The 102,912-nt window shown below is 41.4% G+C and overlaps 1 protein-coding gene across 1 annotated transcript; it reads right to left on the reverse strand.

The window, feature by feature from the left end:
* Positions 1-54,117: 54,117 nt before the first annotated feature.
* fcho2 (FCH and mu domain containing endocytic adaptor 2) lies at positions 54,118-101,026 on the reverse strand. The gene is made up of 30 exons (XM_080510256.1): positions 100,845-101,026; positions 88,727-88,818; positions 85,901-85,975; positions 85,674-85,815; positions 82,800-82,952; positions 81,898-82,002; positions 80,790-80,888; positions 75,862-75,958; positions 72,543-72,587; positions 72,304-72,373; positions 72,176-72,200; positions 71,843-71,899; positions 70,767-70,826; positions 70,429-70,602; positions 68,218-68,242; positions 66,941-66,980; positions 66,758-66,837; positions 65,759-65,848; positions 64,413-64,916; positions 63,858-63,973; positions 63,647-63,776; positions 63,394-63,477; positions 63,123-63,188; positions 61,193-61,304; positions 59,276-59,431; positions 58,419-58,551; positions 56,981-57,180; positions 56,835-56,899; positions 56,581-56,745; positions 54,118-56,506 (listed from the first exon to the last, which is right to left on the reverse strand). Exons 1-30 carry the CDS (start codon positions 100,875-100,877, stop codon positions 56,484-56,486), a joined length of 3,216 nt encoding a protein of 1,071 aa, XP_080366382.1. The 5' UTR covers positions 100,878-101,026; the 3' UTR covers positions 54,118-56,483.
* Between the last annotated feature and the right edge of the window lie 1,886 nt (positions 101,027-102,912).

Here is a 102,912-nt window from a genome sequence, read left to right on the forward strand (position 1 = left end):
AAATACAAAGAAACTAGTTAAACAATGACGTTGCTGATGCATTTTGTTTAATTGACACCTTGTGAATAAAGTGTCATTTTATTCTTACTTAATCCGGGACGTTGCTCATGTTGAGGATTAATGAGGCAAATTCTTCTCTCGTAAACAAGAGTCCTGGAAAAATAGTTAAAAAAAATAAATAGACAACCACTTCTGATTTTGTAGATGCTAATCTCTGTTTCAGTGACCGAGAGAGAGAGAGAGAGTGAGAGCGAGAGCGAGAGCGAGAGCGAGAGAGAGATCAGCTCACAAAAATGTTGCACTCAGGTCCTGCAACATTTTATTTAAGATTTGACACAGTAGACATTCAGAAAGTGTAATGTAGTGGCTGTAAAGTGAGAGAGAGAGAGAGAGAGAGAGAGAGAGAGAGAGAGACAAACAGAAAAAAAATAGTGTTTGTGTCCCCTGAGAGATTCTTGTCTGTGGTTTGAGTACTTGGTGTATAATCTCGACTTGTATGTGCATGTGTGTGGGTTTTGCTCACTTTGTGGGGTGAGACCTATGATGTGAGGTCTATAATACCTGCATGTTCGTCAGGGTTAGGATGTGGTATAGTGCTAAGGTTACAATTTGGCTATGGTTAGGCACTTAGTTGTGAGAGGCTAAAGATCGCATTACATGAATGGCTTGGCCTCACAAGCTTACATTCAGAGTATGTGTGCCTGTGAGCTTGTTGTTCCTGAATTGTGGGGACCTAAATCTGGTACCACACTTATGATATAGGGGCACAATGGAGTCTCATTAAAAAAAAAAAAAAAATGAAGTGATGACATGTTTTAAGATTCTATTAAGTTAGAGACTGGTTAAAGATATAGTTTAGTTGTACTGAAAGTAAGACTGCAAAACGTGAATGTACATCAATGAAAATGCTATAAAATTTTATTTGTAATTGTGCCAAATACAACACATTTAAAGGCTCTTTTACAGAGGAAATCCCAACAATTCCACAAAATGACAGTGGAAAGAAAAAAGCTTCCTCTTAACAGGAACAAACCTGCAGAACCAGGCTCAGAGGTGGCGACTGTTTGCTGTTCAGGTTGAGGTTAGAGGATAGAGGAGAGAAAAAGATAGGACAGAGGGATTCAAACCCTGGTTCGGGTAGGCAGTGTAGGGATTCTCCTTTCAATTCAGCAGAGAAGTCCTCTGAAGTGATGAAAGCACACGGACCTCAATATACGTGTCTGTGTGTGTGTGTGTGTGTGTGTGTGTGTGTGTGTGTGTGTGTGTGTGTGTGTGTGTGTGTGTGTGTGTGTGTGTGTGTGTGTGTGTGTGGATGTAATACCTCAGAGAGTGCTCTATCGACTGTCTGTGTATGAACTGAATAATGCATTAGGAGATCCCCTTCCTGTCTCTCCCACTTATCCCTTTTTTTATCGCCGTGTTCTGTCGCTCATCTCGAACTCCGATCTCTCGCTCGTGCGGCTTGTTTTTCTTTAATAATTGCCTATTTACGTGACCTTTGTTCTGTGTCTCATCCTCCAACACCTATCTACAGCATCATCCCGTCTCCCACCACACACTCTGCCCCTGCCCCCCTCCCCCTTCCTCCATCACTCATCCCCCCCCCTCCCTGCAGGCCTACTCATGCGTAAGGTAGCGGGGTGAAAATGCTGTGCTCTCAGTGCAGCCTCTGCACGCAATAGTGCCGGGATCGTGTGAGAAGGCCGGCAGACACGATGCAGCCCCACATGGCTGTGGCATGGAGCCACGGAAGAGAGTGAGAGAGAGAGAGAGAGAAACGTCGCAGAGGGGAGGGGGTGTAAAAACTGCCCACCGTCCCTGTTACCCCGCAGCCAGGGGTCTCGGCTCAGCCGAAACCATAGCAACGTTTCACACTGATGAGATCCTTTTTTTTTCTTTTTTTTTTCCTCCTCCGTCGCCATCACCAGGGTCAATCAGGCAGGTCAAGGTGAAATGGCTGCCACTCACGCAATGCCATTCTTAAAAGGGAGAGGCGGGCAAGGAGAGCAGACTGACAGAGAGCATGTCGCGAAAACAAACAAAGCCGAGCAACTTTTCATTCATGTCGAAGGCACGCCTAATGAAAATCTGTGGCTGAGAAATCCCTGGCCATATTTCTTTTAAACACGCTGATTTAAAGTGGTGATTACCTCAAAGGCAGAAAGGAGAAGGAATGACTTGAAATCACACCCATCACTCATTCTCTTTTGATTTTCAGGGCACAGTCCTCAAGGGCCGGCCAGCAGAGCTCCTTTGCCCCCCCCCCTTCCCTCAGACTTTCCCCTTGGGTACCTCGCAGCCGCTCTCCACACCTCCACTGATCCCAGGGCTCATTTCGGGGGGCGGGCTGTAATGAAGTCCTGGCCTCTGATGTATGTTGCTCCGAGGCTGCGGGCCGTGTGGGCCGAGCCACTGAGCAAGCGAAGGCCTCTCCATTACAGGCGGGTTAACGTCTTGTGTCAAGCTTCAATCGGCATGGCTGCAGTTGTGATAACAACATAATGACTTTCTACCTCTGATTACCAAAGGGGTCCGAAACATGCAGGATCAAAGTAAATAAAACAAAGTAGCACCTTTGGCTAGAATAATAAATCCCCTCTGAAGTGGCGCATACTGAGGGGATTACTCATATTTTTTCATGTAATTAGGACAATACATCATTTACATTTCAGATGGTGGCTAAATGGAGAGGCCCTGGTTTCTCAAAATGAGGCAAGTTGAATCACAAAAGAAGCCAAGGAAAATGAAGCAAATACATGCAACAATACACAAGCTCTGTGTAATCATTTAAAAAGATTGCGTTGTCATAGTTAATTGGCGAAATTGTAGTCGACGATTGCAGCTTGAGGAATATGAGTCAGTCGCAGCTTCTTTGCAGAGTGCGTCGTTTGGTTGGAGTATGCGGTCGGAGATTTGAGTGTGTGCATGTGAGCATGCTTCGAATGGTGCAGGTGTCAGCGTGTGTGTGGTCTAACAGCGGAGGTGCTGGCTGCATTGGGTGGTGCCGGGTGGGGATCCGTGTGAGGGGAGGAGGTGGGGGGGGGGGGGTCTTTGAGTGAGGAGGCCCTCTTGGAGAACCATCACTCGCAGGGTTAATATCTGTTTCCCATCTTTTCCAAGTGGCTCTTGAGGAACTGCGGGCTTCCCCCTGTTTCATTTTCAAAAAGGGAGGAAGAGAGGGGGGAAAAAAGCTGCCTCTTATGAAATTACAAGTACTTGAAAAGATCTAATGTGGTCTTTATTGTCTCGCTGCATTTGACAATGGGTGTGGAGGGAAGACATGGGGCTGGAGGAGGAGGACTAGGGGGAGTTCTCAAGTATGTTTCACATTACAATAGGGAGTCCTACATAAGATCTGCTTGGCTCCGTTGTGTGGCTTTGTTTCCTTGAACAGGACGAGGAGGTGAAGGGTTTGGGTGAGGTGCATATGTTGGCGGGAAGAAGAAGCGAAAATAAAAGGAGGCGTTTGTGTTGTGGGGGTTCATTCTGATCACACAGATTCCCTCGGCGACAGCAAAAACACCAGAAATGTGATGAATCAACTCAAAATTTCCATACAAGGCAGCTTACAATCATCTGAGGCACTCAGCATGAGGTCGACTGCATTAGTCCTGTGATTAAAAGTCTAAAATTAGCCAGAATCCCGGTCCTCCTGTGCATTCACACTGATGTTTGTACTTTATGTTGATGGTCGCCACACTAACCTTGATAGAGAGAAGGTCATAGTGGACAGTTGTGTTGAAAAATGATAATAACATCCGCCGGTCAGCACTTAACCTCCAAATCCTTTTCACTCAAATATCAGAGGCAATTCAGTCAGAAAACGCTCATTTAAAGCACTTATGAAAGCAATAAAACTGGTCTTTTAATGAGAGTATACTACATACAAACTCTGAAATATTTTTGCTTTACTGGTTCTCAGCTGTGTTATAGTTGCTTATGACTTTGTTACTTTGCAACTAAAGCTTTCATGCATACAGAAAACAGAATCTAAAACTTGTATTCGCATTATATGTCATGAAAGTCACCACCTTAGCGTATTTTTCTCATAAACGAGATTCACAAGTTTTCTATCGCTGCGAAGCCCAGAGAACCTGAAACCAAAGCGACCTCTGGAGCTGCCTGTGACGCAGGAGTACGAACGGCCACCCCGGCTGCTGGGTTTCTCCTTCGCCAGCTGCCGTGGCCTAATAAGCCATTTCACGAATCGCCCTGCCAGAAGAGACGTGTTTTCTGTGTATGAGAATTTCCCCTCACCCGTCATTCACTTCACCATGTTTCCCACCCTGCACGACTACAAATCTGCATATGGCCCACATCTGGGCCTTCATTCACGAACACTCAGGGTTCTGAGGTGGTTATCTGATGAGAGGAACACACAAGGAAATCTGGCAGGGCCCTTTTGCTTACTGTGTGACGGACTCAATGTTGACAGAGGGATGGTTTGAGGAATAAATGTGTCTTGGATCCCACGGAATTCAGTGGAGTTGGTATACACAAGTGCTTTTGTTATTTTCCTGTTTAGCTGCGAAAACAGCATCCATTGCATCTTGTAGCATGAGCTGAAACAATAAGGGGAGTTTATATTTTTTTGTTTATTTGAAAATGAAATCAAAGAACAGCCTTTGGTCTGGAAGGGATATACAGTTTACGAAAATAAAGAGACAGATGCACAAACACACACAGATGCAAACAAAAAATCTTCCCTAATTGGATCAGGGCGACTCCCTGGGCCTATTCGCTGACCGTGGAGGTCCCATTCTCTGATAAGCGGGGATCTGCTCATCTGCGTGCTGACCTCCAGTGTCGCCGAGTGTCCACTGACACCTGACGCAGCGGGCCTATTCTCCACACTGGAGCCTAATGTCTGCTGATGGCAGGGACCACCATCCCCTCTTTAGTTTAGGTGCAGTGGGCCGCGAGCCCCGTCACCCTCCACCCAGCCACCTCTCATTAGGACGGGGACAACCTGCGTCTGTGCAAACGACTCCTGCCGCATTCAATGCGGGTGGCTGCAACAGGAGTTTCCCACTCGCTGTGTCTCCACTGGCTAATAGATAATAATTAGGCCCAGGGCCGTGCTAAAATATCCCCAGAGTCTGGTTCTGGTTGGATTTATACAAGCATTTAAACATTATGTGGCTTTTAGAACAATTTAGAAAAATTATACCCCACTGATAGTCGTCCTAAGTTGTGGTTTCCCCCCCTTGCATACAGCATGTGCATGGCAAGAGTATACAGCCGCATAAAGCCTGTATGGTATTAATAGTATGCACGGCAGCAAATTTGGCAGGGAGGTGGTCCCTTGCAGGCCCCACCAACAGCGACGCAGTTTTCTCATGCGTCTTATGTCACCCATAGCCTGGAGGTTTTATCCCCAACTGGTTTCAATTATATTTGCATTAACTCCCGAACACTGATTGTAAATTTTGCTGCTGTGTTTTGACTCATTCTGACTCGAACCCGACAAACGACGTAATGTTTAAAGGCTTTGGGATTTGCCCAGTGGAAACCATTTTTAGATAATATAGAATATATAAGTTATCTTTGTAAATGCAGGGAATTCACAGGAACAGGTTTTTTCTTAAAAATACAAAAAACAAAAAAACCATTGTTCCAAACAGTACTAGGATGAATATTGGTGTTTTTCGTGTCCATGTTGGGCTTGGGGACCTTCCTGTGCGGCGTTTGCATGTTCCAACTGTGTTTTTTCTCGGCGTAATCCAGTTTCTTCCAAATGTATAAAACCATGCATTTCAGGTTAATTGCTCACCCTGAAGTGCATATATGTGTGAATGTAGCGGATGTTTTCCCTGTGATGGACTGGCGACCTTTCTCTACCTTTTCCATAAAGTAGAAACAGGGAAATCACAGGACATGACATAAGACCTCTCTGAATGGATGGATGGATGAAACTCTTTTTATCCGTCCACATCAGCATTGTGAGTGTATTCATGTAGACCCCTGTACACTACACCAAATTATATACAATCTCAGGTGAACTGAAGCTCACAGATTATCTTTTCATCATTGCTTCTGCGAGTGAGTGGGATATGATCCATAGCTAGAACAAACGCGAATAAGTGTAAAGATGTGATTGAGTTTGACAAGAACCACATTGTGGTGAGAAGACGGCCGGGACAGAGCTTCTCTTAAACAGCAGCACACTGTGTGGTGTTTTCGGTTTGCAGTGGTCAGTGTCTATGAAAAGAAAAAAGCTGAGTAAATGCAGCTCCGACTGCTGCGGAAGTTAATGCTGAATCTAACAGAAAAACCTTTACCACCAATGCAGTGGACTCGACGGTTGTTGCAATTGGTTTTTCTGTGTGAATATGGGATGATTTTAATGGTTTTATGTAATGATTAGAAGTACAACGGCAAGCAGGAGAATAACGTGGGATTGAAAGTTAATCGGCAGTAATGTTTATCAGCTGCCTCAGAAGTCTGTGGAAATAAAAACTCCCACATATCATCAACAAGTTGTGAGGATGAAATGCCATTGAAAGTAATCGACTGCAGCTTTTAGCAGCGCGGCATGCACGTAAGTACAGTGCACCACATTCAAAAAAACAAGGAACGGGACGCTGTCAGTCGGATCAGTGAGGACAAACAGCCCATGAATCAAAACTTCACAGCGTGGGTGCTCGCTCCTACAACATGTATACAAACCATCATCAACTGCTAAAAAAGATTTTGCAAGGAAATTAATCTTCTTTTTTTTTTTTTTGTCTTTCGCAAGACATCGACTGTGATCAATCTCCCCTCCTGCACATGCTCATCTGGAATTAGTCCCATCCAATTATGGTTAGAAAAAAAAAAAAAGTGGGGATGATGCCTATTATATATTGGGTGGGGAAGCTTTCTCTATTCCTCTCCTTCACGTTTTGACGCCATAATTCATAATGTGAGAGGAACATTGGCCCAAGTTAAACGCCGAGCATAGCCCGCACTCCCATTCGACTTAGCTGGTGGTCCGTCTGAATTATGGTTGGGGAAATGTTTTGTGCGTGTGTGTGTTTTTAACTTTTAAGAAGGGAAGAAAGAACCACTCTTGACAAAGCCATCCTAAAAGCATCCATTATGTACCGCCTCATGTGCTGTCTATGAACACCACATGTTGCTGGTCAACGGCAAGAAAAATACGACTTTCTAAATCACTTGTGGCAAGTTTACAGTACACTTCATTCACTGTGTGTCTGTCCGGCTCTCTTTGTGTCTGCCCTTGCAGACACACACATTAAAAAAAAAAAAAAAAAACAACCCACATTCATACGCGCGCACACACGCCGTCTGTCCGACCTTGAAGTGTGCAAACTGACCGTAAAGGACTCCACTGTCATACGTCCCCCAGTAGGACGAGAAACATAAAAGTGATTACACACACATGCAGACTGACGGCTAAAAATATGTTTACATCATACATGAAGCTCACATCTGCACAGAGTGAAGTGACCATTATGAAAAAAAAAAAAAAAAAATGTGCTCTGTAAACTCTTTCAATTAAAATACCCAAAACAAATGGAATGAATGACATCCGCCCGGTGGGTGTAAAGAAATCTTCATATCCTTCAGCTAATGAATAGATTTAGTTCAATATTCCCGCTATTGTCCCAGAATCCTGTGGGGAGACCGAAAACCAATAATGAACCGATTTCACTCACAAGTTTATGCCTCCAATGTTTTATTGCTCCACCGCCACAAAGCCGGGATGTTGTCAGAAAGCTATTAAAAGACACCTCAATTAACCACAACACTGCAACGGGATGCTTATTTCTTAATCATGAGAACATGAGCACTTGTTTGTGTCAGTTTCTCACATACTGTCCTGCTGCATGTGGCATTCAATAACCAGATGAAACCCTTGGCTGGAATTATATAGACTGCTCCATTTTGAGAAACGTTTAATGAGTGCAGTCCATTTGTTTGAGGAATATTCAAGTTTTCTAAATAGTATCTATACATGACATGTTTTTGGGGATATTTTCAATGACCATTGAGCTTCACTGGCAGCTTCATTTTAAGTCAAAAGAACTTGAATTTGAGGGGAAATTTCTCAATCATGTACACATTTATTATGTTGTCCCTCAGTAAAATGCACAAATTGATGAAAAATGCCAGACAAGCGTAAAATAAAGAATGTCTTTAAACTATTACCCTTTAGAATGACTCATACAATCACATGCTATGATAATAGGCATACCACATATTACACAAATTGCCGCAAATGTTTTTAGTCCCGTTTTGTTTTATTTGATTATCATTGAAAGAAAAGGCTCCAATAACGGCGCCGAGAGTCCTGCGTGATTACTGCGGCTTCTCAGTCAGACAATGTGACTGCGGAGGAACATGTGCAACATCTTCTGCAAACATAACACAACACAGCTTCGGGTGACAGTTATTCGTAACTATACAAATAACTGTGGGTTATTTGTATAGCACTGGTCAATCAGACCATTTTCTGTTGTGGTTGAAGAGCGTCCGTCCAGTGAGAATGTTTAGTTGTGTTTCTCCATAAAGCTGCACAAAGTGCAAAGCAGTTCCTCTCTTAGTGCAACACATTTGGAAACTGTTGTGTGCAGCCTTTTGTGTTAACTCTTGTTAGTGGATGAATGCATTTGCTCATATTACCTCAACGTCCTCAGGCCGGCCTTACACATAATATTAGCACAATATTGGGAAAACCGTCAAACATGTTGCATTCAAATGTTTTCTTCAATCTCTATGCATCTCCAGATATCATATCACTGCACATCACTGGGCTTCTCTACGCAGCCAAATACTCAGATCCTCTCCCATTACTCTGACAGGTTACCAATGTGGGTCCCTGAGGAATACCTGAATATACCGAATGTATATGTGACTAATTTATCACTCCTCTTCACATTATTAATGTTCTCATTTCATATCTGTTGTGTCCTTTTACTGGTGACCCTTAGTGCACTGACAGACACCAATAAATAACTTGTACTATCATTACTATTAAAATGAACTTTCATCCAAATGACACCAATAATATCTCTGATTTGAGTTTTTTTGCCTTTTCTGTGTGGGGTGTGAATTTTCTCCCTGTGCATGTGTTGGTTCCTTCCTCTTTTGTCCAAAAATGCACATTTGAGGTTATTAGTAATGTATACTTGCCTGCAGGTGAGTATGTGCTGTTGTCTGTGTTTTGTTTTGAACGTTTTCAGAGTTTTTGTGTCCACAATACAGATTTGTTTTGTGCTGAATAGGAAGTGATGCTTTCAGATATTTGATGTTTAAAAGAAAATTTGGCAATAGCAAAGTAAAATCAAAGTTTGGGAAGTTCCACACAATACCTGACACTATAATTATCCACAGTTGATCTGCAGCGATTCTCTACACAAAATAAAAAGTACTGCAGCAAAGGTTTGCATTCACAAATTTTTTTCCTCATGTTTTCTTCTCTGCGTTGTTTTTTTCTGTGGTGTGCTTTAAATGAAAAGAAATTAAAGGAATCAAACATACCCGCTTGATCTTAATTGGTCTGAACTGATTGACGAAAACAGAGACTTAAATCAGCCTTGTAACTTTAAAAACAAAAAAAAGTTCCTACGATTCATTCACATTTAAACCTGAAAAATCCTCTTTCACCACACAGTCATTCAAATTTTCCGAGTTAAGCGAGTGTGACCTCAAAATGAAGTCCAGCTTTTTTTTTCATTCCACCAAAAAGAATAAAGGTTCTGTGAAAACGGTAATTGTTTTGTTGGATTTTATAGTCGCCCAATGTTTTCAATCAATCATATCAAACACAGAATAGCCTGGCGAGTCAGTTTGATTGGTCGCCGTTGAAAGAGGCAAAGTCTTGCCGCTGCCATACACCAATGGAAGACTTGAATCTGTGTTACCATGTGTTGAAACGCTCCATCAAAGACTACCGACCTCGAGAAGCCAGCCATGTTTGAATTCAGGACGAGATTGAGCTGCATTAAGATGCACACGTCTCCCACCAGAGGCAATGTTGTCTGTGGCCAATCAGCCGGGTCTCTGTGGTGTTTCTCCGTGGTGCCGGCTGAATACAGACATGTCAATCATAATGAAAGATAAAAGCACAACACCAGAGTACACAAAGCGCAGGGTTACAGAAACAAAGGAAAATAGAAGAAAAACCACAGATACTGTTTGAAATTTCCTCTAATACACGATAACAATGTGTGTTCAGACTAAGATGGGGAATTCACCCTGAAAATGTGAATGCAGGCGACACAGTGGGGGAGTGGTTACTGCTCTCATATCACGGTGACAATACACCCGGTTTGAGTCCTTTTAAGGGACTTTCAGAGTGGAGTTTCTCCTGGTATGCCTCATATAATCCAAAAACATGCATTTGAAGATAATGAGTGGTGGTATTTTGTCCATAGGTACTCTCTGGTTTTGCACTGTGACAGATCGCTGATGTGTTCACAATGATTCGGCCTTCAGCCGCAATCAGGTGGCATCGACTCCAACCAACTCCTCTGCAAACCTGAATTAGACAATGAGGAGTAGAAAATGAATGGGTGTTTTGGAATTAAGTGTGGGTAGAAACACTTGGGATTTTAATGAGACAAAGTATGAATTCATCGATTTATTGGGCAAGCGACCATGTTTAGTAACCATTGATAGCTCAGTGGGTCGATTAAAGTGAAGCAGGTCATTGAGCTAAATATAGCTTGTGCATTATTTCTAGAATTTATCAAGAATGTAATATAATATACCAGTAATATAATTAATATCGCTGTCTTCTGTGACACTTTGACACCATGTTTTATTATATCTATATGTATACATAGTTTTATTACAGTATGTTCATTTTCAAACATACACAAAATGCATCCAAAAGGTCTTTATTTTTTGTTTCCAAATACATATTATGTTATACCACACCACTACTAAGACATTTCATTCTGTTCTTTATTTCTCAAATATCACATGAAAGTATTTTACTTGTGTCCTATAGTGAAGTGGAAAATATGCAGTATCATGTGTCTGAGACATATATATAAATAGAGTCGTACAACAAATAATTTATAAATCCTGATATAAAACAGTGATGTTTTGAAGGAAAACAAGGGTTAAGCATCCTATTTATTGCTATTTGGGTGCAACAATTAAAAAAAAATTATATTTATAATTTAAATAATTGATGCGTATAGCACTTTGCTTTTCTTATTTCCAGGAGAATTGATTTTTACATGTTTTGACTGTGTGTTTCTGTCTTCATCAGAAATATCAAGAAAAATACTTGTGAACAAAATAAAAGGCATGATGAAGTTTATTACACTAATTGGTGCACGTTGGCTACGACTCCTCAGTTAACAGGCAGTTGTGGGTTTTAAGAGCACTCACTTTACCTTGTTCTTGAAAGGGTTGACCAAAACAAGCGATGCCTCTCATACCGTCTCTTGTTCAATTATTAATTTAAGAATATTGATTGGGGGAGCTCTCATTGGGGAAAACGAGCCGGCACTCAGTAGAACGATCGATTGCGAATAAAAACTTTCCCCACTGTCATTGGGTGAACATTAATTTCCTACTTTGTAATTTTGTCAAAATTGTAGTCAAACATTTAACAGTATAACATTATTAATTTCTAAAGCATGAATAATATGGCTGCAGTCACTAAGAGACACAATACGACAAGTGCAGGCTTATAAATAACTGTTGCCGGCGATCTGATATTTCCAATCGCTTCATCATGAACGGATTAATTTAGCGCCTTATGAGGCAGCTGCCACCATTGGTGTGTGAGTGGGTGGATGTAACAAACTTTGTCAAGTGCATTGGGTACTATATCAGTGGAAAAGTGCTCTATGAGTGACATCTTTTTGCCATTTTCAACAAAAGCCAAAACAATTCAGAATTTTTGAAAACATTAAATTCAAGACTGAATGTAAAAGATTCGTGATTGCACATATGACATAACACACAACATCCCAAATTGCATTTTTTTTTTGTTTCTTTATGCCAAATTCAGATGTATCTTCTTTAACACTACGGTATGTTTGATACCTTCCTCCACCAACTGGTGCAACTGCAAGCTATCACATTTCATTGGGTGCTTGCAGCGGCTCAGATCATCCTTGTGAAAACAAGACCTTAAGCCCGCAAAACCCACATCCGATTACTCGAGTTTGTTCATAATGTCACTCTTTGCATTAGTCTGAGTTTACACAACAACGCCTTAAGTGAAAACGCACAGTTTTCACCTTTTTTGTTTCTGAAACGTTTCACCTATCCATGGTAGTGTTCTGAAAATGATGTCCCGTTTACACGACAGCAGCGGGAATACGGAACATGGTGTAGTTATATCAGGCCACGAGTTGGTACTATTGGTTGTTTTTGTAGAGAATACACACACGCATGCATGCAGACAATACGCTATAAACAATAACAATGGTGAGTCCACAGACATTCATAGGGACAATGAAGTTCATTGAGATTACAGGTGATGCTCTGGGAGTGGGAGTGGACTGGGAGTCATTTCTTCTGGAGGAAAGGTTTTGCATTTTCACTTGAAAATGTGGTAAATTGGCTCTTATATAGGATCTGATAAATCAGGCCCTGAGGGAGCTAAATTCAACTAAAATGTTTGAATGTGAATTTAAACTCTCCATGTCTGTCTTATGTCATTCAAGAACATTTGGAAACACACTGACACTTATGGTGTTTCCACAATTGTAATAAAGTTACAAAAACCTCACACTTAAACAAAAGTGTTCAATAACTAACAACGGTGAACCCAACTCAAGAAAATAAACAACTAAAGTCAAAAAGTGAATCCTACAGGATCACAGAGAAAGTAAATTGGTCTAAAGGTTCTTCCAGTGCAGAGGGACAAGCGCTCACTGACAAGAGCAACAGGGAGAACACAGTTATATAGTCAATCAGGTAAATGAGCTACACCTGGGCCTGTCAGGGGCGGGGCTAATCAACAAAGGGGGATGCTGATTGGCTCCTGCATTCAAGCAACGTGTTGTCAAGATAAATGCAACAAGTCAACCCCCCAAATAAATGACAGATATTTTCATTTTTACAAACAAACACATTCACTCATGATGCCTTTAATGTATCATCTATTGACTTCACTTTTTTTTTTTTTATTAAGAAATATTTGTGATGATTACTGTTGGATTTTGTGATGTCACATTAACTTCCCATTTTCTCAGTGGGGAACTCCATTTTTGGAGATGTTTTCCCTTATTCAGACCATTTCCCACTTCACACATGAACACAAAAGAAAAGGGAAATGAAGCACAGCTGGAACAATCACATGGAGGAACACTCAACATGAAGGAGAAACACTGCACTATTTCCTGTGTACACACAAGCTAAGGAATGACAGTCAGAAACAGGTGCAGTATGAAGCAATCTGATGGTATTGCAACAAGGGAAAATGAGGTTTCAAGAAAAACATTAAGATAAAATTGTTGGGTGAACGTGTACAATTTCCGCAGGATCAATGGGATCATCAAATACTGGGAAATATAGGTGGGAAATAGGTTATTTCAGGGATAAATGTGTGAGGATGAGTCTCCCACATACAGTTTGAACCCTTCAACTCTCATATATAATACTCCAAGTAGTAAGTTTTGATTTCTTAATCTTCCTCAATTATCGGCTATAATGGCAAACAGATCCATTAGACATAAACACATTATCTTTTTTCCTGTTAGATGCAAGCTTTTAAATCAAAGTCTAATAGATATTATACAGGCCACATCTGTTGTTGTATGTGTGTCTTTACAGAAGTGCTTATTTCATTATTTTAATTAGTCCACAACAACTTTCATAATAAAAGTGTGCGATTTAATGGAATAAACGGGAATAGTGGAAAAATGAAATCTTCAGCAGGTTCTCCAGGGGTAACCTGGTTACTGAGGGTCGAATCCACCTGAGGAGGAGCTCGGGGGTGGATGAACCGATCAATCAAACCCTCCTTTTTCAGCTTTCTTCCAGAATAGATCGAATATCACCGGCTCAGACGCTGTCGCCGCGCCAACCCGTTACATGTTCGTCGAGCTCCTTCAGTGGTTTGTGTAAAATCAAAGTGAAGGCGCTAGAGTTGTTTCGAGGAAGAAGAAAAAACAAACATCTGAAATGTAACTTCGTGAAGCCCAGCGCCAAAATGACAAATTGAAAGAAAGACGAAGAAGATTTCATTAAAGTTTTGGAGGGAAAGTGAATTTGCTCATAGTTGGACTTCAACCAAACACGGACTGGAAAATAAAAGTGTGGTGGAGGGAAAGTGAGGAAAATGGGACTGATAAAAAAAAAAAAAAAAGAAAAAGAGAGAGACAATGTATCCCAGCTGAGTAATGCAAGTGGCAGATGAATTGAAAACAATATCCCATCCACTGTGCCTGCCAAATTCAGTTACGGATTTCGGCTTTAACCTATTGGAACCCCGGAGCTGTTTTGAAGGGAGTGAGCAGGAAAGCAAACAGTATTAATCCTCAAAAAGTTCAAAATATCTTCCTGTCATAACAAAGGATTGAGCCCTTGTTCTGAGTAAAGTCTGCAAAATAATATTAAGTGCAGATGTGAGGGAAGATGGAGGCATAAACACTGGACTCTGTCTTTTCTAAATGTTTAAAAATGAGCTCTAATGCAGAAGGGCTGCGGGTATTTGCCCAGCTGTTGGATAAATAAGCTCCGAGATTCAAAGGGTGGATAACCTCCACCAGTGCCCATCAAACCAAACAGATGAGAGGCCATAATAATCTGCTCCATCCTCAAATGGGACAACACTGACTCCAATTAGCCTAAAGTCTCAGATCCGCAGGGGGGGGAGGTGGTGGGTGGGAAGCTGAAAAAGGGAATGGAAGAACAGTTGTGGTCTTATTGCATTTTACCCACTGCATTTAAAGAAATAAGTGACAGAATGAGCTTTTTGTTCTGCTATTCTTCATTAAACATTCTTTGCTTATTTATTTTTTTTAAGGCAACCATAAAGCCTAACCATCAGTTTTCCAGTGTAATGCGCGGTTTTCTAAATCTCCATGTAATTAAATCACAACAGTTAATCAAAGTAGATCAGCTGTTCCAACTTTGCAAATCCTGATGTCACGTCCACGTTTTCTAAGCTCACCGCTTCTACCGGGCGTCCTTCGCCGTGATAACACGCCCTGCGTTGGCCCGGGGCTGTTTGGTCATTGGACGAACGATCGCGAGCCGGGGGTCACATTTTGGCACTTTGATGTGCTCGAATAATTGGCCGCGGGGATCCTTCTGGAAAACTTACAGGACGTCTTTCAAGCTCGTGGAGAAATGTTTTCACTACCGTCGAGTCTCACTGGCCCTCCCCTCGTGCTACATCGAGGCGGACGGAGTGCACGGCCCGGTAATTAAAGTGAGGTGGAAGAAGTGAGCTGACATTCATCAGGGCTAATGCCGAGGCCTTCCGCCAAAAACGACAAACTAATTCCTCATCCCTCGTTATTTCCTTGGCCTTTTCTCTCTCTGAAGTTTGCTTTGTCACAGTACCGGCCAAGTTTTTTTTTTTTTTTTTTCCCCTTCTTTTTTCCCCTTCTCCCAATCTCATGCTTTCACATTTAATCCCTGCTATTGATTGTGAAAATACAATTTTCAAAGTTGTTACACAATTAAAAGTATGCTTTGCTGCTGGAGGCTTCTAAAGGCCAGCCATTCCGGACGACATTGCTCGCTGCTGATGTAATAATTTCCCCGGGATATATAAAATAAACACATTAGGCCTGGAAGAATTCAAAACTTGTCTTCGACTATAATGCCTGGCTCTTTGATTGGCGTGAAGCGAGGAATGCCACTTCTCAGTCGAAACCAATGGTCTTCCTCAACGGCCCGGGTTTCCAAGCTCCCATGCAGTGTAAATTATAGGATAATAGGGTGCAGGCGATTGCAGACTCTGTTTATTCAATCCATTTCTTCACACAAGTTCCCATTGCCTTTTTCTTTCTCTCTGCCTTGTGTGTGGCGGTCCTCTGATCCTGCTGACCCTCGCCATGTGTTTTCACTTTCGGCTCTGATCTCAGCTCCGCGACCAGCGGGGAACCAAATACAAATTGAACAGTAACCATTCACAGGCCACTCTGTTTCATACCACCGTTAAACCCCCGCTTTTGTCTTCCCCAGGAGGCGCTCGCAGGATAGATGTCCCTCGTTTTTTTTTTTTTTTGGTCACGGGGGTGGGTGGGGGGGGGTGGGTGGGTGGGTGGGTGGGTGGGATGGGGGGGTTTGCTCGACTTCCCCCATCTCGCCGGCCGTCAGGTTTTGTTGCAACTGGTCCAAAAACAATGCGGTTTCACTGCAGTTCGTTTCACATTTGACATCTTTTTAAATATACATCAAATTATTCCTCCGAAAGGATCGCGAGACCACAAAACACAGGACGGAGTGAAAACATTTAAACTTCTCCAAACTTCTAGAGTGACGAGCTGCGGCCCAGAGAAAACACAACGGAAAGGAACAAATCGCCAGTGTTTTGGGTGGTGTGCTTTTTATTATTTCAGTTAAGGTGAAGTTTTCATTAGGCCAATAAGCCCACCCTTCTGAAAGCAAGCTCCTTTTCTGTGAAACTCGCTGGACAGCAGCCGCTCGCAAGTGGCAGGGTATGTTTGTTCAGCTTTTATTGGGAGATGTGGTTTGAAGAAGTTAAAAAGAACCCTTTTGTTGTTCTTGGGGTTCATATTTTCTCTGGAGTCGCTCCATGGGCTGTGTTTGCTCCCCTGACTGAAATTGAAAAGGGTAAAACCGGAATGCAATAAGTCACCTAAAGTGAAGACAAACTCTCAGAAGACTCCACGGATAATCTCTCGGATAAGATATAAATCAAGAATGGCGAAAACCGCAAGCTGCAGTCTTTTTTTTATGGGAGGTGGCTGCAGGAATTTGTGTTTATACAGCCAAAGCTTCATGCGCTAAATGCCTCCCCGAGATTTACCGTACAATTCGGGGGACCTAACGCAAAGTAATCCGCAAAAGTAAGCCGAGATTTACACTAAAGCTGCGATATTTGATTAAACGATATGGCCCAGATAAAGATCTACCGGCTAATATCTGTACAGGGTTGATATTGCTGACATGCTACGCCACAAGTGCACTGAACATTCCAACTCGCGCGCTCGTAATATGATTTTCAATCATCTCTCTTTCAGCGAGATTCTCCCTCGGAGCCTCTTTATTAGAGTAAAAACACATTCATCACCTGTTTCGCATTAAAGTTTCACGCATGCAGCCCCAGCTCCTTGTATCTTGTAAACTCTGCTCCGTTTACTTAGCCTGGCTTTCATTGCGGCCATTTTGCATGGTTTACCTTTGTTTAGTTTATTAACCCAGGGGGTTACTTAACATAAACATCTCGGCTGAATGCTTCAGCTTTGGGTTTCAACCTTTCCAACAACAAAAAAAAAAAAGAAGAAGAATCTTCTTTTCTTCAAGTCTGCTGAACGTGACAGTCGAAAGGATGGGATGGTTTCCAATAGGGGGAAAAAATAATTGAAATGTGATAGATAGGCGAGTGTATTCGTGAGTGAGGTCATAATTAAGACATAATTAAAGCTGAATTAGCTTCATGTTTAGACCTTTCATATAACATATTATATTAGAAAATTGTAAAACTTGAGTTCCAGTTGAATCCTAAATTATACCCTTTTACCTCATTTCCAGTTTCTACAGCACATCAGAAACTCTCAAAGGAACTTTCCTTGAGCAAACAAAAGCTCAGAGCAGCATTACACAAAGGGAGGGAAACCCTTAGAACCTGCGTTGCACACTGGAAGTCAAGTGAAACTGTCCCTGTGCATGTGCTAAACCAAAAATATCCTCAATCTGAGGGACCAGCTCCAAGCACCGATGGCTGGCGCTCGCTCGGTTCCCATGCTCCAACATTGTGTCTCTTCCAGCTGCAGCCAGGGGAAAATGGGGGAGGCACGCTCATGGGTGGTCTACCCCACACGGTCCCACACTCTTGCGGTTTTGCGCCCTACATCTGATAGCAGTGGCTCTCAGTCGGCGTGCGCGCAGCTCACATTCTCCATGCCATTTTACTGCAACGGCCCCGACCTGGAACTGTTTACCCCGGCGATATCTTCATCATCGCCACACAGCTGGCATCCCAAGCGCTGACTCTTCCTCACCGAAGGATGCTGCAGATACCCCCCCATGAGTTGTTTTTTTTTTTTTTGAGAGAGAGAGACTTTTATCATCAATCAAACACACAAATGGTTCTTGGCGGTCATTGCTTTGGACTTTTTTCATCCACTTACGCCTGCAGGCTGCTTTCCCAATAATACTTCTAGTAATCGACACTTTTATCTACTTTTATCATGCACAGTGGAGTGAGCATTAACTACTTGTGCTGCACCATAACCATTACTCTGCACGCTTTTGGCTTAAAGAGTCTCTCACACACCTTTGCTGTGGGGGTAAAATCGATCATTTTCTCAGCCAGAAGGTTTTTTGCAATGTTCACACAAATCACGGTGAAATTTCAATTGTGAACGCCACGTGGTGGGCTTAATACGTAAATGTTGGAGGGGGGGATGTTAGATCGTTCACATTGAAGTGGATTTATCCTCGAGCCCACAAATACCACATTTTATTGACTTTCATACGCTGGAAAGCTGATGTGAAGTACAGGAGCGCAATTAGCTTCATAATAACATTTTATGGAAATAATCGATATGCAGCGGCGGTAGATCCTCGGGTTGGGGTGAGAGCTTCTAGTGTGGTCCTGCAAGCACAAAGCAGACAGTGAGACTCTCGACAAAGTTCTCATGAGCGGAACAAGCCAGCATGTTGCAATCATCTTTTCACCCAGCCACACACATACTGTAGATTTTTTTTTTTCTGTCATAGAAAATTGTACAACCGACTGTAAATGTTGTAAGTCCCATTATAGATTCTAGAAAAAAAGGAACAAATCTCCACCACACACAAAGAATGGATGGGCCTTAACATTTTATTGCACTTTATTTTAATTTGCCTTACAAAATCTGCATTTTATCTTTTAAAAGTTTGTCTTTGGTAATCTGCACCATCTCAACTAATGTATTCTGTAATAAAATCAGTTTTACAGCATATATTTTAAATTTAATGATGTGATGTGTGCTGCGGACCTCTTGGCCACGTCACCCTTGTAAAATCTTGATCTCAGTGAGTTTTATTTTCATGGTTAAATAAAGGTTAAATTAATAGAAGAGCCTATGTAATTCCCTTTTTAAATTGTGCTAGATTTGAAGGATGACCGATTCTTTGCAGTTAACTGTCGTTCTCGACACCTTAAGACACCAGGAACTCAAAACAGCAGTCAATGGCAACAGCAAATTTGGCTAAATTTTCACACGCCTGAGCCACAAACACAACTCGGTTGCTCATCCCACAAATGTATGTTCCAAAATCATTTCAATTGATTTAAAAGAGAAATAAACAAGCTGTTTATTGCCAAGAAATATGTTAAGGAACTTAACAAACTTCTTTACTCGATCTTCACATATCAGTCACTGCAATGATGCACTGTGAAATGTTAATGAGGATCCGTGGTTACGTCATGCACTCTCAACTCAATTTTTTTGCGTGTTCACCTGAGGCGCATTTGGGTTTAACACTACTTTTCTCCCACAGTCCAAAAAACATGGATTTAAGCTGAATTGGTGTGAATGTGATTGCCCCCCGGGATCCTGAAGTGGAAGAAACATGGATGAAGGGGAAGTGTCGCTGCTGATGTTATACAAAACACTTCTATCCAGAAAATCTCTGTACACTTGTCCATTATTTGACAGGAGATTTTGATCTATAAGCTTTGGCGAGGAGTCGGCTGCTCCATAAATGCAAAACAATATTTGAGAAAATCCAGACGCATTCGTAGTTTGGCCAAATGTTTTTTTGCGAGTGTAATCTGGAATGGTGGTTGTAATTTCTTCTACTTCAGAAGCTGTTTTTTCAAATGTTTTATGCACAACATGTTTCTGGCAGAAACACTTCAAAATGAGCTCCAGAAGATTAACCCTGCAACAAGGGCTGATATCATTCATTCTCAACTGTGGCTGTAATGTACAAGAGGACGTGTCGGAGCCAAACGATGACTGTGTCTTCCAACCTTATCTGCATCTGATATCAACTAAAGGAGACTGTTTTCAATTGGGTCATGGAAAGCGCTTGATAATTTTATCTGGTAGTCATCATCTTCTCGTCAAAAGTAATTTCGCTGAAAAAAATAATTGCGATGCGGCCAAAGAAAATGAATGTTTTGCTGCATTCCTCCCAATCAGACCAAGAACACCTCCACTGAAAACACAACATTGGCTACCACAGTGCAAAAATGTGCATATTTGAAAATATCCAGGAAATTAGTGAGAATTTGCAAACTGCACACGGACTCAAACCTGAGCCCTCTCACTGTGAGCAGATGACACAAACCACTGAAGCACACTCCTCCATTTAACCAAAGAAAACAGTAGAAAGACACAAGGCTTCTTTTCCTCCCATGAGGCCAGTGAAGGGATCATCACTTGCGTTAAATCTTCACAAAACAGCTTTGTGGTATAAAACTAAACTAAACTGAACAATAAATACAAGCTGGTACAAATATGCTGCATTCGTGCAGCTGGGAACTGGGATTGCCACAGGGTGGGAATGTCCTTTTTCCCAGTTCACTATCTATCTATCTATCTATCTATCTATCTATCTATCTATCTATCTATCTATCTATCTATCTATCTATCTATCTATCTATCTATCTATCTATCTATCTATCTATCTGTCTATCTACATTTACATGTTTTTCCCCAATTTCCCAGAAAAGTACAAGTATTCCAAAACACGACACCCTTAAGAGTGAGTTCAATTTGTTATTTCAGCATAGAGTGAAATTTAAAAGATTTAAAAGCATTATAGGCACCATGAAAACAGACTTTACACAGAGCAGATCGAATGAGCTTTCTCAGGTGTCGTTAATAAAGTGACCACTGAGTGTGTCATCGTCTCATTTAAACCCAAAACATGAAGAGTTGTTTCCGTGAATCGCAGTGAGCCGAGATGAATGTTCTGGATGGACGAGCCATTAAAACTTGTTTACATCTCAATCAGTACCAAATCCATCAGGCCGGTCGTATTAATGGTTTTCACATTTGGAGAAAAGGCACTTTCTCTGTCTCCCAACGGTCACGTCGCCACTGTGACTTTGAACAAACGACTACAAAGAAAACCATAATTAAAGGGACACGCTGACAAACGCTTCCTAAACGATAAATAATGAAGCGGCAGTGAAGAGGAGCCCTCGGTCTCGCTGACAGTCTAATAAATTTCTCCGGCAAAAAAAAAAAAAGATGAATTGTTAGTGGCAGATTTGCAAGATGACCGTACATTCAGGATTCAATTTCACTGCCTCCATTTCAACTTCAGTACAGAAAAGTGCAATATCATCAAATTACATGCAGACTTCAAGATTTCATCTGCACAATTTGTGAGTAATTCATTTTTTTCCTCCAAAATGAGCATTTCGGAATGGGAAATTTATTGTTATAAATATGAAAAAACCTGGCAAATGTGTCTTAGATGGGATTTTTGTCTACATGTGAAAATGATCAGCTTTTTTTTTTTTTTTCTTCCCCCAAAAATCGATGTTTCGCATTTGGGATAATAACTCGTGAAGAGGTCTGAAGAGTATCGGTTTCCTTTGTGTTTTTCACGTCTTATCATACTTGAACTCTCGGCAGTGATCGCTCCGACAGGCTGAAAGGTGACGCTTCAGATGTTGCAGCTTTGAGAAGAGGGAAGTGGCAACGAGCTCCTCTTTCACCCTGAGCGATTTCTGTCTCACTTAAATCTGTCCGCAGCCTTTAATCTGCTGGCAGACGCACAAAAGATCTTCACATGTGGGCTCGGAGCGTGTGGGTTTGTGATCAGAGTCTATCGCAGTGTACGCTGACCCCGTGAACTTTTGAATATCCCTCTGCGTTTTCTCTCGTGTTTCCTCAAAGGAGAAAAAAAAAGAAGAAGAAAAAAGGTCAATGGAGTAAAAGCAGCATATGTGCAGCTCTCAGTTTTTATCGTTCAACAAGTTAACATCTTACAACAGTGGAGCTGCAGGCCAAAAGTAGTCCACCAGAGGATCCCATCCAGAACACCGGGTGAGGTTGTAAAACATATCAGACATACAGTAAAATATATAAGTAATTGCTATTCATAGTTTGTCCACTAGGGGTTGTTTCGATTTGGACACACAATGTAACACTAACTATAAAAACGAGATCACTGGCAGTTTTCGTTGCTTCGCATTATGTTTGCTGATGTCAGTTGTCGGTTCTCGTTCGTACTTTCGACGATTTGCATACACGCATGGGTGTAAATTAACAAAAACAAATCAGATATGTAACAAATGAGAAGTATGTATGTGTGTATACATACATCTGACTCCACACTGTGGCATTTCCGCCAGTAGCTGAATATATATAACTCCAGAAATCAGAAAATGACAGGATTTGAATGTGCATATAAATAGTCACTCGGACACAATGTAAGCTCACTGCCCTTTTTTTTCCAGGCATTTTATGTATTCTATAAGCGGAAGTTTGTGAAAATGGGCATACAGGCCTTTGCTGACATGAGTTCTGTCTAAAATGTGTCTGGTACTCTATGGCTTTGGGATTACATCACACTATACTGCTTAGTAGTAAAAAAAAAAAAAAAAAAAGGACTATTCCTAAAGCAGATTTAACATATTTAAGGATCTCCAGGTTCCTGAAACACAGCATTCGACATGAAGCCAGTCCAGCTTCAGCTCTTGTATTTGCTTTATGAAACCTCCGAAAAGGAGAACATGGAAAGAATTAATGTGATGAACAAAGTTGAGTTCATCAACAATTTTCAGAGGAAAGGGCAAAATAGAATTGAAGTTAGTATGATTCATCTTTTTGGGTATCTGCCACTCATTCGAGGGTGATTGTTCCAATAAAAGGTGCAGCTTCACTGACTTAAACGTTACCATCGCCAAAGCCACACAAGTAGTCACGGTCGAACATGTGTTTGCAAACTTGACCTTCACATCAGTAGCTGCTATTTTGACAGCTGACACACCCGACGGTGGAAAGTGTTTGTTCGTCCATGTCGAAGTCTGCAGGCCCCATTGGAAATTTCACATGTATGATATGTGTGTGAATGGACGTATGAGCGGAGTGAATCAAACTCCGGGCTCCGTGCATATAAGTGTTTACGTGTGTGTATGTGTGTGTGTGTGTGTCTGTGTGTGTGTGTGTGTGGGCGTGTTCAATTTCAAAGCAGATGAAACCCAAAACTTGGGAAAAGCTGACAAAACACAGCGATCCCAGGTGGTTAATGGGCTGGGAGAAATGACCAGTTGACCAGCATCGTAGACGACCCCATTCTGATGTGCCCCTTTCACCCCCCCCCCCCATCTGCTATGTATACCACTCAGAAACTCCACTGTTTGTCCAACATATGTAAAGGTTGGGTGGTCTCAAGATAAGACGGCACGGGCCCGCACGTCACGCCGCTGAATGGCACTGTTCTTCTCCGGCAGTTTCAGAAATGAGAGGCTACCAATGTGGCAATTATGATGTCAGACAAGGCAGCAACAACCCACTCATTACTTCACGATGCCACATTGATGCCAGTAGCTGGAGGGGCGCGGCCTCACGCCAGTATTTTTCTCGCTCTCATTTTTTTTCTTTTTTTTTTTCCTCCAAAGCTCCCTCTGCAAACTCTTTAATCGCTGAGTCTCATCCAGATGCCTCAGGAAGACACAAAAAGAAGAGTTTGTCTTATTCAGAAAGCAGCGCGCCACTCTGGGAGCCAACTAGTGAAAGTCCCGGGTGTCAGGGGTGAGAGGTTGAAGGTCCCGGTAGTGTGGGTGGTTCTGACGAAACCCTGTTAGCAGTTAATGAGGGCTGAACAGACACACTGATCACCCCTTGTAATTTGCGGGGGGCTAATCGCTGAATATTCCCTTTGACAAGCGAGATTACACACAGGGCCCGAGACTGGACAATGGAGATTTGCCATGTAATGTCTCTGCTATAGACTGGGCACACAAAAAAAGAGTGGATCAGACCGTAGGAGAGAGGAATTAGCAGAGGGGAAGGCAGGGGGGGTCGATGTGACACCGGCCAAGAGGTGCCACCTTCGGGACAATGTGAAGATGGGGAGGGGGGGAGCGGAGGGGCGGAGGATTTTGGGGGGGGGGGGGGGGGGGGGGACGTAACAGCACAAAGCTCAGAATCACACAGGTCAGTTTTGCCCTTAAAGAATATAATGTGTGTGTGTGTGTGTGTGTGTGTGTGTGTGTGTGTGTGTGTGTGTGTGTGTGTGTGTGTGTGTGTGTGTGTGTGTGTGTGTGTGTGTGTGCGCTGATTGCCTGAAGCAGCAATAATCAACACTGTCACACAGATTTGTCAAGTTTCAAGAGTGACAAAGAGTAAAAACACGGACACTTGTGAAGAGAAAAGAAAATAGTCAACGTATTGATTCAGCAGTTTTATTCGATATAAAGAAAAAGTATACAAGATCTCACTTCCAGGTGTTGGTTGGTTGCTTCCAGCAGTGAGTCACAACACATGGATTATCAAGGGATAGTTGGGAAGGGGGGGGGTTTCAATTTAGCATCACCCTCCTTAACAGTAGGTGGCAACAATTGAAGGTTTTATCGCCACCTCCTTAACAGTAGGTGGCGATAAAACCTTCAATTGTTGGACGACCACCATAGAAGAAGCACGCTAAAAGACTGAACTTCATTAGTTTGAGGAAAATGAGGGACAAAGGATGTGTTTTTATGCGGCGAGGTGTTTGTACATTAAAGGATTAAACTGCAAAACTGAAGCAGTATGCATAAAATACATTTTGAAGCTATATTTTTTATTTATATTTAGTATAATCTATTAAAAAGGGGTGAAATTATTCGAGTAAAAAATTCAAATGCAGCTAATTGAACATTTAAAGGAACATTTCCCCTTTTTATAACCCTGTTTGTTTCTAATCTTGTCTTTATATTGTATATTTACTTTAAACGTCGTCATTTCATTTTCAGTCAGCATATTTCAATTCAATGAACGTAGGTTGCATGAAACTGCAGTCCAGTTGGGAACTGCTGGTTTAGAGTTTCAAGCAGCAAGCCTGAAACCAGAAGTCCAGCGGTTCAAATCCCACTGGGTCATCACTGTGGGCCCCTGGGCACGACCTTTAACCCCCAATGTTGTGTCAGGAGGGACATCCGGCCTAAAACTTGAGACAAGATCTACTGTAGTGAAAAAAGAAAGAAGCGCCTGACATGCAGATCAAATGCATTTCAGTTCAGTTGGCATGTAAAGTCTCATTTGACCGACCTGAACGGTTAAAATGACAGTATATTAATATATAAACATCATTTTGTAAGAAATGTTAGTAAATTAGTTCCAATATCTTTTGACAAAACCCCCCAAAAATTATTAAAATTACATAGAATAAGTAGTAAAATATCAGGATTTTCCTGGTTGCAATTGTCTAAATCCTTTTTCCTTTTTGTTTCTTTCAATTTGAAATCAGAAAAGTTTGACATTCATGTGGAAAAGCTTTGAATTTGGTCGCATTTAAGATGCTGCAGTTTGCATGTCTGGCCACTAGTTGGTGCTTTTGGAAATAAGAGCCGCTCCTCGTGCAGACTGAGAACTTCAGGATGGAAGTTTTTAATTGTCGTAACGCCCAATCAGTGTAAAAAAGAAAAACAAAATTGTCTTTGATGGTGACGTTATCGTATACTTTCTTACATTTATTTAAAAAAACGACACTTTTTTTCATTGTTAGCTCCTGTAGTTTTCAGTGACTCACACCACAATCAGTCAAAATGAAATGACATTTTATGATTTTCACTTGAAAGGATTATATAATTTGTTTTTGTTATTTTAGTCATTTTAATACTTTCTTTAACTTTCGGTTTTGGACGACCCTCTGACGGGCCGAGTTTCTGACACGCTGTGTATTTGACAGCCCTTCTTTTAGATGGACTTTATGACTCAGCCTTTCTGTAAGTTGTGCCAATGGGTCTCGAACTTTTCTCTCAATTTGGGATTGAAAATGTCTCGCTTCTCCGAACGAGTGGACTGGCGGTTCACCCTCTCACACACGTCACATCTCTTTGAGAATAACTCGCTTTGTCAAAACCTGGTTACACACAAAATGGGCCGATATCGTCCATACAGTACAAAAGAAGTACATGAATACTCGTTCAAAAGCTCCATGAAATACCAACTGAGCTATATGATTTTCAGCTGATCAGTCGAGTAAAAGTTGAATCGATCATTGGCTATTTCTCTGCACAATATCCTCTATACTGCTCACACACTCACACCTACAGGTAATTCAAATGAAAATGTACCTCAATCGCATGTTGTTGTTTTTTTTTATCATAGAAGGAAACTGGAGGATCTGGAGAAAATCCAGGGAGACGGAGAGAACATGCAAACCCACACAGAAAGTGATAACTAATAGAACATGGCTCTAACTTGTCTGCCTATGCACAGTACAATGCCTACATTATGTAATGAATTAATTCTTCTACATTCTTACTCAAATGCAAATTAAAACAAAAATAAATCATTTTACGAGACACAGGTTTCTTTTGAAGGTGCAAGTTGTCAGAAAAAGAGAAGTAAAACCTGAGTTACAAGGTGTATAAAATTGGAATTCTAGTCATTAAACAGGAGTAATCTTCCAAATGTATCTCCTAATCCCCCCCCCCCCCCCTTTTTTTTTTGTAGTTTCACTAAATAATCTGTTACCTTGTAAGTGTCTGTCAACCACTTGCTCGGTGAATGTCATCTTGGCTAAGTATGGGAAAAACCCAGGGGAAGGATTTCGGTCTCAGTCCATCAGGCACATGGAAAGCTCGTTTCACTACGAGGCTCGGCTCGCTTTAGTGGTTTTCAGTGACACAGATGACTTTTACAGGCGAAATTATTCCACACCAAAAGGAGCGCACCCTCCTACATGTGTGAATATATACTTGCCTTGGTGGTCCACTAATGTACATTACATGTAGAGATTTACATTATCGTATTGTGTGACCCGAGTGCGGCGTGGAGTTTGGGTTTGATCGTGATTTCATCCGATTTAGCTGCTAAATTGCATAGAAGTCAACTTACATTCTGTCATTTCTGTGATTTATCTGTGACAGTAAAGGAAATGTGCAAGGTAGGAGTTCCATGATTTCCACATTGTGTGATCCAGTTTATCATTTGGGGGGGAGGGGTGCATTTCTCTCAGTTTATTGTACTTTTTGTGCATCGGAATGGTAAAAATCAATGCTTTTAAAATGTTGTAAACATTTGGAGTGTTCAGTTTTATGCTGCTGCAAAAATAAAAAGAAGCATTCTACGATCGGTCTTACAGTTGTTTCCACTATATTGTGCAGCCCTGAAAGACTGTTAAGGCCTGAAATGACAAAATGTGAAAGCGAGGCAAGTGCAGAAGTAGACGGACAATGACAACAATGTCGAATCTCCATTGTTAATGTGGTTTTACTACAAAGACAACCAACAGCACCCACTAGTGACCAAACATGAAAATTACATCATTTGATGCCATTTTCATGTAAATGGCCATCGTTTTTAAAACATTCCTGTGTAAACGCCAAACTCTTCTGTACTAAAAACACAAAAAAAGATGCGTTATCGCTTGAAAGTTTGTTGGGTAAGCGAAGCCAAAGTTATAGCTACTGTATAGTTATAGTTTTGAAGCTTAAACATAACAATAATTTCTACCCAAACCGATTTTTACAGTTTAGGCAGATGGTGTTATTATTTTTTAGCAACACATTGGCCTCGGCATTAAGGTGATGATTGAGAAATTATAGAAGTGGGTCTAAAATGTGTTTAAAATTATCTTCATTATCTGAAACTAAACTTTTGAAAAAATACAAACATTTCTTGATTTGATTACTTTTCCTACTTCTGTAGGAAGGTAGTGCTTGGGTTGGGACTCTTAACACATGCGGGATAGTCTTGGGTGCTTGGGTGTGTTTTTGGAAACATTTTGTGATTGAAATCATATTAAATGAGGCCAATCCGAGAGAAACTATCATTCTGAAGTCGGTGGGGAGTTCTGGGGTTATCCTCACAGATCAGTTCCCCTTGAACTCATTGGTTGTATCCTCTGTGAGTTTTCCTCTTCGACTTTACAAGCCTCTTGTCAGTCATCTTTGAGACGTGTGGGGTTTTTTTTTTTTTTGGCTTTTTTTGTTTAGCCAAAACATCCTTTGGGTTTGGCACGCATGCTGAAACCAAAGGATGCGTGCAACATGTTGTACAAGACTGCGAAGACGGACAGGGTTTTTCCTTTTTTTTTTGTTTAGTTAGCTCAGATTTGGTTCAGTCTTTTTGAAGCCGGCGAGGACCACCAACAGCTTCAGACTCAAATTAATTACAATCTTAAGGATGATCCCATTCATCTGACATCAGCTGCAATTTTTTTTTCTTCTTCTCCTACCCACCCCTCCCTTCATGTTTGTGTGCATTTACTTTTCGGCACCGCTCCGCATATCTTCACATGCACCGAGAAGGAGCCCCCGAATCCCAAAAGGCTCGGCGACGGTCATGGGAATCTGAAACTGCACGTTGAACGTAAAACTCCCAGCGGCCGTCTGATGAGAGTCTTTTCGTTGCGGAACACGTACAGTATAAATGGTTGGGGCTGTCGGGGGGCCACGTCATTGGAAGTATTACTCTGCATCACGCACCCGTTCCGGAGCCGCGAAGATGAAACATGAGGTGCGAGGAGCGACGAACAAGGGGGCCCACGTATACCCGGGGAGTAAAAAGGTGAAGATCGTGGGCTCTGGTGCCTTGATTTAACAGCTGAAGTTTTGAAAGCCTAGTGCATATAAAAGCCTGCCATCAACACATATAATCTCTTAGCTGAGCCCATTGAAAGCTGGGTCCCAGGGGTTAATTCTCCCATCACTCCATGTTTGAATCAACTCCTGACTCACATTGAGATGAAAGCCACAGAGTCCCACGGCCCGAGCCCGGACTCCCGAAGGCTCGCTGATCCCGGACGACTGGAGCGGATTATTGCATGTTCGTCTGGTCGGACCTCCATCGGGACAGGGAAACTGAAAAGAAAAACAATAATTAGAGATAATTGCTTGTGTCCAAACACGAGCGTTAAAGCCCTCCTCCCTCCCATCTCCTTTCGTGGCATGTGAGGTGGAATGAAAGGGACACCCCCCTGTTTTGACAGCTGGGCAGGCGAACATAATTTGTGACAGCTGAACTGAAACGTCTTTAACCGCAGGGAGAGACACAGAGAGAGGAGGATTTTGGGGCTGGGAGAGAAACTTTAAGAGAGAGAGAGAGAGTGAAGATCAGACAGAGGGGTCCTTACCCGAAAGAAAAGAAGAAGATGTCAGGGGTGGGAGGGGGGGGGGGGACAGAGGAGATCTGGAGAGAAGTGATTGCCATGTAGTGGGGTGGGATTTCAGCAAGAAAAGGATGAGGGAGGTTAAAAGAGGGGGGAGAAATTAGTCACACACCATAAGCTCTGAAGAGAGGTAGAATTTAAAATAACCCACAAAAAAAAAAAAAAAAAAGACAAGAAAGCCTAACATCAAATGCACGCAAGTGGAAAAGAGGAGAATGTTGGCCGGGCAGAGCGGGGCTGAGCATGGTGTCATGCCGGCTTTGACACATTGGGTTAATTTGCTGCTCCCTGGAGGTGACCCTTGAACTTCGGGGACACGGGGTCGAATCCAGCTCGGAGTGAGACAGCCAAAATCATGTCAGTCTGAGAAGCCAGGTCACGGGTCACCTCTGAGATTCTTGGTATATAGGCCAAAACAAGGACCATATGTGGACGGAAACACATTTGAAACAAAAATAAGTCAAGATTTTTTTTTTTTTTTCCGCGCTCACTGCAAACTGGCCAACCGCTCGCTTTCTCCACTTTCTTTTTCCGCCTCCTCCTCCTCCTCCTCCTACTACTACTACTACCGCTGCATCATCTCCTTCTACATCTCGACCCACCGCAGACTTTCTGCCCTAATTCAATAAAGTCGTAAATACCGGCGTAACTGCAAATTGACATAATGTTGGCTGCAGGCCTTTTAAATTGTCAGTGACAGAAGTTTTCCCAGAGGTGAAATATTAATACAAACACAGGATTTCTTTTCCAAAATACCCAGCTCCCAAATTCTCCCATGTTTACTTTTCTCCTTGCTCCTAATTTCTGTTAGTGTGAAATGTTATACTTACTGTTGTGTTTACCGAGGGGGGTGTGTGTGGGGGGGGGGACCTGGGAACTGGGAGGCTGATCTTTATGGGGCATCGCTTAGCCAAATAAGTGACTCTCTGTCTTTTCCTTTTCACTTCATAGGACCAGGAAAAGCTCCTTTCACCATCTGGGGAGTTTGAGTAAATCTCAGATTTATCACCATTCCAACAGAAAACAAACCAGCCGTTAATAATTTACCGTTTCACTCCGTGCGGCATTTTCTTTGAGGTCTGTATCAAGAGAGTATTTAGAATGCTACAACAAATCACAAAATCAGAAGAAGAAAAAAAAGCCCCCAAAACACGAGCTTAATTTTAGGATCAGTGCTGTCACTTTCATTATGCTTCACAATGAATCAGTCAGTTACATTTTAAATGCCCTTTCACCTGTTTTTTTTTATTATTGCACTTAAAAATATAGGCAAAAATATCAAAACCACAAGGGCTACATTTGCAAAAACCAGAAAAAAAACTAACATTTCCATAAAGGGGTAGCTTCTATTTCAGCTTAATCTACATTACTTTATTAAAAATGGTGAACAACACTGAGACCTGAGATGAGAAGTCAGTGCAAAACTGCGAGGGTGAATCTGTGAACACGTGAATGCTGAAGGCTGGAGACAGCATGTGAACTGAAATATTTTATTGTGTTCTGATCCATTTTCGCAAAATTAATATCAGAAATGAATAATGTATGATTGATTGATTGATTGATTGATTGATTGATTGATTGATTGATTGATTGGTTGATTTATTGATTGGTTGATTTATTGATTGATTGGTTGATTGGTTGATTGATTATAAATAGGTGTATATCATCAAGTGCAGAAGGAACTGCTTGAACATTAAAACTAATTATCGGATTGTCGAATGTCCTTTAATGCCTCATTGTTTGATTTATTGAATGATGTCACTCGAATAGATAAAGAATTTATTCTACCTCATCATTCTAATACAAATTAGATTGTTCTGAACTTTCTCTTTTTTTAAGTTGGTGATTCCCTGTTTGTCATTAGTTCCAACCTTTTTTTAGTGATTCCATCTTTATTTATATACACTTTTTCCCACAATGTTTCACAACAAGGCAAAAGGCAAAGTCATCATTTTATTTCCAGGTAAAACAATAAAAAACTTGTAATTTTAGATTAAGATCCACTGTTTTAAAACTTATCTTTTTTGTTTCTTGTTGTTATTATTTCAATATGCCGCTTCATCCAGTGAGTGGAAAAGTTTTTTTTCCTGATGTAGGTCACAGCTTTCCTGTTGTTGCTTCAATCCAAGCCACATCAGCTGACACATAATAGAAATGCAGTCCAGAGAAATCAAGGAAATTAGGCTTGAATTAAGGTTATTTTGTTGAAACCACTAAAACCTCCCCAACATTAGTAACAATAATTCAACCAGACATGAATTCTGATGAGGAAGCAAAAAAAAAAGTTGGACTGTAAATTTCATTGTGTCACAGGAACACATTTGAACCCATCATGGAGCATCTCTTTAATAAATACTTGGAATCTCTTTGAAAATTCTCAAACTCCATAAATAGCCAAGATCTTGTCCAGATTCTAGAAGTTTTCTGGGACTTCTTAACTTATTAACAATAGTCTAGAACTCTCAGAGAGTCTATGATACTTTAAAACCATACAACTCTTTTAAATTCTATAACTTTTTTAAATTCTTGAACATTATTTTAAAATTGTTTCACTCTATAGACATTTTTGAGCTTTCCAGAACTCTAGAAAGTCTGGGGCACTTTAGAATTCCAGAGGAGCTATCTCAATATCTAGCACTTAAGATTCAAGAGCGAAGGTCTAAGATTCCACAACTTTGATTCCTCTTTGAAATGATCAAGCTATTTAAAATTCTACAACTCTGAAAACCCTGGGACTATTTAAAAATCCAGAACTGTCTAAATCACTAGTGCTCTTTAAATTAAACATCTAAGAGTCCTGGAACTCTTTAGAATTCTAGAACTCTGAAAAGTCCAGAATGCTTTAAAACTCAAGATCTTTTATTCATTAAAGAACTCCAGAATTCCAGAAGCAGTCATCACAATGCTTAAACCCACCTAAGAGTTAACAGGTACGATCAGTTGCCTGGCAAAGAAGTTAAAAGTCTGACTCCGCTGACATCTTTCAAAGCCTCACACTTAAGTTCTGGCTGAAGCCTCAGTCTTACCAACCTACCAACTCAAACACTGTCCATAAAGCCATAAAAAAGGGGGGTTATTATTCCACACTGACCCCTGACAGAAGACACATGTAATGGCACTCGGGATACAGTCACCTCCACTGTGGCCTGACTCATAATGTACATTTCCATGAGTGGATGAAGCTGCTCTGCGAATGAGCTGAACACCTGCTCCCTGAGAGGCCTTTTAAAGACAAGCAGCGATGGGAAAGTTATTGTAAAGATGTGAAAGAAAAAGGGAAGGCGGGTGAATGGTTGAGACATGGCCACATGCACTCGCTGGATTACAGCGGGTAATAAAACGTAACTGGACCCGGCTGATAGTTTTGCCACAGTAGCTCTGGATAGCAGGGGCCGCCACCTCCAGCCGCCTGGATCCCCGGAAAGTGTGTGTGTGTGTGTGTGTGTGTGTGTGTGTGTGTGTGTGTGTGTGTGTGTGTGTCACTCTTGCGTGTGTTTTCCAGACACTTAAGCCTCTGTTTTTAACATTGAAATCTGTCTCCGAGTAACAGAAAGTACCCACGTGGAGAGGGTTAAAGAGAAAGAAGTGGAGACGTGTGTTTCTTGAGTATGTAAATGGGTTATTATACTGAAGAGATCTGCAAATCATTTCCTGTGGGGTTGACTTTTTTTTTTTTATCAGATCTCTTTGAGGTTTAGTCGCTCATCCCCATGTGTGTGTGTGTGTGTGTGTGTGTGTGTGTGTGTGTGTGTGTGTGTGTGTGTGTGTGTGTGTGTGTGTGTGTGTGTGTGTGTGTGTGTGTGTGTGTGTGTGTGTGTGTGTGTGTGTGTGTGTGGGAAAAGTCTAAAGGGAGTTGTTTTTGCCCAGAAACTTCAAGATAAAGTTTAACTGTTAATTTGGCTTTTTCAACACCTTCACCCCGCTGGAAGCAGTTTGGAAGTAACACAAAACAACAGTGACAAATCAGTTACATCTCTTTCTCTTCTTTTTTTGATTTTTTCGAGGGAAAACAGTAAAGTAGTGTCAGCTTCTTGTGTTTTTTTTTTTTTTCTGTCTTTCTCCTGTGGGTGCATGTGAGTTCATTGCATGTGTGTGTGTGTGTGCGCGTGCGTGTGTGTGTGTAAACTCCTCTCTACCTTTCCTCGCTCAGACACAGACCTGCTCTCTGGGTGGTGACACTGCTGGCGAGCAGGACTGAAATCTGCAAACGACAAAAGCTGGAACAACAGGAAGATAATTCAGATTTGATTGGCTTCACGTGTTCTTCATAAACAACAAAGTTTTTTCCTGCGCCTCCAGCGTGTTTTCCTGCAAACATGGAATCCATTTGTCCCCCCCCCCCTCCCCTCCAGACCCCCCCAGTCTGTGTGCCCTGCAGTTGCATAGGTTCTTACATAGCAGCACACACACACACACACACACACACACACACACACACACACACACACACACACACACACACACACACCCCACTGTGGCACTGAGATCTTTTGATATACGGTCAGGAGGAACTTATTTTGAAAACAGCCACTTCAAGCTGCTAAAAATAATCACTGGGGACTCTTGAGATGAAAATGTGAATGAGCTTTGCCAGACCTGCCTCTCCAGTCAAAATATGAAAAAAAAATATATATATTTTTTTTCAAATGTCTGAAGTTTGCATCCTTTTTTTTGTTGGAGAAAAAAAAAAACCTCTCTTTTCACATGTGTGCATATAAACTATAAGTGTACACTCAAATATAAACATCTACACTAAAAGTATGCACAAGGTTCTGGTTTTCATTTTTTTTTTTTCAAATGTTAAAAAGCTTTGAAATTCAAGAGATTTTCAGACAAAAATGTCGTTGCATTTTACTCAGGTTTTTTTTTTTTGGTAACACACCAATGACAACATAGTCATCTCATGGCACTTTTACAAAGAGAAACCCTAAATCCCACATGATTGAGTTACTCTTTATTGCCCCTCTAACACTGAGTTTCTCAAGCAAAAAATAAAAGCCAGCAGCGATTACAAAATAGGCAATTTGGTTCACGATAAGTAAGAAATGGAAATAAAACGTGTACCTTGTAAATATTGCTTGCTTAATCCCTTTGTAAGGTCATTTTAAAAGCGTAATAATGCTACACTATTCTATCTTCATGACTAAATTTACAAAGATAACAGTCACAAGATAAACTTTATTCAAACAAGTTGCTTCAAATCAACGTCTTGTTTTAGTTTCTGAAAAACCAGGTTTTTAACCTAATAATGTTTTGCAGGCGAAATAACATCGCAAGGGAATTTAGAAATGGGTTAGGGACATCGGTTGCAGAATATTTAAACGTTCACTGTTAACAGGAGCTATTTATTCCCTTAATCAGCGGCAGAAGTGTCCCTTTATTGTTGGAAGAAACAATAAACAACAGAACTCAAATGGATAAAAGCATCAGCTAATAACTGGTGTAATTGTCTTGTATACCAGTGCATATGTCAGATAACTAGTTTGAGTGATAAAATAAAGATAGAGTTTATTCTGCTAAAGATGGTGTGCGTTTAGGGGGTGTGGAAGTATTGACCCCTCCCTCTATTGCTCCCTTTTTAATTATTTTACTGCTGGGAACCGATGTGTCTTCCTTTCTAAAGCATCAGACCCCACAAAACACATCTCATGAATATATTTAAAAAAAAAATATATAAGGAACTATTCATGCAGACAGAAACTCATAAGATTAACTCTAAACTCCAACTCACACCTACACATGTGGTTAAAGTAGAGCCTCCGTGTATTTAAGTTTTTTTGTTTTTTTGTTTTTTTTTTAAGGTAATTTTATTCAATGGACACACCTGTAATGTTTATTAGCATTTACATTTTCTCTCCATTACAAGATAACATAGTTTTCCAGAAGCATGATGGAGTTGTAGAGAGACTTTGTCATTTTATTAAACACACACGTAACTAACAGGTTAAGTTAAAACTGCACTGTAATGACTCTGAATATTTATTTTTAGGGGGGGATCTTTCTCACAAATTACACCCTGAATGTAATGTTTTAAGATGCCAACCACTTGTGGATTACTGACAGGAGTTTTAGATCTTTAGTATGTACTTCAAAAATACGACGAATTGTGCTTTTTAAAATCAACCAATAAAAGAAAAAGTTTCCATGAAGAATTGGCTACAGAGGAAACAAGTATTTATTTATTTATTAACAGAATGACACCTTGAGATATAGCATGCTAAAGTATTGGCTGAAACTTGAAACAAAAAAATAAAATCAGTGGAAATTGTCAGGTTAACTAAGTTACACAGAATGGACTCTCTGGGGGTTTTTTTTTTTTTTTTTTTCACAATCTCATTTCTTACAGCATGGCGCAGCTTTTTGTCAGTCAAAACAAAAGCTGCTTGTTGAGTTTGCGCCGCACAATGAGCTCAAGTTACAGACCAAACAGCGGCTTCAGCTGTTTGTGAGTGGCGCAGAGTGCGCCTCCTCACTGCGCCATATGGGACTGTGCTGTGGAAACAATGCAAACACAATGTCTCCCGTCCACTGGCTGCACAGCGCTAATTACTCCACTCTAATCATGATTTCCACGGATTATCTGACCCCTTTGGTATTTTTGATTTCCAAAAAAGAGGGAGGAGAGGGGGAGAAAGAAAAGAAAAGAAAAGCATCTGAGTTTCCAAATCCAGACCTGCTGCACAATCAAACCACTTCAGCGGACACGACAATACAATTCACGCTCATTCTCCCCCCCCCCCCCCAAAAAAAAAAAACACGTTTAAAAAGGTAGAAACCAGGAGGAAGAGTTGGTGCAATCCTGCAGAGATGTGTAAATAAAGATGGGGGGGACGCACCTGTTGCGTTCGAGGGAGCGCAGTGAATATTTTAACTATTCCAGCAAGTTTATGCACCTCGTTATATAGCAACCATGACGTCATTTCAGGTTACCTCGGTCCACATGGTTGTAAATAACCCATTGTTTGCTGTTTACCTTTTAAAGATCTCCAGCTGGCATTAATAGACTTTCAAATTACTCTTAAATAACCAATTAATGTCCTTAAAAAGTCATATATTTGGGATTTTGTGTGTTTTTCTTTTTCTTCTTCTTCTTTTTTTTTGCGTCTCTCATTTATTTTATATAACTGAGTCGTTATCGTTCAGCATGTTCCGTAATACTTTCATAAATCGTTTCCAATTCTCCAAAAATGGGGAAATAATGGGCCTTGTCGGCCACCCGCGTTTTTACTATATGCCGTAAAAATAATGAAAGTCATATTGCGCTTGCGGTTGCAGATCTGCAAGAGTTTGAGGGAGGTCCAGAGATGTTTTCTAAATTGCTATGAATTTTTTTCAGTTTTTCTGGAGGGAGAAAGTTGTTTGCAAGTTGCGTCTGTTCAGTTGGAGCAAAGCCACGTGTAAAAAGGCGGAAGACTGTATGTGGGGGGCGCATTTTGGAGTGGGGGAACGACTTTACACTTATCATAACCATATTTCCGAAGTGGAGCACACTGACATTTCACGTCGATTCCAAAGTGAAAGTACGTGAACTGTTTATTCCGCCTGCTGAGATCTTTTTTTGGTGTGTGATTCGTGGAGTTCATTTAACATTTAGAGAGAGACGCACCGCTTATATCGAAGATACGCACATGTTATTTTCTTTCGTGAAATAGTTTTTAGTTTCTTTAATTTACTTGATGCTTTTAGAAATATTAAATATGTTCTCAGTCTATATTAGAAGAAACAAAGAGGTGGAATTTCAACAAAGTAAACATATCATGTATAAAAATATATATTATTAATTAGTTAAAAAGTTCTATCAAAACGACTATACCAATAAAATAAACTTTTTTGTTCTTTCACAAGTTATTTATGTTTATTATGTGTACGTATTGACTTTTATATATCTATTTTTATTTACACTGATTCACTTTTGGACTTTATACTGATGGTTTACGCGCAGTTTTCCGCGATTCTTTTATTCTTTTTTTTTTTTTTTTTAGCTCAAGTACAATTCTTCATCATTAATGTGTGTTGAATTAAGAAAAACAACCCATAGATTTCTACTTCAACAGTTTGTTTATGCCGCAAAGTTGTAATTTAAAGTACAATGAGACAAAAAATGGACGAAAGGGAACCATTAAAAATGGAAAAATATGGAATAAAACACTAAAGGAAAAGTTTAGATGGTAAATGGAAGCACAAAATGTATGAAATTTAATAAAAGCAAAGGAATTGACCCTTTTATTTTTTGGTTTAAATTTTTTTATCAATTAATAAAGATCCCTTTATTATTATCATTATTATTATAATTAATATTATTATTATTATTATTATTATTATGAGCTGCAGACGTAGTGGGAGGACCCTGTGGTCCAGCCTGATGGTGGAACCACCTGATCTGCCCCTGGTGCATTAAGGTGCATTGATTTGCTCAGTATTTCTGCCCCCGTGTGGTGCAGCGACACTTATGTCTGTCCTGCAAACACAACAAACCTCCCTCCGTAAAACTTAACATTAACGATCCTGCAGGTGGAGGGGAAAAAAACAAAAAAGAAAGAAAGAAAAGCGTGAAAATGGTGCCTCATTTGAGTATTTTCATTTTTTTTTTTTTTTTTTTTGCATCAAGTAAACGCCATTATTTAGCAGTTGCAGGAAAATGTTGATTATCTTCACAAACTGATTTGTTGCTGGACTTGTGCTTATTTTCAGCCGATTTTTATGGTTTCTTCCGGGATCACAAAGATCAAACTGCGCTAAACTGCACAATCATCATGCATTTCTTTTTCACATAAATTTTCTATTTTCTAAATATTAAAAGAGGAAAATTGTTTGTCTCTGTGTTTTCTTTTTTGCATGCAGCCCTGGCTTATCTGCACTCCCTCTGTCAGCATCTGTTGAGATACAACAACTCCGACATGAATATATTTCCCTTTGGGCTTAAATTTAGTAATTGTGTGTTCTCAAATCTTTAAAGCCTGATTGCTCTGAGTTTGTCCATAAATCTCTGTCTTTTCATGGGATTTTTTCCTCCCAAGGGGGGGCCTCATCTTCAGTGGGTTTTATGACCTCATACATAATTTTAATGCTAAGACTACATGATAACAGCTGTTTGGTGACTCGAAACCTCGAATAAGTTACTCTTGATGGAAAAGCCTGTTGGAGATTTATTTTTGCAGGACATAATACACATTATATTTGCATTCACTGAAAAAGAACAAATGCCCTCGTGAATCCTGAGTGTTGTGGAGATATTCAGGAGGAGTTGGGTTTGTGAGATGAAGGGTAGATGTCTTCGTATGCAGGTGGTTGTGAGCAGGTGGAGCTGCTCCTGTCCACATGCCTTCTTTTGTCTTCTGTCTTCTGCACTCTATGAAGAAAAAAGAAAAAAACAAAGGCAGAAAACACATCTCAGGCATGTTTCATCTGAAAAAAAAGAAAAGGAAAAAAAAAGTACTGGCTAATATATCCAAATGTTTACAGATTCAATTGGTTATGCCCCTTCAAGGAAAATATAAAAATTGAGCAATTTCTCCCCTGATCATTCCTCTATTTTGGCATTAACCCCAGGAAGCACGCTGGAGCAGGTCAGAAGTTGTGACAACATAAGTGTGAGCTGGTGAGCAAGCGTGCGTTCATATGAAGGGAGCGGCAGTTTTGTAGTTATTCTAGGTTAACTGTATTATTCCTGCTGTCTGTTTTTATTAAAGTGAACTGCTTTCCTGGAAGCCTGCTGGGAGTAATTGTCTAAAAACAATAAAAGAAAAGTGAAAACTTGTAACTTTCCGCTAATGGAATGCAGCTTCGTGTTTGGGGTCCGTCGGAGGATATTTGATTGGATTTCATATAATAGCGACCCCACAATTAGTGGAAAGAAACGTCTTTTTCTTTTTTGGGGGGGGGATAACACATTTTGTTATTGTTGAATCAGCTTAGTTTGACAACAGGTGGGAAAATATGTGATGACTTATAGATTCCTGCCTAATGATTCCCTGCTCTTTGAAGAATCACAAGAAAAGGCAAAAGTTAAAGTAGATGTATTGACTGAATACAATTTATTCAAGAAACTTAAAAAAAAAGACTCAGACAAGGCTCTTAAATGGAGATGTGCAAGTAAAAAAGATGACTATCGATGGCAACCGCCAGTTATTGAGTTTAATAAGACATAATTATACCTAAATGCCCTTGTGAAAAGCTTTGGCCTCATATTAGTGAAGGAGGAAGTTTTGTGGCCTTCACATTAAATCAAAGTTGTTTGCCTCTGACCTACAAATACAATAACGACCCTCATCTCACATGCATGTTTTCAGATTGTCAAAGGATATTCACTGTACCCCTGCATTGACAGGGAGAACATGTAAAACAAAAGATCGAACCCAAAACAGGCTGCGCGTAGAAAATGTGAACTACTATATTACCGTGGAGCCGAAATGACTCTTGGTAAGTTCATTTAAGTTGAAATAAGTCAAAACGAATGACAAAGCTATAGAAAATCTGTTTGTTTTTTTGTGTTTTTTTTTACAATTCCAAGGCTAAAATTCATGGAGTTAAAAGTCAGAAATGTAACCTGACAAATGTGCAGATGTGTGAAAACGCTACTTAAAAGTCGTCTTATTGCTCACCTCTGCACATGTCTACTATAAACGCTCTCTAATATGACATTACAGCCTACACTGCGGATTACATGAGAAGAAGGGGAAACTATTTTGGTCCTAACCATCCCAATTTTACTGACACGTGGCTTAATTAATTTTATGAAAAGGCGAACAATATTATGTAGCCGCCTGCTCTTAGTGACAATACCGAGCATTCACACTGTGGCGCATTGCACAGACAGCGAATCGACACATGTTGACTATCATTGAGACATTAATTGCGCCATAATTGGGTGAGAGCGCACTGACAGCCAAAAACCACTCTGGGCCAAGTGAAAAGTGATTCTGTGGTTGAAACTAAATTAAGTCGGGCACAATGTGTCGGCTTTAATGAAAACTGAGAGAAAATGGGACTTTTAAGGTTCTCAAGTTTGATTTAAGATTAACTCTGTGCCCCAGGCTGACTCTGTTGTCGACACATTGCATGTTGGGTAAGTCTCCATACACATTGACACCATGGGATGTTTTACACTCTATAGAAATCCGGGGCTCCCGTGAGGTGAATAAAGAATGGGAACCTAATCAGAACCTTTTATACCCGTCATCCTGAGATTGGACAATGCGTCTAATTCTTTTCTATCCATCCATCGTCTTCCCCACATGAGCAAAGGAAGGGTATTCATACACACATTCACGCCTCCAGGAAGTTCAGAATCACAAATTAACCCTGAAAGCATGTTTTCAACTGATTTACCCCAACTTCCAACTTTCTGCAGGAAGAACAAAAAGCCCAGACTCCTAAACACCAGGGATTTTCTCTCCTTGAGACTCTGTTAAATACATGCATTTTTAATTATCTTAAACAGGAAGAGTAGCCTATTAACAGTGATGTAACATACTGATTTTGACGAGGTTTATTCTTTTTGAGCAAATCAATTAGCACTCTTTTATTTAAGCACTCTAACAAGGTGTTATCGTAGAATAATGCAATCCAGGTTCTACTTCCTGTACAGTGAGTATGTTCCAAAATTGCTATTAGTTTTTAGACCCATTGGGCATATGTTAAGTACATACGAGTGGATAGTTTACATTCGAAGCTGATTTCACCTTTTTTTTGTCTTCTAGATAAGGTCAAATCATTAAAGTAAAACCAATCTTTCAGGGGAGTTGGATGAACGTGTCCCTACCTGCCGGTGTGGTCTGCTTCTGTGCTCCCAGACGAGCATCCTTCCCCTGCTGCGTTGTTCGCAGGGAACACGGCCTCGTACGACGGCAGCGCCGCCGCCGCCACGTCACTCGCAGAGCCGCCGGTCTGCTCCACATCCGGGCTCATGAAGTTGTACACGGGTGGCATGTAGAGCATCGTCGCTCCGCCTTGTAGCGCGACTGGCTGAGTCATGCCCGGGAACATGAACGGCGACCTCCCCGGCGGTTGCTCCCTCACGGGTATCACCAACACCTCATCCTGCGGCCGCCCGCACGGCCACAAGGACCGAATCCCAAACTTGCAGACGCTGGTGAGGATGAAAGTTCCCCCGGAGGAGATGAGAACGGGGCCCAGCAGCCTCGTCCACTGGAAGCTGGAGTTGGCTTGATAGTTCCTCCAGCCCATGGCGGTGAAGGTGACGCCCACAAGTGTGAGGAAGGCTCCGGAGAAGAGCAGGGCCGCGGCGGTCTTCTCGCCGTCCAGGAAGCCGCGGGACTGATGGCTGCAGGCGGCTGCAGGTTGAGCCGCACGATTGGAGTCGCTGGCTAACGAGGGAGTTCTCACATCGTGGGCCTCCATCTGAGGCCGTCGCCCGACGAAGCCGATCCAATAATGTCTCGGGCCTTCTGGGTGCATGAGTCCCACCGTGAAACTGGATGACAACGCTCTACTTTCTCGGTGAGAAACGGCCGCGTAACCCTGAAGGCCCTCATGGCCTGCTACCAAGACAAGTTACAGGTTAACCTGCATTTCAATCCTGTTTTAAGCTCAGCGTGTGAGTTCAAAGATCAACTTGGCTACTTTACCATCTGTGAAGACTCCGGCGAAAGGGAATACTGTTCTACTTCCAAGAAAGACAACTCTACTCAAGGAGGACAGGTGACGTCTGGAATGGGGTGACTCTGAATTACGGTTATATGGAGTTATACTATTAATTCATATAAACTCTATTGCTAGTTTGTGGCTTTATAAAAACTAAAAATGGATGACATAAACAAAACAACAACAAAGCTAAAGCACACAGCAGAAAATCTTGCAAAAAAGACTCATAATACAACTTGATGTGACAAGTGGAACATATAAAGTTAATTCAGAATGTAAAACAGCAAACAGCTGAAACAGCAGGACAACTTTTTCAAGTGAAAATGAAAAACTGTTGTTGTGTTTGCGGTGTCCGTTCACACGACACCAGTGAAAACAGCTCCCAAAATATCAACAGCATTAACATGAAAATGACATAGATTCCAGTGTTTCTGCTTGTGTCCATAGAAACGGACGTCGTTTTGAAAACGTTGCCATGTAGACGTGGAACTTTTCTGAAACGAAAACGCAAAAATTATGCGTTTTCACTTGAAACATTCTGTAAACGGGGCTTTACTCAGAAAATAGACAAAAATGGTTGAAAAGAGCCAAAATTGTTAAAAATGACAAGATGGTGACTAACAAGCTACAACTGCTATTATGACTAAAACAGCTAGAATGACCAATAAGGCTAAAAACTACTTAAGCAGAGAGAATGAGTAAGAAATAAAAGGTAAAATGTCAGCTCAAATGGCTGACATAACCAAAACAGATCCAAAAAAATTTGGAACTCAAGTCATTGTGGATTCATTTTGTGGAAAGTACTTGTAAAGGACTGAACGCATTTGAGTAAAATGACCCTGCGAAGTGGATCTGGAGTGTTTAAAGTCCATCTGAGAGGCAGTGACACAGGAAGAGAGATCCACCCCCCCTCCCACACGCACAGAACGTGATCCCAAATCCAGCTTGTCACATGTCATTTCACACGGACACGTCTTCTAACCGCGCCGTTATGCATAACTTATCAGCTCATGCTGCACAGGCCTGAACAATCGGTGTAGCATGTTAAGTGGAGGAGGGCTTTAAAAACACATCACGCTATACGTGTTACAGTCGTGGGGGAGGGGGGGGGGCTGAATGAGCGGCACGTGAAGCGAAAACCACACGTAACACGCAGGCGTCCTCAACAGAGAGACATCGCCACAGACAACAAGCTTCATCAAGAGCCTGTGCAGCTGAACCGTGGCTTTAGAAGACAAAACTCTCTAATCTCTACTTTCCTTTATCCACTCATTCATTCATTGGATTTTGATTAAATACTTCATTGAACACTTTGAAAATGAGACAAATCGAGACCAACTTGTAATGTAAGAGCTAACTTAAAGTTGTTTCTTGCCCAAAGACACTCGTCAACCTTCCAGTGAGAGAAAATAATCCACTCAAGTCAAGCCAAAGTTACTCAGCCATGACCTGCGAGTTAACAATCCACCTTCACTCAATGAAAACCAACAGATTAGGTAATGATTGATGTTTTTTTCCCCCCAACTTTTTGACTGATTCCCGTTAGAATACACAAACATTTTTGAGAAAACACGACATGCGATTGCTGTCTCAAGGGTAGAAATGTCAAAAAACGAGCATAAAAACCGATTTTGACACCATGGCAAACAGGAAAGGAAAAAAGAAGCATAAGCTGACGAGTTAGATGTGTGATGAAGGGAAAAGGACATGAGATGGAAGCGCGTGTTCCTGAACAACATTCATCAGATCAGTCGGCTCCAAACCGTTCTTGACAATGAACCTCAACATACAGGAAAACTAAACATCAACAGACGGACCTGGGAAGAGCTTATTTATACACACCCAGTAGTGACGAGACAACGAGGCACAGCTGACATCAATCACAAGTTGACAAATCAACAAGCAGGAGTGGGGAGGTTAACAGAGAATACATCAAACTAAAACATGAACTCGACACAACTTCTTCATTAATACACGGCAGGCAGAAGTAAAATTTCAATGACTAAAACAAAAAATGCTTGACGAGCTGCATTATATTTTGATGATATCATAGTACTATTAAAGGTTTTAACACTACTAATTGCTTTGTGACCAAATATTTTTTTTATCATTTTCAATATAAAGAGTTAAAAAAGAATCACCCAAGTTACTTTAAAGTCTATAAATTATTACCCTAATGCCTTGTGAATTCGCTTTGAAATTGAAAAATACAGTGAATTCCAAATTGGATTGGTTCGTGCAGTGGTTAGCACTGGTCCCTCAAACAAAGAGGTTCAGGTTTGATTCCCAGTTTCTAATTGAATTTCCATTGACAATTACTCAGGCCATGTTTACACGTACCCGGGTATTTGAAAAAACTGTGATATTTCTTTGCGCATTTACACATAAACGTAGCTACGACTCACCACAAACGACGATTCCTGAAAACTCCGTCCACAGTGGATATCTGGATAAAATTTTGCATTTATAGGAGGGTAGGCGAATATTTATGCCATAAATCCTGATGATTTTTTTTCCAGGATTCTGATTGGTTATCATGGCTTCATGCTTCTCGTGACACCGCCCCCTAAAGGTTTGACATGGTCATAGCAGCTCTGAACCAGGCGCATATATGGGTCAATGTAAAAAATTATTATTATTTTTTTTTTTTTCTTAAGGTAGAGGAGGAAATGTCTGTTTTTGTAAAACATGTAATCGTGGACATGCAAACCTTGCTTTTTTAGTTTGAGCTGGTGTTTGAGGTTGAGCTCGACATAAAAAAAAAAAACAGGTGTAAACACAATTACTTATTATAGAATTTTTGGTTTTTCCATTTTAGATTCATTGTCAGTATTGCCCTGATACTTCTAATGACTTCCTCTTCCAACACGTCTAACTGCTTGCGGGACCACAATCAAGCTAACAAGGAAGCGACACATCCAGCGTGCCGATCTCGTGTAAAAACAGGGCGGAAAGCAAACAAAGCTCTAATTTAAACGCTTCTCTCGGCACGTGATATAACTGACTGCTGTTTGTTTTAAGTGAAATTCCTGCAGAATGCACGCACATTCACAATACAATATAGTCGCGCGAACGTGTAATTTGGGTAAATCAGTCCTTTTGTGTGTGTGTGTGTGTGTGTGTGTGTGTGTGTCTTATTTTAACGCTCCTTTCATGGTTTTATGACAAAGCAAAATGTCTGTTAAGGTTGCCAGTTTTATTCCCTCAATGTGTGCGGCCTCTGCAGCCGTCTATGTGTGTGTGTGTTTGTGTGTGTGTGTGTGTGTGTGTGTGTGTGTGTGTGTGTGTGTGTGTGTGTGTGCTACAGTTGAAAAAACACCTAACATTCATGCAATTTTAATTCCGAATGCAAACACGGTGACATGCAAACATGTTTTTCAGCTGAATTTCATAGCAGTCTGCTCTCGTCCCAGTGGGCTTGCTTGCATTTGCCTACATTAAAGCACATCCACGTCGCCTTGCGTGTAACAAGCCGGCCGGTCCGAAAGCGGCATAATACGCGAAAACAAAAGCTTCTGCAGACGGAAACGACCGGCTATCAAACACACGAGAGGCTGATTGGACCCAACCTGCACGTATCTGTGTGTGTTTACCATAGCCTCAGCTCATTTCATTTGGCTCTAATGAACAAGGGGACAGATACCTACACAAAGAATCCATATGAGGCTGGTGTTTAAAGAACCTCCCAGAATTAAAAAAGCCGCGCACATTCTTTCAATTAACAAACTCCAAATATTTACAGAGTGAACATTTCCTCTCTGGAAGGAAGGAAAAGTTCTGTGTTTATGTCTTGTTGACTCACTGGAGGGTGTATTGATCCCCAGGGTTTTTTTTTTTGCTTCATCCACCCGCCGTACAGTTCACTTGGTGACATTTCGATACCAGAAAAGAAAGTTTATTTAAAAAAAATATTCTCTCTTAAGCGTTGCATCAAATGGGCACAGTGCACCCACAAATCTAAACTGAGTTGATTTCCACAACCATAATACTATTTTACTGTTTGGGACCACCTTTGGTTGGTTTTCAGCTTTTTTTTTAACAAGTGAAAGTCATCTGGAGCTGCAAAAGATACTTAACCTTTAAAATGAAGAGAATGCATGATACATTTGTGTAGTTTTGCTTTATTTTCCCAAAATTGTAGCTTAAACTGAATTTATGAACAGGAAGTCTTATAGTTTTTAGTTGTTTAAGTTACCACATCTGTTATGAGTCATTTTTATATAATTTTTAGTTGTTTAATCCATTTTAGTTGGTTTAGTTGTTTTAACCATTGTAGCTCTATTCCTTTTTTTCAGTCAATTTTGGTAATTCATCAATTTCAGCTATTGCATCTTATTTTAAATACCCTTTTACCAGTTTTTAGTGGTTTCAGACATTTGATCTGTTTGGCACTATTACCCAAATGTGCGTCATTGGCAGTAAAAGTAAATGACTCGGTCCACATTGAAGGAAACTCTGAATTTTCCCTTCAAGACTTTTCTTGGTCGAGATTTGCCCCATACGTAGCTCTGCTGTAAGTCAGGTGATGCATATTTCAATTAAATAGTTTCACAGACACATGGTAAAGTTAATATTCTATATCTCCTTTGAGAGGGTCTTTATTTGAATTGATCCTGGTCCTAACTTTCATGATTAAAACATTGGCATTCATGAAAAAACGAAAGCGCAACACGAGTCATAGAGTTATCTCAGATACAATTTTGTGAGGTCTTGTTGCGATGCCGTTCATCTTGCAATATAAGTTTTCACCACAAGGTGGTGTGCCGAGTCACTTTGATGAAGCTGCCAAAGAAAATGTGAACTCAAAAATGGCCAAAGCTCTTTTTAAACACAATTTTACAGTCGAGGTGATTTTTTTCCCCCTAACATTATTGTGTAATCACTAAATAATTTTCACTGACACGTATCAATAGAATTTCACTCATTTTGATAAATATTGGTTTGAGATACTTATTTTGAAGTTTGTCTTCATCAAACTCTTTAGCTGTCGAAATTGTACCGTGACTCAAGTAAAAACGTGGTTTTATTTTGAGAAGAAATGTGGTTTTACTTTTAATATCATTCTAAAGAGAAACAGTTTGTGTCTAGCTTCCTTCATCACACAGGTATTCAACATGTGACCCATGCAGTGGTTTTCTATTTAACATCTACACACATTGGTTACCGTCGGCATTCAACTTCTTAGTTAATCTACCACTTTAATACCCCCCCCCCCCCCCCCAAGTGTGCTTTCTGCCCAAAGTGCCAGTGTACTTATCATAACACAAAAAAAAAAAAAAACAACCATTCCCGGTTCACATGTACGGCGTTATAGCCAAGAGTTTAATGGGTTGAACAGAGGATGGTGTGTCCAGTGTTCGACACTGACTTTACTGCAGTGTTCCCACATTTTTTTATTGGATAATCGTTCCGTCCACACTTTGCCAGCGTTTTCAGAGAGGAAAACCACTCTCTGTTTTTTAAAAACTTGCTCTTAAAAACTTGCTCTCGCTCAGCTTCTCCGTCGTTACAGGCAGGACTCTTGAAATCCTGATGTGATGGGTCATATTATGTGAAATTCACTTCCTAATGGTTTTCCAAAAGTACTAATCGTCCCCACACCTGGAATGACGCCCCAGAAGTGAGGAAAATCTCTCCTCTCTCTCTCTGGATTGTTTACATTTTTAAAGAAGTGGGTCGCTCCAACCAGCCAATCAGAAATCAAACCCTATATAGTGTCATCGGGGGTGTTCAGCTAATCCTGATCAAGGTAGACTCCTCCCTTTGACTCCTCCCACAATCGGGCAGCTCTGCTCTGGCACATGGCACCACGAGAGGAAGTCTTTCCTCCTCTTCCCAAGCTGGGCATGTATGGGCGGAGCGAGTCGAGCTCACACAGACACAGCAGATTCTGAATGCAGCTCCTAAGATCCAATATTCAAATGGATTGGAAATCGAGGAAAATCTGGATTTGGGGCAATAAACTTTGAATACGATGTTTGTTGACCAATGACACTCATGTGAAAGTGTAGAAAAGCTGGATAATATGACCCCTATAAAGATGGTGTGATGTGACTGATTAATTATATACTGTACATGTTAAGGTATGTCTTCCTATAATCACAAAGTCGCAAAAATGGACCGAAATTCAGAAACTAAAAAAAGATTATGCTGTCAGACTCGAGATTGTTGATCAAGAAAATGTTAAATTTGTTCTTTTCTGTCAACCTGTTTCAAATAAGTGGCATTCTGCAGAAAATCCCACAAAGGCATGAAACCGGTAACATGTAGGCCAATGAATCCCCGCACACAGGAGTGGGAAGCACTAGTTCTTGTAAAGTCATAAAGGTCTTGAGGTCTATTTGAGAATGAGAAACTACCCCCCCCCCCCCCCCCCCCCCCCCCCAAAAAAAAAAAACAAAAAACAAAAATGGCATCATCTGTATTATTACTCAAGAGAAAAGGGAAAATTGTGCCGGGCCACGGCAGAAGGACCAAAGGTCCACTGTAGGAATTAAGATGTGACCCTTTCTCAGTCATCCCCCCTCCCCCAAACACACACACACACACACACACACACACACACACACACACACACACACACACACACACACACACACACACACACACACACACACACACACGCTTCCCATGACAAATAGCCTGTGACGTGCCTCTGTGAACATGGCACGAAAGGGTCCACTCCCTTTCCCCGGGGCTGATACGGCGGCGGAGTCTGCCAGTGGAGTATCTCCTCGCCGAATCTTCACCTTTCCAGCAGCAAGTCGGGGGAAAAAAAAATCTCCTGTGACTGTTTGCTGTTGTTTGCCGGGTAGCAGCGGCACGTTTCTGCGCTCCAACGTTTCACATGAGTCACTGTCTTAATGGGCAAAATGTGAAATTAGCAGGTTGCCAAGGCTCCGTCGGGGATGTTTTGTATTAGGACCGCACGATATATCGGAAATGTATCTAATGGCAGAAGACCCTGTGCATTCATGCTCTGCATGTCAACATGTTCGGTCAATCAGATGAACCCGCGCCTGCCCTAGATTATGTTGACAACAGATTGTATTTCACCTCATTAATTCAACGTTGCATCATAGTGGCAACAGGCCAGAAGGAAAATGACTAAGAACAATAAAAGTCAACTCTTTGCTTCAGAAACGCTGCTGGTGGGAATTGGAGTGCGTGATCGAAATACATACAGGGGGAAAATTCAAAACGTTTATAATGGATCCAAAAAAGAGAAACAGCGTTGGAAATTGCAAAATTGCATCTTTAACCAAGACCATACAGCCTTAGGTTTTATCTCTAAATCCAAAATTCAGATCGTTCCATGCAGCAAAGATATCTTTGACTGAATGGCAGTTGTGACAGGCGAAGCTGAGAGTGTGAAAAAATGCAACGCAAAGGCTTTTTTCTCCCTCGAGGGGACATCGAAAGACCAACGTCAGTGGCCTATATTACTCCACCGCTTTGACCCGTGAGGAAGGTAAACTGGGAAAATCCAGGAATAGAGAAGCAGCTTAGTGGGGGGGAGGGGATGGGGGGGGGGTCTGCAAATCGCAGCTCTGGCGCCACATACAGGCCTTTAAGCTTAAGTTCCACAGAACTGTGTGAAAATAAACTTCTTTATTTTTTTTTTTTTATCAGATTTTTCTCACATTTTGAGGTGACGAAATAGACTCGGAAATAGGATATTGGTTCAGTAATTTTGACAAACTAAAATGCACATCACATCAGAACCAAACAACCAAATGGAATGCTAAAATCGCTAACAGGTAAATAAATAAATAAATACTGGCTTTAACAACTGTAAAACATCAAGTGGTCTAAAGGCTAAAATGGCTAAAACAAACGGCTCCAATAGCAAATAATGTGGCAAAAATGACTAAAACATGCAACAACAACAAAAAAGGCAAAACAAAACTCAAAGTTATGAAGGATTATAACTCTGAGAAAGCCATGTTTTATATATTAAAAAAAAATAGAAACCTCAATATATAACTTCATGAACTGTGTTATTCTCATTTTAAAGTTTATGAATGAATGAGTGGTTTATTTCAGTTGAATTTTGTGCCTTCAATTTATAGTGCTTAAAAGTTCACGCACGTTTTTTTGTTTTTTATTTTTGATAATATCTGTCGCCAAAATAGGTAAAGGTGGAAGCAAATTCTTATTTTCGCCTCTGCCTTCAAAAAATGTTTAGAGTTTAAACATGTTTTCTGGCCCCAGACTTATTATTTTGAGTGGAACGCATTAAAAAATGTAAAAAAAATTACTCATAAAGGTTACAGACCTTTGGAATTCTCACTGGCCAGTTCATTTAGTACACTTGTATGATTAATTATTATTAATTCTCAGTAGCAGATTTACTTCTGGAGAGATGGTTCTGTATGAAAGTCCCAGGAAATCCCCATTTTAACAAAATACGACCAAACCATGTTCAAAGGCGCTCAAATCAACTTCATTTCTCACTCTGAAGCTCCGTTTAAACTTCAGCAGCTCATCTTCATCATATTTCTTATGCCTTTTAAAAACAAGCTGTAAAACATTGTCAGATTGAATATCAGTTGATGGATGGTCTGAATCTTGCTGAAGCCGATGATGCGACGGTGTCGCCTGGACAGAAAGTAATTTGTTCAGCTCCATTCTTCTCATTCCCCCCGTCGGCCCCTTCACCCTGAACAGTGTTCATGTTTTTCTACCGGGGGGGGGACGGAGGTGAACAGTTGACGGAGGTCTGCAGTGGAAAACGTGACAGATGCGAGTCTGACATGTTCGGGGGTTTGAGTTATTCTTGAGGGTGTTGGGGAGCGAGCGGGAGGAGAGGAATCCGTATCGACGCAATAAAGTTACGCCACGCTTGTTTGTTCAGATGGTTTTCCTTGCGGCGCAGAGAGAGCGAGAGAGAGAGAGAGAGAGAGAGAGACAGAGAGCGAGAGAGAGAGAGATCAAATGGGCACATCAATTATAAATCGTCCATAAATGTTACTGATGTGGGTCTCGCTCGCTGGATTGTAGAATAAGTCAAGTCTATGGCTCCACCGGGCCTCTGGACAAACACAACTGTGATGGTGGACATCAAAGCCTGAACGCTTCCTCTTCACCAGGGATGGGTCTGACGTAAAGGATCGGCCAATCGATACCAGACACAGTCTCACGACGTAGACTTGGCTATGTTTTAAAAATAAATAAATAAAAAATGTCAATGAATCTATTCAGATGCCTTATCAAAAGAGGACACGGTGAGATTAACCGTTATTGACACAGCTTCCGTCCGATGCAGGCGTCTGCAACGTTCACCACCTAAAGAGACGTTTTCACCAATTTTGCAGCCAATGTTTGCATTTACAACTGAAGAAATCACAACTTTGAAACTTTTGTGACGTTTCAAGTGAAAAGTTTCACGTTTACACGGCGGTGTTTTGTAAACTATGGGGTTTTTTTGGTTTGTTTTTTTTACACAGGAATGGCAAAAACATTTGCAAATGTAGGGCCACTAGTGTGTGCTGTTGCTTGCTTTTGTCATGAAACCACACACACACACACACACACACACACACACACACACACACACACACACACACACACACACACACACACACACACACACACACACACACACACACACACACACACACACACACGTTCCTCCTTTTTCACAGAGATGGAGTGTTTTCAAAAAGTTGCATTTTCCCTTGTTTCCATGGAGATGGAGTCAGAGGTTTGTCAGAAAGTTTACCTCGGGAGCCATTTTGAAAAAAGTTGTCGTGTAAATGGATATCCAATGAAAGTTTTCTATTTTAAATTTAAGAACTGAAATTTGGATATTTTATCTGTTTTTAAATGTTTTGGACATTTGAGCGGCCACTTTAAAAAGATTTTTGCAGTTTAGATATTTTATCTCTTTCAGCTTTCCTATTCATGATAGCAGTTTTAGCAGTTTTAGCCATTGTTAACAGTTTCAATGGCGATTAGCAGTGTTTTGCCGTGTTAGCTATTATAACGGCTTTAAGCTGTTTTAGCTGTTGAACCCATTTTAGCGGTGATTAGTAGTTTTAAACCTATTTTGACAATTTAGTATTTTCAGCATTGCTGAAAAGGGATTTCCAAGTAAAATTGGGGGAAATAACAAAAAAGAAATGGTAAAAAAATTTTTATAAAATAAAACAGCTGTTAAAAAAAACCTTCAAATGACAAGAAGGTCTGAAAAAGAACAATTCAAATGGTGGGATAAAAAGCATTCAAAACTGCTTAAAAACGGCTAAAATGGTAAAATGATAAAACTACCTTGTATGTATATATATATATATATATATATATATACTAAATGCAGTGACAAAAACACGTCATGAAATCTTCACCATCCTGAACTGGCATTAAAACTTAATACAACACAGTTTTTGTACGTGTGTTAAATTTTTATACGCCGTTTTATCCGCATTTCAAAAGGTTAAACGTGTTTTGCGGCACCATTTAAATTTGATTTAGTGGGGGGAAAAAAATGTCAAAAATCACAAAAATGGCTGTTTTTGGTCATAAAGGTGGCGGACCCCCTGAGCGAGAAGTAGCAGCTATTATTTCATCTGCTGTCACTTTCAGCAAGGAAGCAAATAATGGTGAACACGCCGTCACCTGCACAGCCCACACACACTCACACACACACATTTTGGATATGATTTCAGCTCACATATCTCACTTTGGCCGTTCAGAGAATAACATCATACACGAGAGACCTCCAAGATCAACCCCCCCCCCCCCCCCCCCCCCCCCGCACTCCATCTTGAGCGGGAGGGGGAACTCGGAGTCGAGTCGACGCTGATGGCTCGCACATGTGGCAGCGCGGAGGCCGTATTTCAAACGGCGAGGAGGAGGTCTTCAGGCCGGGGAGACACGGGGGATGACTGAGTGCGTAAATACGCCCGAGGTGTTGACGTAGTGCCGAGCGGCACGTACGCACGGCCCCCGCGGTACATCCTCGCCGTGCAAACGCGACATCGAGACCACACGTGCGGTTTGTGTCCTCGAGCCTCGATCATCCCGCGCGTCGAGAGAAGAATTTCACGCAAACCTTTTTTTACGACGCGGGCTCCTGTTTTTAATCTTGCAGCATTGCGACGTTTTGACTTTTCAGGCTTTCTCAATTCAGCGTTAAAATCCGTATATTTAGGGAGGATATAAAGGACTTTGAAGGGCAATTTCAAGCAAGTACAGTACTTCCTTTTTCACCTCTTCAACAAGGTCACTGATGTGTGATCTGAAAATATTTCCATTTTCATCCCAAGCACAATATTTTCTTACCACACAGTGTACTTTCCCTCCAGTGGAACAGTGTTAAGTTACCAAAACAGACGTTTTTGTCGAGTAGCGGGCTAATTTACAGCACTAAACAAGATGTAAAATAAGTCTTGTCATTATGGAAATACCACAGAATTGAGTAATTAAGGAGTTAAAAGGAACATGTAGAATTTAAGCAATGCCGCTTTTATGCAATAGGTGGCAGCAGTGAGTAATCAGAAGATTTAGTTCCATTCTGAACCCGTTTGCGTGATACAAAAGAAGTTGCTATATTTCTTTTGGGGTGTATTTCTGTGAGATTCAAACTTTTCCAAACATTCAAACAAATATCCGGTCTCATCTTGTTGAACTTTTAATCAACAGTCTTCCTGTTAGCCATGTTTATTTTTTTTTCTTCCATTTAACATGAAATTTCGCTGCATATCAGTTTACTTTTTTTTTCTCCTCATGTTTTGTCATTTTCTCAGATACTTCTTAAACATTAACGCAGAGTAAAATTATGCAATTTACCTAATAAAGTCTAGAAAACCATTTGGCATTATTAAAAAAAAAAACCACAAGGACAGAAACTTGTAAACTACTAAAACTGCATGATCACTGGAGAAATCGGACTTTTTTAAATATGAAAACTGGCCGTTTCTGAACAAGCTGTTTCCATTATTGATGACTCGTGACACCACCATGTGGCATAAAGTGGTATTACAATAGTGTTTGAGCGAGTTTAGCTGTTGGTGAACTATTCACTGAAATAAATGCTATTTTTTAAACACGTAGGTATGAGGAAGCGACTCGTGTGTTCATCCTTCATCACCTCACTTCCAAAACTCAAATAAATCACACCAGAAACAGTTAAAGTAGTCATTTTTCATATATTTGTATATATTCATATATTACACATTTAATACAGGCACAATGAGAAATCATAAAATAGAGACAAAAAGTGGCTGGAATATTGGTAAAAATGTATGAGAATCATTTACACAACGTTGCTCTTTTTAAACTCTGTTTATCACAAATAAAGAAAGAAAAAGGGGGAAAGGAGCCTTTTAAATTCACGAGTTATTGGTTTGCTTTTTTAAAGGTGACAGCAAGAACCAGCTTGCTTATACTGAAAACTACTTTCAGACTATGTGTGCTTTGCTTTGTTTTGATCAAAACGCATTAAATTCTGAATTCTCACTGCAAATGTGTGCTACAATTTTAGGATTTCATGTAAACTCCGTTCAAGTGCCATCAAATATTTGGCTTTTTTTGTTCTTTTTTTCCCCAGAGTCTGGTACAAAATCTGTTTAACATCTACAAACAAAACCCAACATGGATATTTGTGTTCTGCTTTCAAATATTACAGTTCTAAATCAACATTAAAGGCTTGAACCAGGTAGTTAAGAGTCATGTAAAATGTTTTTTTGTTTAAAAAAAAAAAAAGGACAATTACATTTAATCACCTTGGGCAGATATGATGTTTGACATGACGAAAAAAAAGACAGTTTCCATAAAAGACACATTAAGCGTCAACGTGAGATTAAATCACTTGTAAACCTGTTAAAAACTAAAAAAATAGGCCACATTTGAGGCCACAGTGGGTGGAAGTCCCGCCTTAAAAAACGCTTCAGCAATTTTTCAATCACAGCTTTGGAGCAACGTTTTAAAAAAAACCCTCTTCACGGAGAAGGTGGAGGAGAGATTTCTCCCAGCATGCACCGGGCCGGATGGCAGTGATGTTTTGCCAAGGGGACAATGGCGGCGCCGCGTCACAAGCGTGGAACCACAGTCAACAGCACTGGATTACTCGGTGCTGAGCGGTTGTGCGATTAAGGCATTTTTTTTCGATCATTGGTTTTGGCCTCGTGGTGCTACTGTTCGACACCGTGTGACACGGCGGCGGCAAAAAGGACGAATGCGGAGAATGCGATAAAAGACTTGTTGTTCTATGGAAGACGGTCGCGATTAAAAAAAACCAAAAAGAGATGTTTTCCCTTCAGCATCCACATAAACACAACTGGCACTTTGCTGCTGCTATTCTCATCAACTGTGCTTCGTTATTCATACAAAAGTAGAGAAAAGTCAGATTCAGGCACATTTCTCTGTTAATAGTGATTAAAAGAAAGAAAAAAAAAGCCTCATTCTTTTGTTTATTTCTTTTTTTTTTAAGGCAGCAAGTTAAATTTCAGTTTATCTCCCTTCATCTTTTTTTTTTTTTTATATCTAAAGCACAGCGAACATGACTAACAGGGTTTTCTTGTTTTGTTTTTTACAGTCATAATTTCTGAGCAAGTTTTGATGAAGACTGGAAATGACAGAGATGAAAATGGAAGAAGAAAGCATGCTGTGACTGAAAAAACTGACAACTTTACAAGGACTTTTTTGTTTTTTTAAATTATAAAAAAAAAAGACATCGATCACAGACCCCCATATGGGGTGATTGTTCCAAAAAACTCCATGCAATTTCTTTTTTTTAAACGACAGAGAAATATCGCTTTAATCTGGAGGGGGGGGGGGGGAAGTCTGAAAAGAGGCACTGAGGTCAGATTTTTTTTTTTTTTTGCATTTCTTTTGAAAGCACTTCAATGTTGTTTTTAAAAGATCAAGCTTGTGCCAACGAGTGCGCGAGTTGCCGCTTCAGACGGATTCTACCGTCGTCGCTTCATTGCACACGATCAGAAGAAGTCATGAGGAGGAAACGAGGGAGAGCCGTTAAAAAATAAAAGCGGATTTCGGGAGGCGAGTCGAGCAGATTATTAAGTGTTATTATTTACAGTGAGGAAAGAGACGAGAGGTCAGAACAGTTCTTCTCATCTGTGCCAAAATGTTTTTTTTTTGTTTTTTTTTAATCTCATATTCCTTTTAGGCTCTTGGAGAATGAATAAAACAGGAAAAAGAGCATCTGAAAGATTGTTAGTGCACTTTTTTCTTTTATGATTTCAAATACAATATAGATTTTTTTTTTTTTTTAAGCTAGTTTCTGACTATACAAAAATGAATCGAGCAGAAAGCATTATTAGACTTCATATCTACACGTTTTCCTGAAAAGCTCATCGTAGTTTTCTTTTTATTTAACAGTGTTCAATACTCAGTGCTGTTTTATTGTAGTGAGATTCCTCATCCGCGCTCCCGGGTTGGAGCCGGCGGCTCGGGGTTTTGCCGTCTCCGCAGGTCGTGTCCAGCGAGATTTGTTTGTTTTTTTGTCATTTTCATTTCTGAGAACCAGCGTCGCCTCAGCAGTCGGCCATGTAACGTCCTGCGAAAGCAGAGGGACTGATTTGAGCTTCTTGGCGCGCGGAGTTACGGCGGCGTGCGGCCGCGGCGGCGTACCTGTGGCGAATCTCTTCTTGTTGAGAGACAGTCGATATCCGGCGCCCTGCAGCTCCATGTCCACTCCCGACAGGGTGCTGCCCTCGCTCATGAACTGCACCGCCAGCGTGGACGGGTTCGACGGACCGCCGGACAGTTCGAACTTGGCCCTCAGGGACCCGGCACCTGCAGTCGGAAAAACAAAACGACTAGTCTCTCCCCGGGACGGGATCCAGATCTCTTAACTGGAGGGAAGTCTTAAAAAGATCCCATACCATCGTTGTCGGATTTTTCCGAGATGTCGCTCAGCTTCCACAGACACTTATTCTGCTCGGAGTTCCTAATCAAAGAGAATCCAAAAAATTTTTTGTCTTTTTTTAACATTTAAAATTAGAAAAAAAGAAAAGACCCACAATCCCACCATATTGAGTTGGGCAGAGACTGCATGTTGGTCACTCCTCCGTCCACGGGCACCAGGATCTGGACGTTGGTGAGCGGGCCGGGGGAGTCCATGGACTCGGGGTTGTAGCGGTAGTCCACCCGCAGGTCCGTCGTGCTCGGCGTGCACTTGCAGTAGAAGGCCAGGTTGAGCGGCGTGGAATGGATCCCGTCTGACAGCACCTGAACGCATCAGTACAGAGTGGGGGGGGGGGAGAGACGGATTTCAGCAACTCTGTCCTTGAGGTTGTTGATTTTCCTGCAGCGAGACTGTATGAGAATACAGCTTCGAGTGTGGGTCAACTGAAAACTTTAAAAAAGAAAATCCAATTTAGCTCAGTTTCCTGTTAAAACAATTGTAAAAATGGGTCATCTTCTAATCCCAAACCCGGTGGCTCGATCCGCCGGTCACTTCCTGTTTGAGAGCTCATTGCACAGTGTGTGCGTGTTAAAATCTATCATATGATCAACTTCAATTTACCATTTACATTGAAATTAGCCAAAATGGTCCATCAAAGAATCTTTAGTGTTAATAAACATAAGCAGACAATAATATGTTTCCAGTTATTAATTTAAAAAAAAACGTATTTCGGTTAAAATGACTGTCAAGCTCATCTATATTAGAGTTTTTTCCAGTTTTTTCAGTGTTTTAATATGTTCAATAACCCAAAGACAGTCTAAAAATATGTATTTAGAAAAGGTGATTTCAATGTAGGTTAATTTTTATTCAATTAACTGGGAAACTCAGTGGAGGACAAAGACTCTTCAATCACAGTATCGAAAACTACATTCAGAAAGATCAAACTCACTATACGAGTATAATAAGTGATTAAAAACTAACAGCCCCAAGAACAATTCCTTCCGTTTCAGTGCCTTTAAAATACAGGTACATCCTCGAAATGCTTACATTTAACACACTTTGTACAAAATCTATGATGAACTAACTCTAACCCAACAATAAGGTGAAAGACAACCTGAAATACCTTTAAGCTATATGTGATTTGTTTTTATATGAGCAATCACAACATCAGGGTGCAACCTGGTGGTGGTTTGTTTTTGCTTTCCACAGTCATTTTAATTTTTCCTCCCCATTTTTGCAAATCTATCAACATCTCAGGTTGTAATCTCAGTTCATGTGTCCAAATGTCTGGATTACAAAACATACAAACATTTTGTCCAACAAAAATGAGACAATTCGGTTTAATTTTAGCTCTCGGGCATCAAAAGTATCATAACCGACTCTCCGCTGTCAATAGAATCTCTTTTTTAACTCCTCTAACCTCATGTTCACACTCACTTTGGCCTTTTTTCTCTCAGACCTCGTCTGAGCACTTTGAAAAAATATGTCTTTTGGAGAGCCTTCTTCAAATATACTTATTTTATCTGGCCGGGGATTCTGGGCTCAGCGCGAGCCGACTGACCTGGTATTTTAGGATGTCCACGTTGTAGTAGGAGGCCGACGGATTCTGATCCGAGGCTTTTCTGAGGTAGGACGTCAGTGCTTGCATGTTGAACCAGAAGGTCTTGGAATCTGAGTCACTTTGGGAGGGATCACTGGGTAAACAAGAAATGGAGGGGGGGGGGACCATGATGTTTACTTGAACACACACAAGCAGAATAATGTGAGGCTCAGTTATTCTTCACTCTTCTTGGATTTGTGTGTGAAACTGCCATGAAAAAGGAAAAAAAAAAAAGAAAGAACCCTGATGTATCCATCCAGCTACTAAATCATGAATTTCTTTGGATTCAGTTTGTCCAGCAAGAAGCCTTAAAACCCCAAAAACAGAAAAAAAAACTTTTAGACCCGTTTTCGGAAAGTGTTTGGCGACCATCCTCAGTTGTATAAAACCTGTGCTTCATGTGAGGCAGAATTTCCATTTGATTGAGACTAAAGAGGAGCGAGACAGACACTTTGCTGTTAAATGAGCAAAGTGTTGAATGAAGCCAGAGTTTTTCTTTTGTCCCGTGCTATTTCACGTCGTCTTTTCGATGAGGCATGGGCTGTTTGAGAAGCTGGCTGTAAAAAAAAAAAAAAAGTCTGGTGGAAAATACTTCCCTGACAGCCTAATGAAAGGTTTATGTCAGATTACTAATTGAATTTCCTCTCGCTGACGCAAACTACATTTCCGCGATTCTCACTTTGCGACGTGCGGTCAAAATCTTCATTTAACCGCGACTTTCTGAACTCATTAACGCTGCCGGAATGTCTTCCAACTTGGACTGCAGAGCGGCTCTTTGTGTTTTTTTTTTTTTTTTCTTCGTTTCCCGAAGATCTCACCTGTACAGGAGCTGCTGGTTCGGGAGGATCTGCTCCAACCTGCTGGTGTTCTTCAGCTTGAAGGTGAGGACGGCCGGGGAAGGATTTGTGGTGAACACCTTGATGATGCCCATGGGGAACGACAGCGTCATGTCGCCCGTGATCTTCACAATGCACCTGCAAGGACGCAGCCGCCAAACATTTAGTATTTTAAACGGAATATATTGAGACTTGATTAGCACCTTTTTCCACGAGCCTCCAAGTAGTGAAGTCACCCGTCATTTTTTTCGATTTCACTCGCTATATGCTGTAGATGACTTTAATAGAGTGAAAGTGATCAAGTGATGTGAATATTTGTCAAAAGCAACGACTTCCCGTTTCAAGTCTTTCTAAAAGCAAAAGCTTCAAATGAAACAATTTATATTGCTTTTCTTTTCACTCCCAGTATCTTACACAAAACAGTTCTAAGTCAGTTTCATTGCTCTATGACGCCTCCACACTGACAAAGACAGTATTACAATAATAAGTGTGTGTACATGTGCATCCCCTGTATGTGTACATCCGTCCCAACAACATGGAAATAAGGTAAACATGCCTTAAAAAAAACAAAAAAACATTTTCTCTTGTACTTTTTTCTACATTTTCTTTGCAGGCCTTCTTTTTCTTTTCCTTTCACTAAAGTATTCCTATTGTCTGTACTTCTACTCAAGTGCAGAATAGGAGTCGCCCCTCGCCGTACATCGCGGTGTATGAACCATGTCTGCATCCAGCTTAAGCCAAATAAACAAACTTTATAATTGATAGTGAATTAAAAAAGAACAACAAATGGCTTGAGGTAGATAAGAGTTGAAGATAAACATTTTAAAGTTGGGGATTTAAAACAAATAAGATGTAGAGACAGGAAAGGTAGAGCGGACATATAATGTGCACACTGCTAGTACACGAGATATACTTCAACCTGTGCTCTTTATGAGTTAATAGTTACTGCAGCTGTCCTGAATATAAACACCGGCAACAGTATTTTGCTCCACTGCTATAAACCTCCTACAGGCGTTACAGAGAAACACCCTGCAAACACCTTGTTCCAACACAAGTTCATGTTTCATCTTTATGCTGTAAACGTTCAGTTTTTCTGTTTAAAACCAGAATTCTGCTCCTTTTACTCAATATAATAAAGATAGGCTGATTACATGAGCAGTTATATAAGAAAGGATTTTTTTTAAAAAGAAGAAGAAGCGAAATTTGGCATATAATGCATATTTATAAAAGTTGAAATCTCTCTTTCTCTCTCCCTCCATCAGATGGAGATATACCTCACACACAGTTCTTTCCTCCATTTATATTATAGTCTTCTGGTTTAGTCTTACATTTTCCATATGTGCTCATTCCACCTTTACTTGAGTTTTGCAATATAAATGTATGCCACCCCTCTTCCCAAAAAAAAAAAAGAAGCGAAAGCTGCTGTGGATTCAGCTGGGGGTGGCGGGCGTCCTCCTTCAGATGTTCCCTGGTCTGGGCTGCGGTGGTAATGGCTCACGGTGGGTCTAAATCTCGCACCGTCTCTGCTGCATTGCTCATGAAATGTTCCATTTGCTAATCCCTGCAAAAATAAGCCTTCAGCACGGCGGCAATTTAACAGCAGTTAACCAATAAAACGCTGTATGTTTTCACTGCCCCAGACTATAATCTGCCCCATGTAGGTTATCCACTATGAAAGAATGGTGTCACACTTAACGCAAAGCATTCCGCGCACGCAGGGGCGAGCGGGGAGATAACACACTTCCAAAAGGTCTTGCAAGCGCGCTGGCTGTGAGAAAAAAAACAAAAAAAAACCTTTACTGTATTGTGTGATTGTTGCTGAACCTGAACTTAAAAGCGCACAATAAAGCACATGTGTCTGTCGGGTCTTTGAGCGGCGGAAGGTCATGTGAGACTCACTTAGTGGGATCAGCGCCTTTGAAGTAAGCATTAACCGATTCTGTGAAGGCCACCGCAATGGGCAAAGCATCTTGGGATGCCAGGGTCACAGGGCTGGGACCGCGAGACGTCCCTGGGAAGGAGAAAGGGGCGGAGTCAAGAGGTCTGTTGACTCAGCTGCAGGTCCGACCTCGGGAGCGGTCCAACGATCACAGCGGCAAAGTGGGAAACACTCATCGTGCAAAGATGCATAATACAAACACTGCATTTCATGAGGTTAGTTTTTCATTCTTACATTACAAATCAGGATATTCCGTTACTCGTTTTAATTAGCTAATAAAACACTTTTTTTTAAAAAATTTTTATTTTAGACGCAGCAGCTTGCTTCGGTTAAATTTACTGTTAGACATTCAGAACAAACCCAAGCAGGATTTTAGATCACTAAAAGGTGAAAAAGAAAAAAAGAAAGCTGTACAAATTATGCAATTCATTGCTTCATTTCTTCAGCACACAAACTTTTGTAGTGTTAGAAATTGATGCGGATATAGAATAAACACAAAGTAGTAAGGAAAGTTCCATTTTGTCGACTTTTCTTTGTTGTAATAAAGCTTCTTGCCAATAAATCCAACACAATTGCAAAGACTGACTTTTTTTTTGAGGGGGGGGGGTTAAATGTTGCCAGGTTTTTAAGGAACACACATGTGTGGGATGAGCATCAGATCTGAGTATATGTGGACGGCACCCAAACTCCTCTGCAGCTTTTCTTTGCCGTTGATTCTTGTTTTGTGCAGTTTGGTTAACAGAAGTCTGAAGAGACAAAACATAACTAAGGAATTTATTCATAAAACAGGAGCCAAGGTCCCATATAATGCAAAAACGAGGCTCCAGAAGTGAGGAAAGTATGTCGTCTCCCTCACTTGCTTGCTTTAACCGAATGTTTGCTCATACAGGCGAATGAGAGATTTTCCCTTCATGATGTCATCTGAGGAAATCACCAACTCCCTTTGACACCCCCCCCCCCCCTCCACAGGTAGATGAGCTCTGCCCTCTACAATCATGAGCGGGCTCCATTTTTTTCTCCTCGCAATTACTACTGGAAAACACACATGGAGTAGGCGTGGACAGACACAGCTCATTAACATTTAAAGGTACAGACACAGAAACAGCCTGTTCTCAGTAGAGGAACTTTTAGACCAAGGCTGGATTTAGGGGGAAAAACACTACGAACACAATGTTGTAGGACAATTATGTGAAATAGTTGGAAAAACTGTACGATAGGGGACTTTTTAATGTGGGAGAACTATCAACAGCCTCTTCATGGTGGTCACGGCCTGCTCACACACTGATGTGCGATGGATTCCATTCCTTAACCGGCATTTGTCATGAGTCAGCCAACTTTGTTGTGTTGGTCACTCTGGCACAGGCTGCACATCCAAGTTGATCCCACAAGTGTTCAAATGAGGGGTTGAGGTCGGGACTGCTGGCAGGCCTCCGTGACATCGAGCACCGACTTTCTCCCAGGCTTATTAAGATATCAGTTTGAGACTGGTTGCAGCATATCATCCTCATGCCAGTCGCACACCGGCTTGTCAGCACATGGGGGGCCTCAAAAGCTCAAAACACAACTTAAAAGCAACGGCGGAGAAAAGCTGTGTTCCATTACAAATATGGAACCATTTTAAATGACATTAATTCGACCTTCCAATAGTGTGAGAGTTATTGCCAAGAAGTATTGTTACCGCAAAGAAACAATCCGCAAAACACACGTTTCCTTAGCATTTGTGCGGAGTTTATGTGGCAAACAAGCTGAAAAAGATTAAACTTAAGAGCACAGAAAATTGCAACCACTGCAAAGCACGGAATCCTGTTGTTTATCAGTCCAGCCCACTCAACGGACTGGGTGTTAGTTGGCGCTAAGTACGCAGGAGACGCGTCTGTGGAAAAACCTCACCCGTACCTGCAGGCGTCTCACACCGCTTCTCAAAGGTGGGCAGCTTCGCTATAAACACATCGTCCTCTTTATGCCATATGATTGACATAAAGAGAGGAAATAAAGGAGATACAGAAACCCAAAATGTGAGGAGACATGACACAAGCCACTTCCTACATGACTATGAGCTTGAAGCTGACAACACAGGGACAAACATCGAGATGAACACACACTGGCCACTGTGAATGAGGGTGTTTTTTTTTTTTTTCTTTTTTAGGAAAGGTAGACTCACTTTGGCTTAGTAGAAAGAAATGGGAGAGGGAGAGCAGCTCTGGCTCGGGGGAGGAGAGGGAGGGAGTAAAGGTGTGCTCAGTTCCTGCGAGCAGAGGAGCGAAGGAAGGACGGCAAAAGGAGGGCGAGAAATAGAGAGAACAGCACAGTTTGGTGCGGAAACGAAGCAACAGGCCCGCGTGGAGCAGAAAAACAAAAGGAGAATTAAACGACGACATGTAAACACTTGGAAAGGGGAGGAAAGAGTTCCCTACCAACAGTGGGGGTGTTCCCAGCGCTCAGCGAGGCATTGGAGGATAGCGAGGAGGAGCTCTCCGCCCTGGCCAGTGGGGCAGTGGGTGGCGGGCTGGCGTTGGAGGTTTTAGGTGGGCTGAACGGCCGTCCCTTGAGGAATGGAATCCCAGTAAGATTCAACGGCAACGGCAGAGTACACGTTCAACAAATCAGGATGTTTTAATCACTTACAATTTCATTGATCCCTGTGAGTTTACCGGTGGGGAGCTTGGGTCTGGAGGAGGGTCGAGGTGGGGGTACCAGGGCTCCGGGGGCCAAGGGGGTAGTTGGTCGGTTTGGGACTGGAACTAAAAAAAAAAAAAAAAAAAAAAGATTTTTTTTTTCCCAGTCAGTCATGATAAACCACATTCAACTATGCATGCTTGTGTGGGAACTCATTGAGTTCGATGCAAAATCTTCATGCATTTTAACATCTCATATAAAAACAATACAAGCAAAAGATTCACACAGAAAAACAAGGCAGCAAACACGCAAAACATAAAACAAATACACAAAATAAAAAAAAACAACCAAAAAAAACACGCGGCAAACCAGGCAAAGTTAGAAAAGCTTCTGTATCATGAAAAAAGAAAATACAATATACAACCACACCAAAAAAAAAGCATTTTTCAAATACAAAAGCAATTACAATAAAAAATGGAAAACAAAGATCAAATTAAAACCAAATCTGAAAATACTCCAAACCACAGGCACGAGACGCGTCTCTACCGTCAGTTTATGTGTTACCATTGAACATTTTGATCGGCGGGGCTGCCGTCATTGCCCCGTCAGTGATTCCCGAGAAGACGTCGGTGAAACCGAGTTCTTCTCTGCCGCCATCCGCTTTGCAGTAGGCGTCGCCAGACTCGTCAGACAGGAAGCGACTCGGCCTGCTGGAGCCCGCCTGCGGCCTCTGGGCGTCCTTCGTCGAGGGCCCCGAGCCCTGGCGGCGAGGCGGGGCGAAATTATCGCTGAAGGCTATCCACTGGCTCTGCGACCAGGACACCGAGGAGAAGGCGTCCACGCTCTTCGGGGGGCTGGACGGCGGGGGGCTTTTGAGCGGGTCCACGGGCTCGGTGGGCCGGGTGATGGGAGCGCTCTGGGCCCGCGCTGGCACGGGCTTGAGCGCCTGGAAGGGGTTTTCTGGCGAATCCCAGGGAGAGGATGTGGACGAAGAGAAAGAGGAGACGTCTTTGGAGGGCTGGTTCTCTGTCAGGGGAGGAGAGGGCTCTGGCTGCGGTGCCGTCTCGGCTGAGGAAGGCAACGTGATTGATAGAGGCGGCAAACAAGACAAACACAAGGCAGAGAGTAAATAGGAAACTTATCAGACATTTGGCGAATCCACAGAAGTGATCTCAGCCAATTCTGAAAAATCTATTATAACAAACTGTCTGGAAAATGTTGGACTGTACAACAATTGTGGAACAAAAGTTAGGAATATGGCAAAAGCAGACATACGCTGGGTTATAGTAATACCAGACCAGGAAGCATTTTACCACTATAACCAAAACTTCTCATCATCAAACTGCCAATTGTTAATGCAATGAATGAAATGGCATTTCATATCATTGACTATAACTACATGTAGCATTTTCTTTGTCTTGATTGACTAAAATAAAAACAAAAAATGTGTTTGCATTTGTGCATGTTAATCTGTACAATTATATGAGAGGAAAGTGATTTCCTGCCTTAACACTGTGTCTTCAAGGGCCTAAATTCACCACCAACTGATGAATAGAATGATCCCTTTATTAAAATAACACTAAAAGGACTGGAGGAGTGTGTAGATTTACTCAACCTCCTGAAGACTTTAAACTTCACAAAAACTCCCTACAGCCATAGTTTTATTGTTAAATTATTACAGGAATACCATGTTGGATTAAAACAATTTACCCAAAATTCATAAAGGTGTACAAAGTGTAAGTTACATGCGTTTAAAGTAAAAAAAAAATAATAATAATAATAAAAATTCTAACCATAATCTCCTAAAAATAATTAAAAAAAAACACACACACACAAACATAAAAAGCATGCAGAAAGAAGGTAGATGACCATCTCATTTCATCGGCCTGTCTCGCAGGCACACTTTTTACCTGATGCCTCTGGCAGAAAGACGTCTGAGTCAGAGGGAATCATCAGAAAAGATGGAGACGGGGGGATCGAAAAGAGGATAGAGGCAAGGTCTGACAAAAATAAGTCAACAAATCAAACTCGGGACAAAAACACAACTCAAACACAACTTAGGAAACGTTGATTAAAACAAGTGCAAATCAAAAATGAAACCAGACAATCAAATATACAAACAGAATGTGATAAAAAAAAAAAAAAAAAAGAAATCACATCTTAATCATTCTCATACTCCAGACTTGTGTGATGTGTCATGTGTACATAAGCGGCTGATAATACCTCCACACTGTACACAGAGGGATTTAAGCGGCTGAAAGCGGAGGGGGGGGGGATTAATTCCCATCCGCGTATCCTAATCAGGGCACTTTTTGATGCTCTTTTGACTTTTAAGCCGAGACCTTTGACAGTAACGAGACGATGTTTGACAACATACGTGCCAGCGGGCTTTATCGCCGACCCGCTGACCTCAACTAGGTGCCAATTAACTGTGGATTATGCTTAACCTAGGTGATGGGTCAGCGCTAATGTCACTCTGTTTAAACGCGGGTGTCGTGCATGTAAAGCCATGAGAAACACACTTAATCAATGCTGAAGGCACTTTTTATAAGAAGATTTCGACATTGGATAAAAAATAAGACATGCATGCCTCAGATATGTAAAACATCTTTATGTAGAAAGTGACGTGGAGACAAGTGGATGATGAAAACAACACCAAAAAACATATTTAAAAAAATAAATAGACATTTGACGTTAATCGATCCATTCGGCTTGGAAGACCTTTCAAAGTAAGGGAATATTGAGGAAGGTAACATACAAGGACTTGTCATGAATGTGCTTATTTCGGAGCATTTGAGCATATGGAATGTACGGAGCAAAACCAATCCATCTGAATTCAACCTTCAGCTCAAGTTGTAGTAAACTGTCAATGAATGTGACCAAAGCGTGACGTGGACGTCTCGGGTTACCTGTTGACGAAACAGAGGACGATCCGACTGCCAGCGCCGGGCTGAACGGGTCCAGAGACAGGAGGTCGTTGTTAGTCAGTCTGCAGTGAGATCGACAGAAACAACAAACACTGTAAAACCTCTGGAAGACCTTGGCAGGGACCTAGCAAGATAGTTTGGTTCGTCTTCTACTCCCATACTCACTCATAAGACGTTGGCACTCTGCTTTTTGCGAGTTCGTCGCCTGCAGAGGGAGAAAACAAACTAAATTCAAACCTACGGCACCAAATAGAAAAAAAAAAACAACCACCCAGTTTTTGGTACTCAAAGCCATTTGCAAAATGACGATTGCACCATTGAGATGCATCGTGTACCCTGAAAGTTGCAGAAACATATTTGCAGTAAGATTTAGGTTCGACATTGTCTTTTTAAAAACAATATTGTGCTTGTTATTAACTCAAAACTTCACATCTCGCCTAAATACTGCAAAAGAGTTAATAATACACAGGGCTTTGTGTTTTCAACACGGCGGTGACACTTTAAACCAGGGGTGAGACTGTCGTAAAGTGTCACTCACACATTAGCAACCTGAAGCAGCCCTATAAAAAGCCCCAGAGGAAGGAAGATACAACCAGGAGAACCCAAATTTAAAACCCACGCTTGTGATTAAATTCCTGACGCAACAGGGTTTGCTGTGAGAGACGAGCGCTGTCAGTGAGGTTAGCTGCACTCGGCTGGCCGCAGAAGCTGCGTGAAAGACATTTTTAAAAGTGGAGGGGAGGGAAAAGGCAGCGACTGGAGTGAAAACATACTTACCGGAGCCCTTAGCCTTAGCCCTTAATGAAGGTACTCCTGTGAACCCTGAGCGTGTGTAGAGTATACACATCTATCAATGAAATTACCTCCAGAAGTCTGATCGACAGTGAATATAATGACTGTTTAGCTTCACGTTGAAGAATGCAGGCGAAAGCAAAGTTTCCTAAAAGAGAAACCGTCGAGTCCAAACTTTCTCAAAATTAATGATCGGTGGCTTGTTTTGCAAACGCGCATGAAAGCCTCACGGGCCGCGCTACTCTTTCACAAGCACTCCGGGAGCATACACAAACTCCCCAAACTGTGCCAGTTTGCTGAAAAAGGAAAAGATAATATCTGACATGTCCAAACACAAACAGCTAATTAAGCAATTAATCTTATTTGTACCCTTGGAAGGGGAGAAAATCCCTTCAGTTCACATTTGCAGAAAAAAGTGGTATTATTTACTTTTTCTCGGGGATGTGTTGGTGTTGGCTCGGTTTCTGGATTTTCCTTTTTAAAAAGACAACCTCTTTAAAAACAACTGGGGCCAAGAAAAACGCGGTGGAGAAGTCGTACGGTCGAAGGCCTCCACCCCCCCCTCCTCCCACCCCCCCCTACCCTCCCTCCTTCACAGCCATCCGGCAATGCACGAGATCCAGAGAGGTCAGAAGAAGAAAAATACTCACTGGACTGATTCCTCCGCATCTGTCCCTGAAAGCAAAAACAGACATTAATTAATCGAAGATGTACACGACCCACCGCCGACATTTCAACTGGTTGCTCGCCAGAACTCTGTTTACTTTGTTAACCGAAAGCAGGGGGGGAAAAAAAGACAGGCGTGGAAAAAAGAAGGTATTCACTGTCCATACTAGATGGTTCAAATGCTTTTTAGTCTGTGAAACGCACAAATCCAAGGGTCATTTATAATCTATTTACATCTGTGCAGTTGGCGGAGGCTCAAATCTTTATTAGCAAAAAAATCTGCTAAAATCCTCACACTTAAATTCTATTTATGTTTTTTTTTTTTTAACTGTTTCTCAAAATACTTAAAAAAAAAGTGTTGAAAACTACCATATTCATTATTCCCAGTGGCAAAAGAGGGAATTTTCCACTTTAGGCAGTAAATCACAGCTCAACTCACACATACCGCACATTAAACCGAGGGTGAAAAATTCAGCAGTGCAAAAAGCACGCGTATCTGAGCCCATGCAAACCATCAGTCAGGAACAACAGCGAGCGTGCCCCCAACACTTCACCAACTTCCGTCATAGAACCCCCCACCCCCCTTTTTTTTTTTCATCCCTTGGACATAAATCTGCCTCGTTCTGCTGAGCAACACAAGATACGCGCGATGCTCTCCGGAGGGGGGGGGGGTGGCTGAGCAGGTAGAAACTAAAGCGTGTCCATTTCAATAAAAAAAAAAGTTATTGCTGAGGAGAAGAGAAAGGTTTGGGCCGGCTGTCAGGGGAGGAGGGGAGCAAGAGAAACAAAATGGGTTTAAAGGAACACAGCGAAAGCGTTTAACCAGCGTAGAGCTGTGAGGCCAGGGTTTAGTCCCACAGGCGCTAAGCGGCAAATGGGTTCAATTACGGCTCTTGCTGGCCACACACACTCACACACACACACACACACACACACATACAAAACTTCCATTGCTATTTCAATAAAGGGAACACCGCAGAGCGGGAACTAAACAGGAGGAGAAATGAAAAAGACAGAAAAATGAGCTCTGAGCAACAGGAAAAAAAAAAAAAAAGAAAGAAGAGGAGAACATCTTTCAATAATTCCCACCAGATGATGCAATGGTCATCATCTGTACCTCGGATGTATGTTCTAACTTTAATTCCAGACTTTTCTGTATAATGCAAAGCACAAACTGAATCTAAACAGGCGGAGAGAAACAAATGTAATCTAATGACGGCACTGCTATTTAAATGCAAATCAAATCAAAAATCACACACACCGCACGTTTTTTTTTGGGGGGGGGGGCTGTTCTTTCTGGATCAAATGGTAATTGTGCTGCGGGATGAAGGCCACACACGCCAAAACCCCAACTGTAATAAATGAAGTCAAAGTAGAGCATCTTTCTTCTTAAGTCTTATTGCATCAAACAGAAGAAGAAGAAAAAAAAAAACACATCCTCCATAAACTTGTAACTTATCAAATCCTCGGGTAGAAGAGAGAAAACATTTGTAAAAACTCTGCAAGTAACCCCACAAAGTTATTCATAAATAACCACAACAGAGGCCTGTCTGGAGTAAGTGGTGTCCAATAAAACCCGGAGAGAGAAAGCAAACAAAGGGAGGAGGGGGGAGAAGAGGAAGAGAGAGAGAGAGAGAGAGAGAAGATGCCGTGACATTCACTTTAATGTGCGGCCGGGGAGCGGTGCAGGCGAAATCAAACTCGACCCCCTCCGCGACACCGAGCGTGCCCTCTCCGCCGCGGCATTAGCAACAACAACAGCTCAGTGCACAGACGGCACATGTTTGCACACAAGCAGTAGTGGCTTTAAATTTTAATGGCGGCGGCTATTTTCATAGAGCCGCGGATGAGAGAGTGACTCAGAGACCGACTGATGGAGAGAGACAAGGAGCTGAATGAAGGCCGGGGTCACGGCTCAGACTGTGTGTGTGTGTGTGGTTTAAATTAATTTAACATCCTTTTTTTTTCTTTTTTTAAAGTTGGTTGGAAAATCAACAAAAATAAATAAAGACGAGGCTCAGAGACATGCAGTTACTCGTGGCCGACCTTATCCTCCACGCCAGCAGTTGGGTTACACATTCTCCTGTTGCCCTCTAGTGTTGCAGAAGCAGAGAGGAACCGCTGCGCGGAAGCAACAGTTCCCCCCCCCCCCCCCCCCCCCCCCCCTATGTGTTGGGTGTGTGACGGCGCCGTACCGAGGTCGACGGCGAGAGGATGATGTTTTCGATGGAAGCCTTGAGCTCGTCGATGTTGGCTCGCTTCTGGTGCGTGCCGTTGTTGGGCTGAACGGGCTTGATCTGTACGCGGAACTTCCTGGGAGCATCTTCGTCCTCCGAGTCGCTGGACGAGTAGAAGGAATTCTCTTTGGCATGTGAGCGGAGGAGTGTTAAGGAGAGAACAAGACAAGGCCAGAACAGAGAGAGCGAGAGAGAGAGAGAGAGAGAGAGAGAGAGAGAGAAAGTGAAAAGATCACCTGAAGTCTGGTTCGATTAAGTTCAGACTGCAGGCGGGTGTGAAAAGAAACACAAAGGATATCGTTCTCATTTACTTCTGGCCTAATACAGAATCCCTCTGCGTCGACTTGAGGAACATTCTGCAAGAGATACAAATGGACAAAGTTTCATAATCTGCACAAAGTCAACAAATTGAAGGCAAATGAACTTTAAACCAGTTTAAATCCAGGTTAGAAAAAAAATGAGGTTCCCTTATGCATTTTTAAAATGTGCTTTAACTACAAAATAAAGCTAATACATATTTGAATAAAGAGTTTAAATATCCATTTAAATAGCAAAAAATAATCCTCGGCTTGTTATATATAAACATCTTGAAAACAATACAATTTTTGAAGATTTTCTTTTGTTTAACTGATTTTTGTCCTCAACTCATCATAGCTAAACGATGTTCTTGTAACATTGAGTACTTTTTTATCAATCAATGCATCAACTTTTTTCAACTTTTTGTACCAAAAAAAGCGATCACTGGCTAATTTATGGCTATAGGTAGAGCAACACAGTAAAAGCATGGAATCTATTTAAAGAAACACTACTTTATTACTATTGGCTTTCATTTGCACTATAATCTCAAATATGTATGCATTTGTAAATGTATTTAAAAGGAACCACTGTCTGCATAGAAATATACAACTCATCAAATATGGGTTGTTGTTGTTGTTGTTTTTTATAACTCCAATAGTATATTTCAATATTTGAGCATATCATAGTTATTTTTGTTTTTTGTATATCACAAATGCATAAACAAAAAAGTAAATCATATTCAGACTAGTTTTCTTTTTTTTTCACTGATTAGTCTGACAGTAGTCCTGAGTACAACAATCTGCAAATGAAAATAAACCCCAATTTAAATGATGAAATATGTGTGATCTTGGTGACCGCTGAGCCAAAGAAGACTGAAATGTAATAGTTTTGAAGTATAGAAATATTATTTAAAAATATATCCTCTGCCCGCTAAAGGGTTAAAACAAATAATACGTTTTAAATTTTTTATATGTTTTTTTTTGTTTCTTTTTAATTTGTCTGTTGTGTTATGTCTGTTAACTGAAATTAATATGTTTACGTGCACATGGATTGGTTAACATATGAGCTTGCTTACAGCATTTTGGATGTCGATGGCCCCGTAGTATCCAGGGGGAGCGCCGTTGGCAGTGTTCTACAAGCACAAGCAGAGAAAAATGAATGAATGAGCAAATCTGCAAAACAAACAAGAATGAACAGAGAGAGAGAGAGAGAGAGAGAGAGAGTGAGAGTGAGAGAGAGAGAGAGAGAGAGCAAGAGAGAGCAATAAATTGCACAGCAGAATAAAGTGAACAAGGGTCTTTTCCACCTCCTGCTGTTTGAAAACTAAATAACACACCGCCAAGCTGAAATAAAGCAGACATGAATACATCAGCTCAAAGAGAACAGCCAGAGTAAAAACTATACTCACAGCAGCTTCAACTTCTGTAGACTCCCTGAAAGATTAAAAAAAATAAATAAGAGAAAGTTATATATTTTAGGAAAAGGGAAAATTATTTTATCTTTTTTTAAATTCAGCTCTGAGGTGCCAATACTGACGTGGAGTCTGTGTCCTTGTCTTTCCTTCGACCTGGGATACCGAACGGTTTCCTCTTTCTGGGTTTGGCACCTGAAGTTAAAAAATTAAAAAGCACTTTTTAGCAAAAAAAATAATAATAATAATAGAAATGTCTTCCTTAGTATATCTCAGATCAGTTCTAATGTTTAACTTACTAAAAAGTCTGTAAAATTCTTAACTTACGCCCCCACCCAAAAAAAACCAAAAACAAAACACTCACCTTCAGTTGCAATAGCTGCATTGCACTCCTCAAACTCGATGGGCCCTAATGAGACCCCCCCCCACACACAAAAAAAAGGAGACATTTAGGTTCATTTGGCACAGAAAGGGTCAATGACCCACTGCTGTGAATGCTGTGAATGTGCATCACGCAATGATTGCACACACGCAAACATGTACACACGGCAGAAACACACTTGGGCAAGAACACAACATGCGGTCTGGCATGCCATACACCGTGTGTGTGTGCTCACACACACACACACACACACACACATACACACACGGAGAGGGCGAGGCTGGTCCCAGAGGGCAGACGGGGTCAATAGCAGAGTCAACTGTGTGTCTGGTGGCCCTCGCAGACAGAGATGTGACAGGCCCTCCTGGCCACACCGAGCGCGACTTCCACGCTGCGGTGTCTTCTCCCTCACTGGGAAAAACCGCGCAGTCGACACGATCATAAACCCGGCTCTGAATCCGAGCGCAGGTCTCCGTATTCACAGCGAACACAAGCAGGTATGAACGCCCGAAGTGGGCTGCGACTAAACCCGCCCGCACGGGAAACACGCAACGTTACTAACCCTATTACAAGAAGGCAAAGGAGTGCAAGATTACATGCGATGAAGTGTTGAAAGTCACACACGGGCAAATCTGCTCTCGGGCTTACGAAGTGCACATTTTTGTCATTTTCTCTCTGGCATGCACGAAAAGAATTAAAAAAAACAATAACAAAAAAAAACCTTCATAGAAATTCTCCTATTTATTGTGACTAATAACTGTAACACCACTTGGAGCGTATCCTGCCATGAACTAACGTTACAACAAAATAAAACAATAAAAACCAACGCTGATGTTGGCTGTAAGGAGACGTCATTCATAGGATGAGAGGATGGCGAAAAACAACAAAGTTCACACTTAATTTAATGCTCATCAATTATGCACGTTCACCTCGAGGCCCCGCACTTCCACACTGTCACGCTTCAAGTGGCCCTCCAGAAACATTTATTGAAGAATTTTTTATTTTTTTTGTTCCCTCCCCGCCAAGTGAGGAAGATGCACAAACATACACGCAGCTCTAAAAGCTGCAGCGAAACAAGAAGCAAGGCATGCGATGTGTGGACGCGTCAATCAGGCAAATCCACGAGATGGAACTGTGCTTAATGTGTCCATTCATCAGCTTTATCATATGAAATATCCAACCAGTCCCACTGATCCATACGTTCAATAACACATTTGCTATGTACGACTGTAATAGAAGATTTTGAAGACGAGAAACACTTTATCCTTAATTGGGTGATGTATGATATGTGAAAGCTAATATATCTTTCGAGACGAGCCGGAGATAAAAGAGCCGGGCAGAAAAGAAAGGAAGGAGGAAGGTTGCAAAAAAAAAAGATGGGGCAGCACCCTCTGGCAATGTTTCAGATACATGCCTTGACCTGAAAACAACAAAGCTAATGATATTTTAACTCAAAACGTATACAGTAGTGGCCGTCCGACGTAGCCTCTCCCCAGAGGACGCCGGCCGCGGAGCAGAATTGACGCATTGTTTGGCGTGTGCAACGCTGAGTGAAGCGCAGGGAAGCGGCGAGTCACGAGAGGCATGCATCACGCCAAGTGAAGTGGATAAAGTACACCGATGACCGATCTACTCTACTGTGCAATATCGCCCCCCCCCCCCACCCCCCCACCCCCCTCCCTCCACCGCTGGCAAACGCACAGCGGCGGCACGAACGAACTGTCGTGCTTCTCTGCGCACAAGAGGACTTTTCATGCCAGTCAAAACAGAATTGGCATGCGAATCCACAAACTTTCTCTCGCAGGAGGAAAGTGAGACGGACGCACACAGATGCCGTCGTCTCGGCTGTCCCACCCCCCCCCCCCACTGAGACATTAAACAGGTGAAATTTCCATAAAGTCCGTCATCGACTCATCTGTTGTAGGTATTGTGAGGGCAAAGAAGGGTCACAGAAAGAAAGAATTACTGGAAATTTACACGTCGTGTTCTTTATTTTCGGCTCTGGGGTGTTTAGCGAAAGCTACAGGAATCGACGTAAGACCAAGGCAGAGCGGGAACTCTTTGCCGCCAGCGTCCCGCGATTGCATCTGACAACATTTATGCACACCGACTGCAAGAGAAAGTCCAAACACCAGACATGTGAATATTACCTAAATCTGGACAGACATTAGGAACTGTTTAAACATCTCCCAAACAGACAGACGACTTTGTTTATACAGGGGAAGATGTTTCTTTTCTTTCTACTCTCTGTGAGGGAAGCATGCAGTCACGCATGAGCGAAGAGTGGTTTTTTAAATTGCATATGCTTCACATGGCACTGGGAGTGGGGAGTGGGGAGTGGGGTGGTGGGGTGGTGGGGGTTTGCGTGTCTGGCCCACCGCCAGTTGACAGCTCAGCTGGATATCGTTGAACACTCCGAACCCCCCTGCCTCGCAGCGTGTCACTTTGGGATTGTTTCCGCAATAGAAAGTTTATTCAACCTCTCTCTCTCTCTCTCTGAAGGCCCCGGACCGGCCATCCGTTCAGCTATTTCATCAGGGGACACACAGGTTATTTTTCTGACAGGGCCGGGGCTGCTGCGCAATCCCTAATGAACAGCTTGATACGAGAGGAATTTTCTGACCGTTTCTTTAGCCTCAATTAATTCTGCTGTCCAAACAAATGAAGGCCACCACTCCTTGGACGCAGCGTCTGGACACGGGGGTCACCGTTTGTGTACACACAAACACAGCAGAGGTGAACCCTTTGTGCCCGTGACCTGACGTAATGTAGTACAAGTACAAGGGGGTGGAGGAGAGGTTGAAGAACGTTCGCGAAACCGGGGGCTCCGGCTATTTTAATGTGCCACACGGCACCGACTAATGCCAGTAAACGTAAACGGCTGACAGCTACAACAAAAGCAACTATTAACAAACGACTTGTGGGTGTGAGCGAGCAGACGGGAGGGAGCTGGCGGGGGTAGTGCCCGAGGAGTATTCCCTTGATTGCTGTGGCATGGCAAAGTTTACACAAGAGTCATTGTTGAGCTCTGACCTCCTGAAAAAGTTGGTTATGCCTGCTTAGTCTGCGAGCACCGCAAAGCCCCCCCCCCCCCCCCCCGTGTGTCACATGCTTACTGGAATGCCAAGCCTGCCTACCTTTACAGCAGATTACTATGATTGGCTCTGATGGCCCTCTTCTACTTCTAATTGCCCCTCTCTATACGCTTCCTTTCCCTCCCCGTATCCCTGACCGACTGCACATACGCACACGACACATAAGAACTGATAAAAGCACAATTGTCGTCGGAATCGAACCGTACCTGGTCTCTCCTTGCCCGTCCCTTTACTCTCGGCCAGTTTCTGTATTAGGCTCTCCACAGACGTGTTTTCAATGTTCCTCACAAATTCATTGTGCACCTGCAATATTCAAAACAACACGTTATTCACTCAAGTATTCTGTATCCTCAAAACTTCCATCACATAAGAAAGCTTTATTTTTCTCTCTAAATCGTATCAGTAACTCACATGTGGCGATGCGGTTGATCATTTTTACCTCCATTTGGTGATAGATTTTTTTTTTTTTTTTTACCGTCACATGTATTTACCACATCCAGTTTATTAAATATGAAATGATGTGAACATTTCAGGTAATAGATCCTAACCAGAATAGTCAAAGTGATCATTAGTGTCACAATATTGTGCTGTAATTGTTGAAAATTACGAGAAACAGTGAAATACCATCACATACCTTTGAATTCTGGGATTTAAGAGGAATATTTGGATCATGCTAACTTTGAAAAAAAAAACAAAAAAAGCCTAAAATGTGTGTTCTTATGCCAAAATACATAGTAAACAGACAAGTTTTCCAACCACTATTGTCACTTTCCTCTTTGCTCACTCTGCAGACATTTATCTGCGTACATTATTTAAGTGCTTCAAACTGTTGTTATCACATAGAAGGCTCAGTAGACACTTAAAAAAAAAAAAAAACCAGCAAACAACACAATTTCTTAGCAATTGTTTTGAAGGACAGGGGGTGAACTGCAGTATCTGCACTGTGGCAGCACAGGCAAGTTCACACACACCCTCAAGAAGTGAATCGACCGATAAATATTGCAAAGCGTTTTTTTTTTAGGAGCCAGACCGAAGGATGCGGCATTTCCATTTGCGAGATTTGTTATTCCTCCATACTCTGCGCTGTTATTACTACTGTACAACTCGTAACGATTACATAAATACGGATGACTTTAAAACTTAGGGGCTCTAATGTATAGTTTAGTTTACAGAAAGAGGGATGAGCCGTCACTGGAGGAGCGGATGAGTGATTGTGATGCGCACACAGTCAGACAGCTTGCTGCTGTTGCTTCTCTCCGGATTTATACCCGAGTTGCCTGCAGTTGGTATTTATAACATCTATTCTGTTCATTTGGCGTGTGGAGACATACTGCACTTCACTGTTATTCTACTGTGTCAGGTTGCATCATTGTTGCTGGCACTTGCGGACCGCCGATACCCTTTGGGCAGTATCAGAAAGGAGGGTAGTGTTTGCCTTGCTTGTTTGTTTTGGATGTGCAATGTGTGTGCTTGTGTGTTTAGCGGGGGGGAAGCGAAAGCGACGTATAGGCATGAGGATGAAGAACGGCAGGCCGACTGCGCCATCCCAACAAACCATTTAGATGTGCGTGATACTGTAAGCGCAAGAGTGGCTCCGCTACGAGACAAACACGCATACGCACATGTGTGTCTGCCCCCGGGGCCCCCGTGGTGAGGTGGAGTGCATTAGCCTTCTGTGCCCTGGCAGGAGAGGATGTTGAGATGTAGAGGGGGTGGGGGGGGGGGGGGGGGGGGGGGAGTGAGTGAGAAGGAGGGGGCAGGAGCGAGGGTGCTGCGGTGAGGAAGTATGCTCAGTGCAGCACACGCAATCTGTCAGGTGCTGCTGCCATGAAGGAGGCCACTAATGCCATCAACCTGCCTGGCCCACTCATCTCCCTCACACACACACACACACACACACAAATAAACCACGTCAACCCCGAGACCTTCGCCCACATGCTCAAAAACATGCCTCTTGCCTTCAAGGATTTCCCCCCTCGCTCGCTCACAAACGCTCACTTACAAAAACAAACACAGCACGCACACCCGACGGACACACACACACACACACACACACACACCTGCACTGCTGCGAGTCCGAAGCTCACGAACAACACTCTCTCTTTCTCTTTCTCAGAGCTTTATAAGGTCTTCTCCTTTAATCACACGTCTCATCCTGGGAGTATAAACCTCTTATCTTTCATGGCCAACGATCTGATGCGGGCTCGGGTCCGTCCGAAGATGCTCGCACGGCTAACGTGATGAATTCTTGTTTTGTGTGGGGGGGGGCAAATCCTCATCGCAGTTATCGTTTTGTATTTAAACTTGTATGTGGTCATTTAATCCCTCTGGTCTGACAGCAGCTCTACATTATGATTTATAGATTTAGAGTCACATTAGCTCGGTAACCTACTTTACGAGGCTGCTTGCCTTGAGCGCGACTCAAATTCAACCGAAGGTTTCTTGAAGGCTGTTTTCAATTCTATAGGATAAATAAAATCACGAGTTGATTGCATCCGATGTGGGAACCGTGTCCGATAAACTCAAAATAACACCGTCCCCCCTCTACTGTATCTACTGAAAAAGAGCCTCTCATAGTAAAAGATGTGCAGCTATTCTGGCTCCTCCACCCTTGGCTGTGCTTCTGTTTGCACCGTGATGCAGCAGTATTACAGTGCAGGAACACGGTCTCTGAGGAGCGGTCTACTAAAGAGCTCTGTCAGTCCCGGTCAACGACGACGAGCCAAGAAACACAGCTGCCAACACACTCTCCTGGATGTACTGACGGTTTTATAGGAGTAAAGGCCACATTTTAATACATATCTTTGAATAAAAACACTTGAAACTTGAATGCAATTTTACCCAAAATTAGCTGAGAAATACTGTAATGGTCTCACTTCATATGTTAGTTATTTCACCTTCATTATTGCTTCCTGTATTTTATACAAAGAAGAAGAGGAAACAAAAGTCAAAGGAGTTTTTAATAAACATGTCCATCTTATAGCAGTTGTATTCAGAGAGCGATGCCAGACACCCGACAATTTAGAGAGAAATCCGAGCTCGGATTTAAACCTGGACATTCGTGCTCGGAAGTGATTTTGCCAAGCACAATACCGACTGCAGCTTCACCAACTCTGTGGCAACCAGGTATAAAAAAAAAACAAAACCAAAAACTGTTGTCACATGTGATCAACCTCAAATTATCTGTTCAAATAAACAATATCATCACCAACAAGAACAGAAAACTCAAACCAGATTCCATAATCAGCATTCACTCTTTATTTGTGGTTAACTGGTGTAACATTCGTGTAGCCTTAATACTGCGACTAAACATAAACATCAAATTAACACCAACTAAATATGACAATCAAAATATGAACCCCAAAATCACCTATTCTTGCTTTAGTGTCATAAATCGGCTTCAGGCTCCAGTAAACTCTAAAATCAAAGTATTGTATATGTTTATCAAGTGTCTTTCTACAAAGAATATGTGGTTATGGCAACGTACGAAACGTCTGTTGAGCTCCACTGTTTCAATGTTAATGAGAATCTATCAGACATGTTTTTATACTGAGGTCACCCTGTGATGCCAAACTGTGTGTAAGACCAAAACGACTTTTCACAAACAATGAAACAATAGTTCAGGACTGTGGAGTTCCTCAAGAAAGGATGGGCCAGTGTACTGGATTGCAGGACGAGGGGTGATCCTGAATAACTGAGTAAGTGAACTTTCTAAGTGTTTTAGACTCCTAAGACTTTCCCACCAAACTCTCTGAACCATATATGGATATAATAACAACCTGAAAAATATTTTAAAATGTATTCCTAATAAAAAACAGTATTTACCCTTTAGTGATTGACTTCAGATTTTATATTTGAATCTAATGTGATGCCTGTGAATTTGTATATGCGTGTATATCAGTGTGATGTACAGGCTACATAACTATATTACTATAACTATATATTATTGATTACATTTCTGTAGAGGGAGACTGTAAAGTTAAGATTTTGTTTGTTTTAATTGCTCCAAAATTGAGGCAAAAATAATGCAATGAAATCTTCAATTATGGAGCAACTATCATTTGGGATGTACATAAAATAGCTGAATATAAAACGTATTAAATGCTATTTATTCCCACGCAAAGAACAACGACAATAAAGCAGAAGGGCCACAAGCTTGTGTGCGTGACTAACGCGGCACTTGCAATAGTTTATATTTTTGAAACAACTCCATGCAAGTGTGTGATTGTGTCCGTGTTTGCATGTCAGCATGACGGCCTGCAGGCTCAGTGAGTAAGCAGAGTAAAACCTGCTCTTAAGAGTCTTCTGTTCATCCCGCTCTCCTCTTCCTGATACAAAAGAGTTTACATCGCAATAATCACACGTTCTTGAAGACTTTTTGGTATTGGGGGAAGTAGGGTGGTGGTGGGGGGGGGGCAGACCACCTGCCTTCGGGCTGTGTTTTGATTTGGCTCAGCGAATGGAAACAGCACTAGACATCGCCTGCTCAGAGACAGGAACTGTGGGACTGGATGAGTTGCGGTAGCCTGTCGCTCCACATTCTGTCCAACTGGCCGATGAGCTGCGGGCTGAACTCGGTCGCTCCAGTGGAGCTGTGTCGCCCTCTAGAGACAGCAGCTTCGCGGCAGCGGCAACAACAGCAGCCGCAGATGAAAATAAACAAGAGCAGCAGACTGTATCCGCTGTGTGTTTGGTTATTGTGCGAGGCACTGGTAAGTATGATTGCCAAGTAAATGACCAAAAAAAAGGATCTGCTCAACAATAAATAGTGATTAATACACTTGTAAATGTTGCTTGGAAGGATTTACACATTTCCCTCCCTGAAAAAAAAAAAAAAAGGACCAAGTTGTACTTTAAACCATCAGACGCAGTATTTTGCAAGTGTCCGGACCGCAGGAGGTGATTTCGATATGCTGAGAGGGAGTTTTGATCAGTTTTTAATTGCTCGGCATAAAAGGATGAATGGACCATTTCCTGCTTCTCAGTTAAGTGATTAACGAGATCAAAGATAACACTAATTGATATGACACACAGTGAACCCAGTGAGCGCACAGCCTCAAGTCGACGAGACACCTTCTCCACCCACAGGAATGTGGGAGAGGACGTGTGCGCGTCCGCCGGCGTACACACTCACCTCGCCGATCTGAATGTGCGTCTCGTCCACCGACTGCGAGTACGACTGAATGATCTCCTTCATGTGGAGGACGTGGCTTTCTTCGATGTCCTGGAATTTCTGCAACACAGGGCGCGATGATGAAAGCAATGAAGCGTGCGACATGGAAATGGAGTTACTGTCCAAGTTTGTCAAGTTGAAAGGCAGTATACCAAGGAAAATCATGCTTCTTTAATCCTTCTCTACAACTCTGCGCGTCTGTCCGGGTGGTCTACGGATCTGCATGGCACACGTACAGAATCCTCCACAAAGATGTCAATTGTAGTCAGAAAATACAATGATGAGGATTCATTTCTGGCTTTCCGCTGCAGTATGGTCTCGTTCATGAGCTTAGGCGCTGGAATTATTCTTCCATTTGTATCCGACTATGGGATTTTCGGGGAAACCAGGGAGAATGAGTATAAATAATCATAAACTAGAACATCACAGTGAGAACTGAGAGGAGGATGAGCCTTTTCCAACCACAAAATCACACAGATAAAAAAAGAAAAAAAACCACACACTCTTGAATCCACAACACAAAGACTTACACACAGACACTTAAGTCTTCTGCCACGATAACAGCTTGCATACGCTGGTACAGACACACCCACAGACAGACAAAGAGGACACACATGTAGGAGCCCCGGTGATGTCAGAGAGCACATGTGTTCACTGTTTATAATATACAGCCACATGTGCGGCGCTGGAGATGAGCCGTAGACTGTGATCCCCGGGGGGGGGAAGCGGCGCTGCGGCACCGCTTTCTCTGGGGGGGGAAACAAAAACTCGGAGCTAACTGGAACCAGCGCCGGTGGCAGCGCTGCTGCGGTACGAGAGGATATGGACGGCCAAATTCTGCTGATCTGATTTCAATTTGGAGTTTATCTAATCAGTCTCTCAGATGGATCTAATCAGGGATTTCCTCAACGATTCCGTTGCAGAGGAAAAAACACAATCTGGAGATGATACAGGCCACGAAACAAGGCGTGCACACAGACACACACACACACACACACGCGCACACAAAGCTTGTGAACACTCACTTTATAAAGAAAATGCATGCAGAAGGGGAAAACTGGGGCCGTACCTGTGCAGTTTCTGCCATCTTCTGTTCAAATTCGGACTTGGCTGTGGCATATTTCTCTACATAGGACTTGTAGGTCTCTGTGGCTTTTTTGGCTTTCACTCCAGCCTGCAAAAACATAAACAGATAGATAAACAACAAGGAAGACTTTTGAATACTGTAGACAATAACTTTCTGTTTTTATGCATCACCGAGCACGGGGGTATTTAAGTTCACAGGCCACATACGGCACAATTACAATACATTGAATTATAGCAAAATAAACAGAACATGCTTCAACTCATTCTCGTTCAGAGGTAGAAGTAGAGAATGGAATTGTGTACATTAGTTGAACATTATTAAGAAAAATGGACGCAATTCCCACATCATGCTCTTATTTTTAAATGTCCTGCTTCAAATTCTCCATTTGCATTCAAACTAGTGTAAACATGTGGTTTATACAACAATGAATCAGTGAATTTTGAACTTCTTGTCCAATACTGAAAGCGAAGCTCTGCCTTTATCTTCCGTTTGGACTTTATGGGATCCAAATATACAGCAGATGACATCATTTTGAGTTTTATTTCGAAGAAAGTTCTGAAAGTCAGATAGCATTTCTCTTCTGCATGTGTTCAACACAAATCTTTCTTATGAAATTCACCCACAAGTTATGAGTTTAAAGTAGCAACATAGCAATCGAGTAGCACTGGTCTCCCAGGTCTCATAGTTGAGACAATGTCTTCCACCCCAGATCAAGCATAACCGCAAGAAAACCAAGCTCCGATTAACATCTAACAGCAAGAAGATCTTGGAGGTTAAAGTTCCCGTATAAGCCAGAGTGTTGAGGCACTTCATCATGCCTTATTGCCATACCATGATTGTGTGTGTGTGTGTGGGTGTGTGTGCTTGTGAGTGTGACCTCCCACCTTGTCCACATCTCTCTGGGTGGCCCCCTCTTTGCGGAGGCGCTCCTGCTCCACGGTTTTGGCATTGTAGATCTCCTTGGACTTTTGCAGAGCCTGAGAGATGGTCTGGATGTTTTGGACGGCCTCCAGGGTGGATGCCACCTCCTCCTTTGTCTGAAAACACGCGCGCACACACATCTTGTACTTTAACTCAGCTGACAACAAGCTCAATAATGTGTGCAAATGTCACCCATTGCTCCGGCGTCTCTCTTAGCATAACAAACAATTAACACTTTCCCTGAAATAGCCTTATTCATTATGTGAGTTTTGAAAGAAAAGAAAGAAAAAAAACCCGATTCCATGGTCATTTAAGACAAAAGTTCTTTGTGGTTTGAGCAAAACACTTCTTCACTCTCTCGCATGTGACTCAGGACTTTGACACAGTACAGCAGGAAGCAATTAAAGCGATATAGCGGCTATTAAAAATGCAAACAAATCCACATTTGATCTCGACACACAGCGTCGGCTCTGTTTTCGCAGCCCTTCATATCAACTTCATGAGTGAAAGGACATAAAACGAGAAATATAATCAAAAGCTAATGGCTTGCAATTACAGTGCCCACACACTAAGCTTGGGAAATCATTTGTTTAACTTACGAGAGGAAGTGTACTGGAAATCACCGCATCTGTGATTCGGTCCCAGCCGCAGTTGCCCAAGATAATTACACACATGCCGATATTCAGGACAATGCAGAGAGGGGGATATTAATATTATACAACAGCTGCATTGACGCCATTTACTGGTTGAAAACTTTTGGAAAAAAAACAAATATTCTATTCTGCTAATAGTTTGTTTTGTCTCCGTGGACAGAAATAGTGGTACCACAAAACCAAAAAGTGATGGTTGACGAAGCTCTCGCTGTAACACAGTTTCAACATCATCACAAGATCCGCGTTGTTGAATCTCCTGCATTTCTTTAAGTGCGCAGAGAAAATTATGGTGAAACTGAAAATTATGCCAACGAGCAAACGCTTTAACACCTGTGACGTGGAGTGCTGCACGATCTGAAGCGTACTAACGATGCGTTCAATTGTATCGTTCAGTGTGTAAAAATGTCGACCTCCTAGTGGGAAAAACACATATAAGATACGAGCGCCGTCAAACCGAAGACTTCAAACAGAGAAAATATGAAGCTTTAGAAAGCTGCGAGAGGCAAAAAAAAAACCAAAACAAACAAACAAAGAAACATTTGTGCATCTCCACGTGAAATACATTCCCCCACTGATTTACTCTGCAATAAACCGACATTATCTTAAATGCAGTCGGAATTAATTAGCCAAACCTCGTCAAGACTTCTTTCGCCTACAAAAAATACTAACCGGCAGTATTTCTATGTGTAATGCAGTTTATTTTATTTGTGCTTTTTTTTTTCACTCATGGGTAGGGAGATGGGAAACGCTCCACTTCTATCAACATTATCCAATCAGATTCTTCCAGGTATTCACCCAATTATGACCGAATTTAAAAGACAAGAAGATCAAATACATATACAGTGGTAAAATGTGTCCATGTGTGATAGAGCTTTGCATCAGCCAAGTTTACAAAGGAGTTAAAAAGCCGTGTCAAACTGACGGAGAGACGTTGTGACAGCCTTTTTTTCGTCAGGCCGAAAGCACAAAAAACATCTTTTGTGTTCTGCGGCTTCATGCATGAGACATGAGCCGATAGCGTATCGGCAAAGAGACAGAAAAGTGAGGTGTAAATAAATGCTTTTTTTTTTTTTTAAAGCTTCAACACAACTTCATACACCGCGGCGGTTTAAAGACAAAGAGCGAGAAACAACTTTTAAACAAAAGTGGTCACAAATGGATGTATTTTTTAAAAGGTGGTGAAGATGAGTGCGGAGGGAAAACTGGAGCAACGAACCACTTGCAAACAATTTTGGAAGGCAAACAGTTCGAGGGAGGAAGTGACACCGGTGTGCACTTTAAGGTTTCAAACCTCAGTAACTTCTTGGAACTTTCCGAGGGATTATAAGCTACAACTAGGCATGGATGCTTGCATGGATTAGAGGGAATTTTTTTCCCCCTGTGATCTTATTTTCATTTAGCAAAGTCTTTTATCCAAAGCAACATACAGATTTAACACACTTGCCTTGCTGAAGTAAAACATTTTACACGAGGATTAAAACTCTTTTCATCACTGGAATCAAATGAATACCTGAACTAAGGTTGTGCATTTCAATTACATAAATAATAAGCATATATCTTCATATTAGTCATCAAACAAAAGATATATTCCAGAAAAATACATAAATAACAATGAAATGCTGAAAAATGAGCTGGAAGAAGGACAACCAAGAACTCTCAAATTAAAAAAATATAAACATCATGATGAACTTATACAATAACCAACTCCCCCAAACTGCTGTATTAATTAATAATTTTATCATTAGTATATAAGATATAATGAATACAAGGATACAGTAAAAACTTATCCATTATTCCAGATAAGAAAAATAATTACAGATTTTTAAATTTTTCATATAATATTTCTACCTTTTTTTTTTTTAAACCATCACGCCACAACGCTGGACACTTTTATATATGTATATATCGACAACAGGTGAAGGCTTCGGGGTACCATGTAATTTATTGCGCAGGCCCATTTTTTTACACAAGTGACTGACCTTGTTGACCTTGAGAGCCAATTGTCGCGAGTGTTTTTGGCATTAAGGTAAATTCCCCAATCAATGATTAATAAACCCCTAAAGACAAGATGGCAGACTTCCCCCTTGTTAAAACAAAGCGGCAGCTGGACACTCTGATTTTATTGATATTATGAGAAACAGACTGAATGATGCCACGTCGTCATTCATTCCAACATCTCCTCACCTTTTTGTGTGCTTTGGCCTGCTCCTCCACGTACTTCTGAACCTCTTTGATAAGCTCCTGTAGTTTCCTCACCAGCTCCATGTGACAGCTGGCCAGCTTCTCCGTCGAGCTCTTGAACACATCCCACACCGGAGCAAACGTCCTGAGACGAAGGGCAGCACAATCACGTTCGTATTCTTTAACTCCGTCGCCGTCTCCGCAAAGCACACGCAGATGTTTGCACTCACCCAAGCTGAGAAAAGTTGCCGGCTGATTTGGCAAGTTTGGTCATTGACCTGGCGTAGGCCTCTTCTATGGTACTCCTAAATTGACACAAAAGCAAAGTTTGTCATGAAAACGAGCTGGAAAAGAATCCCTGTTAAATGTTAAACTAACATTTTCGGTTTCCAAACAACCTCTGTGTTGCATAATACGATCAAGTTTTGTGAAGGAATCTGCAGTTTGGATCAAACGTTTTTTTTTTTTTTGCGACCAAAAAGGCCCACTCAGAGCTTGCAACATAAATGTTTGACCACATGCACTTTGTGTTGTTGGCAAATAAATGTGGTTTGGCTTGGCGGTCCGTTAAATGACAAAGCATGTGAGTGTTTGAATCGCCGGCATTTCTCGGATCCCTTCCTTTTTATTTATTTTTTTTTAATTCCTTTATTCTTGCAGAAAAAAGTGACAGGAGGAGAAACTGCGGCGCGGTAACAGTGTAAGCCTGAATTATGCATGTCTCATTTAACCAGCCTTTCTCTCCACAGTCGTGTCACAGGAACAAGGTCAGCCAGGGGGAAACGGGACAAGCGTGCACACACACACACACACACACACACTCACAGACACTCAGACAGACACTCACCCGCCACGGAAACACACAGGTGCATAAAAATAAACCAACACAGAGGACGCAACAAGCAAGAAATGCATTTCCACTTCCTCAACCTTCTGCGATCGCACGGCGGAAGTTTATTTTTAGACTTTATCTGGACCAAAAAGGACATCAATCTTTCAGCAAAATCTCGGACCAAACCAAAGTAAAGTAAAACACCAAAATATGTCCATTCTTTAAAAAAAAAAAAAAGAAAAACCTGTGGATTCCAATAACTATTAATATCGTTTGTGTGAAGAAAAAAAAAACTCCTTGGTTTGTGAGCTGAAAAGGCTCCCGCAACATTATTCCTGCTCTGTGAAGTAACTGCATTCACACAAAATCACATTATTACTGCTTTATAAACATTGACTGAGTTATTTAATTGACCCACAAAGCAGTAACCAAAAGACTATAAAGGATGTATGAGGAAGCTTTAGATTTTTTAGGGGGGAAAAAATGGAATGACTGCAGCCCTTAAATTGGATGAATCAGTACAGAAAACTGCTGAATGGAACAGAATATGGTAAAATATAGTTCGTTTTATTGACGGCATGGTGAAATAACAGTGAGCACTGGTGATCTGTGTGGCGTTTTCACGCTCTTGCCGAGTTGGTTGTTGGGTGCAATAAGCCTCGAGAAGATGGTTGGAGGAGTTAATAAAGAGAGAGACTTTTCCCTTTTTTAACACTTTAACACATCTCCCTGTATATTTTTGTTATGCCAATGTTAAAAATTAATTCACAATCTGAATATCAGAATAGTTTCATTTGGGTTTTTACTGTGATGAACTTCATAGCTCCCTAAAACCCTAATCTGATTGAGCATGACAAAAAACTTCTTTTTTTTAAAATACAGATATTCAAATGTAATGTTTGTTTATTTTTTGATATTTGAATGATGTCTTATTGCTTTTGCTATGAAAATGCTACCAGGCATAAGAGGCATGACCTAAAGTGCGTTAAGACGTTTCCTCCACCAGAGGGAGCCAGAGTGCAATTTTTGAAAAGCGAGTGACTCAAAAACATGAAAAGACCACCTTTTCTTTTCCACCAGAAGATGGCACAGAGTGCAGAAAACATCCACGAAGTCACATAAGAGCCACAAAGTACACAGCCAGTAAATCCCTCCCTGACCTTCTATTTAAGTGATTCTAGTTCTTCTATTCTATCAACAAATCAACGCCAACGTTCTGCATGAGTGGATGAATGTTTTAGGAAAATCAAAGGCTAAAAGATTATTTATTTTTTTTAAAACATGGTTTAAACGACGCAGGAAGTTTCCTATCCAGCAAAAGAAATTCACATTTTAGGTTCTGTCTTTGTACTGAGTTAACATCCCCGCCATGAAAGAACCTGCAGATGTTTTAGTCAACTCAGGGATTGAGCAATTTGTGTTTGAGTGCAGGTGGTGTTATTGTCACATTTCAAATTAACTGTCTGTTTATGTGTTGATTGTAATTCCCTTGAACGTGATCAGCAAACGATGTAGCTCATGAGCAGGTTTCCTGTTAAGTTGTATTTATGCTTCAAAGTACGACTTCACTGAGAAATCCGACAGCAGAAGGACGTTTCATTATTTCCATGAAGGTAAAATAACCTTTCAATTACAGCCTTTCAATCCTTTCAGCTTGTAATAAACGCAGTTGACTGAGCATATCGAATCCTGTTCTGGGTGCTAAAATACATTCCTCAAAAGGTGGTCAGAGGCTGGATTCCAGTGGTGGATCATCAATCGGTGTAGGCAGGTTATAAACACACACACACACACACACACTTCTCCAACGGCGAGGCGAGGCGAGGCTAATCTTTGCGGGTTTGAAAAGAAGTTATTATTACGGGTTTATGTCACAGACTCCGATGGTGTGTGACAGAAAGCTTGGGTACAGGTGGGCTCCAGTTTGAACTTCCTTCAGCAGAAAAGTTCAGTTTACTTAATATTCTGACCGTGTAGAGTGAAATAATTGTAGAGAAACAACGCCATCAAGCTGAGGATTCCGATTTGATCGCGGGCATAAAGAGAACGAACTGGAAATACAGGTGCTGACATATAAATACCAAGAAAGCCACGCTGGCAGGAAGGAGGTGTACCGGAGAGCTCAACGTGGTATAACCGGTTAATAAGTCACGTTATTGGATGTGTCAGCTTAACCATGATTTCCTCCTCAGAGTTAGTCAGTCAGACGTTGCGGCGATCTCACCTTTCTCTGATGAAGTCTGTCAGCTCCTTGGTGGAAATTTGGCCATGCTTCATGTTATGGTAGAGCACATCAAAGCCATTATTTTTTTCCCCCTGGAGACAAAAACAAAACAAACAATAAAGCAGAAAAAAAAAAAGACAAAGATTAGTCACAGGAAAAGGAGGAAAACGCACCGGCGCGCGATAAACGGCAGTAATACCTCCTTCGCCGTGCAGATTCTCTCTAATAGCAGCTCCCTCATCGCCTGCATGGCTTCCAGCTGCATCTGAAGCAGCTTCTGGTCAATCATACTCATCTTGGCCATGTTTACCCCCACCCCAAAAAAAATAAATAAATGTATAAACTGATGTAGAAAATAACCTGCAGTGTAAGAAACAGGTTTGTCTCCTGTTGCTGTTACCATGCCACTGGGTAACAGTGTCCAGTTGCAGCGATGCTTTGAAAATGCAAACGGACCACTGAATAATTCACACAAGAGAGGAACAATGGAGGTTTGGACTGAATAAAATAACTATAAATGTTTAGTATTGATCGTCGCATGTAATCATAAAAAGATGTTGTTTTGGAAATATAGTTATATCAACCAGAACAATGCATCCACTTTAGTGCAGTTACAGTTAAAAACTCCCTCACGTCAGGGCAACAATATTAAAATACAAACACGTTGCAGACATATGCAACATAAACTAGACCTATACAGCCAGTTTACATGATTGCAATAGAGAAATGCCAGACGAGGATTTGACCATCACACCAGTTCTGTCGGTCTCTGGAGACACAATGTCTATTTTTCTATAGCGGTTACAATTTAATATATTGTCAGCCATAATACAGATAAACACACCACATCATGCACACTTTCTGCAGTCATGTACTTGTTTATTTCAAAGACTTCTTCAAATGTTCTTATAAAACCTTGATAGCCGATCAGTTTAGTTCTGTCCCTGGTGACAGCATTTAGTATCCATTCCTCTCTTAACCGTCACTCCCTTGAAAATAAAAACAAATTAAGCTTTGCATCAGATACTCGTCATTACAGAGGTGCAGTAACACAATCCAATCACATATGAAACTCAACCATGTGTCACATAATTGTATTTATGAGCTTTCAGCACCATAAAACAACACTGTGATATCAAACAACTGCAGGAAATAAAAAAATATAATACAGGCCATGTGGTTGTGAATTATTTAAAGTACGATATGGGATTACAAATGCAATATTGTGACTTTAAGGTGTCAAAGTTTGACAAGATAAACAAGGTGATAGATAAAACAGAGCATGAATTCACAATCGTAGTCATAGTGGTGGAAAAAGGACACATGGGTGCTTTATGACTCTGTTCATATGTGATGTGCTTATTATTTGGATTTAAAAAAAATAGCTCATACAGTAGATCCTTGCCTTCACATTAACTTGACCAACGCAAAACCAAACATTAAACTCCAAGACTGATCAGAGTGTTATCAAGTGCAAAGTGTTGTAATTATGTCAATTAATCATTAACACGACCTCCATTTAAGAACTCTGCTTTTTCAGGAAGCTGAAAGGATTTGAAGGCAACCATTCACATTCAAAACTACAGACAATTTAGGGACAAATGAATCTTAAATGCATGTTTTTTGGGGGGCTGAGGAATATAACTGAACTAACTGGGGGGGGAAAACAATTTTATACACTTTGACAGGACAGAGTTAACCACTACACCACCATACAAAGTGACGGGTTGGAATTTATGGGAAAAACTCCACATCTGTGGCTGTTTGTCTTTAGTCTGGAGTTTTTTGTACAAGATATCAGGGGAACATTTGCAATATAGATACGATTTGTGAATATTATTATATTATTCTTAGTGCCGACAATTAAGTAGACGAAGTCAATATCTTCAAGCTTTGAGATCAATTCTTTCAGGTCACAGTACTTTTTTCTCTTTACACAAACTGCCAATTTACCATGTTTGATTCTCTTTGTTGTTGTTTGTACTTCTTTTCTATCACATGGTAGTATGCAGTTCCGATCAGTCGCATTTCATAAGAAAAAAATCTTTAATTTATAATGTTTTATTATGCATGTATGAACTAATGTCTGTCAATAGAATAACGGCTTGGAAAAAAGTTAATTAGACATTTTTAGCGAATCAACCTCAAATAACCACTATTTTCATATCTCAGTCATTTTGAATTTGCAAACGATGGATGCTTAGTCTTTTGCAATATAAATTGTGAATGTTAATATCACAATTAAAAGCTTGTGATATATTGTGCAGCCCTAGCTCGGGGTCACTTTAAAGAACAGAAGGAGAAAGAACACTTTACTTCCCAATTGAGCTCTAAAGACATAAACCAGAGCAGCGATTTCACCGACGCACACGACGACGTGCTAGAAAAACGTTAAATATATGTAAATGTGGACATTTAAAAAGTCTTTAGAGTCAAAAAATGTGACTCCCTCTCTGGTAAAAGTGCAGCTCTGTTTCACTCAATCTGTTTCACCTCAGCCTGACACAGTCCCAGATGTTTCCTTGTTCCTGGATCAACCCAATGTCAGCAGTTTGCTTTACACACTCCAGGAGCAAAGCAGGTTGACACACAGCTTCAGCCTTTTTCTTTTTTTTTTTCTCCCCACCACCCACCACCCTCGCTCTCTCTCTCTCTCTCTCTCTCTCTACACTGACGGGGATGAAAGGCCAGAGGTGGTTTGTGTCAAAAAAAAAGCCACACGTTTGTTCTAATAGCGCTATATTTACAGAGCAAATAGACACTGAGGGAGAAGCGGCGTTCTCTCTGGCCACAGCTCAGGCAGACCACCGACACGTGCTTCCTGTTGCAAGAAAGGAATCGTTTAAAAGAGAAAGGGCCCAAGTTAAGACGTTACTTTTACTGACGGCAAAAAGAGCCCGACGTGTCAACTATACTGCGCGGCTATAAAAACTCAACCTTACACAACGCCTCGGGCTTTACAGCTGACGGCTCCGAGAATAAAGAAGTGAGAGGCGCATTGTGAATTGGCCAATCCGTCCACAAAAACAGGGAAGTGACCACGGCGAGTGAAAACATGCCGCGCCAAGCGGCGGCGGAGCAGTCACAGGAAGAAAGGCCATTCTGTGTTCATGCGGGACACAATATCAATGGACACAGCAGCAAAATACAAACAAACGCAGGAAAGAAAGAGCTCAGGGTGGGGGGAGGGGGGGGGGTTTGGAGGACTTTTCACAAGTCACCTCTTCAAAGCCACAACTGTAGATCTCACCTTGAAACCTGGAACATTATTTTTGGGGGTGGAAATCAGTTAAAAATACTTTATCAGACTTTTTAAACGAAGGCTGTATAAGAGCAACAATAGTCACGGCAGAAAAAGGGGGAAGTGATCCCAGAGCAGCGCCACGGTTCCTCACAGGCCCTCGTCTGGAGACTCATTGACGGAAGCCCTCATACCGAGTGTTTAATATTCCAGCCACACGATTGTGAAATCCAAACGTGCTCATTATGCTGGGTGAGTGAAATGAAGTAGCTTTTAACTCGTCGCCCCGCCACCGACCAGGGAGGGGAGGTTAATGTGCTGTGAAGTTTGCACGCGTCAATCACGGCTCGTGCGACAGAGCAGCAGGGTCTGCGGCTGAGAAGGTTTTCCTGGAAAGCTGAAGGAGTTCCGTGAAAAAAAAACGATAAAAATAAGGAAGAGAAGGTCAGCTGTCCAGTTTTGTTTTGTTTTTTTTAGCTTCTGTGGTAGAACACTCTCTGAAGTGATTTCAAATCCTGTGTCTTCAGGGTTGAACGTGGCTTTTACTGGTGGTTTCCCTCACAGGCGGAAAAGAGGAAGAAAAGGAAGGGAAACAGTAACGGCAGCATCGCCTACGATCAAATCCAAAATGTAACGCAGTGGAATCAAACTTCAGGCCATCGCAACATGACTCCGGGCTTTAAATGGTGGCCGAGGAACACTGGAGAGTTCAAAGCAAAATTGTGCAAACAAAAGCTTAACATTAGTGACCTGGGACTGACTCTTGATTCTGCAGCATGCTTCCTCAAAGCCGTTTAACCCTTTAAATTCCAAATGGTCTCCATTGAACCCGCTTCCTCTTTACACGCCTTGCAACAGCGAGCCAACCCAAACTGAACCCGGTGGGTTTTTGTGCCAGATGCCCTTCTTGCTGGACCTGGGATTCAAACCCGCGCCGCCTACGCACAGGTTCAATAACTTATCCGATGGATCATAGTGGAATTAAATGTGAATACAATGTTATGCATGCGTTTTCTCTGGGTACTTCAGTTTCCTCCCACGGTCCAAAAACTTGTGAAGATCATTGGGGACCCTAAATTTCTCATAGGTGTGAATGTGAAGTCTTTATATCTTTCACAATGTCCTGACACCTAAGGGACGAATTGATTTAAAACACACATATCAACACTGAGCGGTAATTTAGTGACCAAGTTGGTCCCGGGTGCGCTTTGCCGTACCGTAACCTCCCGTTCTGCGCCGCTCCGCCACGTACTGTGCGGTGGAACAGCGGCTTAAGAAGCAAATCTCTGGAATGTGAGAGGAACCCAGTACTCAGAGAAAACCTATGTACACACAGGGAGAACATGCAGACAGATGCTGGAATCGGACAAGAGTCTTCATGCTGTGAGGTGAGAGCGCTCATTATATGAAAAATACATTAGCCTCTATAGTCATTTATTCAAAGTAATCACTAATTTCTCTATCAAATATGCAATAACATTCTTAAGACTATAATAAAGGAGAAAAAACAAGACAGAATTCCTCACTGTGTGTTCAGGCTGAACATATTCTGTCAACTTCTTGAAGCAGCTACCTTCAATTTAACTTTATTTATCTAGCAGGAAATACAACACAGCCATTTCTAGGTGCTTTTTACAGAGAGACACACAAAGATGTCGATGTTGTGAGGTAATAGTCCTGCCATCGTCTGGTACCGGGCAGGATCGGTGTCTGTGGGGAAAGAATATCAACTTGTTCTGAAGGCGTTTAGGACCACGAGCATCTGCTGCCATTGTACCATGAAGGCTCATATCTTCAAGATGAATGTTCTTTGTGTGCGCGTTGTTTTTGTACTAACACAATCTACATGCCACCGTGGTTGTCATGTCCTTGATAAAAGTAATACCGGTGCTGGGGGTTGTTTTTTTTTAAATACAGTACCGCCACAGCTTGGGAAGACTGTTGTCTGTAGTCCCACACAGTGGTGGATGACAACAGGACAGTTAAAGTGAATTACACAGGAATTAACAGTAATTCCTGACCAGTAAGGTCATTTAGCCAACATCTAAATACTTTGGTCATTGACGACCTCTCGATACCCTCGTCTGTCTAGAACCTCTCTCTCCAGTCATTACCACGTCAGTCCCTTCTTCTTGAATTCTTGCTCGGTGTTCCTGCTCCCGGTGTTTATTGGCCTTCCTTGCTCCTTTGTAGGTTCAGTGCCTATTTGGTTTATTGCTGTGTTGTTTCCCAGACAAGTCCGACTCCACTTCCTCCATAACAGCTGTATCTCCACTGGATCTTGTCTGGTGCATTCCCACAGATGGGTGTTGCTGATTTTGTTTGGCCAGAGGATCCGGCAGTGGTTGACGGAAGTTTGCAGTTTATTGGTAACATTGGTCATGGGATTCATACAGCAGTACACTTTTAACGTTGGAGTTTTTTTGCTTTGCCATATTTTATTGAGAATATTGACGTTCTTGTCTTCACGTCCTCCTCAGTCCCACCATCCACTGCAAATACACCTCCCAGGTATGCAAGTTAGTCGAGCTCTTCCGGTGCCTGGCCCCCCAGAGGCTACTGGATTCATGATCTTGTTACTTCTTTTCCGCTCTTAGCCAACGAGTTGTGCAAATTCCTGTTTCCTTCCTCTAAAGATTTGCATTATTCCTTGAATTAAACCATGAAACTTAAAAGCTTTACAAGGAACAAACAAGCAGATTAATAAATATTAAATACATTGATGAATAATCATCCGCTGCAGTGGAAGAAACAACCTGATCCCATATTAATGCATGTATTTGCATGAATTATGCAGCTTCCCCAGCAGCACACACACACTCTGAAGTCAACAAGAGATTTAAATGAGCAGAGCTTGAGACATGTGGGCTTTTATCAGCGAGTTGCTCTGTTCAATCTACCTATCCGTGAGCTGTGTCCACAACGCATGCCACACACTGCTGTTAAAACTGCATTATGTATGTAACTAGGACAGTGTTTTAGCAAAGTCAATACACACACATACACACACACACAAAAAAAACTGCCATCCGTAATCTGGCATACCACCTTCAAGGAAAAGATAAACAAAACCACAGTGCTACAGTTTATCACATACCATCTGCTGGGCAGAGGACAGGAATTTGCTCTTTTCTGTTACAAAACTAGTTTCAATATCCTGTGTGCGAGGGAATCAAGTGTGTTTTGCCTGACAGGCAGTAATGTAACCCATGACAAGGAAGAAGCTCAGGTTCACACTGCCATTTCACATAACGGAAGAAAATGAAGCCACCATGAGAGCGAATCCATCTCGGCTTGTTTTATTTATAAATGCTGCCGTCTGCATCTTCTCAGTGCACGACATTGATTTTTTTTCTTCTTTTTTTTTTTACTTTACATTCCAGGAAATGGATATACTTTTCCAGCTACACACCCTATGTAATGCTCCTCGTTATTTTCCCATTCCTGCCGAAAGGTGTGCCGCTCAGTGCAACGAGAGAAGAACGATTACGCTAATTATCCACGCGAGACGGGCTGGAAAATTGTACTATTTCCCCTAAACAAAGCCTATTTCTGTGCAACTGAATGGGAAAACTAACACGGCAGTCAATAAAAGTCACTACACCATACACTCAAATGGCTTGTAATGAGAGTGCGACCGTTCAGCTCATTTCTTCATGCAAACCAGGGAAATAATCACACACGATCTGTGGCACCTGTCATCTGGCACATTTACATCTGTAAATCTGTGCAAAAAATAACAAAACCCACAAAGCAAATTCCTTGCCTGTTGAACATACCTGGTGGAATACCTGACTAATCTGATGTGACTTATCCAGTTCTGTCTGGCTGTCCATGTGTATGATCTTAATTGCATATAAATATGCAGATGGCATCAGTCAGTGCATGTGCTTAAGTACATATGTCTCGCCACTTCCTGTCACTTGTGAATATGTTCGTGTTTTGTTTAGTTTTTATAGTTATATGTGAAAATGTGTAAATGTACTGCAAATATATGCAAGTGCGTATATGTCTGTACATCCTTCTGAGTTGACATGAGTTCTTTTTGAATGCTCGGGAAAAAGAAAAATAGGGGCAAAAGGACAATACCACAGTTTTTCGGAGGAATTTCGACCTGGCTAAACAAGCCACGCATTATCCAAACACTGCTGAAGGTACTTAGGCGCCTTCACCACGGAGCAGGTAGACAGCAGGAGACAGTCTCTGTCTGGCGTCTGTCATGTGACTGGAGAGGTTTTCGGAGCCTCCAAACCAACACACACAAACACACACAGCTTTAGTGTGCGGTCAGCTTTTATTTGTGGTGGAAACACAAACATGGGAAAAGAAAAAAAAAAAAAAAAAAAGAACCTGACCGCTGCTTAAAGACAGGGAGAACAGATCAAGTACACGGCTACGGGAGAAATGCCACAACAGGTTGTCTGTTGAAACTTGTGACTCACCCTAAACACCTCTAACACCAGCTTTAGTGTGTGTGTGTTTATGGGATGAGTAGTAAAAGTCAATGACAGCCACCACCATGAGGGCTGGAGTTGAACAAAACCAAAAGCAATGCTGAACATGGTGTTTTCGGGCTCAGGGTAAGCTGCTGCTTTACCGCGAGTTTAGAACTACTGGAGGAAACATAGGTGGAACAAAAATATCCAATATGTCTGCAATATTCAAGATAAACTACATAGTTAAAAAAAAACACACAATTTGGAATCTGCAAAACCAGAATACCAGCAAAAAATATACAATATAGTATCATATAGTCGTTTCTAGTTGTATAAACATTAAAAAAGATTATAAAAGACAACATTTTTCAACAACAGAAAAGTGATGAAAAAGGTGTGAGGAAGTTTAATAAATTACTTTTTGGTAAACACAAATTTTCAGCATCTTCTATAACTTCCATATTTACCTGCTCATCATAACTATTAAAATTGATACACATGATGACATTGCTTTACAATGCATATATGGACATAAAACTGTAAGAGCTTAACAAACATACAATAAAGAATAAAATCAACATCATTTTCCATTTAATTCATATGTAATGCAGGACCACTGTCATCATAACACCAAGCTGCATAACGTATTAAAACATCATGTATCATCAACGTGTTTCTCAGCTCTTCTATCTGTCGTTGACAGTTATGGAGTTTTAGTGGTGTTTATCATTTGTGTTTTAAATGAAATATCGAGCTTGTTTGTATTTTTGGAGGTGATTTTCCAAAGAGAGGTGTTCTGATCAAGGCATGCTATGGTGTCATGTAAAGGACTCGAACAATGTTCTGCACAGAAGAAAAGTCAAATTATATCACAATTATGTCACAGGCGTAACAGTACGACACTGACTCATCAAATCATTGTAGTGAGGAAAAACAATACGTGACATCATCAGCGTGCCAGTTCAGTTGTACTAAAAGTTCTGTCGCTGCCGTTTCGCTTTTTATCCGGCTCACAGCCCAGCTATTAGCTTTAGGATTAGCCCAAGGTTTCACCCCAACCGTTTCCATTTCATTGACTTTCTGTTTACTGGAAGAACGACGCCTCGCGAGTCCTGAACTAACCAGAGTGCTCCTGGTAGCAACATGACAGATGTCTTATCCACATACACATTAACATGAGATCCGTCTGAATGCTGCCGTTCCCTTCAAGATGTGCTATTATTCCAATCATAGAGTTTCGTCTCTTAAAAATGTTAATTTATTCGTAAGACTGACGCACACAGAAGACGGCTGTATCACAGCAACACCACAATAACTCATTAACATGAGAGGCTTAACTAAGGGAGGAAAATCTTAGGAAAGAGTTACTTTTATCAGAAACTAGTTACTTTACAGTTTCCGTCACAGCTATAGCAACTGAGAACTAACTAGTTATTGCTATTAATAAGCTTTATGCACCTTGCAGACATTACATTGCAAAAGACAACATGATAAATACTCAACTGATGCATTGAGTAATACATCGGTCTGACATGCTGAATAACAATGCGACAAATATCATGCTAACATCACATTGTATCCCGGAAAAACTAATCTCATCACATAGTATTAGTGTACAACAGTGTAATATTGACTATAAATTACTTTCAAATTGTGCATTTGTGTTATCACGATGACGTTCACAGTGATATTGTGAGGGACACTACATTGTGACGTCACATTAAAACACGACAAACACTCAGGAAGACAAACGTGGACAACAATACCGTACTTTGTCCATTCATTTCTCGCTTCAGTGTCTGCTGGCTTGTTATGACATTTCTCCCATTTGATTCGTGGCTTATAAGAATCCAAACAATCCTCCACAGAGAACTGTGTGAGAATCACTGAGACCACACACACACACACACACACACACACACACACACACACACACACACACACACAAACCAGACACCAGCAAGGAGAAGGCCATCCTGGGGCTGTTGACTGTGTCAACACTGTTTGCTTATCGCACTGCCATCTTATTTTCCCATGACATGCTGGAGGCTTGCAGGATGCACATTTAACATGGATTTCATCATAGTTTTTTATATTATGAATCAGGTCGGCTACCTGATCTGCAAGAGCTTTCATCAACAGACCCAACCGGCTCTATTTCAATATGTTTCAAATACAGAAAAGGGGAAATGAGAGCGAGTATACAAAAAAGAAACATCACAGAAGCGGAAATGTTATAGTCAGTGACCATTCAAATGCTGCAAGATTGAGAGAGAAATGAGAGAGCACTGCCATAGCATTTCTCAAGAGCTTTGTTCACCAGCTGAATGTGGATATCGTCTCGATCAGATACAAACGAGGGGGAAAATAGGCAACAAAAATGTCTGTTAAAAAAAAAAAAAAAACGAATAGAAAGAGCTTGTGATGGAGACCCAATTGTGTGATTTCCTGCATGCTTTGCAAAAAAAAAAAAAAATGTTTTTAAAATAGCTGAATAAACACTTTGAATCACAAGGCGGAATGTCAGAGAGTGTGCGTTAGTTCTGTGTTGATGATTTGCAGTCAAGTCAAAAGGAAATGGATGCATCTCCTCATGCCAAGTATGCATGGGTGTGTGTCCTGCATGTTAAGCACACAGCTGATCGCTGCCATCACTGGATCCGCTTGTGGCTCACTACGGGGCACAAAGGGCAGATTGAAGAATCAGGCTCCTCTTTTCCACTTAGTAACCAATGAAGTCTTCTTCTTCAAGAAAAAAAAAGGTCTTTACATAGTGGGAGCATCGTGCTTGCTAACTACATAAAGCGCTTTCTCTAAAGTTATTTGCGGTAAATGTTCTGTGCAACAAGTTTGTAAGCAGGAGATGCGTCACCATCTGCAAATTGGGTCAAGGGAGGTTAGGCTGGGTTTTCCCACGCATCGAAGACATATAAAAATAAATAGAGAGCGTGTCATGACAGAGGCAGTTGACAAACAAGCAACAATGCAACAGCTTCTTTTTTCCCCAAACAAGGACCCCTAAATATGTGTAAAAATTAAGATTAAAAGTATATAAAATTGAATTGTCAGTATGAAATGGAACAAAGGAGCACTGTGTGATCACAGTTGGATTTCTTAAAGAACAAAATTCAACTAAAAACAGATAAATTATGTTTTTACCATCATCCTCTAACCTCTACATACCTTGATGTTATAGACATTTAAGCTATTTTGATTGATGTGATGTTATTCTGTAAGATTTTAAGAAGAAATGATCAATATCTACAGTGAAAACAAGAATATGGACTGTGAACTTAAATCTATAAAACATACACTTTCAACTGAATATTTAGGAAGCACACATGACTTTTTTTTATTTACCTGTGAATAACCCTGATTTGAGAGACACCTGCCTTCAAAACAGATGTGTGGACTTTTGCTTTAACATATCAGTCCTGAACTAATTCTACATGTTTTGTATTAGATTGACTGCGATGCCAGGTTTTTTTTTTGCAAATACTTTGAAGTACACCTGGTGAATAAGCAGACAAATCGTGCATTCATAACAACATATTCATTATAATCAAGCACATAATTTTGTTTTGCAGATTTGATCCAGAGATCCTAATTTAGATTGTTTTAAATATGTGCACTATTACACACATGACTTTATATAATGTTAAATAAAGGCATGGCAGACAGTATTCAGTGACTACATGGAATTTGAGAAGCACTCCTCATTGATTTCAATTTTGATTACATAATCTGAGATGTTTTTGATTTTTTTTTTAAAAGAGGGAGTGAGATCAGAAAATGGGATTAAAATCAGGCTTTTCAAGCAGCCACGTCAAATTACTATCGGGAGAGAAATGACCTTTATGCAGAGCACAAACACAACGCCACGCTGGGACACAATAGCACTCGCAGTTTAGCACAGTCTCTGTAAAATATGAGCCAGACGTTCAAACAATACGAGGCTGATTTCGTCTTTTCAAAGCGAAACATCTAAACTAAACTAAAACATCTGGCCTCTCACTGAAACTTTGTTACGGAAGAAAAATGACGCGAACGGACGAATTCTGTGACGGACAAGCCGCGGCGTCCAATAGGATTCCAGGAACGAACCATAAACGTTCCAAGCGGATCCGGACGCAGCCAATCAGCGATACTTGGGGGCAGGACGCTTTCAGGTGCCAAGTTAGATGGCTTCAACAGAGGCCCCAAACCCCAGGGTGGGCAGAATAATACCCCGCAGGGGGGTGTTGGGGGTATGGGGGGGCCCGACCCCCGGGCACTGCTGTCCCGACCCGAGTCCCAACCGTATGCAACGTGGGAAGCACTTGATTCCTGGCTGACATGTACATGATCGGGAGGCAGCCACAGCCGAGACTGGAGGAGCACCGGTGTAAACACCGTGAATAATAAAAAAAAAAGAAAAAAGAAAAGAAAAAGCAGCACCTACCCAGAAATTCTCCAGGAAGTACGGCGTTATCATCGTGTTTTATTCCTCTGCGCCGCAACTCTCGAATCCGCAGTGGTGAAAACTTTCACAATCATCCACCGTCTCTCCCCCCGTTTCTCCTTCTATCTGCCTTTTTCCCCGTTTTCCTCCGCTCCCCTTTCTTCTCCCTCCCCACCTTCAGACTCCACCTCCAGCCAGCCGGCTGCTCTCCGCGGCTCTCCCCCGCTGCTCTCTCCCCCGGGCTGGACGGAAGGAAACAGCGCTGCCGATGGCCGAGAGGAGGAGAGCGGGCCAGTCCGTCGGTTGGGGCCCGTCTCCGGGTGAAGTGTTGCCTTCAGGTGCGCTCCGGAAATTCCTCCGCACGGAGCGGGCGGAGGCACCACATGGTTCCCCCATCAGTGGAACAAAGGAACAATGCAGAGCCGGTGGTGGAAAACAAACAAGCTCCCGTCGGCATGGGAAAACATTAAAATTGTTCATTATTAAGATTATTATTATTATCATACCAATGACTTCTTTGTTCTACACAAACTGAAAGATTTTGGCTTCATTCTTAAGATGTCACGAAAAACAAATAGATCAGTATTTCAAAATATTAGGATGTCATACGGTATCAGATCTTTTTTAACCACAAGCCATTATTAGCACAAGTAAATTTTCAAAAATAATTTAGACTTGTATTTATCTTATGAGGCAAAGGTCATGTATTCTGCTGTTTGTATTTATTTATTTATTTATTACCATCATCAATGAAAGTTAGGTTATGTTTTTATGTTAACTAAATTGCAGCAAATATGGATTTTTCCCTTGAACATTTGTCAGCACTTGCTGATAATATTCATATTGTAATTTGTATTTAATCCAGTATTGTGACCCCCGGGCGTCCAACTCCTCTCGGCACTGGCTGGAAGATTGTGGTACATTTCCTAAGGCAGGTGGACACAAGTGATGCTGAAGTCTCTGGATCTGATCCACTCAGTCAGTAAGACAGGAAGTTGAGCTTTCTTTCAAGAGTAGACACTGAGGCAATGAGCGTCGTCTCCACAAGACGCAAACTTGTTTACAAGAATATTTCTCAAGAATCAGACTGGGAGAGGCCCCTTCAACTCAGTGGGTCACCGTGTGATGCAGAGAATCCTCCTGACAACAACATAGCAATATATACCCAGCACGTTCCTTCAAAACTGAGAAAAAAGAAAAAAAATCTGATCAAAGGAGTGCTGAAGGCGTACTTCAAATCTCATCTTTCCAACAGCGATTTGGAACTGGAAGGCAACACAGAGTCCACAAACAGAGCTCCATCCAACATGAATGTACTGTAAACAAGTGGATATTTTGGCATCGACGAGTCTTTGCACAGTGGATCGCACACAAAATCCAAACAGATAAACAGCTCGGAACAGGAACAATTTGTAATGATTTTATGTTCAGGAAGAACATATTATCACACTGCAACTTACGGGATTCATCTTTGCATGTTTAAAGAGATGAAGGTGATTGTTTTTGGATATTTACACTGAGATGTGACAAGTTGTCAGCTTTTTTGCATGTGATAAACGAAAGAATACACATTTCTTACTTTTAAACGATTAAACTACTTTTAACATGCTTTGAGCACGAGGAAAATTTCCCCCTAAGTTCCCCATCGGGAATTAAGCCTTTATCTAACAACCTATTTTCTTGTATTAGCTCAGTTTCAAGATTGTGTAACTTTTGACTTGGTTACAAACATTGTGAGAGCTGTCATAAACATATTACATAGCAGCCATTCAGTTGTGAAATCTAATGCATGTAAAGCCAAATGAATCATGAAAATGTCACAATTTGTAAAGTTTGAGTTCGGGGGAAAAAAAACGTCCAAGAAATTTGAGAACACAACACAACAAACACCCAGAATAATGTAAACAATTTATTGGAACAATGTACAGATTCAAGCAATGGTAACCAGTCACACCCACTATATCATCTTACAAATATTACAAAATTACTACAGTACAATATAGAGTCTTTGCATGATCCAAAATATTTGGTGGCCCCAAAAGTATTACTTTTTTTTTTGTTTTTGAAA

The sequence above is a fragment of the Blennius ocellaris genome, assembly GCF_963422515.1.
Source record: "Blennius ocellaris genome assembly, chromosome: 15".
Classification (NCBI taxonomy): domain Eukaryota; kingdom Metazoa; phylum Chordata; class Actinopteri; order Blenniiformes; family Blenniidae; genus Blennius; species Blennius ocellaris.

Coding starts and splice junctions, on each gene's coding strand:
- fcho2 (XM_080510256.1), bottom strand. CDS start 100,877: ATGATAACGCCGTACTTCCTGGAGAATTTCTGG. Junction 82,953..85,673: donor AGGCCAAAGCACACAAAAAG/GTGAGGAGATGT, acceptor GCGTGTTTTCAG/ACAAAGGAGGAGGTGGCATC. Junction 56,507..56,580: donor CAAGAAGAGATTCGCCACAG/GTACGCCGCCGC, acceptor CTGCTTTCGCAG/GACGTTACATGGCCGACTGC.